General features: G+C 37.5%; 9 protein-coding genes and 1 long non-coding RNA gene across 17 annotated transcripts; 4 read left to right on the forward strand and 6 right to left on the reverse strand.

Annotated features, from left to right (window-relative positions):
• Positions 1–37,403: 37,403 nt before the first annotated feature.
• Positions 37,404–42,853, forward strand: si:ch211-195b13.1 (STKc_SGK domain-containing protein). Its single transcript, XM_046844312.1, has 13 exons — positions 37,404–37,635; positions 38,429–38,504; positions 39,079–39,160; positions 39,455–39,498; positions 39,600–39,657; positions 39,747–39,830; positions 39,939–40,070; positions 40,202–40,314; positions 40,444–40,567; positions 40,662–40,757; positions 40,851–41,006; positions 41,206–41,295; positions 41,443–42,853. Exons 1-13 carry the CDS (start codon positions 37,566–37,568, stop codon positions 41,608–41,610), a joined length of 1,293 nt encoding a protein of 430 aa, XP_046700268.1. The 5' UTR covers positions 37,404–37,565; the 3' UTR covers positions 41,611–42,853.
• Positions 42,854–43,904: 1,051 nt separating this feature from the next.
• eya3 (EYA transcriptional coactivator and phosphatase 3) lies at positions 43,905–55,140 on the forward strand. 7 transcript variants are annotated; one of them, XM_046843874.1, is made up of 20 exons: positions 43,908–44,033; positions 44,730–44,792; positions 47,611–47,726; positions 47,844–47,893; positions 47,995–48,083; positions 48,179–48,247; positions 48,340–48,406; positions 48,859–48,968; positions 49,181–49,318; positions 50,039–50,118; positions 50,269–50,449; positions 50,546–50,679; positions 50,774–50,857; positions 50,956–51,045; positions 51,126–51,184; positions 51,302–51,462; positions 51,856–51,970; positions 52,084–52,205; positions 52,292–52,392; positions 52,897–55,140. In XM_046843874.1, the coding sequence occupies exons 3-20, from the start codon at positions 47,694–47,696 to the stop codon at positions 52,975–52,977; spliced, it is 1,764 nt and encodes a 587-aa protein (XP_046699830.1). In that variant the 5' UTR covers positions 43,908–44,033; positions 44,730–44,792; positions 47,611–47,693; the 3' UTR covers positions 52,978–55,140. The 7 variants fall into 7 exon arrangements, with proteins under 7 accessions (XP_046699829.1, XP_046699828.1, XP_046699833.1 ...); XM_046843873.1 differs by lacking the exon at positions 44,730–44,792 and having other exon boundaries at positions 43,905–44,033; positions 47,605–47,726; XM_046843872.1 differs by lacking the exon at positions 44,730–44,792 and having other exon boundaries at positions 43,905–44,033.
• Positions 55,141–56,227: 1,087 nt separating this feature from the next.
• On the reverse strand, positions 56,228–60,794 carry LOC124381927 (XK-related protein 8-like). Its single transcript, XM_046843881.1, has 3 exons — positions 60,440–60,794; positions 57,556–57,746; positions 56,228–57,483 (listed from the first exon to the last, which is right to left on the reverse strand). Exons 1-3 carry the CDS (start codon positions 60,745–60,747, stop codon positions 56,639–56,641), a joined length of 1,344 nt encoding a protein of 447 aa, XP_046699837.1. The 5' UTR covers positions 60,748–60,794; the 3' UTR covers positions 56,228–56,638.
• A 2,022-nt stretch (positions 60,795–62,816) lies between these two features.
• LOC124381926 (XK-related protein 8-like) lies at positions 62,817–65,689 on the reverse strand. Its single transcript, XM_046843880.1, has 3 exons — positions 65,304–65,689; positions 64,354–64,544; positions 62,817–64,280 (listed from the first exon to the last, which is right to left on the reverse strand). The coding sequence occupies exons 1-3, from the start codon at positions 65,609–65,611 to the stop codon at positions 63,427–63,429; spliced, it is 1,353 nt and encodes a 450-aa protein (XP_046699836.1). The 5' UTR covers positions 65,612–65,689; the 3' UTR covers positions 62,817–63,426.
• Positions 65,690–67,132: 1,443 nt separating this feature from the next.
• Positions 67,133–69,554, reverse strand: LOC124381754 (XK-related protein 8-like). Its single transcript, XM_046843600.1, has 3 exons — positions 69,223–69,554; positions 67,649–67,839; positions 67,133–67,572 (listed from the first exon to the last, which is right to left on the reverse strand). Exons 1-3 carry the CDS (start codon positions 69,552–69,554, stop codon positions 67,268–67,270), a joined length of 828 nt encoding a protein of 275 aa, XP_046699556.1. The 3' UTR covers positions 67,133–67,267.
• Positions 69,555–69,887: 333 nt separating this feature from the next.
• Positions 69,888–72,497, reverse strand: LOC124381753 (XK-related protein 8-like). Its single transcript, XM_046843599.1, has 3 exons — positions 71,140–72,497; positions 70,725–70,915; positions 69,888–70,642 (listed from the first exon to the last, which is right to left on the reverse strand). The coding sequence occupies exons 1-3, from the start codon at positions 71,307–71,309 to the stop codon at positions 69,888–69,890; spliced, it is 1,116 nt and encodes a 371-aa protein (XP_046699555.1). The 5' UTR covers positions 71,310–72,497.
• Positions 72,498–72,591: 94 nt separating this feature from the next.
• LOC124382090 (XK-related protein 8-like) lies at positions 72,592–75,549 on the reverse strand. Its single transcript, XM_046844197.1, has 3 exons — positions 75,113–75,549; positions 74,202–74,392; positions 72,592–74,071 (listed from the first exon to the last, which is right to left on the reverse strand). Exons 1-3 carry the CDS (start codon positions 75,436–75,438, stop codon positions 73,305–73,307), a joined length of 1,284 nt encoding a protein of 427 aa, XP_046700153.1. The 5' UTR covers positions 75,439–75,549; the 3' UTR covers positions 72,592–73,304.
• Positions 75,550–79,401: 3,852 nt separating this feature from the next.
• On the reverse strand, positions 79,402–89,168 carry LOC124382062 (cell death abnormality protein 8-like). Its single transcript, XM_046844155.1, has 3 exons — positions 88,761–89,168; positions 80,322–80,508; positions 79,402–80,234 (listed from the first exon to the last, which is right to left on the reverse strand). Exons 1-3 carry the CDS (start codon positions 89,157–89,159, stop codon positions 79,423–79,425), a joined length of 1,398 nt encoding a protein of 465 aa, XP_046700111.1. The 5' UTR covers positions 89,160–89,168; the 3' UTR covers positions 79,402–79,422.
• A 7,258-nt stretch (positions 89,169–96,426) lies between these two features.
• On the forward strand, positions 96,427–99,579 carry LOC124382095. The gene is made up of 2 exons (XR_006924977.1): positions 96,427–98,086; positions 98,388–99,579. It is a non-coding gene; the product is annotated as an uncharacterized LOC124382095 (long non-coding RNA).
• Positions 99,580–101,972: 2,393 nt separating this feature from the next.
• On the forward strand, positions 101,973–116,092 carry LOC124382094 (forkhead box protein K2-like). 2 transcript variants are annotated; one of them, XR_006924976.1, is made up of 10 exons: positions 101,973–102,772; positions 106,296–106,487; positions 106,625–106,769; positions 106,876–107,022; positions 107,135–107,328; positions 107,703–107,905; positions 107,982–108,161; positions 108,244–108,438; positions 108,549–108,812; positions 116,060–116,092. XR_006924976.1 is itself a non-coding variant. In XM_046844205.1 (9 exons), the coding sequence occupies exons 1-9, from the start codon at positions 102,438–102,440 to the stop codon at positions 108,737–108,739; spliced, it is 1,782 nt and encodes a 593-aa protein (XP_046700161.1). In that variant the 5' UTR covers positions 101,973–102,437; the 3' UTR covers positions 108,740–108,865. The 2 variants fall into 2 exon arrangements, 1 of the variants encoding a protein (XP_046700161.1); XM_046844205.1 differs by lacking the exon at positions 116,060–116,092 and having other exon boundaries at positions 108,549–108,865.
• The last annotated feature ends 26,546 nt before the right edge of the window (positions 116,093–142,638 follow it).

Genomic DNA, 142,638 nt, shown 5'->3' on the forward strand with positions numbered 1-142,638 from the left:
GTCATTCTCTCTACACACACATGCATATGCACACCGGTCTCAGCATGCTGCTCGAATGGAAAAACCTCACCTGACTTTCCAGGCACTTAATACAGGGGTTAGGTTAACACAGCGAACACTAAATATTATCAGTATTATTGGATTGCGACTTTCTCATAGTTTCTTATCTGAGGAATCTGAGCTCAGTTTTTTTCCCCGACAGGTTTGTTTACTTGGCAACCCTGCACGAATCCTTAAAACACTGATTATACTGTATTACAGAGTGAAATATCACCTCGTAATTATGTGTTTACACAGTGGAGTACATCATAGCCAGTACTTCTAGTTTAACAGGCTTTAACAGGCATCTTCTGAGTTGAATATTCTGAATTCTTTTGTACCAAAGTACTTTTACATTCTCAGATCTAATTGGTCACAAGGTTTTGATTCATTTCTATAAAATGTCTATTTGGACTACCTACAGATGTCTATGTACAGTATGAAACTTATATGATTTAGTAATTTAAAGCAAGTTATTGAGTTTGTAGTAACCTTCAGAATGTTACACAAATGTCCACAAATACTTTGGGTGAACATGTGTTTATAAATCTGTTTCACTTCATTTCTGTGTCATGCATTAATATGGTTTCTAGCTCAGCTAGCACGTAGTATTCGTACAATACCAACTAACAGCATAAAAAACTGCTTACAAGAAAGCCTAATCTAATTATAATCTAAGAAGCCAAGTCAAGTAAAGTTTATTTCTATAGCACTTTTCACAACAGACATTATCTCAAAGCAGCTTTACAGAATTTAAAGTTAAAGTGAATGGTGTGTGTTTATCCCTGATGAGCAGCCATGGTGACTGTGGCAAGGAAAAACTCCCTCAAATGTTATGAGGAAAAAACTTTGAGAGGAACAGACTCAAAAGGGGAACATCCTCATTTGGGTGACATCAAGAGTTTGATTATAAATCTTTAAACAATACAGAACACTGTAGAATGAGAACTAACATGAGCACTGGAGTATAAGATTATGAGTGATGATCTTTCTACAGTCTTTTACAGTCATTTGTGGTTATAAAACTAGGAGCTACTGAGCAACTCATAAAATAGCTCAACATTTACGATCATAGATCCAACACCAGCTTCTCCCTGCCAGAACCTTTAAACACTCAAAGAGCGCCAATGTCAAAACTTCAGTTGGCGCATGAGAAGCCTAATCTCTTTCCATCTTATCCGTAGTGTGTGTATGATTCCCACGTTCAACACTTCTTTGTACACAGAATAACATGCAACCAATCAAAATGCACTTATAATGGATAAAAGGTCTAAGGTCTAATTTATCAGAAAATTCATTGTGTGTGTATTAATGGCGTGCTGGAAAGGATGATCGCGGGTCTGTTTAAGATTTCCTCAGGCTCTTTATCTCCCGTCTATGTTTGTGTCTTGGTGTGTGTGTGTGTGTCACCTGAAACTCTGTCCAGTAAGGGAAGTTACACCATAAGGTTCAACTGAGGATGACCTGAAACCTAATACATTTAGTGCCCACTACAGACAGTGAATGCAATACAGAACCTCCTCGAGTCACTTTGAAAAAAAATAAAAGTTTCCACAGGTGTCAGGTTTCAGGCCAGGTAGTCCGCATTCCTGTGATCAGCTAAGGGTAGCTTATGTGTCCACTGTCTACCTGACACATGCTTTAGATAGCACTCTTTACTGTGTGGCTAAATTTATGTTTAAACAGATTGTGTCAGAGAGAATGTCATTTTTCCAGTAGCAATCAGTCTGGCTAGTGTTATAGCCTGGTGGCAGCATTTCATACCATTACTCAGATCTTCACATTTATATTCTAGATAAAAGTAGCATGAATTGTAACATCTTAAAACAAATATAATTCTATATATAATAACTGCTAATTTTACTAATTTAGCCCAATTCCTTGACATTTTCCCCTAAAATAGTGGGAGCTAGCGCAATAATCAGCAGCTTAACACTCTGATTGAATGGTAAATACAGATATATCATTCTGTGTAGTTCAACTAGTGAATTACATTTACTTTTAAAACATTTAGCAGACATGCTAATCCAGAAAGACTCACAATGATCATATTTATACATCTGAGCACTTGAGAGCTAAGGGCCTAGTTTAACTCCCAGCTTAATGCTGCTGGGACTCGAACTGATGATCTTTTGATCAATATCTTAACCAGCTACCACTTCTCAACTAACAATTAATGTAAGCATGAATTCAATTACTGAGTTAAAAAACATATTTAAATGTGTAGCTACTAGTTAGCATGAAGCCCATGGCTAATCTCTTTGCTAGACACACACTACAATTTATTACGTACATTTTTGCAGCCTAATAATAAGAAGTCATTATTATGACACACACAAGTAAAATATTTTATTACTGTGATTTATATTCACTTCTCAAACTGTTAACAGCTCAAACGGAATTAAAGTTAGCTTCTCTGCTAAGCTGATTCAATTATTAGTACATCAAATACAGTATATTCATTATTAAATCCCTGTTATCTAGTGTTTAAAAATACTTTTGAATTATTTTACCAGACAGAATAAATAACACTAATATATAGTGAAGATGGAAAGACAAAATGCAGAGGAAAACACTTGTTAGTAAATACAGACAAATTTTAATATTCAATTCCCAAAACCACAAAATGAAGAGATATCTACTGATCATGAACCTGGGTTAACCTAACCCTCACATGTTGCTTTTTTGTTTTTGGGGGATTTTTTTCTATCATGTGAGGTGTGCAGCTGGGCCTTGTGCTTGACTTGGCTCGGCTTAGAACGGATCAACTTTCTACAGCTTTGTGGAGGATTTAGCTGTTTTTCTTTCTAAAAACCTAAAATGTTAGTGGTTTAAAGCTAATCAGTTTGTTTTTGCACTTTAAATACACTCAACTAAGGCATTATGTAAGAATAAGTAACAGTACTAAAAACATTTATAGGTAATTTGATTATTGGCGTATCAAGTGTACCTTTTAAGATTACATTAAAAGAGCTTTAACATACGCTTCAGGTCATTGTTTTTTTTGTATGGTGACGTTGATTCTGATTAGCCGCAGTCCAGACAAAATTTAATGAAGTATGGGAGTTGAAGTATGGAATTTGTAGCCATGCTTATTCAGTATCCCTTTCACTGTTTATCATAGATGTGTACAGTATAATGAGTTCATGCATCAGAGCATGTTCTCCAAATATATACAGAAACTGGAGTAAAGAGGAATGTGACAATAGCTACATCTTTGTTGATTATAAACAAAACGAACATGCATGGTCTCTCAAAAACAATAAGACTAGCTGTTTCCAAACTTATAATCGGCGCTGTATACAGCAAATATTTATTGTTTAATGCACGGGTAGCTCTGATTTGTTTAATCACCATTCTATTTTAATGCGCTGCCTTATAAATGTATGTGCGAAGTTTTCTCTCAGTCTTTTATTTCCCCTTTATTTTCAAGGGTAGTGTTCTCTTGACTGACAAAGTCCACTTGCAGAAACAACCCTGTCACCTGATTAAATGTAAAAATTGATAATAATAATAATGTATTTAATTAAAAAATAAGGAACAATAAAAAACAATTATACAGTCAATCATGTGGACATGGACATTTTCCTAGATCAAAACAAAAGCCAATCCAGTTGCATGAAGCCCAATGAATGATTACGTTAATTATAAAAAGGAAATTTGAAATACATCCTTGTAAGTACATACAAAAAACGTGGTTAAGTTCACATATTCTTTAGTACAGATGGAGTAAAGGACGTGGCACAGCGATAACTCTCTTTGACAAATGAATCCATTTCCCTAATCTTACCCACTGCTCTCAAAACCAGCTGGGCCGTGAAGTGCTACGTCAGCGCAGGAGCTAATTTTAACCAGTGCTGACTGATTTCCATGTAATTTAACTACAAGATGAACAAGTAGGAACGTTGACAGTGAAAATACAATTGCTATTTTAAAGCTTCTTCCTATGCGTGGGCATGAAATAACCCGGCATGACGCATGAAACCCGGTTGCGCTTTACAGTATGTTTGAAATGACATGTGTCCTCGGGCCTGTAGTTCTTACGCTGCATGTGGAAAACAATATAGCTCTATAGGTGTAGGGAAGAATGGCTGTGTCACTAAAAACAAAAGCCTCCAGAAATGTCAGAACAGTTCATACACGTGTTTCTTTTGTATTGTAGGATACCTATAAGTGTCTGAGGAAGTATGTGTCCCAGCGGAGGAATGTTGGTTGATCTTCCATCTGAAAAAAAAAATGGTGTGATGTGCGTGAAAGAATCTCAGAAATGTTAATTCCTCAGAGAAAAATCCACTTCAGGCTGAGAGATGAATTGATTTAATTGTCTTGTGACTACATTTCTTTCAGATACTAGTATGACCAGATAAACCGAACAAAGGCTAAACATGAGAAATAAATCAAAACCTAAAGAAGAAAAAATTCCACCAATTCCACGTATGCAAATATGTGACTTTTAGTTTCGAAACGTGATACTGATCTGTGCAAGGAAATGTTTTATCATTCAATAAATGTATGGTTGTTAGTTTCAAAGATAAATCCAACAGACTACAATAGAATACAAGTATCATGAAATAAACTTGCACAGCTCATGTTTGATTATTAGAATACTGTACATAATGTGCAATATACGATTGTATGTGCAGGTTATAAGGGCAACATGAGTAATCGGAGAACCAAAAAGCTTAATACTGGTCTATGCAAAACAAATGGGATTTATGAATATATATATTTCCTGTGTATTTAGCTCAAATATCCAATGCCATCTGTGTCTGAGGAAGGTGGTATCCTCTGGGTTAATGAGCAGAAGGTTGGGGTTGAAGCCCCGGTATTGCCAGCCTAAACCTGAAGCCTTTTGATCAAGGCTGCAAGCACAATGTGCTGTATGAGGCACTTTCTTAGAAAAGGATACTAATAATAGCTGAGGCATACCATACACAGATATTTCTATACTCGTACATGTCTTATAACATTGTCAGCATACATTGTCTCATATTGCTGTGTACTGCGTCAGCTATATATGGTTGAAATGACAATAAAAGCTTCTTGACTCTTAACATACACTAAGGCATAACCAAGTGAATGATATACTGTATGGGGGAGTTGTAGTCCAGCGGTTAAAGCGCTGGGTTACTGCTCGGAATGTCGGAGGTTCAAGCCCCGGTATCGCCAAGCTGCCACTCTTGGGCCCTTGAGCAAGGCCCTTAACCCTCTATGCTCCAGGGGCGCCGTATCATGGCCGACCCCAGCTTTGAAGCAAGCTGGGATATGCGAAAAAACAAATTTTCACTGTGCTGTAATGTATATGTGACAAATAAAGACTATTCTATTCCATAGAAACATATGTGCTGAGTATTGTTTAAAGGTACCCAAGTCAAATTGCCACAAAAAGTAATTGAAAAGAGTAGAACAAGAGAAGTTCCAGACTGCTTCTGCTTAACCAACCAGATGTGCTGAGTGACAAGGAGCAGAAGGTGATCAGAAAAGTAATAGGGGCTAAAGGAACAACTGGAACAGCTGTTTAAGTTGGTGACAAAGCCTAAATTAGTTCCAGTAAGTGCATTAGAAGCTGTGATCACACCAAACCAGTGGAGTGGCTCCAGATTCCAGATAAGACATCTGAGGTCTTCGTCGAGATTGTCGAGGACCCTAATGTTTCCAGGCTTCTAATAGAGGGCCCATGCTTGAGGAGGACATCTGGGGGTGAGATGGAGACCACTATTTATATATCTACATCTATATCAGATATCTATATCTATATATCTATAGGTCCTTATGCTTATGCCACCAAAACAGCTATAGCCTGTGTTTATATTCAAATTAAACATTTTATTTGTCACATACAAAACCATACATGGAACCTGGAGTAAAATGTTTTTAGCAACTGGTCTATGATTTAAATTGGAATGATTAAAAAAACTAAATATTGAGTAACTTTTTAAACTTTTTTTTTAGGTTTTTTTTTAAGGACCATGACAAGTCCTGCGTAATGTTACCACCAAGGTACTAAAAACTGTCCATTCTCTCGATTGGTGTCACATTGAACATTCATCGCAAAAACGTTGTATTAGGTCTTTCCACCTATTATATGTCTTATGTCCACTCTCTTATACAACAAAAGTAGCCTGATAGGTGAATCTTTTCGAAATTATAATACAAATAAAGTCTTCACATTAAATTAGTTGTTACTTTTTTATTAACTTGGCGAGTTATATTTACTTGCCAGCCAATAAATTTGTCCCTGTATTTGATCTGTCTGCATCCTAAAAGCTTCTGGAAGGTAATCTCGGCTTGCCTGACACTTTGGACAGCCATATGCAAGCTCTCAGTGGCGTTTATTTTTAAACACAGTTTACATTACAAAGATTTACATTTACCAAGTTTATCACTCTATCACTCATCTGCACCTTTATTTCTACTCTTTCCATAAAAGGAAACAGGGCTGAGGAGGTTGTTCACTCTGCATGAACACTGTATTACATAACTCCAGCACACTGATGCAGTTATTAATCCTGAAAGTGCAGCTGGGTTTATTCATTTTGTTTCCATTTGTTTCTGTCCTCTGTGTCTTTTCTGTGTCTTTTCTGTATTCGTATGTTCAGGCACAAACTGGCCACAATTTGTCAATAAACAGACAACAGAGTAAATGAAACACACAAAAAGTACACAAGGTACACTTACTCTCTAACAGCTCTAAATCATAATCAAACCTGGACCAGTTTGTTCGGGTTTTAACTTCTAAATACCCCCTGGCTGAATTTTTTATCATGAAAAACAGGAAGTTCTTGGTTGTTTTAAGGATTTACTTGTGTCTGTATTACCTAAATGGTTACGCAGTTTGACGAAGGATGTGGCGGCTTCTGTTTTCACTAAAAATAAAATGTAGACGGTTGGGCAATACGCTATAAAAAAATTCTTAGCTTCGTCAAATCTATACTTGAGAGGCATGTAGCTGCTACACTATACCTATAGAAATGCAATTTATTGTAAAAAAAAAAAAAAACAAGTGTAATTTTTTTTATGTTTTATTATGCAATATTTTTAATTAGTTGATGTGATGCATCCAAAAAACATTTCACATTTTAAGTTAAATAAAGCATAAGAAATTAGACTTACCTTGAAGCTGAAACTATTGCCTTTTTTTTAGGCATTTAAAAAAAAAAAAAAACTTTTTAAATGTAAACTGTACAAATGTTGATGATCACAAATGTTAATAATAAACTGCATTAATATAAAACACCAAGCAGTTTTATGTTTTGCATTTCTTCAACCCTTACTGTACCGAAATTGAAGCAAACCGTTAAACCGATAAAAACCGAACCATAAATTTTGTGTGTGTGTGTGTGTGTGTGTGTGTGTGTGTGTGTGTGTGTGTGTGTGTGTGTGTGTGTGTGTGTATATATATATCTCAGACAACTCATTTTAACACCAAATTTCACCCTTTCATGTGCTTAATCTTTGTCTGTTTCTGCGCCACCATGCAGTGAAAGGCCTGACCTCAATTTTCTTTCCATATAAAAGACTTAAATGTATGTCCTGGAGAAAACACAAACCAGCCAAATGTCATAGAAAATCTTCCATCAGTCAGTATTTTTAACAGAATTAGTCTAATGGTTTTCATTAATGTGTTTTTTATTGCTGTACCACTCTCTAATCTCTCTAATTCATTTTGTTTAATGGAAGTCATTAGTTGCTTAATTGATTTCTTTAAGTCTACAATGAGTAGAAGATTTGTTCTGTAAATTACACATGAATCCATTTTGAAGAAAGGGGTCATGTTTGAAATAAAAGCAACACATCAGAAAACACAGTCTGATGGATGACACACAAAAATACTTTAGTTTCTTTATTGCACTTTCAAATCCAGAGCCAGAAAAAGATAAAGACCAAATTGTTCCTTTGAGCATAATAACTGTATCATGACATATTAAATTCAGACCAGCACAAGTTCAGACAGAGTGTACAACCGCCTCACTCCTCTTTCCCTAAATATATCACTGAGAGCAGGAATGTGGAGTTCTCTAGACCTAGCTGTGGAAAACTGTAAGCGAATGTATTTGATAAACGTCACACATCAGTGAACCATAATTACATTTCTTTTTGGGTTCAATGAAATAACTTTTTGTTATTTGATGGAATAAAACCAGCTTTTCTGTTCTTCAGCTTATAATTAGGCAAAACCTAGCCGGCTGTGGAGCTTAGTATGTCCTGTAGAATCTCCAGGCACTTTGTGTTTCCACAAACTGCGACCTGAATCTGTACCAGAAGCATGGATGCTCCATGTTGGCAGCTTTAACCAAACTGAACTAGAGCTTCAAGAGGACACACACACACACACACACACATTTTGTAGCATGTGGATGAACAAACTGACATACATCCAATTAAAATATAAATATAGGGCCATATATATATATATATATATATATATATAAAAAAAAAAAATTCAATATTTATGTAAAGAAAGTTACATGTATTCAGAGTTGGGTGAAGCACAATTCAAATGCACATTTTGGATTATGCAGGTGACCCCACAACTCCAAGTCTGCATGATTGAGTAGAAACATCTGAGATGGGATTTTTCAGTAGCGTTTATCCCTTCACACATTTACTAGCCTTTAAACATAAAAAAACATTAACTAAAGTAGCACATTGAATTTTTGTCTTTGCTCTTTGATTAGGGAGAATATATCATGGCATGAACATACCAGTCATATTTATCTCAACCTTTATTTTATTTATATATAGGAATATGTGGTATGCTTTTCAGCCAGCTATTTAATTGCCTATTGTTTACATACATTATTGTTTGAATCCTGCAACTGTAATGAACTTTTTATAATTTTTTTAAAGGTGTGTAAACAATTGAGAACGTAATTCAAATGTATAGTATTGCATCATTAAAAAGCATATCAAGAAAGCATCCCTATGTTATTTTCTATCATTTAGAGCGTGTAATATAACATATTAGATTATTATTGTAGGAGTGATATCATTATTTCATGCTTATCCTATATATAGTTCCCACGTTCATGCAGTGATGATATCAAATCTAATTCCTGAGGCAAGGTGAGTTCATGCCACTAACTCATCTGATAAAGCTGTAGCAGAACATAGGAGGAGAAACAGGATATTGCAGGACATTATCCACATTATCCACTCTCTTTTATTTCAGAAATGAGTTTAGGGAGGTGCAGGATATTTGATCTTTGCAGACAGAGAGTTGTTAAGAACTGTGTCAAGGTAAGACCCACAGGCAAAAAAGTGACTTGTGTATCTTTGGATTTTAATCAGCTGTTGTCAGTGTAAAAAAAAAAAAAAAAAAAAAAAATTCTCTGGCATCATGATCAGACTGCTTAGTGTTTGTGTTTGTATTCACTTTCCCAGACAGATGGTCTCAGCGTGAAGTGTGTGTATGTGTGTGAGTGTCACAGAGGTCCTGTTTCCATAAACGTCGACTCACTATAACTCTAGAGACTATAAATAACACCAAAAATCAATAAATGTGTGTGTGTGTCTGTGTGTACGCACGTGTATGTGTGTATGTGATTGTAACTGGCACACACATTTTCCATCATTGATTCTTTCACACGATTGTCTAACAAGCTAAAAAGAGAAAAGGAATCGATAGTGACGTCAAACATCAACTTTTCTTTTTATCATGCAATTTAATGTCCTTCTCATTCTAAATTTTTATTTGAAAGCTTTATGTTCCTAAATATTCACTTCCCTAGGTATGTTCTCCATCATTCTCGGTCACTCTGTATCAAGAGAGTCCTGTGAAAAATTTTCCTGAAATGTGTAAATGATTATTGCATAATGCAGCACTAATGCACTATACAGTGTAACAGGACACAGACAGACAGACAGACAGACAGACAGACAGACAGACAGACAGACAGACAGACAGACAGACAGACAGAGCCATAATGCAGTTGGCTTTTGCAATGGATGGTCTACATAAACACAATTTTTTTAGTGGGTATTTGTTTTTGTGAGTGTTTTGGAGATGTTTTAAATAAATGATCAATAATAATAATTAATTGTTATGGAAGGAGTCTCCAGTGTCAGTGCTTTGTAATATACATTTTTGCGCATTTTTGCACCACATTGTTTTGCGTTATGGGAAGATATTTAGGGCGGAGGAGCTTTTGTGTTCCATTCGCTTTGGACCAAGCTGTATTTTTAGTCTCATTGACTTTACGAGAGGCAGGTGAGGGAATATATGTTTATAGCTGCTATAACAAAAGTTAGTATGAAGACGGATGATCCGTTGTGGCGACCCCTAATTGGAGCAGCCGAAAGAAATAGGAGATAACAGGGTCTATCTTAAATATATAAACATAAACTATAATCATATAAACAGCACCATAAATGTATAAATAATGTAGCATACAATAAATAAAATGCTGTTTTAGGAAAATTATCACCCCAAGCACTGACTTAATTGTGGGGGTGTCAGTCATTTTGATTCTCGCATTTTACTCTGGATTTGATATAAGATTATAAGAGAAAACATGCAATCAAGCAGCATGATGTAGGAGGATTTGGGTGAGATTAGAAGTGAATTAAGATGAGCACTGGAGAGCGATTGTAACTCAGACTACAGCGGTAATGCAGGTCACAGAGGAGATGAAATAGAGATGCGGTATAAAACAGTGTGTTTGTATGTGTGTATGGGTGTGTGTGTGTATAAGGGTGTGTGTGTGTGTGTGTGGTTGTTTGCGAGGGCTGGTTTGACATTACTAAACATCACACTCTTCTTTTATTAAGTCATTAAGAGGTAGTAAGGTTATCAGACACAGAGCCCGATGCTAAACATTCTACGTCAAGGGTGTGTTCCAAAGATCATTAAAAAAAAAATGTTCATGCGAAAACATACGCCAGCGTGTAAATGTGGAATGTAAACAGACGAGGGTGTAGCAAATTCTACATGGAACGCACAGCATTGAATAATGATATAAATAGAATCATGCCATTCATAAAACATGAATGTAAATGGCATATTGGTATGTCAATGGCAGGTTGGTAAAGATCAATGCAATGCAGAGGTTGGAGAATGGAGTAAAGAATAAAAATACCACATCTGCATCATGCATTAGATAATAATAATAATGAATCAAGCTCGGGTAATGATAATAAAGTATGTCTGAAGTAGAGCTGCTTTTGACTCATAACAAATATATTTCAATAATGCAGTTTCAGTCCACATCCATTTGCCCATGCTTACAAATTTGACTTGATTAAAAAAATGCATTTTTGTCCAATTTTAGTTGCATTTAATGTTGTGGAATGACTGTAGGACATATTGTTTTTTATTATCGCTTATGTTATAGCAGCTGTAAACAGTAGTTCCCACAGCATTCACCTCCTGCTTGTAGTTAAAAATAAGAAATAAGCTCACTTTTATTATGACCGAGAAATTGCAAAAAGTGTAAAATCATCTGTCTTGAAGACTTTCATGTGGAGGAAAACTTTACAAACTCTGTTCTGACTGCTACAAAAAGCTGAAATTGGAGAGTCTTTCTGACAATGATAAATAAACACTCCCCCTGATTCTCCACCATTTCAGTGATTTTACATTACAAGTGCACAAATTGTACAACAATTTGGAAGTGGAAGTGACTTTTATGTAGCTTTTGTATGCTCCTTATATTTAAATAATAGTTTAAATCTCATAGTTCATTGATTGATTAAGAAAAAATATTCAGCCTCAAAATGTTGGTGTGAACTTTTAGTGGAACAATAAGAGTTCAATTCAACAAAGGTGTATTTTTTAACCCTGCCTGCATTTTAGTAACATTTTGCTCAGTAAACAATTGAATTTCTCTACAGTACGACTGTGAATGTATTATTAGTTATTATAGTGTTCACTTTTTTCTGATTTGAGAAACGAAAAAGAGCTCAATACAGCGCTTTTTCTCCCATAATTAGTCCTGTGTGTTTCATTCAGTAGCCATATACTGTGGCCTCTAAAAGCAGGAAAATCTAGTAGTGATTAATGGGAAATCGGTTTCTTTTTCCTACTCTAAGTGGGATTTTCGATTCAATAGAAGGAAAAATGATTGACTGACTTTCTGCATGCAGTAAAATAACACCGCTTGGCCTTAATGAAGAAATACTCAATATTATATACTGCTATATACATCTAGCTCTAAATATTTAGAGTATTTTAGAGTATCTTTTTACACATATATTATTTTCGGTTCATGTTTATACAGGAGGAATTGTGTTCAAATTGAGCATGTTTCTACGCAAGCCCTTGATTGATATGAAAACAAAATATCTTATTATGTGTTTTGTTTGTGGTCTTTTTGTCTTGTTTCTCTTGAACTGTCTGGGAACTTACCTTATCTTGTAGTACCTGCTTTAGGTTTAGATTCAAATAGACTGTAAAAGAGAAACTATTCCAGTTATCATTAAGAATCAGATATTAAATATAAATAAGAAGCATTATATTTTAGCTACATACCAGTCATATTTATTGCAACCATTGTTTTATTTATATAAAGGAATACATGGTGCGTATTTTAGCAAACTACTTGTTGTCTAATCTTGTTTTTTCTTTTCTTTTTTTTTTTTTTATATTAAGAATCAGATATGTGGAACTCATTACATCCAGATTAGAGAGTGTTATAAGGGATTTCTTAATATGAGAGAGAGAGAGAGAGAGAGAGAGAGAGAGAGAGAGAGAGAGAGAGAGAGAGAGAGAGAGATTATACCTAGTATTTTTATTTACAGTGGGAGAAAGAGGAAAGAGAGAAAATAGAAAATATATATATAATATATATAATAAAAAAAAAAATGAAAAGTAGAAAGGAGAGAAGGAAAAAAGGCAGGGAGAGAAAAAAGGAAAGTGAAAGAGTAGAAGCAGATATTTATAACCTTCTAACCTGGCATTAAATCACCTGACATTTAGTGCCTTAGTGATTAATTGGATGTGTCTCACTGTCCTGGCACCCAAACACACACACACACACACACACACACACACACACACACACACAGAGAGAGAGAGAGAGAGAGAGAGACAGAGAGAGAGAGAGAGAGAGAGAGAGAGAGAGAGAGAGAGACAGAGAGAGACAGAGAGAGAGAGAAAGAGATTATACCTAGTATTTTTATTTACAGTGGGAGAAAGAGGAAGAGAGAAAATAGAAAATATATATATAATATATATAATAAAAAAAAAATGAAAAGTAGAAAGGAGAGAAGGAAAAAGGCAGGAGAGAAAAAGGAAAGTGAAAGAGTAGAAGCAGATATTTATAACCTTCTAACCTGGCATTAAATCACCTGACATTTAGTGCCTTAGTGATTAATTGGATGTGTCTCACTGTCCTGGCACCCAAACACACACACACACACACACACACACACACACACACACACACAGAGAGAGAGAGAGAGAGAGAGAGAGAGAGAGAGAGAGAGAGAGAGAGAGAGAGAGACAGAGAGAGACAGAGAGAGAGACAGAGACAGAGACAGAGAGAGAGAGAGAGAGATACATCGAGAGATACATCGAGAGAGAGAGAGATACATCGAGAGAGAGAGAGATACATCGAGAGAGAGAGAGAGAGAGAGAGAGAGAGAGAGAGAGAGAGAGAGAGAATAAAAGAGAAAGAGAGCAAAACTCAGCAAACACACACACCTGGCCTCAGCAGCATCATCGTAACCTTCTTCCTCTTCCGATTTTTCTTGAATAACACAATAATTTGAGAGAAACAGCAGGAGTGATTTAGTGAGAGCAAAGTCAGGGTCTGTCCTATTTCTCACGGTTCACACAGCATCCTGTAACACACACACACACACACACACACACACACACAAATACATACACACAGCTGCGTCTGTCACTCTAACAACAGCTCACACTCAATCAAATCTTTTTGCTGTTTCATCTGCCTTGTTTTTGTTTCTTTTTGTTTTTATGAAAATACATTTTCCATTTATTTGGATCGATTTTATTTGTATGTTTGTTTGTTTTGCTTTTGCACATATCATCTGTGTGCAGGGTGAAACCAAAGCAAATCCAATTGCAAAAGACTTTGTTTCTGTGCCCTATTGATAGTGATGGGGTCATCCTAGAGGATAACAGACCATCAGGATAGAAATGTTTTATCATCAGATATGCATGAGCTCTCAGAGTAAATGTATAGATTTGTATTAAAGCAGCTATGGAGGCAGAAAAGAACTGCTGCCCAGTTATTTAATACAGTATGTCATCTGCCTGTATTTAGTGCAGATGTGATTCTAAAAGGAAATGAGTGACTTAATTCAGTTTAGTTAAAGAAAATAAATATAAATCTCATGTGGATGTAAAGAATTCATTGCTGAAAGGAATAAACCACTGCTATTACAAAATAAATCAAGCTCACCTGAATTACTTCCTATTAACACCATGCTTCCCATACATAATGGAAATTTTTCTCTTCTGGGAAGTTGTTCAACAAGTTTTTGGAGTGTGCTTGTGGAGATTTCAGACACAAGGGTGTTAGTCTGAGGTTAAGGTCCGAGCTCTATAGCAGATGATCTTCCACTCCAACCCATGTAAAGCAGATCTTCATGGAGCTAGCTTTGTGTACAGGGGGATTGCCATACTGGAACAGGTTTGGGTCTCCTAGTTCAGTTGAAGGAGAATTGAATGCTACTGCATCCAAAGACGTCTTATGCAGTTGTGTAACTTTATGGTAACAGTTTGGCGAAGAACCACATATGGCTGGAAAAGTCACGTGTCCCAGTACATTGGTCCATACAGTGAGAACTTTTGCCATTATTATAAAACTTTCAGCTGGAATTATGATCAGACAATAAACAAGATTTGAATATAATACAGTATTACAGTATAATACAGGAGGAACAGGTACAGGTACAGGTTGTGACAGTGAGTGTCTCAGTTTTGTCCACACTCAGTGTGTGTGACGTGAAGCCCTGCGAGGTAACTGGAACATTCCTTTATGAATATAACACAAAAAGGTCTATTTAATAGTTATGCTTAGGGCTGAATCTCCTGACCAACAGAGGAATGTGTGAATACGTGTGAGTGGTGTGTGTGTGTGTGTGTGTGTGTGTGTGTGTGTGTGATAGAGATAGAGATAGAGATAGAGTTTATGTGTGATCACAGTCTTCCACAGCCCCAAGCAGTCAGCATGTGTGGTGTTTTGTTCATCAGTGACGTGAGCAGTCGGATCCCACACGGGAGTTTCATGAGGCCTGAAGGGTTCGCACACACTCATCTGTTGTAAGAAAGCAAGACAAGAACATAAATTGGAGGGGGGGGTCAAGAGTTATCACATGATTAGCTCCAGTTTGTGGGATGCAGTAGAGGCACACTGGAGGTAACCCTGATACCTTTAGAGAAAGGTGTTCTCCTCTCAGGTTCCCCATCACACTTTTTCCCTTCCTGAATAATGTAGACCACAACTGAACCTGCTACCAGAAGATTCTGGAAAATACATAGCATCTTGTTTAGGTTTTTTTTGTAAAACAGTAAAGGGCTTCTTTTTAAAATTGCCATCATGTTTGCAGTAACAACATCTTCTCTCTACTATAATTCTATTATACATTACATATTATTATATATATTATCATAAAAAGTAAAGATTATTATTATTATTATTATTATTAATCATCTTTATTATATGGAACAAGTTGACTGTATAAATAAAAACACACTAATGAACCAATCTGCAGTTTTATACTTGTATTGTCTTTATTGTCTCATATTGTCTGTATTGTCTTGTGTTGTCTGTTTGTTCTCTTGTATAGTCCAAGCTAAATGTATAGTGTATAGTGTGTATATTTATGTCTACTTTTGAGAGTCACCAACAGCTGGAACTAAAATCCTTGGCCAATAAACTGGATTTTGATAAATAGGCACATATACATGGTTTTAATCTGGATTAAAGACACTTATAGAGTGTTTCTTAATCACTAATCTAGAGATTGTACTCTCCAAGGCCTGGTTGTATCAGTAACATTGAAGCATTTATGAGCTTCTAAAATAAAACCTGTCACAGAGCATGCCCTCTGGTAAAGTAACCAAATACAATTATATTACTTAGACTGAAAATATAACGTGTTTTAAACAAATATAGATGCCAACATGTGATAGGAGTGACACTATTACTTTTTTATGTAAGGTTCTCAAGACACATGGTTGAGAGTAGAGATGCCGGCGTACTGAATATCAAGACGAGGCTCACAAAGGGATGATTTGAACAAAAGAACTGAAACACCTGACAAATTTACCACAAATTTGGAAGTACACAATCATATAGGATGCCTTTGGATGTGGTAGCATTCAAATCTTCCTTTACTTGAAATAGGAGGCCCAAACCTGTTCCAGCCTGAAAATGCCCCTGTGCAAAACGAAGATATGGTTAAATGGGTTTGGAGTGGAAGATCTTAGGTGGCCTGCTATAGAGCTCTGACCTCAACTCTACTGAACACCTTTGGGATGAAATGGAAAGCTGACTGCCTGATTTTACTAACACCCTTGTGTGTGAATGAGCACAAATATCTACAAGCATACACCAAAATCTAGTGGAATGTCTTCCCAGAAGAGTGAGGGTTACTATAACAGCAAACGAAGACTAAATGTGGAACGGGTTGTTCAAAAAGCATATACAAATCTTATGGTCAGGTGTCCATAAACATTTAGCCATATAGTGTATGAGATACTGTATATGAAGGTCTTGGAACAAAGAAAGACCAAGTTCTATGAAATAAATGTGTAATTGCTGTGTTGCATTATCAAAATTCCCCAAACACTTATGTTAATGGTCATGGTTGTTTGAAGTTTAGGATATAGAACAGCATTTCATGCCTAGCATTCCCAGGATATTTTCCAGATCCACCATTGGATCAAGATTGTCTCAGTTCTTCAATGTTAGTGTGTTTTTTACTTTTAGAGTAGATTGTGTATTATTGTGTATGTTGTCCTTGAGCTTCACGTTGAAAAGATTATGAAGTAACTAGGTTTTTTGGTGCTTGGAAACATCTTGTTTCTGAAATCCTGAAATCACACAATCACTTTACAGACACAGTGGACATTATATTTGCATAATTAGAGACGTGCAGAAAAGTGTCTTTGTCATTTTGATCTGTCACTCTTCTCTGCCATTGTTTACCACTTTTCATAATCATTCGTTGCCCGTGGGCAGACTGAAGAACAACGTGTTGTGATGGGTTTGACACACACACACACACACACACACACACACACACACACACACACACACACACACACACACGTTAGACCTGCAACAGTTAGCTAGAACTACATGCAGCCAGACGAAGACTTAGGCACGGTAAACACACTTCAGATGTACGTGTTGTTGTTGTGTGTGCTGGAAGAGAATGTGGTGTTTGGGAGGGGCAGAGAGTTTGTGTACATTGAGAGAAAGAAAAAACAGCCAAAAACAAAAAGAAAAATTTTTGGAAATGGAAATGGAAATGGATGAGAGAAGAAAAAAAATACATAGTTATGATAGGATATGAAATATAATGGGTATTAAAATGTACACAAGTGTCTCGTGCCAGGCCAAAAGACCATGAAAGTGAGTCATTACACACTTTCCATAATCTCCTCAGTGGGAGCTTGAAGTTACCAGCATGTGTAGTATTTTTACACAATGGAGTGTTACAGCTTGCCTGACTTTCCCTGACTTTATCACTTGACAGACTCACTTCAGGACTATTAGTTAGCCTACTCAAAATACACACTGGCCTTTACTGGGATCTCAAGTATTTCCTGGTGTGAGGTTGCGTTCAGTGATTACTGGATGTTAGAGACACGCCTATGTTTCCATAGTTTTTTACAAACCTCTGGTGTACTGGACAATCAGCTTTCTTTTTAGATGTCAGAATCAGCAACAGAGTAGGTTTTACTGTCGCACATAAGGAATTTCTCTTGGTGACAGAAGCTGCTATATAGAACAACAACAAATTAGGAAGAAGAAGTAGAAGAAGGATTTACAGATTTTAGAGACACACTAAGAATTATGAGACAAAGTTCTTTTTACTGATGAGATGTTTGGCCATTATTCATCATATCAGCACAAACATCTAATGCTAACTTGGCGTAAAGGTGGTGATTTGAACTTTCTTTGGCAGCTGCAGGACTTTTGCAATAATTGAGTGGCAATGAACCCCTCTGTACACCAAAGTATTCTAGAGTCAAATGTGACTCCAACTAAAGCAAAAAGGGGATCATATGATTATAACACATTACAGTATACAATTAAACTAAAAGAATGTTCCAGATGAACAGATTAGGCATGAAGTCCTAGGATGAGCTTCAGGACAGTCTTTATGATCACAGCAGCAGAATTTGCGGTCAAATTTACAGTATGTAGGTAAAATTATCTTCTGGACTTTTTTTAGATTTTAGGGTATCCATGTGGGACCCTGCCCATGAGCAGAAAGCAGGACACATGTTCAGAAGTAGAGCACGAATCAGGTTCATCTGTAGAGCTGTCATATAGTAAATCCACTGTGACTTCAGCACAATAATGTAACCCAGGCTACAGAATTATATTATGTAGTAAAAAGAATAGGAAAATAACTGACTAAGGAACATCCAGGATATCTTCATTCGGCCTTTAGTTTCGCTCGCATCACTTCTCAGATTCCACATTTGAATCAGTGTAAGTGTTTAACCCTCTATTAATAAATTCTCTAATGGTGCTAAGTTGCATTGTTAAAGTCATTCACATTGCTGAAAGCAACATCAGGTGTCATTTTAAATGTTGATGTATTTTTTCACACAATATGCCAAAATCAATAAGGAACACATGCACAAGAGTAAACAAACATGTTGTTGTTTAGTGTGACATGTTATGTACTGTGAATAGTTGAAAATGTATGCAGCTGAAATATTAAACGAATGGGGTGGTGGTTTGTCTGGGCAAATGGGTACAGGGTGAGACTGGGGGCAGTTTTCTCTTATTACCCTCTCTGGCACTTTCTCCTGTTCTTTAAAATATTTGGACACAGAAGCCTGGCTCTGCTTTACAATATCATTAGTACAAAATATATTAAAATTCTTTTAGTCAGGTTATGTGGATAAGTGAAAGTTTTATTGGATAATATATACTTTTTGGTATCTAGAAGAGTTCAGCATTAAGGACATATGCATTATTAAAGTTTTGGGAAAAGTACTCAAATTTGTTATTTGTTGCTATTTGTTATCTACATAAATATAGAAATGGTTTTTAGTATTAGCATACAGCTAATATAATCCTTTTTTATATCACAATAACATATAGCCAAATGTAATCATTTGCAATTTATTCCTATCCTTATAATGTCATGGTAAGTATTCTAGCTAGTCTTGTTCCTTTATAGCTAACTAGGACATAATTTGCGACTAAATGTACCACTAATACGGTAGATTAATCATTGTAGAAACATGGTGTATGTATAAAATTGGCAGAAAAATGCTACAAATTGTACTAAATTTTGTTATGCTACTTTATTTCCTGATAGTAAAATCCTATTAAACTGTATTATATGGTAAATTCTTTTAATGGAATTTTTATGTAGTTTCAGGTGTCAATAGTTTTGAAAAGGAAGCTTGAAAAACATGAAGTAAAAAATTAGCCCGGATCAGAGCGGTTCAGAAAAAGGTGTTTTTTTTTTGTTTTGTTTTTTGAACCAGCTAATTTATGAAGCATTTGATGATTTAATACACCAATAAAAGTTCAGCCTTTAAGATAACACCTTCAAGATAACATTCTAGGTAAGGTTTTGCTAGCTGGCTAAGCTTCGTGTGGCCCTTTAAAAAGCTGTAAAAGACTCTCTTATGTTATCATTCATGAGATTGTACTCGAGATGCAAATCACAGAAATTGACGACATTGGAATTTGAAACAATTTAAACACTTGAAAATCAATGTGCAAAGTGAATTACCAGCAGACTCAGAGGGGGTTTATTAGCACTGCATCAGCTGAATCAGCATTCACAGCTTCTAAATACACTGCAGTGGGTTCAGATTTCATGACATGTTGCTGGCAGTGTACCTCAACATGCCTGTACAGTGTGAGGCTTGTGAAGCCACTTTGCTTATACATATTCATATTCATAGACATGGAAAAGTCTAACCCTATTTTCAAGTCATATGATACACCAACATTTTGCACATCACCTTTTTTGTATAAGAACAATGTGCACTCAAATTAGCACAGATTCAAGTTTGTGTAATTAAATATGATTTATTTTTAGATTTTATTTTTAAGTGTCATTTGATCACATGCTTTAGTAGAAGAGCTGTAAGAAAAACCTGACGTTTTATACAAAGCAGTTAATATGACGCTGATGTTTAAAGTGAGACAGAGTCTTGAATCAAAGTCATAGTCTTGAATTTAAAAAGTCTTAATTTTACACACACACACACACACACACACACACACACACACACACACACACACACACACACACGTTAGTCCTACTATCCCTGTAAGGACCTAATTAATGCCATTATTATTAAAGCTATACTCCAGACAAAGCAACTGTGACCTTAAAATGTGTTATAATTAAATATAGCTCAAACAGATATAAAGTTTGACTCCCTTGATACTTTACACACAGGCTCAAAAGTCTTCAAGAAATGATCACAGGTTCCTCAGGTTAGTTAATAGAAATGCAATTAACGCACTGTTTAACCTTCTTTGTGTGCACACTCTGAGAACATAGAGTACAAAGCATGACTCCATATACACTACAGATAAGACTGGTTCATTCCAGAAAGAGGAGGGTTGGTATTGGGGAACGTTCGGGAAAGTGGGGGGAAGTCACTGAACAGCATGAGCAGAAAGATTTCACAATACAAAAACACATGGGTGGGAATGTACTAGAGCAGCGGTGTGAACTGTGAGTAAGCAGGATCAGAGCAGTTGACAGCAACACGTTTCGCCCGTCATGTTCTCCAGCGGTGTAGAGCACAAACACAGACTTCTCAAAAAAACACCGTCCTCACTCCACTCCACATACACACACCTGCAGGCGTTAAAACCTGTAAACATTTGTACTATACATAATTGTAAAGGAACCAGTTTCAACTTGCTGCCTGTAAACGTCCGCCAAAGTGATTTTAACACAGTTCATGGATTAACCACAGCTTAATTCCCCAAGTATGCAGGTACAGCCAAGAAAACCAGATGAGTACTAAAATCATGAAATCACAAACAGATGTGACTACAAGATGTGCATCAAATGCGGGCCAGAACTATTTTAACAGACGTCCCAGACAGACCAGCTCGCAGTGTAACGGTGTACATCTGTAATGAAACTGAATGATATAAATTGTGTTTTAATGTGTTGAATTTATTCTTATATTGTTTAATTCATACTAAAAAAACTATCGACTGGTGAACACTGTGCTCAAGGGGAAGAGGCTAATGCTTGTTCAAAAAGTTGCTCACTGGTGCCTGAGCATGTTTTAGACTCATTTGAATATTCATTGAACTTCACAAGTGCGTTTGCATTTCAGAAGGTGTTGCATGAACAAAGATTTTCTAAGAAGAATACAATATAATACAATATGGTAAAATTTGTCAGACAAAAATCTAATAGGTTGTTTATTTTTTTTTATACGGAAAGATCACATTTGGTGAAAACACAACCAACTGACAAGTATTTGCAAAAATGTCTAACACAAGCCCAGACAAAATGAAAGGATATTGAGAAGTTGGGAATGACAATTGAGTTACAGTTCCATATGGGATGAGTTGCTTTTGTTACAGTAAATACATTACCAAAAATGAGACGCATAATTCAATAAATAAGTTACAAACAAATGCCTGTTGGAAACAATGATAAAAAATTCTGCTCGTTTTTTTATCGGATTAATCAGGCAGCAACTGTACAGAAAATTGTGAAAAAAGTGCAATTATTGACAGAACAATTCCGCAACCAACATATTTGGCTTTCATGACTTCTGATAAGGAAGTCCTTAAACATTTGCTAATCATGTTGACTGACCAGGCTTTACCTTGTATCATGACTAATCCATGTGCCCACACAGGCTAATCAAGCCATGCTAGGTGTTGTTCTTATCTATGCAGAGCAAACATGCAAAAGCTGGTGAAAGTAGAATGAGTAATAATAGAAGAGGAGAAATTATAGAATGAGAGATAATGATAGAATGAATCTTTTGCCAATGTGGTTGAATTTTCATCAATTTGATTTGAAGGAAGTCTTCAAACAAGCCATAAATATATTTATACAAGCTGTAAATGCTTGCTGGACATGAACTTTTTAACCTTTTGATTAATATCTGGGAAATCTTTTCTTCCTTGATTTGGTCCATGTATTGTTTTTTTTTTTATTAGCATTTAGCCATTTTAATATCTTGTTTTAATCTCAAGAGACTTGACAGAGACTTTTACTTGGATTTTACTCAGGTATCAACATGGTTCTTCTGAAACATCATAGCAGAAATAGATAGAGATTTTTTCCCATTGCTCTCCTGTTTAAGCCTTTTATGCTAAATGGGAGCAACTAAGCGTAAAAGGTCAACTTCAGCCATATTTCTGTTACCAGAGTAGCTAATGTGAGTTCTCGTTTCATCATGTGCTCTGGTTATCAAATGACTCATTCGACTTTCTGCACACTCGCTGTGTCACTTCCATCTGAACGGCCCACACTCTCACCACTTGATATCTGGAGCAGATCAGGATGAATTATTTAGCATTGTTTGTTTAACCAGAAAGAAGATTCATTTGGGGGAAAAAATAATATAAATCACGAAAAAAATGCGGTGTACAGTATACTGAGTCTAAATTTTGTCGTACTTATTTTTATACTGTAATTACAAATTGTAATTGATACTAATTTGTGAGGTTATCTAGCTGAGTGCTAAGCATGGCACAGTCGTTTCTAATGATGTCATAAGAAAATGGCTTTATCTTTCGATCATCATTTCTTTATAACTACTTAAACACTAATCTATGCCGTTAGGGCAGCTGCTTACACTGTGTCAGATGCATTATTTAATACATTTAATTCAAGTCCACATGAATTATGAAGCATGAAGCTTTGGTTAAAAAGTCACCTAATGAAAGTGACTAATAGCAAGGCTAAATAAAAAAAGGGAGAGAAATGAAACGATCTACAGGGTTATATAACACAGGCCATAAACTCATGTTACAGTGGCTATGTTCCAATCACTAGCTCACTGAAGACTGTAGCACATGCCTCTCTGGGCATCCATGAAAATGTTCCTTTGCATGTTGCTTGTGTGGTATGAGACTAAAATGGCTCTGGGCCAAACATATGAGCATACATGTGAGTGAGCATTCCCCAAAGGTTTAAAGCAGGTTTTAGGTTTCAGTAAATCTGGTTCTACAGTGCGTAATTACTGAATACTTTTGAGGTCCTTATTTGTTGTAATGTTTATGTTAATGAGGTCATTCTAATGCAATCTTATATAATAGACTGCATGAAAATATTTTTTTACTGTAAAGAACCTGTGCCTGTTCCATATTGCCCTTAAATGCGGTTGTGGATGATTTAGTATGTAAAATTAGATGTATTTTGCTAATTTTTGCTAATTAACCTAACTACATTAGTACAAATCATACAAATTATTATTAATTTCAAAACAACCATTAGTACATTAGGTAGTTAAATTTTATAAAGCAGCTTGTTAAATTAGCTAGCTAGTTACATTTTATCAACAGATTGTTAAATTAGCTAGCTAGTTACATTTTATCAACAGATTGTTAAATTAGCTAGCTAGTTACATTTTATCAACAGATTGTTAAATTAGCTAGCTAGTTACATTTTATCAACAGATTGTCAAGTTAAGTAGCTAGTTACATTTTCTAAAGCAGCTTGTTATATTAGTTTCATATTTCTGTTTTTTTTTTTTTTCATTCCTAATAGTAATTGAGCTTTCATTCTCAAAAGGAACTTCTGGGAAAGAAAAAGGAAAGAAAAGGAAAGAAAATTCTAGGTGTCTTGTGTCTTGATTTCTTTAGTTTATTACTGTTTAGTGAAATAGCTAGTCATGCAGGGTTGGGCATGATGAATGAGTCAGACCACTTAGTCTTGAATAATTGAATGTGTTGAACTGTGTATTTTCATTTCCACCATACTATTACAAAGGTATTTTTTTAGTGTTTATTGTCTACCTATGATCACTTGAATGTTTGTAGGTAGTCATTGAATTTTGCATCATCCTGTCCTGCCCTTCTAATGGTCAAGCACCATATGTTCTCGCCCTGGATTTAAATATAAAATGTCTGACACTGCTAGATCTCTGTTGGCTGTCTTTGTTCGGAGTGGCAATAAGACAGCGGATTGTGCCTTTTAGGGGCAGCGATCTCAACTCACGACAAACAGATTATTTTTTAAAGCATTTTGTCAGGTCACAACATATTGTAAGGTGAAGCCAGCTTTTGCCGTCTACTCTTCTGGTCCCCTGGTGTTTCGTGACCAGACATTTTAAATCTGTGACAGGATTTTGAGTCAAGCTTTGGCAAGGCCTGATGGGACTAAATTACTCACATTTTTTTTTTTTCTGAAATTAAATGTCACTTTACCCAGAGACCGGTGTTCAATTCTCAAAAAACATGGTTACATTTTGGAAAAGACTCATTTATTCTGCAGCTATATATCTTTTTTTGTTTCACATGAACATATACATATACTATATGAACAAATGTATTGGGAGACCAGATTTTTTAAACCGTATGTGGATCCTCCTTGAACTGTTACTACAAAGTTTGAGACACGATTGTATAGGATGTCTTCGGGATGGGATGTTCAAATGGGATGTTTGAAAACCACATACCAATCCTATGTTCAAGTTTATGTGTGCATTCCAGTCCTGTGTAATATTCTATGTATCAAGGCCAGACACTCACACTGTCAGCTGTGCATCTCATGAACAAAATTACAATTCAGCAAGAACATCTGAGATAACCGTGTTTATGACAAATATGTAATGAGAAAGTGTCTTCTTTATTCTGAGTCAGCAATCAACCATGAAAACAAGAGGAGAAAGTGAAGAAATGCCACAAAGCCACAAAGTGCTATCCATCATGAGATATACCTGGAGTAGCTATACACACACACCCACACACACTCTCACACACACACACACACACACACACACACACACACACAAAAGTAAACTAGCTAGTTCTAGTTCCACATTGTAAGGACAATCTGACCTATTTTGGTTTGTTGTGCAAACAGCACCTCATGCAAATCCTCTGGCCACCGAACCTTTCACACTCTAATGACTCGATGCAAATCGTGACACAGTCCTGGTGCCTCTTTCATCCACTCACCACTCTCCATCTGGGTTACTTTCATCCATCCTTTCATCTGTTATCTACATCTCTTCTTTTTTTTCCTCTCAGTGGCCGTCTCTGGCTCATGCTGTCTGCAGCTCCATCCATTTCTTTTACAATTATATTTACATTTAGGTCATTTGAGAGATGCCCTTTTCAGTTTTTTTTATATATGAAAAGAAACTTCTGAGTGGTAAAGTTGTTGGACTGCCATGAGTCCATAAGTTCAAATCCCAGCCCCACCAAGCTGTCACTGCTGGGCCTTTGAGCAAGGCCCTTAACCAGCTTGTGCTCAGTTGTCTTTCTCAATAAGAGCATCTGCCAAATGTAAATCTAATTTCCTGCTCTCGTTTTGCCTTTTATTTGTCTTTGTTGCAGCTACTTCTGTCCTGGTCCCTGTATAGCTGCCTCTTTTCTGTCCATACTTTAGTTATCCTTGTCCTGTTCATTCGATGGATGTTTCTGTCCTCTGGCTGCCTCTGTCCTGTCCTTTCTCTAACTACCTAACCCTAACTACCACTGTCCTTTCTTTTTCTAGCAACATCCTTCTGTTTTCCCTTTTATCTTTTCTGCATTTTCTCTTTGGTATCTCTCTCTGCTCTGTTTTCTTTGTAGCCCTTTTCAGTGTCTTCTTTTCTGTAGATCCATCTGTTCATTCCCTTGTAAAGATTCTTTCATTCCCCTCTTCAGGTTGTTCCATTCCTTCTCATAAACACTCTCCTCTTATTCATCTTCCACTATTCGTTTCTTTCTGTTTTCACCACATTATTGGATGATCCCAATACTGTTTCAAACACACACATGTCTTTATTTTTGTATACTGTGTTTGCTTCTGTTTATCAGTAACACACTGGGATGGAATTTCACTAGGAAAATTCTTGAATTTACAATGAATAGATTTCAGTCAACGTTTGTTCTTCAGTCTACTAACTTCTGACACACATGGCTGAGAAACAGGGGCTATTTTTATGCCACAGATTTGATGCAGCGCTGATGACATTTGCATTGATGAGATAACTGTCAGATTTTAGGGCTTCATCATAATTCAAACCCAACAGGATAACACTGCTGTTTCACAAAAAAAAAAAACCCACGTCACTCGTGTGCCTCGTCACTAGCATGCTAATTTTGGTAGCACACTAGTACAGTTCTATATCTTTATAATGAAAATTCAGCTGTATCTTCTTGGATACATTTCACACCATTGACCCTGTAATAAACTTACTTCTTTAACTCTGGATTATTCTATAAACAACTCTACTGAATTTGGGATACACCCCTATTTCTTACAAGTGTATTTTCTACTCATCTCATGCAGCTCAGGTGAGAATACACAACTGAATGACTGGAATTTTGACTTCCTGCATTATAGAGCTGTTTTTGCAAGAGATGCCTTTTGCTTCTGCATAGATTTCCATGCTTAATTAAGTTCCATTTTAAAAAGGTGTGCACCACCAGCATATACAGAACAGTTTGGTATTAAAGTAAAAAATATGTGAAGATGATACTTGAAGTCACATTAGCATAGGACTTTATTTGACGCATTTTTCCACCCATCTACTTTTCCTTTTTTTTTAAACATTGTCTGACTCTGACTCGGTGAAAAAAAAGGGAAGCTGAGAAAACAAACACAAAAACTTATTGTATACAAAAGTTCTGAGTTAGAAATCTGGAAATAGGATGGTCATTCATAATGTGTAAAGGCCTGTTTGTTGAGAAAGTTAAGTGTAGAATAATGAGAGGAAACATGGCAGACAAAAACTCTTTCTTCATCTCTCACTCTCTTACTTTCTCTGATCACTTCTCCTTGAAGCCACCACTATGCTTCATTGCACAAACTATTGCAGTTACACAACACATTATTTTATAATGCTCTTTCTTTCAATTGCTTTCTCCATCTTTTTATTTGCATATAAGGAAGTGATATACTGTGGAGTTTCCTTTATGTACACAAAAATTGCATTGATTCCACATTATTCGCATTCGTCAGAAAAAGAAGAAAGAATATTGTGTTTTATATTCCATAAAATCTTCATTTCATCTAATAGACCAAGATAAGGTAGAACAGTTCTTACATATTCTGTACATTGACTATGATCATATCTCTTTCAAAACGGAGGGTTGGGGGGGTTTGGTTATAATTGTATTGTTATATATTTTTGTAATTATTGTATGTCCTAAAATGGCAGTAATGAAGTCAGGTACTGATGTACTTCTTCCTAATAATACAACATAGACATCTCAGAGAAAACGTCACCGCTTTAACAATTACACACTTTTCTCTTAATATGGAGGGTCCATCATACAAGTCCCCCTAAATGAGCTTTTACTATGTAAACTCTGTAAGTGCTGCTGTTGGGAAATGAATTGCTTTACCAACTGTTTAATAAATTAAGCAGATAACTACTCTCATTTGTCCGGCTTGATATGCAAATTCTGTGATAAAACGGCATTCAATCATATTATGATTAAAAAGCCATAGTCATCATGAACCAGAAGGACTTGTCCTGAACTAAAGATCATGTGTTACAAAATTTCCAATAGTTACGCTTCCTTTTCTGTTAAGTAAATTAGTTTTGTTTTTTCTCACAATGTTTCCATTGATACTCCTTTGTTCCAATTTTTACTTCTTCATTCACTTATTTTCAAGTGATTCTTTTTCAAATTATTCATTTATTTTCGTATATCAGAGCTTGTGAACATTTGACGATAAAATTAGAAAGTACTTTCTGAATCCCCCATTCCAGATTTAGCCCCATTTACTGTAATAATGACCTTTACTCTTCTGGGAAGATGTTCCATCACATTTTGGAGTGTGTTTGTGGAGATGTCTGTTTATTCAGCGCAGTCAGCGTTGACATTCATCCCAAAGGTGTTCAATAGGGTTGAGGTCAGAGCTCTATAACAGGTCACTCAAGAACTTTGAAGCATATCTTCATGGAATTGGCTTTGTGCACAGGAATATTGTAATGCTGTAACCGTTTTGGGTCTCCTGGTATAAGTGAATGAAAAATTTCATGCTACTGCCCCCAAATGCAGTCCCAATACGTTTGTGCTTACAGGGTAAATCTATCATATAAACGGTTTGTTTTTTATGCAGATTTTTATGTGGAAGACCTTCTCATATTTCTCATATTATGTTTTCTCATATCGTTCCCATGATATCACCTGGCTTTACATGAGTTCACTTGATTGCCTTTTCACACCTTCACAGGTTTCCTTCCTGAAAACTCTGCTCACTAGTAAATCGTATGGGATTTATGTACATAAAAAGCACTGAGCACACGGCACACTCACATCCTCCATTAAAGCATTCGATTATGATTGGGGGAAACAATTTATTAGAGGCGCTGCTGCTGCTGCAGGAATTAATGAAGTGGCATCGATGCCGTAGTTGTTTTTGTGCTGATTGGATGCCTGCATGTAATGTAGAAGGTAATAAATAGCGGGGTGGCCATGGAGTTGGGAATGTAATAATGGACATAATAAAGCAGCGGTTCATTAAAGCTCCCATGAAGCCACTACACGAGTTCCGTTCCATCGCTTTATATCACTGATATGCGCCGGTTATTTTCCACGACCCTGCAGTAGCAATTTTCACCTACAGCACAAGGTGGAATCTCTCCATTAACCAAAGGCTATTAAAAACCCAGCTATTAAAACCCACAGGCGGAGTAATCAGAGCGTGATTGCCTCACATGAAGCGGGCGTGAAATCCATGAAAGGAAACGTGATTGAAATTCAACACATTTTTGCACATTATGCTTCACCACATGGGGCTTCAAGTGGCTCGGTCATATCCAGACTCTTTAAGAGGTATTTTTTTGTTACTGTTGTGTACAGTTTAGATTCAAATACTCGTTTCGCAAATTTTTTTTTGTATATTGAAAATGTAGTACATAATGAGATCATGTTTTTCATCAAGTGCTTTATCTTAGTCAGAGTCAAGGTAGGTCTGTCCTCGGAGCAGGAATACACGTTGGACCAGTTCATCAGATTTCCTGACTTGTATGCTTATTGGGAGTTGGGAGGAACCTCACCCTCTTGGTTCTCCAGTTTCCTCCCAACTCTCAATAAGCATTGGACAGGAGGAAATTGTTTTAAATGGAATTCTGACAGAAACCCAAGAACGGTTTCCTAAATTAGACATAATAACTGCTGAGAGTGGTGATGGATTTAGCTCTTGATTTATGTCTGATACAGGAAATGATGATGATGATGATGGTGATAAGAGCGATGCAGCGGAGTTTTAGTACTTTTTTTGTTTAGCTCTTTTACCTCTTCTTTTATAAACATATCCGCTTTGACTTTTATCCTCATCATGTTCGTAGGGTTTGATCTTGATTAACTTGATTAACTGTAGTTCATCATACACTATACAATGCATTGCATTCTGGGATTTTGCACCCAGCATTCCAATACTTCTACACTGGAAGATTTTCACTATTTTGTTCTATGTTCAAGATCGTTGAGTTTTTTCTCCATTGTCAATTGTATAGTAACTAAGCTAGCAATAACTACACATTCTTTATGACGTGATAAATTGCTAACTTTGTATAGGATTAATTACGGACAAGGTGACAAGAAACAGTTGTGAGTGATAAGTGACATGCAGGGGCTGATGGGTAATATAGTCCTTTGTCTTGAGGCATAATCTTGACACCATTGTATTGATTGATGGGCTAAATCTTTGCAGGGTACATACAGTACAGAGTCCTTAAGTTAAAACCAACTCCCATGTGGATATCTATTTTTACAAAATACATATTCATCCATCGAGGTCTACTGAACGTCATCAGTGCCCATTTTTGCCCTGCCTCTTGAGCGAGTGCAGGTGCACACACATAATTTGCCTGCCACGGAAATGCTGTGTCCCAGCAAAAAGACACTGTTCAGTTCCAACCTGAGGAGCAACAGCGTTGTGTTTTTCGTCAGACTGTAGCTCCCAAAGGGAACAAGAGGAGGACTGGGGAAGTTATTAAAAGTTCATGGTGCAATCAAAAGGGTGCTCTTTAGGACTCTGTGTGTGTAATTGGTGTAACCTAGACACCGGTTTTCCCAGGGTGAGAGAAGGATGCTCATGAGACACTGTGTTACTTGACACCTGGTGCTTTTGTTTCACCCATGCACATGAGGAACAGGAACAATAGGTGAGGACAGGTGCGGGTCAGTGCTGCCGCTTGCATTAGAGCCACACTGAAAGACAGCAGTGTGAGAGAAATGTAATGAAGATCCTGACGCGCTAAAACTGCGGCCAGAAAACGTACGGTTTTTAACTACATCCTGGGTTTAACTCATAGACACACTCAGAGGAGGACTCGTACTGTCACATACACACACCTACGTGGACATGAAGACTGGAAAAAAGAAATCCTTCATAGGTAAGAAGCTTTTTTTTAGTTAAGATGAAACATTGCTGAGCCAGTGGACTTAAAATGATTATTTGTTTGCATTAAAAGAGCTAAATTCACCCAAATATAAGATTTTCTTTAAAATACAAAAATTACCAGCCATGTTTTAAAGGTGTAGTTTGTAACTTGTAAATTGTTTCCATATCAGTATTATTACTAAAAATGGTCAATGCCATAGAAAAATGTATTTACATTTTTATTATGAAGTAGATCTGGCTACATTCTTCATTTTTGGGCTTCTGAAGATATCTTTCCAGCCCTGAAATTTGCTCCACCTTTAGGAGGGACTAAAGTATTTTAAGTTTGATCAATTTTTCCAAACAGGAAACTCATAAGACGTGTAGGTTTATTCAGAAATGGGTGGGTCAGGTGAGAGGAAGGGATGGAATTTGCCTTGCTTGCTTTGCCTTGTTAATGTTTAAATTCATTCTGATCTTTGATACACCATCAAATAGCATAAACATTACATCATAAATCTGTATAAACAATTATTCTTCTGTTCTGTCATTTCCCTGGTCTTCATTTGCGATGAACTATTCATCTCATTAACACATAAAGCTCCTTTTACCTTTGTTTCTCCATATAAGACCATAGAAGCAGGATTACTGGTGTTCTTTCACAGCAATTGTTCTCTTTAATATCGCTCTTTCTTTCTCTTATCTCTTTCCCTGTTCCATTTCATGTATAATCTCTAACCAGAATGGACAGCCAGCCCTCTCTCTTTTTCTCACTCTCTCAGACCCACCCAGACAAATGATGTTGTGCTACTCTAATCTTCTCCTCCACAATCTCTCTCTCATAGCCAGAAGCCACTAACCTCCAACCTATGAATATATAAATAATAAATACGTTAGTGTTAATCCATGTTTTCCACCATTTTTTTCTTCCTGTTATATGAGCAGAATCCTGTCATTTAGAAAAGAGGAAGTGAATAATCATATATATATGGAAATGTTAATGTAAGATACTTGTTGTGTTGCTTTACTGGAACATCGACGACGTTTTTCACAGAAGCTTAATGTACGAAAAAAAAGAAATGAACTGAATCTTGGGAACTGTTCCACAAAACCTATATGAGACATCAGAAGCAGGATGTGTACACAGCTGCAGATCCTGTTTATTTGTGCACTTTAGGTCATTTTACTACACCTGTAGGAGGTGCTTCCTGGAAACAGGAACCTCTGTATTCTAGAAAATGTCTCATATTTTGCAACCTTCAAATTGCTATACAACATAATGTACCATTATTAATTTAATAAAGCTGCCGGGAGCCACTGTCCATGCATGAAATCCAATTAAAGAGCTTTCTGGAATTAAATTGAGAAAGACAACATGCAAAATTTACCACCATCCAATTAATTCCTTCCTACACCTCTATTACTAATTATGCAAATTAAGTCCTATATAGTAAACCATCATGCTAGCACAATTGTTATCTGTGACCTTTTAAGTAGTTACATTAAGTAAAAATAGGAAGTGGATTTAAGATGGATGTGGGTTTTTAGCTCGCTTGCTATAATTGCTAGTTTTCATATTAGCATAGTATTCATATTATTATAATATATGTTTGACGCTAGCACAATTTGGGGTGTTAGCCTTCATCACTAGTAAATATAATAAAATTTGAGTTGAGTCTAACTGTGTGTGTGATTTTTTTTTTTATTTATTCACTATGCTAGTTTCCGTGTGAGCATGTTTCATATGGCTAATTTAATTTCAGTCTTAGCTATTAATAATAGGTTAGCCATTTTTTTTAGATAAGTGTTTGGTTTTGCTTACTATGATGCTGGATTCTGTGTTAGCATTGTGCTCCTATTACTAATTAAGTTCAAGCCTGTATCGTTATTTGAGTTACCCTGAATGTTGGCGCTGATGCTAGTTTTTGTTTACTTGCATGTTAGGTTCGGTGTTAGCCAGTAGTTGGTTGTTTGGACAGTAAATTATCAGAAAAACGTTAATGTTAAAGCTCCATTGTGCCCCTCAATCTGCCTCTCTAATAACTTAGTATCAAGGATTCATGTAAAGGATGTAAAAACAACATTTAGTCCTTAGCAATTATATCACGCAGGATTACTGTGAGCCTTCCTATTAGGCCCAGCTGTACAGACTGTTCAATCAGGGAACAATATATTAATAAAGTTCCCTTAACACCTCAGCAGCAGATATATACAAACAGTAGTACACAGGATAATGTGGTCTTTCTGACGAGCCTTCTAGAGCGTGACAGAAGGGAACCCAAACTCAGCAACACACTTCCTGTCAATGCAAATATGCACAAAAATGAGATCGAGATTGCTGTCTCCATGGCAACAACACCCAGAGTAGCACGGCTGATTCGCTTAGAAGGGTGCTACGACGGAAACGAAGTCTCTTGGCATGGCCACCTGGCATGTAGGAGAGAGCATGGGGCCCAGCATACTAAAAGTGTGCCACGGGAAAGGCGATAGCAAGATGGAAAAAAAAAAGTAGAGTTGTTCAAAGATAGTCTGAGATCAAGTCTGGTTATATGATCGCTGTAAAAGAATACTGTAGCGATGAAAGTGAATAATTAAAGCCTTCAGCCGGGGGAATACCTCTTCTCTGTGAACTGTTTACAACTTATTATTTATCTACTGTTATGATTCATCGTTGAGCAAACAAGCAGTGTGGACGGTTTTTTCTTTTTTTTTTTTGGTGGGTGTTTTATTATGAAATCTGTTTATAGGGGAATCCCTTAAACATTCTGACTGGAAATCCCTAAAACTTTTATGTAAACTACAACAGGAACAGTTGAAGAGAAACTTCCTCATCTTACAGCTTGCTAACCAGTGACTTGACAGTTGTGTTTAATGATTGGATCCAGCAATGTATTGTGTGATGAGATGATGTGTTAATCACCTTCCATGATTCTGCTTCGCATGTAAACAGTAAACACAAACTAGTGTTGAAAATGAAATGAACTGACTGGATTTCATATGGTTTGTGAGGCTTTCAGAATGACGACATCCTTCACATTGTGTGTTCTAGTTAGTTCTATTCATGTAGACATTTTTGTCCAAGCAAAATATATCAATAATTAATATAATGGTATATATTAATTGATAAATGTATTTTTGTTTCATTATTAAACATTAGAGATTGAACCATTGACCCAGGGATTTCTTGCATTCAAATCTAATTTTTAAAATGAATTTGTTTAAAAAATGTTTTTGTTTTAGTTTTTTACATATTATTACCACACAAAATCATCCATGCTAATGCAATGAAGACATTGCAAAAAATTAACTCAAAATACATTTTTGAACTGACTAATATATTTTCAGACTACAAAATACCAATTTGCAATTTGGGTAATAGGATGATGTTTTTTTATGTGGTCTCATGAGTCAATATCACATTATGATTGAAACTGAAAAAAAGTTTTTTTAAAAACATTTTGTTCTTCACATGATCTACAGGAAAAATCTGACTGATGCAACTTCCTGGAATTAGTTTTGGTGTATTTTTGCTTCATATATTCCGGTGTTTTTCTAATATTTTAAATATAGTATTTTAAAAGGGGGTTGGGGTGTTCATTATTATTATTATTATTATTATTATTATTATTATTATTATTATTATTACAGTTTTTCTCGATTTTTCTCAAAATGTAATCTTATTTGTGAACAATAACAAAAGGACTTCTGATTCAAATGGGAATGAGATGTTTATTGAAACAAATGCTTACTTTTGAGAGATGAACCATGGATTTGGAGAAAAGTACAGGCTTTTGCAAGAAATCCAATGCTGTTTGTTCAAATTGTTTTGAGAAATGCACTTACTGGTTTGCAAATATTAAGCAACTGAGAAAAACTGTAACACACGGTTACATAATGTACATGGTTAATGAATCACCAGGGCCTAGACAAATGGAAGAAACCTGACAGAGCTCATCTTATAGCATTTGGCTTTTCATAAAATCATCTGAGCATCACCATGACCTTGATCTCAGACTCTATCAGGAGAAATGAGGAGAAATAAGGAGTAGATTATATAAAAAGATTTCATATGAGATTCATGTCTGTGAAGCAGGTCAGGGGTATTATAGATACGCTGTATGACGTACAACATGGTCCATTGAATTAAGGACTATATCGTATATTCTTTCATTCCACAGTGAAGTTTTGATTGTCGCTCTTTGCGGTGTTACAGCAAACTTTCTGTCATTTCTTTGTGGATAGCTGTGATTCTGCATGTGTGGGTTTAGTAATGTTTGGTGATTTTCCAGCGCTCAAAGCAGAGTTATGTAATGCAGTTACATCAGCTGCCATGTAGGCCTAGAAAAAAGTTTATTCCTGCTTAGAAAAAAAATGGGCCCAATCCAGAATGGGAAAATATGATGCTTTGAATGATCTTAACAACAAATAATTATAAAATTATACAGAAAAGAAACCCACAAGGAAATTGATTTTGTACTCCCAGACATGTGTTAGTTATTTTTGGTGTTAATTTTACATCATTATAATCATTATTATCTTTTTCACTTGTTCAATTGCGAATATTGCGTATTTTCAGACCAATGATTTGTTGTTACACTCAATATTTGTTACGTTTTATTTTCCCCGGGAGTACAGTACAAGACTCTATACGTATTGTAAGCTCTATAGAATCTCTCAAACATTAAATTAAACATTATATTTATTGGTATACTGATTGCTAATTGATTCATCCTCATTATATTGATCAATAATGTCTTGTTATGTAAAAAAACACATTGTATTATTGAAATCTGATCCAAAATCTTACAGTTTGTTTAGTTTTTTTTCTCATTGTTAAATTGTAAGGATTTACATACCATTTATGGCATACCCTTATCCAGAGCGACTTACAACTGAGCAGGGGATGGTTAAGGGCCTTGCTCAAGGGCCCAGCAGTGGCAGGTGGTGGTGGGATTTGAACCTGTGACCTTCTGATCCAAAGTCCAATGCCTTAACCACTGAGTTGACTGGCCAAGTCATATTGGGGAAAATTGGGAAAAAAACACAGAAACTGGCATATTAATCGTTTCTTAGTAACCAGATATTCAGCTAGGTAAGTGGTGATGAGTGAAGTAGTGGATTTTTACAAATGTAATATACAGTATAAATGATTTACATGTACACAGTAAGAAGACTCATGTTGGTTTGAGGCCAAATTGTAGTTAATAAGTAGAAATTTCATATTTAGCGTTTTCTGTTTGGAGGATAGGAATTGCATTTTTACTGTAATCAATATCAAGCTGCTCTGGCTTTGTACTGCATTATACTGGAGATAAGAAAAGTAATATATAATTTTCCACATTGGGATGTTGCATGAAGTGGAAAAGGCCTTTTGTTTGCATGTGAGGCTAATAAAATATACTTTAATAAGCTAGCCCGAGGAGAACAGTGAGTAGCTTAGTAACAAACTATTCGGTGGAAATAAATGGTGCAGTTATCAGGCTCTAATGCTGATTATTATCTTGGCCAGTCTGATAGATTTAATCAAGTACTGTGTCTATAAATAAACATCTCTAAAGCCAGGACTGCTGTAAAAGTAGAGAAGGGGAACTTTACGTTGTTTTTCAGAGATGTCGAGAGATGTCGATATTGGCCATGTCAATGTCATGTTACTTTGTACTCAGTGAGAGAATTGCTAGTTTCTGGCGACTAACCCAGGTTGATGGAGCGTTTTGTGGTTTTTGGTGTTTAAAGGCCAGGAAATGAGTAAGAACGAAAGCGACGCTTTGTTTGTCACATATACATTGAAAGCCTTTCTTGGCACATCCCAGCTTGTTAAGAAGAAGGGCAGAGAAGTTTAAGGGCCCAACAGTGGCATCTTGGCAGTGCTGGGGTTTGAAACCCTGATCTTCAGATCAGTAAAGTTGCAGCTTTGCCTCGAGGGTAGAGTCGCATTTCATTCTGTAATATTGAGTCCAACGTTTGCTCTACCTCACAGCTGGATCTCTCATTATTGTGATGAACACGCTGAGTGAGCAGCAGCAATACACACGGGGCAAATATTTTAAGGTAAAATGTAATGTGATTCTGGGTGGAGTTTCTCTTTAGGGATCTCTCGCTCACACACACACACACACACACACACACACACACACACACACACACACACACACACACACACAGACAGAGACACGGAGAGACAGACAGTGACAGACAGAGAGACAGACAGAGAGGCAGAGACAGGCAGACAGACAAAGACACAGAGACAGACAAAGAGAGAAATACAGAGACAGACAGACAGACAGACAGACAGACAAAGAGAGAGAGAGAGAGAGAGAGAGAGACACAGAAAGACAGACAGAAAGACAGACACAGGGAGACACAGAAAGACAGAGAGAAAGACAAAGAGAGATACAGAGAGACAGACACAGACAAAGAGAGAGAGAGAGAGAGACACAGAAAGACAGACAGAAACACAGACAGACAGAGACACAGACAGACAGACACAGAGAGACATGGAGAAAGACAGAGAGAGGTAAAGAGAGACAGACACATCGAGGCATAGAGAGATACAGAGAGAGAGAGAGAGAGAGAGAGAGAGAGAGAGACTCCCCCTCAGAGACCCCGAGCGAGACTTCCCGCGACGTCACGGATGCGAGTGACGCGCGTGACGTCTCCACCGCGCCTCCCTGTCCTACTCGTTATAAAGTGCGGAGCGCGGCGCGAGCGGTTGAGATCCACAGAGAGAAACCGGGAGTCAGAGGAGTCTGTGTTTTCACGCGCGCTGATTTATATCAATTTACACTCTAAACTGCTTCTCCTGGTCGATTCATTCCACTCGGATTAATTACCCCACTCGGTGATCAGATTGTTGTTACAAAAAAATGGCTGTAACGGAAACTCGCTGTGATCTGACTTACTGCAAGATGCGGGGGATCGTGACTGTGCTCACCGGTATGTACCGAATATCAGAGAATAAAGTCCATAAGACATTTATTATTAATTAACCAATTCATTCATTTAATGATCGAATGCAATTAATTAATTAAACCAAAACCTCAAAGAAGAAGAAGAAAACGATTGGATTTTAAATGTGTTTAAAAAAAGGCTTATTCTATTGAAACAAAAAATATGTAAACATAACATTGTATCATTATTGTATACTTTTTTGTTTTATTGACTACAAAAAATTGCACCCTGTCATTATGTTTTTAGTAAAAGTAATAAGCACTATACTGTATTTTGACCTTTAAAATGTAATTCCAGGCACAGAAATAGACTTTAAGGACCACTGATGTTACTATAATCAGCTTTTAGGGCATAAAAGGTCCAATCTACAGTACACTTAATTAATATACAGATATCAGATACTGTTTTTTCTTCTGGTTGTCTCTGATGGTACGTCCTTGTGTATTCCTAAACATCCTTCTTATTGGTCCTGAATGGAAAGTTTGACTCTAAATTAAAGGCGTACCACAAGTTCCTTCCAGTCCAGGAACACAGGAAGATGTAGGATTAGAGATACCATGCTGAAAACAATATACAAAGAACAACAAAGTACTAATTTGTCATTTGGAGTGAGGTTTATGGCCTGAGTTTAGTGAGTGAGTCATGGCCAACTCATAGAAGATACAGCAGATCATGGAGCATGAGGAGATTAATAATTCGAGAAGACTTCTTTTTCTCGTTGGGTTTTGGATGAAGGTCCACATGTAAATAAACAACATTGTATCTTTTTTTTTTACAGCCTTCATCAAAGAAAGGAAGATGGGCTTGAATGACTTCATTCAGAAGTTGGTCTCCAACCCTCACATCTGCCAACAGTAAGTGTTTCGAGATGTTTGTCCAGTTGAGATATTTAGATATTGAACCTGAGTCTCGAGCTCTTTGTTCATTCATTTGTTCATTCATTTGATCTGCTCTTTTTTATCTGGACTGAACTGAGGTCAGCGTAAATCAGTGCACTAATCCCACCCTGAGTTCATCTGTACCTTCTCTTAATAGCATAATCTCTGTGTTGCACAATGAAAAACCCGGAATAATCTCTTTGGCCCGCCTGCGCTCCAGCCTCTAGACCGCCATAAGCATCTTGGAGTAAATCCTTCATGTCCCCTAGACGAACATATTAGTCTAAATCTATTACACGTGAATAGCTCCGGCTCTTTTGTACCTTCCTGTGAGCTCAGTCACAGAAATCGTGAAAAAATTCCTTTCAGACTCGCCACTGAGAGAGTATTGGTCTCGTGAGAAATGAAAAACTGTGAAGAATGCAAGAAAAATATGAACTCATGTGGCACTGATCTTATCAGAGCACCTCCAGGATGTTGATTTCAGTGTGGAAAAAAACACACACCGCCACCTAGTGGTTTCATTGTCGTTCTCTACCTTCTTTTACAGTTCTCAAGTAGACCATTTCCTGAAGGTTGACGAGAACCAGAACGAGGAAATGGGCAGAGATAGTGACTTCGGATCACCCCAGGTAGGCACCAAAAAAAAATAATGCTATTTGTGCCAAAAATGTAAAAACAGCAGAAGTTGATCAATTCTGTAATTGGACCAAAGCAACAGCTCATGATGCCAGTCATGAGTTTTCCCATGGATATTTGGAAACACAGAGTTCTCAGCAGATTCCAAGAATTTCTGATTCAATCGATGTTTTGTATTCATTTTGGCACAAATGGTATCTTAAATACACCTTCTTAGGATTAATCTGTCGTATTGTTCCTAAATGCTTTGAAAATCATCACTTCTGATTGATGTTTCTCTGATCCAGATGATCCTGACCTCCCCAAGGAGCTCGCTAGCCGACGAAGTTCAGTAAGTAAAGCCATACAATTCATGTCGATTTGATTTTATTGCTCGTTGCAGTAGATATTCTGGGCTTCTTTGGTTCCTGATTGTCTTGATGTATTTTTCAGAATAAAACCCTGTGACTTTGATTACCTGAAGATCATCGGCAAGGGGAGTTTTGGAAAAGTAAGTGGTGTCCGATTTTCTCAGTATTTCCTCGTGATCCGTGTAACGTCTCGACGAACTCGAACTTACCGTAAATCTATATTGTGTAGGTTCTACTGGCGAGACACAAGGAGACTGATCAGTACTATGCTGTGAAGGTGCTCCAGAAAAAGATCATTCTGAAGAAGAAAGAGGTGAGAAAACCGCCAAGAACGAGTATTTCTTAAGTTCTTACATTTTGTATTGTTTTTCCTGTGGTAAAATATCATGATATTGAGTAACACCTTCTTTTCTTTCTTCAGCAAAAGCATATCATGGCTGAACGCAGCGTTCTGCTGAAGAACCTCAAACACCCGTTTCTGGTGGGGCTTCATTATTCCTTTCAGACCACCGACAAGCTCTACTTTGTGCTGGATTATGTCAATGGAGGCGAGGTAATGATCTGATTTTCTGTAATAGAAATACTCATTTAACATCTGTATATATGGCAGAAGATCAATGCAGCAACATTGAGTCTGGACATGAGACCTTGACCTTTTTGCTATTCTCTAATGTCTTCCTTTAGTTGTTCTACCACCTTCAGCGAGAGAGGATCTTCCTCGAACCCAGAGCTCGTTTCTACGCTGCTGAGATCGCCAGCGCTCTCGGCTACCTCCATTCCCTTCACGTTGTTTACAGGTGTGTGTGTTGTGCTCCCCCTAGTGGACACAATTCAAACAAATCCACCAACCAACCAACTAGGTAATATAATCAATAAATAATCAAAAATCAATAATCTAATGAGTCAAATAATTCATTCCCTTACAGAGATCTCAAGCCGGAGAACATCCTCCTGGACTCTCAGGGCCACATAGTTCTCACAGATTTTGGCTTGTGTAAGGAGGGACTTGAACCCGACGACACGACCACTACATTCTGTGGAACCCCAGAGGTAAGCACATACCGTCCTGCGCTCTCTTCCGGGTACAGTTTGATAACACGTTTTGAATTCTTGTCGCTGATTTTACGCTTTTACGTACCTGCAGTATTTGGCACCGGAGGTCCTTCAGAAGCAAGCGTATGATCGCACAGTGGATTGGTGGTGCCTGGGGTCCGTCCTTTATGAGATGCTGTACGGATTGGTAAGTCCAAATTCACCACGTTTGAGAGCTAATGAGATATTAAATACACTTCCAATTGTATACTAGAACCCCCGTCTCTGTCTTTCTCTCCAGCCTCCTTTCTATAGTCGCAACACAGCCGAGATGTACAACAACATCCTGCACAAGTCTCTGGTGCTGAAGCCGAACGTGTCCAATGCTGGACGCGAGCTGCTCGAAGGGCTTCTGCAGAAGGACCGCACTAAGAGGCTGGGAGCCAAGGATGACTTCGTAAGTGGTCCCTGGACTTTTTTGCCCTCCTAAGATTAATTCTAATACATACAATTAACCTAATTTACAAACACCTAGACCAGCCTTTAAACTGGTTTAAAGTCCAGACCTAAGCCTAGTCTAGTCTACAGAAATGTTTATGTATGCAAAAAAAAAATCCTTGTGATTTTAAAGTACATTGTCATTATGCTCACTTTAGCTGGAACTCAAGAACCACAGCTTCTTCTCACCCATCCACTGGGACGACCTGATGGCCAGGAAGATCACACCTCCTTTTATCCCCTCAGTGGTAAGCCAAAGATATCCAAATACTAAAGATCACTAGCATAGACATACAATACAGCACCTTAAATCATGGCTTCCACAGAGTCTCAAATTTAAAAATCTAAGCTAATAAAATCCTGTTAAAAATCTATATATATGTATATGTTTGCAGACGGGGCCCACTGACTTGCGGCACTTCGACCCCGAGTTCACTCAATTACCAGTCTCGATGTCTGTGTGCAACTCCGACAACCTGCACGTGACGAGCAGCGTCCGAGAGGCGGCCGGCGCTTTCCCCGGCTTCTCGTACGGCCCTCCAGCCGACTTCGCCTTCCAGTAGACTTTTTCCGGTCTTCCCACATTCCAGACCGAATATCCTGCACAAGACGAGCTATACTGTAACCTCAGCACACGAGGGACCAGAGGCACATAAGAGTTCACTGTGGACGGCTGTGATTGCTCATGTGAGGTTTACAGACCTTGAGAGAGAGAGTCACGTCTCTTTAAGAAATGGGCTTCAGCCATGAAAAGAAACGTGTGCCAAGTGTCTGGACGAGGATATTCCTTATTGCGGGGGAGGAGAAGAAGTGCCTGGATGTTTAAATGACTGTACTGGCCAGGCTTTGGATAAAGAGCATGGCACTGATTTAGATGCCTTTTGGATTTTTTTCTTTTTTTTCTTTTGCATTTGATCAAAACTTTGCGAAGTCAAGTAAATGGTACTTTATTGCAATATTACACACGAGAAGGAGAAATCTGACAGCGTGAGAGTTTCACAGTGAAAATTTCCCGATCCTGCATTAGTTCCAGGGTTTAGCTGATATTTCTCTCACAGAGTAGCTGATTTGATCTCCATCTCCATAATCTCCTGCCTGTTATTTACTAGATATCTTTAACGTTCTGTCTTACGAGGACTTCCTTTATGCTTTAGCACAAAGCCAGCACTTATATACTGTGATATCTGCTTATGTAAATCGAGTCTTAATACAAAACCATTCAAACAGAAAATTGGCTTTATTTTAATAATAATAATAATGTAAAATATAAAGTATAATGGTGACGAGTCCTTCAGACGGATGTGTCATGTAGACCCGTTCAGGGTCGAGCACTGAGAGAACCACGAACCTTTCAACGCACAAACGTTGCCTGTTTTGAATATTTTACGCACGCCGTCATCTGTGTGCATTTCTTTTCATCCCGTTACGCTCCTACAAAACTTTGCTACTGTGCAATGCAATATGGCTTTACACTGAACAGCAGATGGTTAGAAATATTTCTAGACTCCTTCTCCTATTAAAGAGAAACGACAGTAACGTTCGACAGGCCTTTCATAGGTTAATAAATAAAAAGGTGCATTTGTTTTGTACTGCATTTGTTGGACCAATCTTAACTTTCTGTAGAAGCATAACACGAGTTTATTTTCTTCCATATTTGGAAGTTTATCACTTTATTTGATGCATTTACATGTATATTTATTTTACATGGCATTCTGTACCAAATTGCTGATTTGGAGGTTTTTTAGAATTGTTACACTGTAATGTTTATTTAATGTTAAATCTATTAAAGAAATGTTTGGTGCTCCAGGTGCTGCATTTGTGTCACTTTTTTTTTTCTTTTCATTCACACGCATGAACATTAGTCGAGTCTTTATACATAGTTTGTTCAATATATTTTGACATGTCTGCAAATTAAAGATATCTGATCCACCATTTTTCTGATGTTGGTCTGATATTAATATTGTTTATTAGATTAGTGCCATCTATTATTATTATTATTATTATTATTATTATTATTATTATTATTATTGATATCCATTGCATTTTGGATAGAGCCTGGATCTACTGCAATCCTCACCAGGATAGAGCAGTCTTATTATTATTATTATTATTAGTAGTAGTAGTAGTAGTAGTGCTAATTACTATTTAGTAGGTTAATTGGTTAGTTAGTTAGTCGATTCGTTATCTCCGTGTTTCTGGGACAGGTTGTGATCTACTGCAATCTTGACCAGCAGTTACTGAGAGTTAATAAATATTGTAATACATTAATTTTTTTTGCATTATAACTATGATGCTGATAATGATAATAATAATAATAGCATTTTTTTTATTGTTGTTTACATATATACATAGTATGTCTCATACATTTTATTCACAACAAAAAACTATTGTATATATGTTTAAATAAATATAGTGTATTATCAATATTCACAACAACAAAAACAAACAACAATACTACTACTACTACTACTACTAATAATAATAATAATAGTAATAATAGTCCCTATTCTTTTATTATTATTATTATTATTATTATTATTACTATTATTATTATTATTATTATTATTATATACATGGTTATATGAATATATAGTTTATTTATTATCAATATTCACAACAAAATAAAAAACTAAAATGATATTATTATTATTATTATTATTATTATTAATATTATTATAAATACATAGTACATGCTTAGTGTATTAATCGTCAGTATTTAGTATCTATATACATAGTGTATTTATCAGCAATTTTATTTCCAAGTTTGTTCTTTTCATGATTAATAATTCAAAAATAAAACTAGGTTAAAATATCAAAGCGTTAGTAAGCGGAAGCCGCGCGGTCGTTACTACGCATGCGCATTCTGAACTTCCTGCCAAATAGTTGTCCCTAACAACCCAAGAGCTTCAGTATAGTGTAAGTTTTCAGGCCGGGGAATATTTTAGCGGTTCTTAGCGGAACTCGACTCGACCGACTCAGTACGATGGTAAACATTTATTTATTCTCCGTGTATATATATTTATACCGACTTTAATTCTGCGTGTTTACGCATTTTTAAGGTCATGGAGCAACCATTCGGCTAGCTAAGCTAAATCATTCACGTTAGGCTAACAACGTCGCTAGCTTGCTATCGTTGCTAAATTGTTTTAGGTTTACATAAAAAACACCACAAATGCGAAATGTATTTTGTATTATAAGTTCAAATTTGTACTATTATATAATACTTTTACTGCACAAATGCACACAAACAGGTTCTGCTTTGTGCACTGAACGCGTCTTTGCTATCACCGTTAGCTTCAGCTAGTGCGCTGATTATTTTATTTTTCTAATAATAAGATACTGTGAGGTCTATTAAAGACTTCAGAACGAATTTATGTTGGAAAAAATATATAATTTCTCGGTAATACGTCATCTCAAAAAATAAAAAATAAAAAAAAAGCAAGTGCTTACAAATGAAAAGTTGAGTCCATAACACAGGGTCGCGTCCTAAACCGGCGTGTGCTCCCTCCGAAGTGAATAACAGAGTGCACGGGAATAATGGCCTCTACGCCCTTTTCTAGTGCACTCCAAGTTGCAGGCGGAGGCGATTGATAGCCGGCTATAAATCTGGCTGGTTGTATGGCAGATGAATTAAGCTTCAGCGCAGACACGCTCGCGTTTGATCTACCATTTTATCTCCTAGATCAAAGGTGGGACCTGCTTCATCCAGACCCACTTTATCTCAGGAACCCATCCTGCAGAGATGGTAAGGGTAATGGCAAGAAATACCCTGGGCGAATTAGTCAGGGAGGAGAGGTGAAGGTGTTCTGTTAGAAGGAAGGATTATAGATGGGATGTGAAACAGCTCTGTGATCAATCAGATGGTGAAGAAGATGAAAGATGCCCCAAACTTATTTAGAATTTTTTAATAATAAACATTAGAAATGAGTTTATTAGAGGGACAGCGCATGTAGGATGTTTTGGAGACGAGGTGAGAGAGGAGCGATTGAGATAGTTTGGACATGTGCAGAGGAGGGACATGGGGTATATCAGTAGGAGAATGCTGAGGATGGAGACACCAGGAAGGAAGAAAAAGGAAGACCATGGAGGAGGTTTATGGCTGTGGTGAAGGAAGACATGCAGGTAGTTGGGTTGAAAGAGGCAGATGAAGAGGAGAGGGGGTATGGAGACGGATGATCCGCTGTGGCGACTCCTAATGGGAGAAACCGAAAGAAGAAGAAGGAGATGACTCATTCACTCTTCTCCAGTTTTTCCTTGCCTGCTTTGTGCTCACAAAATTAAGGTCTTCATATATTTATGGCATTTGGCGGACCGACTCCAGACTTTGATTTAACTCGTTCATACAACTAAGCAGCTATAGGATTAAGGGCCCTTTCAGGGGCCCATGAGTGGCAGTTTGGTGTGTCTGAGAAATGAACCTTGAGATCCAATGCCTTGACCACTAAACCACCACTTCCCCAGTACAGTGCACCTGGAAGGGTTTACAGCACTTCATTTTTTCCACATTTTGTTGCGTTACATCCTTATTTTCAAATGGATCAAATTCATAATTTTCCTCAAAATTCTACAAACAATATAATGACAAATGTGAAAGAAGTTTGTTTGAAATCTTTGCAAATTTATTTAAAAAAGAAATGGGAAAAAAAAATCACATGAACACCTGTGATCAATTCAGTTGATTGGATATGATTTGGAGAAGCACCCACCTGTCTATAGAAGGTCCCACAGACATAATAGTGCATGTCGGAGCACATACCTAACCATGAAGTCCAAGGAATTGTCTGTAGACCTCCAAGACAGGATTGTATCGGTGCACAGAAATAGGGAGAAGGGGACAGAAAAATCTCTGCAGCATTGAAGGTCCCAATGAGCACAGTGACCACCATCATCCGTAAATGAAAGAAGTTTGGAAACACCAGGACTCTTCCTAGAGCAGAGCCACCCGGCAAAACTGAGTGATCGGGGGAGAAGCGTCTTATTCAGAGAGGTGACCAAGAACCCAATGTTCACTCTGAAAGAGCTCCAGCGGTTTTCTGTGGAGAGGAAAACCTTCCAGAACAACAGGTATCTCTGCAGCACTTTACTAATCAGAACTGTATGGTAGAGTGGCCAGACGGAAGCCACTCCTCAGTAAAAGGCACATGACGGCATTCCTGGAGTTTGCCAAAAGGCACTCGAAAGACTCTCCGGCCATGAGAAACAAAGATTGAACTCTTTGGCCTGAATACCAAGCATTTTGTCTGGAGGAAACCAGGCACCGTTCATCACCCGGCCAATACTATCTCTACAGTGAAGCATGGTGGTGGCAGCATCATGCTGTGGGGATGTTTTTCAGCAGCAGGAACTGGGAGACTGTTCAGGAAAGATGAATGCAGCAATGTACAGAGGCGTTCTTGATGAAAACCTGCTCCAGAGCGTTCTGGGACGACGGTTGATCTTCCAACAGGATAATGACACTAAGCACACAGCCAAAGACAACAAAGGAGTGTCTACAGAATGACTCTGTGAATGTCCCCAAGGGGCCCAGTCAGAGCTCAGACTTGAACCAGACTGAACATCTCTGGAGAGATCTAAAAATGGCTGTGCACTGACACTCCCATATAACGTGATGGAGGTTCTGTAAAGGAGAATGTAAGAAACTGCCCAGAAACAGATGTGCCAAGCCTGGAGCATCAAACTCAAAAAGTCTGGAGACTGTAGGTGCTTCAACAGGTGTCAAAAGTGCTTCAACAAAGTATTAAGCAAAGGCTGTGAATACTTCTGTACATGTAAAATGTTTTTATTTCTGCATATATAAATTTGCGAAGATTACAAACGGTTATTTTACGTTGTCATTATGGGGTGTTGACTGTAGAATTATGAGGAGAATAATTATTTATATCCACAGGTCGAAATAATTTTTGTTTTTTTTCTCTGTTTTATGGTGCTTATGATCATCAATTTTAAATGTAGGTTGAAACCCAGTCATAAATAAACAGAATCTGTTGTATAGGAGGGTTAAAACTGGGGACCGCCAAACTCCGCTAGAGAGGTGAGGTTGTAGAAGACCGATTCATGTCACAGGTCCTACACCATGGAAAGCTTTAGCACAGCAACAAGACACAAGGTAGCTGTACTAAATCAGAAAGGTCTTTCCCAGACATGTTCCTCAAGCTATTTTTAAGAAGCACAAAGAAACTGGCAGTTTTGAGGACCGTAGACCTGGTGGTCTGCACCAATGAGTCAAAATCTGGAATCTGAGCAGTTGGCTGATTTTAGCAGTTCATCAGTTTCACCACATTTTGTTCAGTCATGATGTGTCATCTAAAAACATCTGCAAACAGATCTAGGGACTGATGGGAAATCTCGAATGTTTAATAGCGTTAGGAGGTGGTGTGTGCTGCGGGAATGATGTCACCTTTGACTCCGATACAGTGGTTACATTTCCAGTGATTTTCCATCATTCATTAGAGCCTCTGAAGCCTGGTGGTGAAATGAGACGGATAACAAGTAAGTGTCTAAGATGTGCGGCTTAGGAAAATTGTGTGTGTGTGTGTGTGTGTGTGTGTGTGTGTGAGATTCAGGGCCTGCACAGGGCCAGGAGCAGCACTAGAGCGTGAGCAACAGGACACATCAGGAGACACAGTGCCGTCCTCAGACACACCTCATGGAGGAGACACAGGAGGCGCCAGAGCTCCCGGTCAGTCTACTCTGTATTTATTCACACACTTAAACTAATCTCTCTAAGATCATGAAAACTGATTATGATACAAGAACTTTCAGACCAAAAATATCTCCATGTGTGTTGACTGAACAGGCGAAGAAAGCGAGGCATGACCCGGAAGCCAGTCAGGCAGAAGATCCAAGGTGATTGTTCCCTATATACTTATTACTTATGATCTCCAGTATCTCAAGTCAAGTCAAGAGGCTTTTCACATACTCATACTGGTTTGTTGTTGTTCTTGTAGAAGCACGGTTGCTCACGACAACAGGCCAGGTGTGTTAGGCTCCGAGGTCTCTACTTACCCTCCATCATCTGCTGCTCACCTAGATTCTGGTCCGTCTACTTCGTCATTCTCAATACCAAGAAGCTCACGGTAACATCAACCCGGTTGTTTGTTTCGCATTTTTAAATTATTTCTGATGTTTCAGTTCCTGGGAATCCACAACCCTCAAATCAACATGTATCAGGCTGTGACTCGAACCGTTCATATACTAAAGGTATTATTATTGATTCAAATGTCCACTGTAATAAATGAATCTTTATATAAAATACGGTTTGTATTTATAATTTTTTAAAATTTGTATTACAGTAGAGACATGCAAAGATCTCACAGCTGCAGACTCTGAATATACCTCACAGATCTACCAAGAAAACAGGTAAGAGCTCAGCACCGTCGCTGAGGGAGCGTTATTCCGAGTGGTAATCTCTGTTAGTAGATGAATAATTTACATTATATTTCAACATGTGGCTTGTGGCTTCATTTGTTGCAGTATTGATCTTGAAGTAATTCATAGGCGCTGTGTTAGTAGGATTTAATTCACCAAGAGAACAGTGTTATATGGGATGGGAAGGAGGCCACGCCTCTTTTGGTCTGACGGATAGACATTTGTTGCTCCATTTGAGATGATTAGCAGAGTGGCCATGCAACATTTATCAACATTATTAAGTCCAGAAGCTACACCTCCTTCACTGGAACGGAAAGGCATAGCAGACAAAATAATTTAACATGGTGGAATGATTATAAAAGTAATCGACCAGAAGCCCCATGCATATAATCATGATTAAAAATTAATGTAATTATTCTCCCTCTCTTTCTTTTTGTACATAGCCCTGCAGTTACTGCGTACGACAGCCAGGTGGCGTTTTCTTCTCTGGGTCAGTCAGCAGCGTACAGCACCTTCAGCCAGACAGGCCAAACCTATGGCCTGCCTCCATTTGGTCTGTCCCAGCTTGAAGCTGTACTTCATACCACTTTACCACTCATGCTGCCACTGCATTCCAAGCACCATTTACCGCACATGCAGCTTCCATTTGCGTTCACATTTCCACCCCATGTCCGCTTCATCTCATTCTCTGTCTCTGCATTCTCTTTCTTGTGTACGTTTGTCCTCTTTTGCTCCGTGTCTCCACCCACACCCGCGTGGCCTTAGGTGCCATGTGGCCGGGCATTAAGAGCGAGCCCCGGCTGCAGGACGTGTCCGCTGCTGGCCAGACGCCGTTTCTCAGCTTCAGCACCGCTTATACTTCAACTCAGCCATGCCAGACGCACTATTCGTACCCCAGCCAAGGCAAGGCGGCTCCTTTTCCTTCCTCCCTCCTTCCTTTTCTCACTCACTCACTCACTCACTCACTCTTGTCCTCTTTCTGCACTTCCTACAAATGCTGAGCTTCTCATGCAACATTCTTGTAGACTGTAAGCAGTCAAATGTATTACTGGATATACAAAGGAAAGGACTAAAGATGCATCAAGAACATTTAAAAAAAATATTTTGACCACATAATAGTGCAAAACAGGATACTAGGTGACTGTAAGGAGATGTAATTTTGCAAGGGCTACTCAACATCTGGAACTCATCACTCTCTCCTAAAGTTTTGAGATCCAGTGGGGCCCCACTGATTAACAATAACCGCACTTTCCCTGTTTTATAAACCCCCCCAAGTGTGCATACTGTATATAATAACTATATAAAAAATTAACATGTTCAGTCAGTAGCATAGGCTTTAACTATTTACATATTTTTGTCAAATAATTTTTTATATATAATGTATTTTTTTATTTTTTTATTTTTTGTTTTCAAATTTTTAGTTTAGCCTCGTCCAAGGTGTAACATGAAGCCGTGTGTTTGAGTGAATAATGTGAACTTCAGCATTTTCTTTCATTTCTCACAAAACATTTTCCATTTTCTTTTCCTCCATGGTTTCATTTGATCACCTCTGATCTTTTTTTTTTCTTTTCTCAAAATGTTCTCATTATATACTTTATTATTTTTTGTAATTAAACACTTCAGGTTCCTGCTTTACCACGTCCGGTATGTACTCCAGCATCCCCACAGCCCCCGCTGTCACCACAGCCACCGCTACGCATCAAGTGAGCTTCAGCAGAACCCACTAAAAAAGAAAGAGAAAAAATATATATATATTTTACTGCATTTATCAAAACCTCTTATCAGGTTAAATGTTATTTCAAAACTTGCCACATAGATTGTGGGTGCTTACTTATTTTCCTCTCTGACTGCAGGATTTCACCAGCTATAACTCACTGGGACAGAACCAGTTCTCCCAGTATTATGTCCCCCCCAACAGTTACCTCCCACCTGCACCACCCAGCAGCGAAGAGGATGGAGACGCCGTCGCAGTGCCGCCTTACACCCCGGTAAAGAACGAGACAAGTGCCTCCACAGGACTTCCCAGCTCTACAGGTACTTTACATATGGTTTATATTTCTCATTTGTTTCAGGTCTGTCAGTTTAATTACAGTAAGAAATTTTTTTGTGTGTGTCTCTGTGTCTTCTTAGCTGCGTCTCCAGCCAACGTGAACCTCCCCACAGGTGCGGCTCAGGAAGACGCCGCTCACAGAAACCCGCCCCCCAAAGCAAAAGGCAAAGGAAAGAAATCCGAAAGCGGCCAATCTGCAGACAACGACCTGGAGGTAGATGAGAATTTGACCTCTTTCAAACAATAATTGTGAAAAAATTGAGATTGCTTTTAACCTGGCTTTATCTTCTAACCCCTGTTTGTCTCAGCGAATCTTCTTGTGGGATCTGGATGAAACCATCATCATCTTCCACTCCCTTCTCACAGGGTCGTTTGCACAAAAGTTTGGCAAGGTACCACGCAAAGCACCAAATACGAAACAGGCTGTGGAAGATCTACATTCTGTGTACAGAACTCTGAAGATCTTTTTTTTTTTTGGTTGGTTCATTAGGATCCAGCCACGGTGCTGAATTTGGGTCTGCAGATGGAGGAGCTGATCTTTGAGCTAGCAGACACTCATCTGTTCTTCAATGATCTGGAGGTGAGCCGCCTTTTCTCCTTCGTGCCAAATCACAGCTTCTGCTAGATGTGTAGGAAATTAAGCTTGTGATCCGTGTTTAGGAGTGTGACCAAGTCCACGTTGAAGACGTGTCCTCTGATGACAACGGACAAGATTTGAGGTAATGCAGGAGTAGAGTGCAGTATTCATAGATGCATAGAATATAGTTTACCATGTATAAGTATTTTTTTTTATATTATTTGATGGATAGAAGTTTAACTCTTTTTCTTCTCATTAGCAACTATAATTTTGGAAACGATGGGTTCAGTGGAACGGCTGGAGCAGGAGGGCAAAACTCCAACCCAGCAGTGCAAGGTGGAGTGGACTGGATGCGCAAACTGGCCTTTCGGTACCGCCGCCTGAAAGAGATCTACAACGGATACAAAGGGAATGTAGGAGGTAAGCTTTAGGTTTGAGGAACGAGGGCTCTGTGTATTCTGAAATGTCTTATAGTATAATCCAGATGTTATGGTTAAAGATGCTGTTGATGATCTGATGCTCATAATGGAGGATTAAAACGTTGGTGAATTGTTGGCAAAAACCTTAAATTTAAATAGAAATATACCAGGTGGTTTCAAGACTACCTCTGTTTACAAGAAAAGTACTTTCTTTCTCTACGGTTACTCACCATCACCATCATTTCTTTAGGCACACTGATTTCTGAAGGTTGGTGCTCCCAGTGACTGTGCGTGCAGCCCCGTGCTGCCATCTATAGGCGTGTTACAAAACTAATCTCGAAACTTTCTGATGAAAAAAAAACCTTTGGAATTAATAAAGCTGTTCTCTCTGTAGCTCTGCTGAGTCCCCTGAAGAGGGAGCTGCTGCTGCGAGTGCGCAGTGACATCGAGACCGTGACAGACAGCTGGCTCAGCACCGCCGTCAAATCCCTCCTGCTGATCCAGTCCAGGTCAAGATCGAGACATTAGACATTTCTCACTGCTTACAAACGTCACACTTAAGTCGTGTAATGACTCCTAGGACAGGCTTATTCATGGTTTGTGATGGTGTGTTTGATCACAGGGGCAGATGTATGAATATTCTTGTCACCACCACTCAGCTGGTTCCTGCTCTAGCTAAAGTGCTTCTGTACGGCCTCGGGGATGTTTTTCCCATCGATAACATCTACAGCGCCACCAAGATCGGTAACAATCAACTTTCTCACTCTTTAAAGAGCTGTGTTTTTTGTTTTTTATTGCTTGCTTTTTATGGAGTGGTTAACGTTTGCTAGGAAAGGAAAGCTGCTTTGAGCGCATCGTGTCACGTTTTGGAAAGAAGGTGACCTACGTGGTTATAGGAGACGGCCGGGAGGAGGAGTTTGCAGCCAAACAGGTAAAGATAAGGATTTTTCAGATGGATAAAAAACTGTGAACAGCAAATTACAAATGCAGAGTGAGCACACAGATTATTCACATCACAGTAATTTAAATGAGTATTTAAAAAATTAATTTCTTGTAGTAAAAAAAATAGTTTAATTGCATCTTTTTTTTAATGTTTTATTTATTTTTCCGTAAATGGCATTTGTTTTATTTTAAATGTTTATGTAATATTTGTAGGCATTCTGAATAGTTACTATTTTTGTTTGTTTGTTTGTTTATTTATTTATTAGTTAAAATACGGCACCTTTTGGCAGTTTTTTGACCCATATGGCGATCCATATTGTGTATACTAGAAATTAGTTTTTAGCGATCTCTTCTAATTGTTAGTACTTTGGAATAAGAAGTTTATTACAAGCATTTCATCAAACAATAATGCACAATGAACAGTGTGTTATGTCTACACTCCTGTAATGCATGTCTGTTGTTGATTTGTGTGTGTGTGTGTGTGTGTCTGTAGCACAACATGCCGTTCTGGCGCATCTCTTCTCACGGTGACCTGGTGTCTCTACACCAAGCTCTGGAGCTGGACTTCTTATAGAGCGCACAATCCCAGACTCGCACACACACACACACACACACACACACACACACACACACAAACACACCTCATTACAAACACCTGATGAGGCAAGAAAATAGAGGAGTTTGAGCCTACAGGAAATCCTTCCACTACCTTTAAGGCAGCTAAAATCCCCGGGCACGATCCTGGCACTGCGATACAATCTTCAGATCTACATGACGATGGCGAGAATGATAGGAACATGGGCCCCCGGTACTGCCAGCCCACCACTAAAGCACTGCGTGTTCACGAGCTTCTCTGTTCAAACTGGATTCACCAAAGTAAAGACCAAAGCTCTGCACTGGCATTGAATTTTGGAATTTTTTTTCTTACTTTTTAAAAAAAATCTTATTCTCTAGTTTGTTGGACCTGATCCTTTTTTTTCTTTCCTTTTTCTGTTTTGCACTCATCGAGGACTGGAGCAGCGTCAGAGCCTGAATTCGAATATGGAATAGCAGATCGATTTTTCTCTGACCTTTTTATTACTTTACAGATTTTTTCAGTGCATTTACATTTTATCAAAACGAAGAACGTCCACTAGTGTGAAGCGACTCGGCAATTCTGCACGACTACATTCATACGAGTCATACAACAGAACCCATCCGACTGGTAGCATTTTGTATTCTGTTCTTATTGCATGTTTTTTTATCACTCTCTCTGAATTCAGGATGGGGGATGCGATCTTTTTTTTTTTTTTTTTTTTTTTACATTTGACTTCTCACGGTACCCGGTTTGTTTCCTGCATGGTGTACACATGCCACTTGTTTATAACCCCATGGATTATTATCTGTGGATCCTTCAATGTTTATCAGTTTAATCCAAATTAAACCCTCATCTCATTTGCCATAAAATATAAGGATTGTGATCATTCGAGTCCGTCACGTAACGAGAGTGAGACAGGAAAGAGTCCAACTGAAATTTTTTTTTTTTTTTGTTAGACAATTAAACGTTTTCTTTGCAGCTTTGGTTATACACCATCAGGTGCAACTTAAGGCCGCATCTGTTTTTTGTTCTGTATAGAAAGTCACCAGATGGTGATTAAAACAAAAGAGTTTTCAGAGAAAGATCAACACCACATCCTGACATGTTTTTATTTCCCACGTGCCTCAGCTAGTCTGCCGACCGTAACACTCTGCTTAGAGTTCAACTTTCGGGAATAAAACCGGAGACTCCTCCTGACAACATTTTAGTTAAAGTCTCCTCGAAAAAAAAAATAAAATGACGTCGCTCAAGGCTATTATCAGAACCGCCATTAAAGGAAATTCAAAACCAATCAGAATGGAGAATTCCGTTCCATTGATCTTGTGAAGAAGAATCAAAGCTCGTTAACAGCATTGTACAGAATTCAGCGTCTGCTCTGAGACTTGTATTATAATTCGATTTCAAGTTTTTCCTGTTTTTGTTTTTGTCGATTTCAGGCAGACGAAAGGTTCTGAGTTGTTTGTTCGAGGTGTGACTGTGTAATGAGGCGTTAAAAAAAAAAAAGTTTGAAATACATTCGAAGTATCGCTACACGTGAAAAGTGGGCCGAGCTCTAAAGCTTTCCCGCAAGAGCTGACCTGCTCAGTCACTTCCTTTCTCTACGCCTCAGTGTTTCATCGTTTTCAGATTTACGTGTATTAAAAAAAAACATGGAAAGACCGAACAAGTACATGAAACCGGAATATACGTCTCTAGTCACCTTGGGGTCGGTCAGTGTTACAAACCTACTCATTATGTCTTTCATTATATCACGATACCGAGTTTATATGTATTAGTGTATATAGTAATGTACGGGCCAGCCTTACGTATCGTAACTCGTGAAAAAAAAAAAAAAAAACACGGTTTGGGAGAAGGAAACTGTGCAATATGTTACTTGGTCAGTGATGGACAAAAAAGAGGAGGACGCAAATTCCTGGACGTTTTTTGGAGCTGCGAGATTCGACTGAACCGTCTGAAGAAGATAAAGAAAAATCCCCATGCATTTTCACACAAGCAGCTTCGACTGAAAGACGAATGTGGACTTTTTTTTTTCTTCTGTACTTATTTATATTGTGCCTTTTGACTATAATCCTTTACAGTGTATCATCTTAAAGGGATTTGCTGTAATAATGCAAAATTTTTTTTTGTTTGTGTTTCGTCAGTAAATAGATGTATTTCGTGCTTTTGTTTTTGTGTGTATGAGTTTTTACTTGATTCTGAGGCTCAGTTTAGCGCTCATGCCTTTATCGTCATCACGGCGCCCCCCGAAGGAAAATCGCGCCTACTTCAATTTACGGTGAATATGTTCCGGATATATAAATGCGAATCGGTTTTTCGTCATTTTCGTGTCCTCGTGTTTGCTTGCTGTCCTCTGGTGATCACTCTGAGACTTAAAATGCAAGGACAATCACGGATCCAGAGATGAACCGCTTCGATTAAAAAAAACCAAAAAAAGCTCTTTACACTCGAACCCTTTAATTCCAAAAAAAGTTTTCTTTCAAGTATAGCAACAGTGACGATCTCATCACTTTGTCTGTTTCATCTTCTGCCATGCATTATAATTATTTTTGTGATTATATTTGAGCCTCGACTTCTGATAAAGCAGCTATGACAAATCATTTATCCCAGTTATTATAATTATACTGTGTGTGTGTGTGTGTGTGTGGGTGTGTGGAGGATGTTTGGGTATGAATGATTTGTTTGGCTAGTACTCTGATGCTGATGTGAATTGACCATGTTTCATAGGATATAGTTTATTCATATTTTACTCCTTTAATTATATATATTTTTTGGGTGACCAGAATACTGTTTTTGTTGTTTTTTGGCCCAGGCAAGTTTTCCTGTGTGTTATAATACTATTTGTGGCAGCATAAATAAAACAGTTTCAAAACTCCTACTAAGAGTGTGGTGTGAAAATGTAAAAAAAAAAAATTATTCTTCATTAAAAAGATAAAAGTGTGGTTTTAATGCTTAGCCTTAAAGTAGCACAATGTAAAAAAAATCTAAACCTATATAGCAATTGCTGTCAATAGATGAAAATATTTATGGATAAAAAAATATACAAATATATTTAAGTTTGTGTGTGTGTGTATATATATATATATATATATATATATATATATATATATATATATATATATATATATATGTATGAATGTAATGATTTGCAAATAACAAAAATCTTAATTTTAGTCACAAAATAATAATAAAAAAGCACCCAGATTCTGCTACAATGAAGTTATGCTACTGTAACAGATAAAACCTGTATACAGTCAACCCCCCGATTAATAAATTATAAATTCATAACATTTTTATTTAAAATTTAAAAAAAGTTTATGCTACACTATTTACAATAGTACAGTCAGATGGGAATCTGAGAACGGCACATTAAAGTACATCGATAAGGTAAAAATGTTGCAAAATAATAATACACTGTTTTTTTATGCACATGTTTATTCTATATACAGGTTGGAACTTAAGTTACTGTACATGAGGTGCACAAACAAGTACATGATCCTATTAGTGCCATAAGGTGGACAGCCTAAGAGACTGTAGAATAAAATGTGCATACATAAAACATACATTTTATTTACACATGTTTACGTAGAAAAAAATATAATGCTGGAAAATAAAATACTAGGAATCTGCATCAGCAGTACATCTGGACCGAAAATCTGGATCAGCAGTAAAAATTCCCAGCCATGATTTTCATTCGTTTTTGGACCCCTGTTAAATCCTTTTGGGTTGGTGGTGTAACAGTAACAGTTTCAAATAGAGGTTCAGGTTCCTCTGTCTCAGTCGAGTCCTTCTCTAGATTACCTAAACTTTGTAGCATTACTCTATACTGTGGTTTCTTATCTCCGACGTGTAGCTGGTTCAGCAAAATTGTTTTTTTAGGAAGAAATTTCCATTTATCCATATTGAACTGTAACTCCTTTTCTTTCTCATGCAACTGTAATTCCCGTTGTTTGGGATGAAATTTCCAGTAATAAACTAGTCTCAATACGATTCCTAAAATGTAACTGAACATTAACAGAGCAATAAGTAGGTAAGGATTAATAGGTAGTGGACTAAGACGAGCTGATTCCACAGATCTTCTCCACCACCACAATCCCAGCAGCAGCATCATGTCCATCACCATAACCACATGGTAGATAATTCCTTTGTGTTTTGTATTTCCACTTGTTACATTAAACCAGCTGAAGTACCAGATGAGGGCTACAGTGGCTCGGTACAGCCATTCTCCAGATTTAGAGTCCATGAAGTCTGTGTTCTGCCACCAGGCCCAGAGGAAAAGCAGCATCCACAGGGACAGGAAGTGAGCAGCAATGTAGCAGGGCAGGACGGAAGCAAATAGAGACACGCATACTACACGTGGGCCTATCAGAAGCAAGTTCCATAAGAAGTAGATTACTGAGGAAGTCCATCCCATCCTAAACTTCTGAGGGACAAGCGCACGCATGTTGCGATGGAAGGATAACACGGTAAAGGAGAGTGAGGAAAGAGAGGCGAGGATTTTGATGACTGGAAATAGAAAGAAAATATATTATAACATGTCCAGAGACTGAATGACAGGGTTTTTTGTAATGGTCTGACCTGTGAAAAAATGCAGTTCTGGCATCTCTATGATGAGTGCCATCATCAGGATGAGCTGTGGGGAGCTTTCAGAGAATGCCTCGAAAAGACGCAGCATGCTGAGGTCGTGATTCAGGTACACGGCAATTCCTTCTTTTAAAAGTTCACCCTGTTTAATGCTGGTAATTGAGATCTCCATTACGGCTGCAAACCTTCAGTGAAAAAAAAAAACACAATTTGACACAAAGCACATTATTGTAGAGAATGTCTAGAATACACTATATTACTATATTACCACAACCAGAATGTTTGGATACTGTGTAAAATATAAGTATAAACAGAATGCAATGATTTGCAAATTTTATAAACCCATATTTTACTTACAATAGATCATAGAAAACAAATCAAATGTTTAAAATTAGAATATATTTCATTTTAAGGGAAAAAATAAGGTCATTGTAATTTTTGATGGCTGCAACACATCTCAAAAAAGTTGGGACAAGGCCATGTTTACCACTGTGAAGTATCACGTCTTCTGTCTGTATACATCTGGGAACTGAGGATACCAGTTGCTGAAGAGAAATGGTGTCCCATATGTGTCAGATTCTAGCTTCTCAACATTCTGGGTGTCCTTTGTTGTATTTATTGTTCCATCATGCACCTAATATTTCCAAATGATGAAAAGTCTAGACTGCAGGAAAGCCAGTTCAACTCCTGGACTCATGCTATTGTAATAGAAGCGGTATGACGTTAGCATTGTCTTGCTCAGAAATTAGCAAGGCCTTCCATTTTGTTGCACTAAAACCTGTATATATTGCTAAGCATTGATGGATCCTTTCCAAATCTGCAAGCGGCCCATTCCACAGGCACTAATGCACTCCCATACCATCAAAGATTTTTTAACTGAGCGCTTATAACAAGCAAGATGCTCCCTGTCCTCTTTAGTACGGAGGACGTGGTGTCCATGGTTTCCAAAAAAGAATAAAAATTTCGATTCATCTGACCATAGAACAGTTTTCCACTTTGCCTCAGTACATTTTAAATGAGCTTGGGCCCAGATAGAAAGGTGACTTTCGGGATCATGTTCACTAATGCATTTTTCATTGCACTATAGAGAGTTAACCATTTGTGGATGACATGGCAAACTGTGTTCATAGATAATTATTTCTGGTGTTAATGAGCCCATGCAGTAATTTCCATTACAGAATCATGACCGTTTTAAATGCCGTGCCGCCTGAGATCACTTTTTAAACAGAACTTTTAAACAGTAAATGATGAGATATTCAACTGGTTCTGAAATTGTTCTATAATTTGTAGACACAGTGTTTCACAGATTGGTGAAGCTCTGCCCAAATTTACGCCTGAGACTTAGTCTCTCTAAGATACACTATTTACAGTGGAACCTCTGAGCTCATGTTCAGCGCCATGACCTCGCATGCTCGCGACTTTCATTCCGACCGGCGACTCTCATTCAGATCGGCTCGTGAGCTGCTCAAAACGCTATCTAATCAAGGTTTATCTCATTAAAATTGTCTAAAAAATGCTTTAAAACTATTTTTATTATACTTTACTGTACCTGTACTTTATTTTTTTTAATGAAGCATTGTAATTGCTATTAATTTACAAGTATTGTTAAAATAGTCTAATAATTAAGTGTTATGGAGTGAAATAGTGTTATTTACTCATTTAAATCAATTTCGTATAGTGTTCTTTGGGTTTTACTGGGTCGGAAGGGGCGTATCAAAAGGTCGCGAAAATTCGGAACTCGCGACCGGTCTTGGTCCCTAACCCTCGCCAGCTCCGAGGTTCCAGTGTATACCCAATCATCCTACTGACCTGCTGTCAATTAACCACATTAGGTGTGTAACCCCATTTAAAAAATTCTACTAATATTGTAGTTTCACTCCCAACCATAGGGGGAACTATTGGATTGAGTCAATTAGACCAGCATTTTATTTCCATTTGCAATTCTTCTCCTCAGAAATGCCAGCAAAACTAAAACTTGTGGAATTCGAAACGCTGGTTTTGAAAGCAGAAAACTGAGGAAACACTGCGAAACACTGCTCCTTAGCTACATGCTTCATAGTGTTGCAATGCTAAAAGGTGTCTAAGGCCGCAGTACGTTAGCATCGTTGTTGGTTATTCAATATGACCGAATACGATTATAAACATGATTATTATAACCGAGGTACATAGTCAATGTATTTATTTGTGTTAAATCGTGAATTTTTGATAGATTAGTAATCATGCTAATTCATGTCCATGCTAAACCTGTTTTAAACAGGCTGATTTTGCATGTATAACAGTTCAAGAATACATTTGTAACTTTCTGTTGAATAACTGTACTTAATTATATATATAATAATATATATATATTTTTTAAACAATACTTTCGTACATGGCTAGATCTTTTCTCTGTTCGTGTGTTTTCTCTTCTCCACATCGGACCCCTTAAGTAGCAGCAAACTATACCGATTCAGTAAATATGAACACATTGTTTAATAAAGTGACACTTTTATGGCTATTTGGGTCCAAAGTCCAAAGCTAAGAGCTAAAAAAAACAACTAATACATAACTTTACTTCACTGATCATTCTAAATAATACAGCAATATAATAAAGGACAGCTAAAAAAGTACGATTTTAATGAATTTGTGTATTAAAGTCTACAAGATTTAATTTCTCAGTTAAAATCTGACATTTCACTTAAGCACACAAATTTAATGGTGGACCTCAAAAAATTCTGAGATATATATTAGACTCAATATTGACTCCCAGTAGCTGCTCTAATAGATCCTATGACTGGAACCAAAGCGTTTTATCTTTTTTCAATTTCTGTTTGTCATTTCTCTTTCTACTTTCCAATAATTTATCTCGGTTCTATAAAACAAAAGAAAAAGCACAAACCTGACGAAGACTCCGAGCTGAAAGATGTGCACTATATTCATTAAACCGTGTCTACTGATGAATTTCTCGACATTAGTCTCCAGGTTTTTGGAAGAATCTGTGTACCAGAGCCAGCTGAAGATCTGTAGTAGAACTGAGGAACTGAGTAAAATGCATATTAACAAACCCATGGAGAAGTATTTCTGCTCTTCATAAAGGGACACGATAGCCCACACGTCCAGTGCAATGTCCACGAGGAACAGAAACAGAGACAGCACAGAAAATGTCACATCTGACCACAAAAAATGGAAAGGGAAACCTTCTTCCATCGCATAAGCTCGGACGTTTTCTTTCTGAAACCAAACCCAGCCTGAAGCACAAAATGAAAGCAGTTGTAATATTCTACTATTGGCTAAGAGGCCTCCCTCTTTACGTAACACCATGTAAATATGTCATGGAGCATGATTTATTGGCAGGCTTTACAAGGAACTAGGGAAGTAAACATTGCACCTGTTACACAGTCTAGATAAAAGTACAGAAAGTGACACATATGGGTCAAACAGTAATAGTGGCATATTTCATTTATATTCTGCACAGTTTCCTGAATTCAGATGCAGGTTAGCAGTAGAAATTCCCAGCCATGTTTTTTTTACCCTTTTGTGTATTTCAGGTACAGTGTTTTAAATTGAAGCTAAAACTGTGAGCTCAGGTTCAGGGGACTCACCCGAGACTACCATTAGAATAGTAATACATTCTTCATAACATTCTAGTTTCATCTTGGGATCTTGATATTTCTGATCTTCCTGATCTGTAAAATGGGTTTCTTGGGATGAAATATTCAGTATTAAACCAGTTTTAGTAGGTAGATGAACAACATTAAAGTAAGTATGTAAGGATTAATAGGTAGTGGACTACGAAGAGCTGATTCCACAGATCTCCACCACCACCACCACCATAAACACAGCAGCAGGATCATGACCATACTCAAAGTGAATGGATGGATGTATGGATTGACTGATTGATTTATTGATTTCCAGTTCACAGATATACAACAAAGTACAATCAACAACATATAGAAGAATATTAAAGCTAGATAAAATAAAAAAAAAGGCAAAATGAGAAAAAGGGTAAAATTATTTAAATAAATAAAAAATACACTGATACACTGTTTACACTCGTGCACTCATTGCTGTAATAATGCAAAATTTTCTTTTTTTGTTTGTGTTTCGTCAGTAAATAGATGTATTTCGTGCTTTTGTTTTTGTGTGTATGAGTTTTTACTTGATTCTGAGGCTCAGTTTAGCGCTCATGACTTTATCGTCATCACGGCGCCCCCCCGAAGGAAATCGCGCCTACTTCAATTTACGGTGAATATGTTCCGGATATATAAATGCGAATCGGTTTTTCTACATTTTCGTGTCCTCGTGTTTGCTTGCTGTCCTCCGGTGATCACTCTGAGACTTAAAATGCAAGGACAATCACGGATCCAGAGATGAACCGCTTCGATTAAAAAAAAACAAAAAAAGCTCTTTACACTCGAACCCTTTAATTCCAAAAAAAGTTTGCTTTCAAGTATAGCAAAAGTGACGATCTCATCACTTTATCTGTTTCATCTTCTGCCATGCATTATAATTATTTTTGTGATTATATTTGAGCCTCGACTTCTGATAAAGCAGCTATGACAAATCATTTATCCCAGTTATTATAATTATACGTTGTGAGTGTGTGTGTGTGTGTGTGTGTGTGTGTGTGGAGGATGTTTGGGTATGAATGATTTGTTTGGCTAGTACTCTGATGCTGATGTGAATTGACCATGTTTCATAGGATATAGTTTATTCATATTTTACTCCTTTAATTATATATATTTTTTGGGTGACCAGAATACTGTTTTTGTTGTTTTTTGGCCCAGGCAAGTTTTCCTGTGTGTTATAATACTATTTGTGGCAGCATAAATAAAACAGTTTCAAAACTCCTACTAAGAGTGTGGTGTGAAAATGTAAAAAAAAAAATTATTCTTCATTAAAAAGATAAAAGTGTGGTTTTAATGCTTAGCCTTTAATCATTTTACCAAATATAATTTTTATTACATATATTTACATATATGTTATTGTATAACCATGGCAATGTGAAGAAACCATTAAACCATTTTGTTTGAACAATTTAAAGTAAAAACAAAAAAAAGGGCCAAATTGTTTTCTTAATAATGCTTATAAAAAAAATTTAAGTAGCACAATGTAAAAAATCTAAACCTATATAGCAATTGCTGTCAATAGATGAAAATATTTTTGTATAAAGAAATGTATACAAATATATTAAGTTTGTGTGTGTGTGTTAAAATATATATATATATATATATATATATATATATATATATATATATATATATATATATATATATATATATATATGATGTAATGATTAGCAAATAACAAAAATCCTTATTTTAGTCACAAAATAATAATAAAAAAGCACCCAGATTCTGCTACAATGAAGTTATGCTACTGTAACAGATGTAGTATGCAGTTAGCGTTGTTTTACTCAAATATACCAGGATTTCCCTGAAAAAGAAATTTGTTGCTCTAAAACCTGAATACAGTCAACCCCTGATTAAATCGTGTTTCGGAACTTGCAGCTCGGAAAATTCGGAAAATTATTTCATTATTAATTTTAAGTGATAAAAAAAACTATGTCCATTACTTCATATTTTCTGTTGAGTATGGCATCAAAAAGGAACCAACTTACTGGTGTTATGTCTAGATGAACTCACTAAGGTACCATAGGGGCTGCAGGGGGGGTGCGTCCAAAATTTGTGGATTAGGAGTTCCAGGGGACCACTGTATACCGTTTCACATTGATAAACTCTTTCCAAATGTGCAAGCTGCCCATTCCAGGCACTCCCATACCACCAGAATAAAATGTGCATACATAAAACATACATTTTATTTACACACGTTTACGTAGAAAAAATATAATGAAATATAATGTTGGGAATAAAATACTCATCTGCATCAGCAGTAAAAATTCACAGCCATGTTTTTCATTCGTTTTTGGACCCCTGTTAAATCCCTTTGGATTGGTGGTGTAACAGTAAAAATTTTAATTTGAGATTTAGGTTCCTCTGTCTCAATCACTGAGTCCATCGCTAAATTACAGTATATAGGATCTAAACTATGTATCATTTTCCATGCACCATATTGTAGAATTTCATCATCTAATTCTAGCTCGACCCGCACTTCTGTTTCTTTAGGAAGAAATGTATTTAACTGTGGCTCCTTTTCTTTCTCATGCAACTGTAATTCCCGTTGTTTGGGATGAAATTTCCAGTAATAAACTAGTCTCAATAGGATTCCTAAAATGTAACTGGACATTAACAGAGCAATAAGTAGGTAAGGATTAATAGGTAGTGGACTAAGACCAGCTGATTCCACAGATCTTCTCCACCAAAACAATCCCAGCAGCAGCATCATGTCCATCACCATAACCACATGGTAGATGATTCCTTTGTGTTTTGTATTTCCACTTGTTACATTAAACCAGCTGAAGTACCAGATGAGGGCTACAGTGGCTCGGTACAGCCATTCTCCAGATTTAGAGTCCATGAAGTCTGTGTTCTGCCACCAGGCCCAGAGGAAAAGCAGCATCCACAGGGACAGGAAGTGAGCAGCAATGTAGCAGGGCAGGACGGAAGCAAAGAGAGACACACATACTACACGTGGGCCAATCAGAAGCAAGTTCCATAAGAAGTAGATTACTGAGGAAGTCCATCCCATCCTAAACTTCTGAGGGACAAGCGCACGCATGTTGCGATGGAAGGATAACACGGTAAAGGAGAGTGAGGAAAGAGAGGCAAGGATTTTGATGACTGGAAATAGAAAGAAAAAAATATTATAACATGTCCAGAGACTGAATGGCAGAGTTTTTTGTACTGGTCTGACCTGTGAAAAAATGCAGTTCTGGCATCTCTATGATGAGTGCCATCATCAGGATGAGCTGTGGGGAGTTTTCAGAGAATGCCTCGAAAAGACGCAGCATGCTGAGGTCGTGATTCAGGTACACGGCAATTCCTTCTTTTAAAAGTTCACCATGTTTAATGCTGGTAATTGAGATCTCCATTACGGCTGCAAACCTTCAGTGAAAAAAAAAACACAAGTTGACACAAAGCACATTATCGTAGAGAATGTCTAGAATACACTATATTGTAGTTTTGTATACATTTTGTGTGAATATTGTTTATGGTGCATCTATTATGCACTGTTGTTAAGGAGGCAATGAAAATGTTTGCATGAGCTCCTCTGGTGAATTGGTCTTACTTACTTCTTCTCGAACTTAGGTAGAGGTTAGCGTCTTTTCTTTCCTGCCATTGGATCAGTGCCATAGGTGCTACAGTTGCAAAATGTTTCTCCAAATGTAACATTTTAATAACACACCTAACACTTTAATGCTGCACCCAACCTTTTTAAAACATGTTCCAGCCATCAAATAAAAAATGACCAAATATTTTCCTTAAAATACTACATTTTCTCAATTGAAACATTTAATGTTTGTTGTATTGTGAATAAAATATGGACTTATAATTAATTATATATATATATATATATATATATATATATATATATATATATATATATATATATATATATTTCTCAGTTAAAATCTGACATTTCACTCCGCTGGTAACTCTTCTAATAGCACACAAATTTAAGGGTGGACCTCAAGAAATTCAGAGATATATATTAGACTCAATATTGACTTCCACTAGCTGCTCTAACAGATCCTATGACTGGAACCAAAGCGTTTTATCTTTTTTCAATTTCTGTTTGTCATTTCTCTTTCTACTTTCCGTTAATTTATCTCGGTTCTATAAAACAAAAGAAAAAGCACAAACCTGACGAAGACTCCGAGCTGAAAGATGTGCACTATATTCATTAAACCGTGTCTACTGATGAATTTCTCGACATTAGTCTCCAGGTTTTTGGAAGAATCTGTGTACCAGAGCCAGCTGAAGATCTGTAGTAGAACTGAGGAACTGAGTAAAATGCATATTAACAAACCCATGGAGAAGTATTTCTGCTCTTCATAAAGGGACACGATAGCCCACACGTCCAGTGCAATGTCCACGAGGAACAGAAGCAGAGACAGCACAGAAAATATGACATCTGACCACAAAAAATGGAAAGGGAAACCTTCTTCCATCGCATAAGCTCGGACGTTTTCTTTCTGAAACCAAACCCAGCCTGAAGCACAAAATAAAAGCAGTTGTAATATTCTACTATTGGCTAAGAGGCCTCCCTCTTTACGTAACACCATGTAAATATGTCATGGAGCATGATTTATTGGCAGGCTTTACAAGGAACTAGGGAAGTAAACATTGCACCTGTTACACAGTCTAGATAAAAGTACAGAAAGTGACACATATGGGTCAAACAGTAATAGTGGCATATTTCATTTATATTCTGCACAGTTTCCTGAATTCAGATGCAGGTTAGCAGTAGAAATTCCCAGCCATGTTTTTTTACCCTTTTGTGTATTTCAGGTACAGTGTTTTAAATTGAAGCTAAAACTGTGAGCTCAGGTTCAGGGGACTCACCCGAGACTACCATTAGAATAGTAATACATTCTTCATAACATTCTAGTTTCATCTTGGGATCTTGATATTTCTGATCTTCCTGATCTGTAAAACTGGTTTCTTGAAATGAAATGTCCAGTAATAAACCAGTTTTAGTAGGTAGATGAACAACATTACAGTAAGTATGTAAGGATAATTAGGTAGTGGACTAAGAAGAGCTGATTCCACAGATCTCCACCACCACCACCACCATAAACACAGCAGCAGGATCATGACCATACTCAAAGTGAATGGATGGATGTATGGATTGACTGATTGATTTATTGATTTCCAGTTCACAGATATACAACAAAGTACAATCAACAACATATAGAAGAATATTAAAGCTAGATAAAATAAAAAAAAAGGCAAAATGAGAAAAAGGGTAAAATTATTTAAATAAATAAAAAAATACACTGATACACTGTTTACACTCGTGCAGTCAGATGGGAATCTGAGAACTGCACATTAAAGTGCATTGTAATGAGGTAAAAACGTTGCGAAATAATATTCTATTTCTATGCAACCATTGAGTCTGTAGATTAACGTGTAAATGTACATGCAGTACACATTTTATTTACAAGTTTCTTTATTAAAAATATAATGCTGGGAAGAAAATACTCAAGATCTTTTGCTGATATAAAATCAGGATTAGCAGTAAAAATTCATGGTCATGTTTTTCATCCGTTTGTAGGCACCCAACGACCCGATCCTTTGGGTCGGAGCTGTAACAGTAACTTCGGGTTCAAGTAGGAATGCAGGTGTCGGTTCCCGCATCTCAGTTGAGTCCGTCTCTTCAGTACCTCCAGTACATAGCATTGATTTTGCTTTAGTCTCTGGCTTATCATCTTGTACATCTACCTGGATGTGTAAGTCTGATTGTTTAGGAAGAAATTTGCAGTAATTAATTAGAAAGTTTCTTTTTCGTTGTGTTAGGACTGAATCTGTGAGGATATATTCCTCTTCTTTCTCACACAACTGTAATTCATTTGGTTTGGGATGAAGTTTCCAGTGATAAACTAATTTCAGTAGGATTCCTATAATGTAGCTGAACATTAACAAAGCAATAACTATGTAAGGATTAAAAGGTAGTGGACTAAGATGAGCTGATTCCACAGTTATCCTCCACCACCATAATCCCACCAACAGCATCATGTCCATCACCATAACTAAATGGTAGATAATTCCTATGCGTCCTGTATTTCCACTTGTTACATTAAACCAGCTGAAGTACCAGATGATGCCTACAGTGGCTCGGTACAGCCATTCTCCAGATTTAGAGTCCATGAAGTCTGTGTTCTGCCACCAGGCCCAGAGAAAAGCAGCATCCACAGGGACAGGAAGTGAGCAGCAATGTAGCAGGGCAGGACGGAAGCAAAGAGGGACACACATACTATACGAGAACCAATCAGAAGCAGGTTCCACAGGAAATAGATGATTGAGGAAATCCATCCCATCTTAAACTTCTCGAAAAGGAATGAAAGCATGAAGCAATGGTAGGACAACATGGTGATGGAGATCGAGGAAAGAGAGGCGAAGATTTTAATGACTGAAAACAGAAAAACAAATATTATCATAAAATTCAGAGACTGAATGACAAATATTTCTTTTTGTCCTGGTCTCACCTGTGAAGAAATGCAGTTCTGGCATCTCCATGATGAGCGTCACCATCAGGACGAGCTGTGGAGCGCTTTCGGAGAATGCCTCGAACAGACGCAGCATGCTGAGGTCTTGATTCAGGTACACGGAAAGTCGTTTTTTTAAAGGTTCACCCAATTTACACCTGTTACTTGATATCTCTATTACGGCTGCAAACCTTCGGGTGAAAAGAAATTGCAGTATATGAGCAACATTATGCAGATATTCTCCTGAAACTGATTTGACATCACCAGAGGTGGGAAGTAATGAAGTGAAAATACTTCGTTATTGATTTTTGCTGGTATCAGTATTTTACTTCACTATTTCTTTTTTGAACTTTTTACTTTCACTCATTATATTTTTACACAAATATCTGTACTTTCTACTTCATACATTTTCCAAACAGACTCGTTACTTTAGTTTTAATTTTAAACATGAGTATCTGGACACATTTACAGAATGTCTAGAATTCTCTATATTACTACAGTTTCCTTAAGACCTTAAATCTGATGATGCTCCTATACACAAATGTGGTTGTTTGTAGGAACATTGGAGTGAAACAGAGCCCTGACCTCCTTCACCCCAATAATGATATTTTTTTTTACTACAGTACATGGCTAAACTATTCCGAGTGTGTTTTCCACGTTGGACCCCAATTCAGGGAAAATTTGTTAAAAGGACACTTTCATGGCTATTTGGATTAAGTTGCCAACACTAATATTAATACGTAACTTCACTTCATTGTTCATTCTGATTATACAAAAATATAATACCTGAAACTGTCAATAGATTAAAATATTTAAACACGATTAATCAAATGATGGTCATGAGTTAACTCATGATTAATTGCAATTTAATCACACATTCAAGTTTTTACTACTCTAATGGGCATGGACAAATATTAATGCTTAATGCAAATGTATGTTTACTATTAGTAAAACCAAACTCAACATAAGAGCATAAAAACAAAATATTCTTTGAATATTCTTTCAAAAAATGTTTTGAAGTTTTTGGAAATGGAACTTTTGCTTTGTTTTCACACGGATGGTTTAAATTGTCGGATGTGCGCATCATGGCGGATTTTGGTGCTTGATTTGAGACTTGCCGCATCAGTAAAACAAATGTTTAGTGATTAAAGATCCTTTTTTTTCCTGGAGTTTATTATATTTTAATATCTGAGTAAAGCAATTACAATGTGAATAAACGTGTGTTGCGTTGAAGGTTTTAATTTCACCTCTTTTATTTATATATTTTTTTAGTGTCCTTAAAATTCATTTGCGTTAATGCGTTATTTTTGACAGCTCTACCTGAGACCTGAAAAAAGTCAGATTTTTAGGAATTATTCTATTATAAATCTACAAAATTCTATTTCTTTTACATTTCAAAATAGAAATGTAACCTCAAGAAATTCAGAAAAATATACTGGACTCAATATGAACTCAAATAGATCCTGATACTGGAAGCAAAGCCTTTAATCTTTTTATATTTCTGTTTAATTCATTTCTCCCACTTCTTTCCACTAATATTTTTTGCTATATAAAAAGAAAGCAAAAGCACAAACCTGGTGAAGACTCCAAGCTGGAAGATGTGCACTATATTCATTAACCAGGGTCTGCTGATGAATTCCTCAACATTAGTCTTTATGTTTTTGGAAGAATCAGTGTACCAGATCCAGCTATAGATCTGCAGGAGAACTGAGGAACTGAGCAAAATGCATACCAACAATCCCATGGAGAAGTATTTCTGCTCTTCATAAAAGGACACTATAGCCCACAGGTCCAGCGCAATGTCCACGAGAAACAGCAGCAGAGACAGCACAGAAAATCGTACAGCTGACTGCAAAAAATTTAAAGGAAACCCTTCCTCCATAGCATAAGCTTGGAAGTTAATCATAGAAATCAAGAAGGGCTTTCGAAAACACAAAATGAAAGCAGTTCTTATTTTGTACTACGTGACATCACACATCATATGTAAAGGTGTTTTAATGAATGATTCATGGGAAACCAGGCCATACAGCAAAACAGGGAAGTGATACGATTCACACAGTTCTCATTCGAGAAAAATATAGGAAGTGTCTACACTGGCATTTCCAACATTTCAAAATGAATCCTGGATTTAAACAGCAGTCCAGTACAGCAGTATCCAGTACAGCAGTATTGACTTTTATTGGGACAGTATTGGAAATTTAATTTACATTCTGGACAGTTTCCTGAACTCAGATCCAGGTTAGCAGTAGAAATTCCTAGCCATGATTCTTATCCTTTTGTGGAGTCCAGTGTTTGGAGTTTGAGATAAAACTGTGCATTCAGGTTCAGCTTTATGAGTCTCACCCAAGTCTGTCTTTAGAATACTAATACATTCTTCATCACGTTTTAGTTTCAGATGTGGCTCCTGATCTTTCCTATCGATCTGTAAAACTGGTTTCTTGGGATGAAGTTTCCAGTAATAAACCAGTTTCAGTAGGATTCCTATAATGTAGATGAACGTCAACATTGCAATAAGTAGGTAAGGATTAATAGGTAGTGGACTAAGACTAGCTTTTTCCAAAGATCTCCTCCACCACCATAAACCCAGCAGCATCATCATGTCCATCACCATAACCACATGGTAGATAATTCCTTTGCTTTTAATATTTCCACTTGTTACATTAAACCAGCTGAAGTACCAGATGATGCCTACAGTGGCTCGGTACAGCCATTCTCCAGATTTAGTGTCCATGAAGTCTGTGTTCTGCCACCAGGCCCAGAGGAAAAACAGCATCCACAGGGACAGGAAGTGAGCTGGGACATAGCAGGGCAACATAGAGGCAAAGAGCGACACACATGCTACACGTGGGCCAATCAGAAGCAAGTTCCACAGAAAGTAGATTACTGAGGAAGTCCATCCCATCTTAAACTTTTCAGAAACAAACACACGCATGTTGCGATGGTAGGATAACACGGTAAAGGCAAGAGCGGAAAGAGAGCCGAGGATTTTAATGACTGGGAAAACAAATAAAAAATACTTTATAGAATTTACAATATTTCCAAAAAAAATGGAAAATTTTATTTTTTCTGGACTGACCTGTGAAGGACTGCATCTCCTTCATCTCTATGATGAGAGCGGTCATCAGGACGATCTGTGGAGCGCTTTCGGAGAACGCCTCAAACACACGCAACATGCTGAGATCATGCTTTATGTATATGGTGACCCCTTTTGGGAAAACGTTTCTCTGTTTGAAGCCACAAGTTGAGATCTCCATTGTGGCTGCAAACCTTTAGAGGAGATTGCAGGACATTAGGCACCGTGCAGACACTCAATCAACCCATGGTGTTACTTACAGATATATAGTGTAACGTCCCACTAATGTATTGACTACTTTAACTCTCTCTAGTGAATAAAAGTTCAGATATATAATTTATGTTATCTTATGGAAGACACAGAGCTTTGAATCACTTTTACATTATAATTTTTTTATCTATATAAAAAGAAAACAAACCTGAGGAAGAGTCCAAATTGGCAGATGTGCACCAAAGGTAGTAAACCACGTGTGCTAAAGAATCTTTCTACATTGGTCTCCAGGATTCTGGAGGAATCGGTGTACCAGAGCCAGCTGAAGATCTGCAGGAGAACCGAAGAACTGACCAAAAGGCATATCAGCAATCCCATGGAGAAGTATTTCTCTTCTTTATACAGGCAGTCTATGGCCCACAGATCCAGCACCACGTCTACAAGGAAAAAATCAACGAGAGCAGAGAAAACATGACATCTGAAGGCCCGAACTTGAAAGATAAATCTTCCTCCATGGTTTATGAGGAAAACCAAGCTACAGCTTTGAAGTGTTGAAATGAAATCGAATCCAGTTTTTGTCTGTATGCTGCGGGTTTGTGCGAGACGCTTCCCACTGCTGCGTCACTCAGCCATAATCATGATCCCTGTACACAGACTGGGAATGACATGGAAATGGAAATGGAATGCCGGAAGGAAATGACACTGTAAACAAATCGACACACAAATCGGCACACGATAAACACACTTACAACCACGCGAATATAAATTGAGATACATATTACAGAGTGTAAATACGTATTTCTTGCATTTCTGTTCTGAAATTGAACAGCGGAAAACCCGGAAAAAATTCCAATCTTTCTTTCAAAGGTCCTGCTCATGCCCAGGCATGTCTGTATGCTAAAAGTCAAGACAGATGCAGCAACAGGTTTTATTTTATTTAACGGCACTGATATATTGTTATGCTGCAGTGTTGACTGGCTTTGACTGGAATTCAAACCAAAGGCTAATAATACATGGATTTAAAAACATTCCTGTCCTGTAGGGCGATTTATGTACCAGTCAAAGCCTTTTGTTTTTGCCTAACATAGAAAACATATGAAGACAAGATCTAAATATGACAAGATAGGAATTCTGGGTTTGTAAAGCATGATTTTATATCTAGATGTTAGACACCTTAGAACATTTTTCCCATTTTGTTTTACTCATTTCACAAATAATTAGAAATATTGGAACAATGGACTGATATTGAATGCCTACTCTTGGTTTCATCTGTAAAAACTGCACTTGTTAAACGGATAAACCAACATGAAGACCAGAGAGCTGTCTATGGAGAAGAGTAAGCCATTTCGAAGATTGTATTATTATACAATCAATGGGAAAAGGCAATAATCAATTTGGAATGTCCTGAAAATGAAAGAAAGACAGTGTACTGAGCAACAGACATCGAATTGGTCTTCTTCTTCAAAAAAGCTAAAAACACCAATTTGTGATATCTTTTGTTCCATATTTAACTTTTAATCTCAAACCTAAATGTCTTTAGTGTAACAAAAACCAATGAACTGGCCTTGACGTCCCAATACTTTTGCAAGGAAATGTACATATGGATTCATATTTATTAAATACACTAAACAAAGCACATATTATACATGTATTATTATTATTGTTATTGTTATTGTTCCAGATTTTTGAAAATATGCCAACCAACATGTACACATGCCACTCATCTGAGCTCTCGGTGTCTCTGTGGTTGGAGCTGAATGTCATGACCGAGCACATGTATTGCATGAGACACTTAAGGTATCGTGTGTGTGTTTGCGTGAATGGATCAGCTGCAAGAGCGTGATGCAGTGGTCAGCGCCCTCTCTTAGAACGCTTCTGGAAGCCAAACCAATAACAAGAAAGTTTCAGTATCTCATTAAACATATTTAAACCTTTAATAACCTTTATTAAATATATTTTCTCACTTCTTCTTTCAGTATTGCTGCGTTTACTGTTATTCCATGTTTTCGGAGTATAATCGTGTAATGTTTGGTGAAAGGGATCGTCTACGACAAAAAAATCAATGTTGCTCTTTTAGCTTTTGGTCTACAATTGCTATGCAATATATTGACACAAACTGAAGTTTTTTATAGAAGTCTCCATTAGTGAACTTGTTGAAATAAACGTCAATAAATTTCCTGGTTATTTCATACTTGCACCTTTTGACCATGTAGTACACAGTTATAGAAGGGTGTTATTAACGATAGCACCCAGATCAGGTGTCACCCAAATGAATGTTGGTTTCATCACACATGCATGAGAGTAGTCTGAAATTCATTACTTTGTACATACAACTTAAAAGGACATTTTGTCTGTGAAAAGAAGTCACTTGAATTAGCAGTAGAAATTCACAGCCATGTATCTCATCCTCTTGTGGAGGCCATCCATGCTTCTTTGAGTCGGGCTGGAAAATGTGAGTGCAGATTCAGGCTTCTGACTTGAATCCACTATATCATAACCCTGAACCTGTGGTTTCATCTGTAACTCCTCATCTTTCTCATCTATCCATAAGTCTGGCTGTTTGGAATGAAATTTCCAGTAATAAAACATTTTCAGTAGGACTCCTATAATGTAGATGAACATTAACATAGCAAGAAGTAGGTAGAGATTAAGAGGGAGTGGACTAAGACGAGCAGATTCCACAGATCTCCTCCACCAATATAATCCCAACAGCAGCATCATGTCCATTCCTATAACCATGTTGTAGATGGTTCCTTTGTATTTAGTCCAGCCGCTATTATTTTTATTTCCATGCTTTCCATTTACGTTTAACCAGCTGAAGTACCAGATGAGGCCTACAGTGGCTCGGTTCAGCCACTCCATATCTTTATTGTTCATTAGGTCTGTGTTCTGCCACCAAACCCAGATAACCAGCAGCATCCACACGGACAGGAAATGAGCTGGGACATAGCAGGGCAGGGTGGAGGCAAAGAGGGACACACACATCACACGAGGCCCAATCAGGAGCAGGTTCCACAGGAAGTAAATTATCGAGGAAGTCCATCCCATTCTCAATTTCTCAGGAACGAAAGCACACATGGTACGATGGTAGGATAACACAGTGAAGGAGAGAGAGGAAAGCGAGCTGAGGATTTTGATAACTGCAAAAAGGAGAATAATACATTATTATTATTACTATTATTATTATTATTATTATTATTATTATTATTATTATTCTTCAGCAATGAAAAGTGAATAAATCAACTTTCAAATGAAAATTTTGATTGTGACCTGTGAAGGGCTGACAGTCTTCCATCTGGATGATGTTTGTTGTCATGAGGACGATCTGTGGAGCACTTTCAGAGAACGCCTTGAACAGACCCAGAGTGCTGAGGTCGTAGCTTAGACTCTCAGTGTCCTGGTTTTGGGATGTGTCCTTCTTTTTAAAGCGGCTGATTGAGAGTTCCAACATACCTAAACACCTACAGGGTGTAATAAATAAATAAAATAAATAAATCAACAACAATAATGCAATAAAATAAAGTACCCCCATAGTGGTGTTAGTTTGAATCCCGAAGATGTCTCAGGCATCAGCTGAGACATCATCACTAGCCTGGGTGAATATTGTCAAGTAAAGCAACTTATGCAGAAACAAGTTCAAAAGTATGGTATAAAAATGATTGTGTGGTGCAAGGTGACCTGAGGTAAAGCATGTATACTGCTGAGTGTTATTATTCTAAGCATGTGTAAATTCTACATACAGGTAAGAAGCTAATTAAGTAGCCCCAAGCAGCCCATTGTTGGTGTCTGTATCAGCCCTTCCGGTACAAATTAATGCTAGATTTGCAATAAACTTTACATAATAGTCATGATGCTGTATGCTTCCTGACTACATGCTACTCGTTGCCTTGAGCATGTTGTTGTAGAGATATTCAAGTTCAGCTTTCTTCTGCTTGTAAAGACATTGGAAAGAGAGTAGCATGCTAGACAGGTTTCGTCAGAGTTGACTTTGTAGCCCAAGATATGCCTGCCTTAATACACAGACTTACCCTTGAGCTAAAAACAAACTATGCTAGCAGTGTGCAGCTGGTACACATTCCAAATCCTGTTCCAGCACTTTCTGCCAAATAACATGTTAAAAAAACCTTACTAACGCAGAAAAAAAACAGATTTTGTTACATAAAAATACTCTAAACACAAACCTGAGAAAGACTCCAAGCTGCAAAATGTGCACCAGGCCAAGTAATTCATGTTCCTTCATAAACCTCTCTATATTGCTGGTAATCTTTTCAGAAGAATCAGAGTACCAGAGCCAGCTGAAGATCTGCAGAAGCACCGAGGAACTGATTATTAGAAACAGAAACACTCCCATGAAGAGGTATTTCTGCTCATAATAAAAGGACAGCGTGGCCCACACATTTGCTGCAACGTTCCAGAAGAAGAGAAGCAAGGACAGCAAAGCCGCAAGAATGTCCAAAGCAAGGAACCAAACCGAAACTTTTTCCTTCATGGCATGGGCTGGGATCATGCCATGTCTAGATTGTAGCTAAGATGACCTGAACAGAAATGAAAGCTAGCGTCTGAGGGCAAATGCATACCCAAAACCGCACTTGAACTAAAAGACTCTGAGAGATTTACACCTTGCCTAAACACTCCTACCGGACATTTGTCACACACCCTTTTCTTTTGAACCACTATTGTTTGCTGGTACATTGTTGATCATGAGTGATAGCAAATGAACCTGCACTGTATACCTTCAGAAACAAAGATACCAAGGTACTAAGCATTCTCTCTTGTTTTGTCTTCGAGTTATGCAGGTACCATTTCTACTTTTAGCCTTATAAACTTGGCCTACAAAGGTGCACATAACAAAAAATTTAAGATAAATTATGTGTTTTCAGATGAAATATATATATATATATATATATATATATATATAGCACATACTGGAGTAAAAGGCAGTAGTGTAAAGAATTTGAGTAAATGTGCTTTTTTACTGTAATAAAAAAAAGTGGCAAAAAAAAGTAATTTTTTTGCCACTTTCTAGTTTTACTGAGTATCAAAGACATATGCAACATTTACTCTCTATTTAACTAAATTTTTAATTCAATATACAATAAATCCCCAAGTTTTGACGGCTCAGCTTGTTGTGTTCGACCTTACGATGATGATAGCGACACGTAAAAAATGTAAAAGAAAATATAGAAATTTTTACGTAGCATTTTTAATTTTCGAATGATACATTGGGATGCTCCGAGGATCGTTTTGAAAAAAAAAAAAAAAACATGATGATGCACCCATCTCCCACCTTGTGAGAAGCCTTGTCAGTGGTTGACAGAGTTCAGTGTTTTTGGTGTTTCAAAGCCAATTTTTACGTCTCATTTTTTTAAGAGCACTAAGACAGAGCAGGTCCCTCTCCGTCTACCACTTGCGAACCAGTGCTCTTGCACATGCCTGTTGCCACATACTGAAACAATCATGTGTTCATGACCTGCTTAATGTGTAATGCACATTTCAAAAGCCAGTTGAAATTCTGAGTCTTGGTAATGTTCTAACCTCACAGCTTTAGGGCCTTTGTTTCAGTTTTGACCTTCAGTTCCTGTAAGGAGTTTTGCATGTTCTTCAATTGTCTATATCATGGGTCTATATCTGGGGGGTCTGCAGCGGTACTGCAAGGGGTCCGGTAATCAATGTAGAATCACAAATACATTTTTGTAAAAAACAAATGGGTAAAAACATCAAAGATAAAATATAGAATTTTAAAAATATAATAATTATTACATTCAAATGCAAGTCTCATTAAACTTAAAGATGATGTTCATGTAAATGTATAATTGTTCACCTGACTGTTATAGAAAAATTTATGAAAATGCAAATCTATTAAACAAGACAACTGTGAACAACATAATAACATTTAATTGCAAAATATATGTTTGCTTTGATGCATAAATCGTTTTGAAAAAAATAAAAAATACATGATGATGCACCCATCTCCCACTGTCAGGCAAAAGAACGTGCCGGAAACTGAAGTGAAATCCACAAGGCTTTTAATGCGAAAAGAACAGGGCAAAAACACAAAAAGGAAACCCCAGGTTGCTAAACCAGGTAAGAGCTGTGATCGGGCATAAGCAAGAACCAAACCACCTAGAGTAACGTAGCCAACAATATAAACAACACTGAGTAGCTTGAGTAGTCCGACAATGTTCTATCGCCTAAGCTGTAGAACGGACAATGAGCTGGTGGAGGAACGGGGGTTATATAGCACGGAAGCTGATGAGTGCCAGGTGTAGCTGATTAGTAAGTGGGAGAGAGGCTTGGAGTGATAAGTGAAGGTGTGGCTGGTGGATCCCTGACACCCACCTTGTGAGAAGCCTAACTCTTGTCAGTGGTTGACAGAGTTCAGTGTTTTTGGTGTTTCAAAGCCAATTTTTACGTCTCATTTTTTTAAGAGCACTGAGACAGAGCAGGTCCTTCTCCGTTCTCATTTGCGAACCAGTGCTCTTGCACATGCCTGTTGCCACATACTTGTAAATTGTAAAGTTCAAACATTACGATAATACTGTAATTTGTTAATAATTTACCAAATTACAGCTACAATACCGATCATCATTCTTCAAAACTCCTGGGTATGCTAGTCCATGTCTCGATGTCGGGTCACGCATCTTCACCATAAATTGGGACCTACTTGCATGCACTCCACTCTATTTTAGTTCACAATGACTGTTACCAATTACATTTTGCACCTCTGTTGAAGATGTCATTAAGGCTTAGCCGTTCCCATACCCACGTCTGCTGCCTCTCAGCGACTTTTTTGCACTGTTGGCCTCATTTTCAGTCCAAAAACAGCTTGAATAAATTTCTGAAACTTTGAGAACCAGCTTTGGTTTGAAGTTAAATACAAATATTGCCCTTTTCCAAAACTAAAGTGCATCGAATCACATTCAGCTCTGAGTATTTGGTTTTACTTTGTTTACACTAACTTACTTTGATTTAATTTGTCCATTTAATACTAATGGTTCTTCTATTTTGTGACATGATACTATCATGTCACAAAGAGGCTGTTCTTTGGTTAATGCAGTGTTGAGGTGTACAATTTGATTTGTATTTTAGGAAATAATCCTTTGTATTCTTTAGCTACTATTGCCATCTTTTTTGATGGCTGAAACTTAAGCCAAACATCAATTTTGCAACAGCAAATAATATTTTCAGTATGAAACTCTGTTTAGCCTCGATCAGCTGACATCTCGTCTGGTCTCAATGGTGTCCATTGGGTGTCGTAATTAACCATATTACTACATGAGACTCAAGCCCTGAAACAATCATGTGTTCATGACCTGCTTAATGTGTAATGCACATTTCAAAAGCCAGTTGAAATTCTGATTATGGGTAATGTTCTAACCTCACAGCTCTAGGGCCTTTGTTTCAGTTTTGAGCTTCAGTTCCTGTAAGGAGTTTTGCATGTTCTTCAAATGTCTATATCATGGGTCTATATCTGGGGGGTCTGCAGCGGTACTGCATGGGGTCCGGTAATCAATGTAGAATCACAAATACATTTTTGTAAAAAAAAATGGGTAAAAACATCAAAGATAAAATATAGAATTTTAAAAATATTATAATTATTACATTCAAATGCAAGTCTCATTAAACTTAAAGATGATGTTCATGTAAATGTATAATTGTTCACCTGACAGTTATAGAAAAATTTATGAAAATGCAAATCTATTAAACAAGACAACTGTGAACAACATAATAACATTTAATTGCAAAATATATGTTTGCTTTGATGCATAAATCGTTTTGAAAAAAAAAAAAATACATGATGATGCATGTACAACAACAACATAATATTTTAGTCTGTTCTTGATATTTGCTTTAATATTTACTATATAAAGGTATGCAGCTCAACACTTAAGACTCTGGGTTACTGATCGGAAGGTCGGGGGTTAAATAAATGTACCTAATATGATTATGGACAAAGAAGAGTTTGGGTCCTGATGTAACAGCAAAATCTTTCAATACCTCAAAGTAAGGATACACACTTCAGTATTTTCTCAGCATCTACCAAATGTAAAAGTTATAAAAAAAAAAACAATTACAGGCCAGAGTTGGTCCATTTTTATTTTTTATTTTTCCCACTCAACACTTAAACCATAGAAGTAGCCATATAAAAAGTAATGGAGATATTACAATGTTTAGCAGCAGAAGCAATGCATTTGTGTATTTTTTTTCAACGGTTTTTTGGCGCTGTTTAAGTGAAACAGCGCCACCAACCGTTGAAAAAGTGCAAAGACTGGATTTAAAAATAATTATTTTGCATAATTATTGTATAACACAATGTTTTGTTGTATTTTGCAATATGCTCTCATTACTGCTGTTAGTTTCTTTGGATTTATTATATACATGATGGCTTGTAAAAATTATATATATATATATATATATATATATATATATATATATATATATATATATATATATATAAATCTAGTTTATGAGTAGTGGATTAAAAAAAGATTCAGAAATAATTTGCCATTATTTTCATTATATTTTGGGTACCAGATTCAGCTTCTGTCCCAACAGCAGAATTGACTGTGGCTGCAGTGTTGGATTCAGGAAAACCACTGGAGTATGGCTTTTCTTCAAATAATTGATCATGTACATGTGTAGACTTTACACTTGTGTTACCAATATACTCTACATTGGACCGTGTGACGGCGACTAATTCTTCTTTCTTTTCGTGCATTAGCAAAACTTTCACTGTCTTATCTGGAAAAAATTTCCAGTAATAAACCATTTTCAGTAGGATTCCTATGATGTAGCTGAATATTAACATAGCAATAAGTATGTAAGGATTAATAGGGAGTGGACTAAGATAAGCTGATTCCACAGATCTTCTCCACCACCATAATCCCAGCAACAGCATTATGTCCATCACCATAACCACATGGTAGATGATTCTTCTGAGTTTGGTGTTTTGATTTGTTACATTAAACCAGCTGAAGTACCAGATGATACCTAAAGTGGCCCGGAGCAGCCATCCTCCATCTTTAGAGTTCTTGTAGTCTGCTTTCTGCAACCAAGCCCAGAGGACGAGCAGTGCCCACAGGCACAGGAAGTGAACGGCAATGTACCAGGGCAGGACGGAGGCAAAGAGAGACACACTCACCAGACGTGGGCCAATCAGGAAGAGGTTGCACATGAAGTAGGTGATAGAATTGCCAGAGAACCAATTTATCTTGTGTTTTTGGTCGATAAACTCAACGATGTTGCGATGAAAGCGCAGTATGGAGAAGGCCATGATAATAATAGAGACAGCAGTTTTAATGACTGAAAAAAACACAAACAATAATTTTTTTCTTTCTTATGTTTAGGACAGTTTTGTGATTATTTATTTATTTATTTATTTATTCTGACCTGTAAAAAGATGCAGCTCTGGCATCCGCATGATGAGAACCATCATCAGGATGAGCTGTGGAGCACTTTCAAGGAATGCATCGAACAGTTGCAGAATGAAGAGGTTGGGATTCGAGTTCACGCTGACCTCGTCATGGGAGTCTTTTGTATAAAACTGCAGGTTGAGATCTTCGCCACTGTTAAAATCCTACAGGGAATGAAATCATGTTAACGACATCGACGTTGTCATCATCAACATCATAACTATTATTAAATCTGCAAGCGGTATTTTCAGGGGTCGACCACCCACATTCGCGAAGCTACACAGTCACGCACATTGTTTGCCTAATCAGTCACAGAAAATTTGAGCCATAAATTTAGGCATAATATTTAGAATAATTCTAATTCTTTTGGTAATAATAATTACAATAATAATAAAAATAATAATAATTATCAGTGGGGATAATAATAAACTAGTAATGCTGTTTCCTTATAGCTTGTTCACACACATACACACACACACACATTTAGAGGCAGTTTAGCATCCAACCACCTACTGTACCTAGAGAAAAACTCACACAAAAACAGGAAGTATTTGTAAATCACTAACAAACAGCCAGTAAACTAAGTTTAGGTGTAAGAGTCAGTTTTATTTCTAACAAACTTTACCTTTAACCTGCTGTATTAACGTCAAAGCACAAACCTGTGGAAGACTCCGAGCTGCAGTATGTGCACCAAAAGGAGTAACTTATTTTCGATGATGAAGCCCCCTTCAGGTGGGCAATCGGTGTTCCAACGCCAGCTGAAGATGTTCAGGAGTATCGAGGAACTGAGTAGTAGAAATATCAACACTCCCATTGCAATATAATTCTGCTCCTTATAGAGGGACACCACGGCCCACAGGTCCAACACCACATCTATGATGTACATGAATACAGACCCCCAAGGAAGAAAGAGCAGATGGATAAAAGAACAGAATCGCCCCATGAGTTCGGCTTAAACGGTCTTCTTAGGTTTACAAAGTGCGAGCAGCCTTTTATATTTGCCTGACCACCACCTCCAAAACATTCTTGAATATCTCATGTCTTTCCAATGAAATGAATTCTGATTCTTAAGAACACTTCAAATACTGAGCTCCAGGTCCAAACTTGCACAAAGGCAAATTACTGGAATGAGTATTTCAGAGAATTTCAGAACACTAGCCTTAGGATTGAGAGAGCGAAAGTAGACAACGTTTGTCTATTATCTAAAGTCTGAACACCAGTGCAGTTTATTAATATTCAGCTTGCATGAAATTTTCCACTTTTGTATCTGTATTTTGTAACTCTTAGACCTGGGCTAAATTGGAATTTTTATATGATATTTTTTTATATTTTTCATGATTCTAGTCAATTATTTACAACCCTGTCTGTTGATCAAAATAAAATGCAGTAGTACTGAAAAACTTTGCTTATTTCCCTTTCTACAGAACAACCCGAAGAGGTTTTATTATTTACTAATGTAGGTGCTGTGAAGGTGCTATGAAGGCTTTCATTAGAAAACGAGCAGATTGGACAAAAATTACCCATTGGCCTTCAAGATCTTTTAAATATTATAGCAAATTACTGATATTAGATCTGATGCTGTTTGTACATTGCTAAAGTTCTCCTTTAGAACATCAGGAGAATTTGTTTATTTCTATCCACAAAGGCCAATCAGGTTCATTTCCTTGTCAGCTCATGATTGGACTTCTGCAACTCACTATTACTTGTTTTCAACTGTCCTGAATAATTACACACCAACCTATTGCTGCACTTCCTCTACTGGCTTTCTGTAGTTGCCCACATCACATTTGAAGCACTGGTGCTTACCTACCAAGCAAATGATGGACCAGTCACCTGCTATTTCACAGCACTTCACCACACTGCTCCCTCGATCCTCTAGCACTACACCTCACTCTCTCCTTCCTCCACCACTGCTCCCTCCATCCTCTACCACTGTACACTGATCTTTCTCATTTTTCATCCTCTACCACTGTACACTGATCTTTCCATCCTAACTTCTTAGGGGTGGAATTAACCTCTACTTGATGTCCAAAAACTGTAAACGAGTCACTGGCATGATGTCTAAGACATTACCACCTTTGAGTGAATCATTAAACAGAAGCATGTCGATCTACAAGCCGATTGCATTATACTTCTTGGCCCGAACTGTTTCCATGTTACTCAATTTTGTAAAAGTGAAAACCCCCACCCTTTTGAAGAATACTGCACATGTGTGTTTGACTTCCAGTAACATCCAACTGGAAACTGGCAGTATTTTAATATAAATAAACATTCCAACACTATAAAAAAAATATGATCATAACCATTTATAAATTGTACATTTTTAATTAATGATGTGAATGCTGGGAAGAAATGGTTAGCCATCTGATAATACCAATTATATTTTTGCATCTCTATCTATCTATCTATCTATCTATCTATCTATCTATCTATCTATCTATCTATCTATCTGTCTGTCTGTCTGTCTGTCTGTCTGTCTGTCTGTCTGTCTGTCTGTCTGTCTGTCTGTCTGTCTGTTTATTTATTTTCAGTAAAGCAATAATGTAATCTATTTCCCCATTTTCGTACCATATATGGTATATAAATATACAGGATCTCACAAAAGTGAGTGAGTACAATAAACATTGTCTCAAAGCAGCTTTACAGAATTTAAGAGTTGAGTTGAACGATGTGTGTTTATCCCTGATGAGCAGCCATGGTGACTGTGGCAAAGAAAAATTCCCTTAAATGTTATGAGGAAGAAACTTTGAGAGGAACCAGACTCAAAAGGGGAACATCCTCATTTGGGTGATAACAAAAGTGTGATTATTTCAAAAACAATACAAAACACCAGAGAATGAGAACTAACTTGAACACTGGCGTGTGAGATTATGAGTAATGTCCTTTCTACAGTCTTCTACAGTCAATTGACTTTGTGGAATTTTTGTATAACTTCTCAAGGGACAATACTTGATCGAAATGAAACTTGATTTACTGTCCTCTGAAAACAACTCAACATACAGCCATTATTGTCAAAATAGCTGTGCTTCTATGAGCCTTGGCTGATCATGATCCTGTCACTGGTTCATCACTGTTCCTTCCCTGGACCAGTTTTAATAGATACTGACCACTGTAGACTGGGAAAATGCCACAAGAGCTGCAGTTTTGGAGATGCTCTGACCCAGTCGTCTAGCCATCACAATTTGGTCCTTGTCAAACTTAATCAAATGCCCATTTTTCCTGCAATAACTACATCAACTTTAAGGACAAAATGTTCACTGTTCATGTTTGCTGCCTTGTAAATCCCACCCACTAACAGGTGCCATAAAGAGATAATCGTTTTTTCACTTCACCACTCATAATGTTATAATAAATTTAATTATTGTCATCATATTATCATCCTCACAATTCATCGACCATCTGTCCATCATCATTATCATCATCATCATTATCATCATCATCATCATCATCATTGGTAACCATCTATTAAATATTTAACTATTATTTATCAACCATCAATCAACCATTCATCATCATTGTCATCATCATCATGCATTAGCAATCATTAATAAACCATTAATAATAATCATCATCACCAATCAACCATTCATCATCATCATCATCATCATCACTATTATCATTATCATCATCATCATCATTATCATCATCCATCAGCAATTAGCAATCAACCATTCATAATCATCATCATCATCATCAATCATCATCATGATCATCCATCAGCAATCAATCATCATCATCATCATTGTAAATCAACCATTCATCATCATCATCATCATCATCATCATCATCATCCTTCAAACATTCATCATCACTATCATCAGCATCATCCTTATCATCAGGGTGAAAGAATGAGCAAAAAGAAGTACAGAATAAAAGACTCACTAAATTAGATGATAGGAGTGTGTGAGAACCTTTACGATTTCCAAGAAACACACACACACTCTCTCTCTCTCTCTCTCTCTCTCTCTCTCTCTCTCCTTATGCACAGGCTGTAAAAAGATTAAATGCTGATGGTGTGATGGGATCCCTTCCTCTCGTTCTGTAGATCTGAAGCTCTGCTAACATTCAGTGTTTCCGGTAAGACTCTAATATGATTTTAAAATTTAATATTTCAATTCTGATTTTATTTATTTTAATCCTGCAGATTAACGATAAAATGTTTAATTTAGCTTCTTTAAATTATAGCAACAGATTTCTCTTTATAATATTTTTTCATTTCTAAAGATGAAATGTATTTCTCTTTATATATTATTATTATAATTAGTAGTAGTAGTTCAGTTGTAATATTTTCAGTATTTTTTGTCTCATATGGTTGTGGTGTAGAAAAGGTTGGATATCTTTGTACTTTATTCGCAACATTGTAGGTTTCTTACATCCTCAGTCAATTAATATAAACTTGAATAATATTTAAAACAATGTCTCTACAGTCATTAGAGTATTTATATGCACAGAGCTTCTCCCAGCCATTATAATGAGAATTATATTTAGTGTTTGCAGTTACTAAACGCCCCTTTCTTTACTTATTTTATTTATATTGTTATTACATTATTTAGTTACAATTCACAAGTTTACATTTCAATCTAGATACCTTACAGTCCAAAAAGTCCACCACGTTTACTTTTACTTTTATTTGGGAAAAACTAATAATAAGAAATGAAGTGTTTTATACATAATGGCATTGTTATAACGTATGTATAAAACAGTGTTTTACCAACATACTGGTCTGGAAGCACTTGATTTTGCTAATAAAGTGAGAGGAGGAAGGAATTGTGATAGAGCCCAGTTTGTTTCAGGCGACTCCTAAGCAATGAAGGAATAGAATGAAAATGATGTGGTTCTGGATAATGGGTTAACAAAGCAAAGTAATGAAACATTGTGAACACCAGGGGGAGCTGTAAGATCATAGACTGGGTTTAGAGACAAACTGGACTAGATGCACATACAAAGAATAAAACTGGATTAGGACCTGAGACAGGAAACGGAATGAGAAATCAATCAGAATTGTATCAGGGTGCAGGTCTGATGCCAAGACAGAGACTTGAACTGGACAAGGCACCTGAGGTAGGTACAGGATTATTGGAATGTGGTGTCAGTAGGATAGAAATGCGTATACAGAGTGTGTGCTTAATTCCGAGTGAATCATCTGAATCCTTATGGGGCAGTAGGCTAGCAATTAATCAGGTTGGAATGGGACTGGAGCTGCATCGGAATGGACTAAAACTGGAACAGGGGATGCAACGGGTACAGGACCAAGAAAGAGCCAGTTGAGAAAGCGACTAAAACTGTATTTCAGCAAATATGGTTCTACAGGAAAAACAAGGATTGAAAGTAGATCAGGAGATGAGCTCTACATGAAGCTGAAAAGGGCCAAGAAAGAGATTGAACTTGTGAAATTGATGCTGCGAAGTGGAAAAACAACGAATTGAAGTGGAGTAGGGGTCTGTGGACATGGTGAATCAGGGGACAAACTAATCTAAACATCAGAAAATTACTACAGTTTAAAGTGAGACAAGTATGAGACTACTTCTAGTTCAGAAGCTTGGGCATGTTTAGTTTGTTATATTTCTAAGTTTATGTCCTTTTTCCTTCAATTAACAGTTCTCTGGCCATGCCGTCATCATCATCGTCGTCTCCTCTGGAGCTCATCGCTCTGGCTGAACACTCCCTCTCTATCGCTCGTTCTCTCTCGTTCTCTCTCACTCCTGAGCCGCTCAGTCCATACACTGATGGAACAGTGTTCAGCCTTTCGTGGCATGCTGGGACGACACGTAGTACCTGCAAGCTCTACCGCAATGCCATTCTGCTGATCTGCACTGGGGGCAGTGTTCTGGCCGGTGGCTTGGTCATCACCGGCCTCTACTTCTCTGGAATATCCAAGTCATACGCCAATATCCTGGGCCCTGTCATGCTGTCATTTGGACTCATGGTGCTTGTTATGGGCATTGTTTTGGTGCCCATTACTCAGGAAATGCGGCAAAACGCATTTAAGAGAATGTGCAGCTGGTATGGAAGTCAACTTACTGTGTAGTACAAAAAGATACTGTTTATTTCATTCATTTCAATTCACAAAGCAGCTTGGACTCCTAATGATTCCTAATGAACAAATCAGAGGCGACAGATGCAAGAAAAACCCTATTGAAACGCTTTTGAGATGGAATGAGGAAGAAACCTTGAGAGACCACCAACCACACCACTTTTTTGTTTCAAATGGTGTGGGTTGGGGGGACACTAGGCAATTGGGTTATAAATCATGACCTTCCACAGGTATAGGGGAATATTGTAGGAGTATGTATTGGTGAAAATATATTGTAATACAACACTTGGAATGTTTGTTTGCTTTATTTAGTGTTATGATAAAATATCAGGGATAGATGTTGCATGAACAAGAAAACTAAACAAGGAAAGGTATTTTTCCCCTTTGATATCAAATGCAAATATTCAGTGTAAAACCACAATCGCACATTTATCTGAATATGAGATACGACCCATTGAAAGTAAAGGCTCAAGCATAAGCAAAAGACAGAAGTTATTATTATTACAGTATGTAAATAGATACAAAAAGCACAATACCACTGTAAATAATCACAGTAACGTATTTCTGTATATGGGAAGACTACATTTTCATTTCTGAACCATAGAGTGCTGAAAGTGCTGCTCTAATGGCTACTAAGTCAAAAGAAAAGAGATATTTAAGCACAATCAAATCAATGATCAGTGCTCTGTTCGCTCAAGAAATTGATTTTGATGTGAGTGCTTCACTCAGAGCTCACACCAACCAGGAATTGTCTTTGAGACTACATCATGCTCTATATATGTAATTATATCACATATTCTAAAAGGTTTAACATGGAGTAAAATAGCTCTCCTGTTTTTTTTTTTTTTTTGAGTCAACAGAATTAGACACTTTAAGCGAATGCGATTGGTGTTGGATTCGAGCAAAGTGACCGTATAACGTTATCATACTGTGTTATGTGTGTACATATTGATTTTCTGATGATAAATTCTTTATAGAAAACATTAAACTTCTTATTGTCATGATTTAGTTTTTAGCATTATTAATACTTTAACAACATGGTACTGTTGTGGTAAAACCAAACAACAAAAAGATTTGAATAACAAATTGCATTGTGTATTTACTTTAGACACACAATTACACTTCACCACTCTTGATTGTGAGTCCCAAAAATGACAGCAAATACTTATATATATGAATAAATATTATATAAATGTGGACAGCAGTAATTACTATTAATCTCTTTTAATTGTGAGTGCTATAAACAACAGTAATTACTTTTAATTATTCTTAATTACTCTTAATTGTCAGTATCATAATTAGCAATAATCACTTTTAATTGTAAGTATGGCAAATTTTTTATATTTAATAATTTCTCTTCATTTTGAGTACCACAAATAAACAGTAATTAATTTAATTGTGAGTATCAAAAATAGCAATAATTAATCTTAAATGGAAAAACAGCAGTTCTGATTATTGATTTGAAGTACCATCTTATCGATTCCTGAATACTATAAACAGTAATTACTCTTTATTTATAGCACCATAAACACCAGTAATTACTCTTGATTTTAAGTTTATTGACTGAATTCACCTGCAGTGTTGATGAATAGCTTAAACCGGTCCAACACATTTCTAAGCTTATTTCAGTTTCTCAGGTTCCTAAACTGTGACTTTTTGCTTGTATTTATCCTAAACACATGAAGAAGTTGCATTTCATGAAACCGTGTGTCCTGAATGTATCTGAGGACAAACTAAAGCCCAGAGGAACTACTCACAGCTAAAAGAAACAGCTTACACATGGACGTAGACGTGACCTTCTGGCACATTTGCTTAGCGCAATCTTTTTGCATGCAGGTCTCATTTGCATTCCAAATGTCCATGTGTGTTGAAAGAGGAAAGGCAATGTGTGAGAGAATCAGGGTCAGGTAGTGCAGAAAACCCCCCCAAAAAACATGAGTTTTAAAGCACATGCACCGAATTCTGCTTTTATACAACTTTGTATTGATTTTGTATTGGAAATTATGACTTGAGAATATGTATATAAAACAGATGATCGATGATAACACCATTTGTTATTGCATCAATTTTTGCAATGAATCAAATACTTTATTAATTGATTAATTAGTTAAGAAATTGATTGAATAAGTCATTAATGTACTAGAAGTGATAAATAAGGTGATATAAGTGGGAACAGGATGCAAATCTTCCATGCAGATGTTGGGATTAAATCTAATTATATGGCATAAAAAGTATAATGTATAATTATTGTAATATTTGGCGGATTGCTGCGGTATAATAAAAATAAAACACTGTTAGAAGTCTGTTATAGTTGTGTTTGTATAATATGTGTGTTTGGGTTAAGGTGTTGGTGTTTGTGTTTGTGTTGCTCTGATGCTGCACCTGGCGCACGTTGTTAAGAAGCGGCGATGACGTCACGCGGAGGCGGTCACCTGCTTCACAAGGTGCTTCAGGGTGCAGGTGCGCGTTCTCGTGCTCCTCAGCATCCTGAATGATGGCGGTGAAGAGGCTTACAGGCGAGTGCGCGCCGTTCTTCTTCATGGCGGCTACATTTGACTTTGTGGGCTTCCTCTTGCTGCTGGTGGGCATGACCCAAGCCCCGCAGATCGATGGGCGGTGGTACGGGGACTTCCTGGAGCTCACCGGCGCCGTCCTGATGTTCCTCGGTTTGGGGTTCTGGGTGATGTGGTACGCGGGGAACATCGGCGCCGATGGGAAGCGGATCAGCAGGAAGAGCTTCGCGCGCATCAGCAGGAAACTGACGGAGCGCCTGAGCTCCATGCGCTGGAGAGGAGACAGCTGGAAAGCACGTAAACCGGAGGAACAGGAGGAGGAAGAGGAGAAGGAAGAGGAGAAAGAGAAGGAAGAGGAGAAGGAGAAGGAAGTAGACAATGGAGAAAAAAGTGAGAAAAATGGTGCTTACATCAACGAAGCTTACGAACCGACGGACAACGAGATAGTCTGAGTGTAGGTGAGTTCATTAGCTTATGATAATCTTCATCATCCATCATCATTAAGTAAGAAGTTCCCCAAGGTTTCTTCCAAATGTGGGTTTTTCATTTTCAAATAGGAAACTCTATGTTTTGGGGTAAATCCTAGAAACTTTTAAGGTAAGAGATGCCCAAACCGAGAACAACCATTCTACATTATAATCAAATGAAAGATAGCATTGTTTACTTCTTTAGTGATTTCATTAGATAGATAGATAGATAGATAGATAGATAGATAGATAGATAGATAGATAGATAGATAGATAGATAGATAGAAAGCATAACTCTGTAATTTGCTTAATTACGAATGAAGTTTTCGAATTCAGTGAAAATTACAAAGGAATAATATAGTCATAGAAACAATTTCATGTGTACAATTGCGTTTTATATATATATGAAATAATCTAAAAGATAATCAAAAAGATAAAAAAATCTATTGCATTGGTTATAAATTTGCCATTTTCCAAGAATGTGCAGTATACAATAATAAAAAAAGTGTACACATAAATTATAGTTTGTATAATGTGATGGTGTGTTGAATGCAAATGTAAATGTGAGATGTCATTCATTTTGTTTTTAGAGGAACTCCGACTTTGTGTAAGTTGTGTAGGAAAATGATACATGTTTGTATAAAAACATGTATAAAGACAATTTTTGTTGTACATACCATTACACTAACATCCGATATTTCACATATAATATTACTAGACTACTATTATGCTTGTGGACACTTCATCAGAAGATTCTTTTAGTTTTAGAACATCTAAATCCACATGTAGTCCTCATTTGCTGTTATAATAACCTCCATTCTTCTGGGAAGATGTTCCACTAGATTTTGGAGATTTGTGCTCATTCAAGAGTGTTAGTAAATAGGGTCCTGGTGTAGGTAAGGTGAGGAGGCCTGGGGTGCGGTCAGCGGTTTTCAGTAGGATTGAGGTCAGTGCTCTATAACAAGGACACTGAAGATCCTCCAGTCGAAAAGATGTAAAGTATATCTTCATGGAGCTGGATTTGTGCACAGGGGCATTGTCATGCTGGAGCATCTTTTGTTTTCTTCTAGTTCAGGTGAAGTAAGAAATGTGCAAAAACGTGCGAAGTGAAATGTAAAGAAAGTAAGGATGCAAACTAAAGACGTGACAGAAAGCCTCTGTTTGTTTAACACGTGGTGGGGTCAGGAGTGTGACGCCAGATTGTTGTAGCGTGTCTCAATGTAGAAACACAGACAACTCATGCATGCGAAAGAAAAATTCAACTGCAGAGGGAAAAAAGCAGAAAAACTCCTTAGTAAATGTTTATAATAACTGACTGTAAGATGAGGCAGAGCGCAGTGAAAACCTTCATCATGCACAGCATCACATTCTGAAAAGATAAGAACAGGCGTTTCCATGGTGATAATGTTAGATGTTGGATTGCTGACATAAGCAACTATATTGTTATGTGTCGTCATAGTTACATGGTTGCGGATTTTAATAACTAGAAGAACGAAGGGGGCATGTTGCCATGGTAATTGCATCGCTTGTTAAATCTGGAGCACATATAGAACACAATAGTGTTGACCGAGTGACAGAATCACATGGTGCACAGCTCATGATAGATACTATGTTTGCATGTGTGATGCTTTCACCATGGTGTCGAAGCTACAGCACGCAGCTGAGTTTCAAAAGCATGAGAACTTAAATAGTGTGTCGCTATGGTAATCGCATCACGGTGCACAGGTGATGTTAATAGACACAACATTCATATCTGAGGCGGTAACCATGGCAAAGGCAAAAATTATGAGGACAGGTCTGATCCTGTCTATGGATAATAAACACTGTTACTGTCGAATTGTACACGGTTACAGTGAAAAGCAATAGTGTCCAGACACTTTTGTTTTTAATATTAAGTATTTATTTATTTAATCATATATTGATTTTTTTAATTCATTCATTTATTTCATTTATTATTTACACTGCAATTTCTTTCTTTCTTTCTTTCTTTCTTTCTTTCTTTCTTTCTTTCTTTCTTTCTTTCTTTCTTTCTTTCTTTCTTTATTTCCAGAGTTACACTACAATTTATTTATCAATTTATTTGCCTATTTATTTTTGTTTATATATTTAAGATTTACACTCAATTTTTATTTATTTTTCCCCACTACCCCTAGGTTTTATATCCAATTACAATAAGCACACACATTTCTACATTCTTCTCATTCTACGGGATTTTTTTGAACATAAACTTGAGTGTTATACTAAAAAATACAGAAAAGTGTGAGTCTGTGTTTAGAACGCATGTTAAACATTCCTCATTGTGTTTTTTTTAGGTTAATGTTACATGAAGGCTCTTGTGGAGGATTCGATCACACCTGGAAGATAAAACTTGTATTTATTTTATCATCACTTTATTTCCCTCTGTATATGGCAAAAAAATGAACACATATACATATAGTGTATAAGGTACACTTCCTGTCCCATGGGAAGCTTTGGGTCATCTACAGTATCTGGTTTACACGTCTCTAGATGGTTCAGGATGTTTGTGAGTTCGGCATCTACTTCTTTAAAGGTCCGTAATCATCACGAGGTGGGAGGTGACTGGAGCTGGAGCAACCTCAGGATGCCTCGGGATGGGGAGAGAAAGAGAAGCAGTGGAGAGGAATTAGCGTAGCTGCTGTTCATGATATTAACAGCACAAGTTGATAATGTGCATGTGATCAGATGTTCTGGAGCACAAGGTTATGATGTGATGTGTGTTATGTGTAGGCTTTGCTAAAAGATACGTTTTAATCTACACTTAAATTGGGTGAGTGTGTCTGAGCCCCGAACACCGTCAGGAAGACTATTCCAGAGTTTAGGAGCTAAATGTGAAAATGCTCTACCACCTTTAGTGGACTTTGCTATTCTAGGAACTACTAGAAGCCCAGAGTTTTGAGATCTCAGGGGCGTGGCGGATTGTAGCGTGTTAAAAGACTGGATAGATACACGGAGCCAAACCATTTAGTGCTTTATAAGTGAGAAGTAATAGTTTGTAGTCTATTCGAAACTTAACAGGAAGCCAATGTAGGGACGATAAGATCGGGGTTATGTGATCATATTTTTTTGACCTTGTAAGAACTCTGGCTGCTGCATTCTGGACTAACTGAAGCTTGTTTATTAATGAAGCAGGACATCCACCTAGTAACGCATTACAGTAGTCTATTCTGGAGGTCATAAGCATGGACGAGCTTCTCTGCATCGGATATAGACAACATATTTCTTAGCTTAGAAATATTTCTAAGGTGAAAGAAGGCTGTTTTGTAACCTGATTGATGTGATTTTTGAAAGACAAGTCGCTGTCTAAAATAACACCCAGGTCTTTTACCGTTGAACTAGTGGTTACAGAACATCCGTCTAAATGCAGGTTGAGATGCTGGAGCGTCTGTATACCAGTTTTGGGCGATGAGCAAAATCTCAGTCTTATCAGAATTTAAAAGTAGAAAGTTATGGGTCATCCAATCTCTTAGTTCCTTAACACACTCAGTCATCCGGGTTAATTGAGCTGTATCGCCTGGTTTAGATGAAATATATAGCTGAGTATCATCAGCATAACAATGGAAGCTAATTCCATGCCTTCTAATAATATTTCCTAACGGAAGCATGTATATTGTGAAGAGCAGGGGTCCTAGAACTGAACCTTGCACGCCATAATTTACTTGCATTAGCCTGGATAGCTCTCCATTCAAATCTACGAAATGGTAACGATCGGACAGGTAGGATTTAAACCAGCTTAATGCCTGTCCCTGAATGCCGATGTAATTTTGTAAGCGATCTAGGAGGAGATCATGGTCTATAGTGTCGAATGCAGCACTAAGATCTAGTAAAACCAACAGCGAGATGAAGCCTTGGTCTGAAGCTAAAAACAGGTCATTAGTTATTTTAACTAGAGCAGTTTCTGTGCTATGATGGGGCCTAAAACCTGACTGAAATTCTTCAAAGATATTGTTCTCTTGCAGGTAGGAACATAACTGTGCAGCGACAATCTTTTCTAAAATCTTAGACATAAATGGGAGATTTGAAATTGGTCTGTAATTTGATAACGTGTTTGGATCCAGATTAGGTTTTTTAATGAGGGGCTTAATAACTGCTAACTTGAGGGATTTAGGGACGTGACCTAAAGATAGTGAGGAGTTAATAATATTTAGAAGAGGCTCACCAGTTGTATATAACACTTCCTTCAGTAATTTAGTAGGAAACACAGACAACTCATGCATGCGAAAGAAAAATTCAACTGCAGAGGGAAAAAAGCAGAAAAACTCCTTAGTAAATGTTTATAATAACTGACTGTAAGATGAGGCAGAGCGCAGTGAAAACCTTCATCATGCACAGCATCACATTCTGAAAAGATAAGAACAGACACAGTGCTATGGAGATATGGAGCATCATGTGTATCTGATGGTAAAGGATAAACTGGCGTTTCCATGGTGATAATGTTAGATGTTGCATTGCTGACATAAGCAACTATATTGTTATGTGTCGTCATAGTTACATGGTTGCGGATTTTAATAACTAGAAGAACGAAGGGGGCATGTTGCCATGGTAATTGCATCGCTTGTTAAATCTGGAGCACATATAGAACACAATAGTGTTGACCGGTGACAGAATCACATGGTGCACAGCTCATGATAGATACTATGTTTGCATGTGTGATGCTTTCACCATGGTGTCGAAGCTACAGCACGCAGCTGAGTTTCAAAAGCATGAGAACTTAAATAGTGTGTCGCCATGGTAATCGCATCACGGTGCACAGGTGATGTTAATAGACACAACATTCATATCTGAGGCGGTAACCATGGCAAAGGCAAAAATTATGAGGACAGGTCTGATCCTGTCTATGGATAATAAACACTGTTACTGTCGAATTGTACACGGTTACAGTGAAAAGCAATAGTGTCCAGACACTTTTGTTTTAATATTAAGTATTTATTTATTTAATCATATATTGATTTTTTAATTCATTCATTTATTTCATTTATTATTTACACTGCAATTTCTTTCTTTCTTTCTTTCTTTCTTTCTTTCTTTCTTTCTTTCTTTCTTTCTTTCTTTCTTTCTTTCTTTATTTCCAGAGTTACACTACAATTTATTTATCAATTTATTTGCCTATTTATTTTTGTTTATATATTTAAGATTTACACTCAATTTTTATTTATTTTTCCCCACTACCCCTAGGTTTTATATCCAATTACAATAAGCACACACATTTCTACATTCTTCTCATTCTACGGGATTTTTTGAACATAAACTTGAGTGTTATACTAAAAAATACAGAAAAGTGTGAGTCTGTGTTTAGAACGCATGTTAAACATTCCTCATTGTGTTTTTTTTTAGGTTAATGTTACATGAAGGCTCTTGTGGAGGATTCGATCACACCTGGAAGATAGAACTTGTATTTATTTTATCATCACTTTATTTCCCTCTGTATATGGCAAAAAAATGAACACATATACATATAGTGTATAAGGTACACTTCCTGTCCCATGGGAAGCTTTGGGTCATCTACAGTATCTGGTTTACACGTTTTTATTCTTTAGCGATTTATCCCATGTTTGTGTTTCGGAGAGTTTTGCTCCAGCGAAAGGATTTCACTGTCAAACCGGACGAGTCTGGATGCAAACGTGTGTTTGCACAAGCTTAACTTACACTCCAACATGTGGAGCATTTACAATAATAAAAGGCCTTTGGCTGAGAGAGAAAGAGAGAGGGGGGGAATAGTAATGGACAAGAAGTGAGAGCGGTCAGACAAGTTTGGGGAAAAAAAACCTGTCCCTGGTTTCACTGCTAGCCTGAAAATCACCCACGTCCCTGAAAGTCTCACCTTCATCACTTTTACTTTACATATCTTTACTGCATTTAATGACTTATTTATTCATTTATTTATTTGTTTAATCTCAGTTCTGAGTCACTTTATCTCATCATCGTTACACACACACACACACACACACACACACATGCACCTTGAGCATAATAAAATGTGCAATGATTTGTATAATAGACAGATAATTTATGTAAATAAATATTTTATTGTTTCATCAAAAACACTAATAAATATATATATTCAAATAATATTGTGATTTTGTGATTTTTTGCATATTGAATGAATCTCGGATTCAATATTAAAGCAATTCTGTTTTTATCTAATGACTAAAACATTTACTTTTTATTTAATAGACATTCCTAATTTTTTTTAGATGTTTCTAGAATTCTTTTTGGAGACTACAACTGTCATTCATTCACGTAATTTTTTACAACTAATATTGCTTTGCCTTGCTTCGATTTTTTCCTTGATTATATTTCTTTTTTAATTTAATTTTATCATTTTTGATGCCATCATTTTGAAAATGTACCTTTTAATAATTTTTAACTTTATAAAATATATATTTTTTTACTTTCTTCAATTCAAGATTTTCCTCTTTTAATTTGTTATATTTAGTTTGTGTTTTGAATGTTTTTTTTTCTATCCCATCAGTAGGGCAGAATTAGTATAATTTATTATATCACTTTACATGTTAAATGTAGATAATATCAAGAGTATAAAGAATACATACCAACAGCTTATCCATATATAATAATTCAAATAATAACATTGTATTGTACAAAATTTTACACACACACACACACACACACACACACACACACACACACCATCACTAAACACCACTCAACCTGAAATTTCAACTCATAATATATAATTTGATAAGAATACATTTTTATTAATGGCCAGCCCCCAAACTTGCTTCTTGTACGCTGTCATTACGAGAGCGGCCTCTAGAGGCGAATCACGGAAACCACGTGCTGTTTGTTTTTACACGTGAGACTGCCTGCAGCGTGGAGAATGCTGTAAGTGCCCATTAAAGAAAGCAAAAACCATGTAGCCCTCACAGAAAAGTTGGCAGACCCCTAAAGTTGAATTAAATTCATTTTTATTTGTGTAGCGCTTTTAACAACGAACATTGTCTCAAAGCAGCTTTACACAGATACATTATCTGTGTAAAGGAAAAACTCCCCGAGATGGCATAAGGAAGGAACCTTAAGGAACCAGATTCAAGATGGGACCCATCCTCATCTGGAAGGCACCATTTATTGCAGCTAAACGATGTTGAGGTGTGCAGTTATGGTAATAAAATGCAAGCTGTAGTCCTGAGTCAGTGTAGCAGACTGTTGACATTAGGTAGAGTCCAAATCCATCCTCAAAGCTCCAGTGTTACTTCTGTAATTTCATGCATTCCCAGGCTGTAGATGTGAAACATCCCCAGCTGGCCTTCGATCAAAGAGAACACCATCCAGAGGCAGGCTGGGACAAAGAGGACAGATCCGAGGGGGGAGGCAGAAACACTGGTCACTGGTACCTTAGGATCATGTTTAACATGAACGAGAGAGAGAGAGAGAGAGAGAGAGAGAGAGAGAGAGAGAGAGAGAGAGAGAGACGAGGGGTGACAGGGAGAGAAAGCTATGGGTTATTAAGTATCCTTATTGTTGTATAATAGTTCAGGGCAATGTTCAGTTGTGTCCTTTGGCAAAACTAGCTATGGCAGCATCCTTCCTACCAAAAAAAGGTTTGCCTAAATAAATATGTTTTCAGCCTCAACTTGAACACTGAGACTGTGTCTGAGTCCTGAACACTGATTGGAAGGCTGTTCCATTATTGTGGGACTTTAAAAGTGAAAAATCTGCCCCCTGCTGTAGTCTTCATTATTTGAGGTACCAACAAATAGCCTGCACCTACCATTGTGTATCATCAAAAGAAACTAATAACATGCTACATATAATTTCACCCAGAGGCAGAATATATAAAGAGCAAAGAATGGACCCCTGTCCTACACTATAATCCACAGTGTTTTAAAAAGACCTCATTGCTAAATATACCCATGATGCAGCAGTGTTAGTGGAACGTTCTGGTCAATTTCTGTTTCTTTTGTTGTTGTTTTAGAGATCGTGTTACTCTGCTCTTCCTCAGGTTTTGTACTTTCACTCCCTTCATTGCATAATAGTGTGTGTTTCTGCTCTAACATACACACCCAAACTCACACACACACACACACACACACACACACACACACACACACACACCCCTATGCTACCCTCATAAAAGACATGTAGGAGTGGTGTGTTTGAGCTCAGTTACGGATCCAGGATTATAAATCTTTAGGATTTCCAATCATAGACACTTTTATAAACGTCTTTAGTGTATATGTGTGTGTGTGTGTGTGTGTGTGTTTGTATGTTAACGTGGCATGATGTCGTCACACAGGGCGAGGACACCTTACTGTATTGTAGCTGTTGGACTCGTTAAACAAGCATAGGAATGCAGCACATCTCAGCTACTTTCTGCTTTTTGTTGCGCACTGAGGTCTGTTTGCCGGAGCGATGGACTTCACCTCATACGTGGGACGCTGTATCGGCTTCTTCCTCCTGGCACTTGTCCTGGACATCGCCGGCCTTGTCCTGTTTCTGCTCGGCATCTTCGCCCCGCTCAGTTTCTGGGATTTTTTTGTGCTCTCAGGGCCCATCATAATCTTCCTCAGTCTCCTCTTCTGGATCTTGTGGTACTTGGGGAATCTGAACGTTCCTTACCAGCAGCTCCTGACCTAAAGGAATGGAAGTGATGGTGGGAAAAAAGGGATTGGAACAGGGCCAAGGAACTGGGGACTCTCAGAGACAAAGAGGGGGAACCAAGCATTATAGGGGGTTTATGAACTGAACAGAGGTAGGTTCTAAAAGAACAGATGCTTGCAGATGCTGTAAAAATGATCGGTCCTTTCGCAAATGAAGGGACATTTATTTTGATGCCTTGGAAATAATAATAATTGGTATTATAAGATGTATTTGACCAAATTTGTTCTTTAAGGTTGTACATTTGTACACATTTATTTAAAGTAGAATGCAAACTATGACATCGATTGTGCCTTTCATTTATGATTTTAAGAGGAAAACGTCACCAGAATTACATTTTCTTGAGCTGTGAAAATCATTTCATATTTATTAACACCAACTTCTTCTCCATTCAGGAATTTGCTGCTGTCATGACGTGTCCGAAAACTCCCTAATTCAGCAAAACGCCTTACACAACTCCCCAGGACTTTATCTGCAATCTGAGCACTTTGTTTAATGGGCGCTTGTTCTAAATTTGGAGCGAAGCCTCATCGGTGATGTTACCGTTCTGTATTTAAATATAAAGAAAAATAAATGTGATTTTTAATGTACGGACGTGAAGTGAAGTGGTGGATCACAGAGTATACAAAGAATTCATTGTAAACACTGGAATGACGTTCAGATTCCAGGTCAAAGCTGTCTAACTGGAAAAGCCGGTATGTGTGTGTGTGTGTGTGTGTGTGTGTGTGTGCATGGTTCGTGCATGGTGTGTGTATGTTGAAACGCACCTTGAACAACATTTAGGAAGTTTCTAAAATAATACTACAGCATTATGACTGAGCGTATTTGGTGTGTTATGATGATGCTGCTGTTGTGAAATTGTATTATCTGTACTTCCTGTTTACCTCTCTCTCTCTCTCTTAATATATATATATATATCCATCTATCTCTCTCTCTCTCTCTATCTTTCTCTCTCTCTTTCTGCCTTACCTGAAAGATTGTCTAGACTTTATTGCTTTGGTATCAGGACACACCTCCTAAACACATTCCATGTTATGTCCTTGTGAGAGTATCTCACAGCAGTTCTGGATCATGATTGGTCAGAAGGCATTGTGAGACACTGTGAGCTTTTTCACGCCAATTTTCTGACTTTGCTAATATTTGCTTAAATTTCAGCTAGCTACTACATGAAGGTAAACCTTAATAGCAGTACGTTTTTGTAGCAGGAAATCAAACCTGAACAATTCAAAGCAGCTAGCTGATGCTACTTATACTAGTATTCAAGGCTGTGATTGGCTTATTGACCTAATAATCCACCCTGTTTGACCCCCTGGGACACCTCTCAGAAAACAGGGAAGCTAAAAACATATGTTGGTGTCTCTTAATGACGCCATTTAATATGACATTGCAGGATTCGAGCGAAGCTCATGCAGAGGGTCCCTAAGGAGTGTTCATGTTGCGGTTTAGGGCACGCCCTGAGCTTCACCAGGGCTTTCATAGAGAAGCCACTAAAAGCTTTGTGATGTAATTACAAAGCGGTGTAATGTGGAGTGTTAGACATCGATCTCTGACCTTAATCGCTGCTTTTAATAAACCAAACTGACCAAAGTCTGCTTCGGCTGCTTCTTCAGAACGATACAGCAAAAATATCCACTCCATATCTCGACTAAGGATATACTTATATATATATATATATATATATATATATATATATATTTATATGTAACAGCACATAATAAATGAAAATCAGAAATGATATCAAGAAACAAAATAAGATCAAAGACTGTTAAAGGAAAATAATGAATGTCTTGGTGGTGTGATGAAACTGAGGAACCATTTCCATCCTGAAGATGATTATTTTCCTAACACTTATATGTTATAGTGATATGACGAGATGTTCGATAGTTATATCTGAGATAATAATGGGCTTGTAGAAAGATAAAATGGGAAAAGTCTGAACTTAAATCTATCCTAGATCTCACTAAACATTTTTACAATATTACAAATTATTAAAAATAATTGTCTCATGAGTCCTCTGGTCACGTGCTTCCCATACACGCTATGAAGGTGAATAAAGGAACGAAATGAATTAAATAACTCAATAAAAGATTCGTTAATTTTAATAAACACGACTCAAAGAACCAAGTTACTAAAATGATCTTTTTATCAATAATAAATATCACTCCTTTCTCTCTCTTTCTTTCATTGATTTTTTTGGCTGTGATTTTAATTGTCTAACACTGCCATCTAGTGGTCAAATAATTAACAACCCACATTTGGTAATATAGATAAAAGTCTTGTAAAGAAGTCACAAGAAATCTGAAACCTTTAATAAATTTAATTCAGTTTGCTGATCAGATCAGTGGTTGCGAGACTGCGCTGACTACAACGAGGATACTGTCTGACTGATTTCCTCTCAAAAGAACACATCTCATTCTCACTTATAATTTTTGGGGAAGTGTATATGATGTGTCACTAATTCAACGCTGTTTCTGTAAGGTTTAGTTTCAGTTTGTCGTCCACAACTAGGTGGTGATTATACAATCCTCCAGCAGGGGGCGGTATACAGCTCTTCTTTATAAGCTGCTAATAAACTCTGGGTGATGGGTTAAAGAAAGCAGGTGAAGCTTTTGAAGGTTCTTCATGAATGTGTGCACATGTGGCTGGGTGTCTTTAAGTGTGTGCATTCTTTGGTTTGAGCCCAAACTCCAGGATATTTTCTTTTACCTGAGCTCAAAAGAAGAGACAAATCCCAAATGTAGAATAAAAAAAGAATGGTGCAGCATGATTTTGGTGGAGGGAGGATGGGAGGATGATGGGATTCATAGCCAAATCATGTCATCATGCCAGCTCAGATGGTTCAGTGGGTCCAAGATCTGCACCGGTCTCAGGTAACTCCCCACTGTCTCTGTCAGTGTAGCTATAACAGACACTCTCAATCATCTATCGCTATCAATACCACACAAGCTCTCTATAACAACATCCTGGTAAGTTTTAAGTACTATTATGCCACTTTTGGTCTCAGATAAATGTGTACTGGTAGTTGCGTTACTTGTGAACATGTTGTATTACTCTACATCTTGTTTTGGTCCAGCACTGCTGTGCAAGTCCACCGATCAGGCATAACATTTTGACATTATGATTGGTGAAGTAAATTACACTCATTATCTGTTTATCATGGCACCTGTTAGTGGAAGGGATATACAGTATTAGGCAGCAATTGAACATTTTGTGTTTAAAATTAATGTATTCAAAGCAGGAAAAAGGGCAAGAGTAAGGATTTGATTGAGTTTGACAAGGGCCAAATTGTGTTGGTCCAAGAATGGAACAGTGGTGAACTAATAGCTCAAATTGAAGAAGTTAATGCTGAAGAAGATAATGTTATTAATGCTCGACAGGTCAGGAAGGTTTCGACAGCAAAAAGGGGGCCAACCCAATATCAGGCAGGATGTCATACTGTTATACCTGATCTGTGTGTTAATTGTGCACTGTTGGTTTACTATAAATCAGAATTCCTTGAATGCTGAAGCATCCTTGGCCAATAAAGCTGATTCCGAAGTTTGAGAATACTTGGGTTACATGGTTATACAACCATGTTTAACACGTGCCCCGGGAACAACATTAAAATAAATCTGCCATTTTAGTTTGGAGATCTAAATGCAGTTAAACTGACTTTATTAGAATTTATTTATTTATATATCAAGATTTATGCAGTTATATTACACGTTGGTTTGCATCGTTAGGGCCAAATTATTATTTTTTTCCTTTATTAAAATGTTGTTGAAAATTTTCTCAGGATCGAACCTACACTATTAATAATAGATTTAATAAAATAAAATATAAAAATAAAATAAAAATAAATTTAAATAAAATATTTTTTTTTATATAAATTTTATAAGTTACTCCCGTCTGACTTATAAATTATTATTTATTCATTTATTTGTGTGTTCAAATATAATATTATATTCGCATTTTTTAAAGATTTGCTTAATGTTTTTTTTTTTTTTTTTTTTTTTTACATCCGGCAAAAAAAAAACCATTTCCGGGTTTTCTTTAAAACTCTCTCAGGCGCTCCGTGTTGATGTACGGCGCAACCAACCTTCATACCAAGCACCCGCCCGTGTTCTTCTCTCCAATTGGCTGTCATTCGAATTACAACTGCAGCGTTGTTGGGTTTGATTGGAGCTTAAACGTGTCAATCACGCAACCCCGTCTTGTGATTGGCTCTATTTCTTTGTCCTCCCCTCCTACCGTTCTCTGAGCCGCTGCTCCGCGGTCTGGCACGTTTACGCGTCTCCCGGCCAGGCCCCTGCCCAGCTTTTTATTTTATTTCACTTATAATTTCAGGACGCGCCTTTGAAGGAGACGATAAATAACGATTCTGGCTCTGAGGAAGCTGAGGGAGGAAGCAGAGTGTTAGTTAATAGGAGTAGGTAAAGATTACACGCCGTTGTTTGGGGTGGAACATGGCGGCGGTGGGGGTGAGCGGCTTGTCCGGACTGGCCGTGGCGCGGCTGGAGGGCCGTGAGTTCGAGTATCTGATGAAGAAGCGCTCAGTGACCGTGGGCCGGAACTCCTCTCAGGGATCGGTGGACGTGAGCATGGGCCACTCCAGCTTCATCTCCCGCCGGCACCTAGAGCTCTTCACGGCCGGGGATGACGAGGACGACGACGACGACGAAGAAGAGGAGGAGGACGGGACAGGGGGAGTCTTCTACCTCCGCTGCCTTGGGAAGAACGGCGTGTTCGTGGACGGTGTGTTTTTACGCCGAGGGGCTCCTCCGTTACAGCTTCCACGAGTGTGAGTACACACACACTTTCACTATCGGCCATGTGCTTTGGTACACGCAAACACTCGGCTACGGCCTTTAGTGCGCGTGTGTGTGCGTGCTTCGTGCGCGTGCCCGTCCAGTAAACCTTCATATAAACGCACAAAACAGCAGCATGAACGACCACAATCGTATTTCAGTTCCCAAATGCTTGTGTGTGTTTGTGTGTCCGCGCGCGCGCCCGTTTGTGTGTCCGCGCGCGTGCATGGCCGTTATTCTTGTTGTTGTTTTGGAATCTGTACGTGGCGCACGTGCAGTCGCCTCTGCGTCGCCATGGACACCGCTTTTAACGCAATTTTTTTTATACGTGTGTGTATATGTATATTCGGCAAATCTTTGTAAGAATAAAACGCGTTAAACACATACAAGTTGTAAATAGGTTGTTTTTTTTTGTTTGTTTGTTTTGAGTGCGCGTGCGTTCGCTTATTGTGCAATTGTGTATTTCATCGTTCATTGTTTTGTATTTTCACATAAAAAGAAACTACACTCTTTCCCCCAGCTGATTTTACCTGCTGTATAATTCAACATTAGGTTTGTGTTTCATTTTAATTCAACTCCCAAACAAAAACTCCCCCCTTTATTACACTGCAGGAGGTGTTTTGTTCCTCTTATACCTCCACAAATGATCACTTACTGATGGGAGGAACAAAACACTGTGTTGTATTTGTACAGATTTTCTGTTTGCTTAGAAATTTTGTTTGGGACTATTTTTTACATTTGTTTTCAATAACTAAAATGTGTGTAAATGTTTTGTGTATGGTTTTGATTTTAGTCATCTAAAGAGTCATAGTAAGAGTCAGTCGTATGTTTATGTACAATCACATGTTGTTTTTACACTGTCAGTGGCACACAGTTTTACATTACGCCCTTAAAATAACTAAATAATATAAACCATTCAAACACAAGCTCCTCGGTCCCCATAAACACACTACCGGTCCCCATAAACACACAACCATAAAACATTATTTTAATTAATCTTTATAAATCCAATGTTATTTTTAGTCTGTTTTATCAAATCTAACCTTTTTTGCAGATTTAATACTAATTTTAAATAATGTGAATGGCAGTAGAGACATTCAGTGTTTGTGTGTGTAAATGATAACGGTCAGTGTAGTAGAGTAAACAAACAGGTATATTTGGGCATGGCCTCAAGGCTGATGAAAACACACAAGGGATAGTCAGTGTTTTTTTTTTTTTTTTTTTTTAAAGGTACGAATTGTGTATATTTGTTTATTTTCTTCAAAATTCAAAATTGTTTAAAATTATTTCTTTTGTAACAGGAGACACTTAAAGTCTGTTGAAATAGCTCGCTCACACACACACTTACTGTTTGTCCTCTCCACCAGAGTTGCACTTCAGATATAAGGAGACAAAACACTTTGCTGTCATAAGCAGGTGTGTGTGTGTGTGTGTGAGTGAGAGAGAGATGCGCTAATTGGCGTGCATCTCCTGTAAATTCTGTTTGGTGAAGTAATAGAAAGCCACAAGTGTGTGTATGAGGACCGTTTTGATAAATAAGTGAAATGTAATTAGACCCAGTATCCCAGGCTGGTACTTGTGCTTAATGGAGGATAAACTGTTCTCTGTAAAATGTGTGTGTAGGAGGGAGTGTGCAAGTGTGAAACACACTGCTGCAAGGTCACACTCAGGTCACATGCACTGCTGTAGTGTTTGAGCTGTTAACATGACACACGTGAGGAAGGAAGGAGAGTCGATTTCTCAGTAAAAGAAGTGCAAGTAAGTGCAAGGTCAGGGAGGAAGTCCAGATGTGCATAGTGTGTAAAGTCTCTCACTTTGAACACTAAGGAAGAGGAAGTGGTGTGTTTTCAACATGCAGCACTGTTTACACACCCAGCAGACTCTGCTCATCCAGAATACAGCACTGTTCAGTTCTGGATTGTGATTGGTCAGGAGGTGGTTAGAACTGCAGGTCTGACGGTGGTTTGGGTTTTATATAAATAACCTTGTTGTTCTGCTATCATGAAATAATTTTAGCTTCATCATAGTCAGTGGTTAGTTTCTTATAGCTGTACGTACACACACACACGCACACGTGTGCGCACAGTCTGTGGCTTCCACTCTTCTTTACAATGAACTGATTTATTGGTGTTGAATTCCTGTGACTCTGTAGTTGCATTCCCATGGCAACCACCTTCTGCCACTGGAAGCTTTTACTTTAAAACTCTGTGTTGAATTTTCCTTTTAGACAAAAACGTTTTAACAAAGTTGTGCTGTGTATAATCCATGCAGGTAAAGCTGTGTGTGTGTGTGTGTGTGTGTGTGTGTGTGTGTGTGTGTGTGTTTGTGTGTGTAAGAGAGAGAGAGAGAACAGAAGAAGGGGATGTGAATAAACACACCCACTACACACCACCTTCAGGAAAAAATGCACTGTTTAGGAACCCAGACATTCCTTTGGTAACCAGAATCCACCCACTGACACACCTCAACAGTGGATGAGGTTTTTGTGTGTGGTATTTATGGGCGAGTGTGTGTGTGTGTGTGTGTGTGTGTGTGTGTGTGTGTGTGTGGTGTATTTAAGGTGGGTGGGTGTGTGTCTGTGCATGCATGTTCATGCGCTGATTAACAACATTTGAAAATGGTTGCTTGTGATGAGAGGTGTGTGTGTGTGTGCTAATGGGTTCGCCTTGTTGTAATGTCAGCATGCTTTAACAAAGGCTCTTTGTCCGGACTTGTTTTTTTGTTTTGTTTTGTTTTTAACCACACTTTACATTCACACACATTTTTCAGGCAGGGGTGTCATGTTCAGCACCTGTTCCCCAGCTCAGTGTGATTTCACTCTAAAGTCTGAGTGTGTTAACGAACATTCAGCAGAGTTGTAATGTAACCGGAAGCTCAATCAGCAGACGATCGCAAGGAGCAAAGATTATCTTTGGGGGCGTGGCCTAATATTCTAACGAGTCATATTTCCAGGAACGTCACTTGAGCAACTCGGCGTGGTGTGAGGTTGACCTTTATGTAGCAGACAGGCGAGACAAAGAGAACTGGGGCTGCATTTAAAAACAAAACAAAAAACACAAGGGTGCCATCAACCAATCAGCTTTCAGTGCTTGATGCACTAGATTAGAATTATTCCACATTGAGAGCGCTTGGACCACGCAGGTCGATGTTTGTGGCTGTTATTGTATGATTCTGTTCGATTTATGTGTAAGACAAGTTTTTTATAACAGAATGTGGATGACTGGAGAGCATACGTGACCACCTGGGTTTTATTTTTCAAAATTTCCATTCTGCACAGATTGTGATGCGTTCTACATCTCGGTCCTTGGTTATTTACCTTCTACAACTCGGACTGTTTACAATCTTTACTGTGTCAAGAGAATGCTTGATTTAGTGCAGCTTCGACACAAACACACACACACACACACACACCCTCCAGAGTCTTATTAAGAGACACACCACTAACTGTGTGTGAGCATTATGATGAAACATTATATCACGTGTTTTATTCCCGTACTCTATTTCCCATGTGTGTAGGTGCACGTTCCGATTCCCCAGTACGAGCATAAAGATCACCTTCACGGCTTTGGGACGGGCGAAGAAGGAGCCAAAGGAGGAGCAGTCTCCAGTGAAGATGGTGCAGCCGAAGATCTCGCCTCTGTCAATCAACATCCCTGATAACATCGCTCACCTAATGAGTCCTCTGCCCTCTCCCACTGGGACTATCAGGTGCACACACGAACACTTCAGTTTTACAAGTGCAGACGATTTTCATTGTTCTAAAGCTGCAGGGTGTAAATGAAGGGATGTGACACTACTTATATTACTTAAGAGTAAACTCTAAACGGAATGGTTTTGTCTCGCAGCGCTGCTAACTCGTGTCCGTCGAGTCCCCGTGGTGCCGGTTCTTCAGGCTATAAAATGGGCCGCATCATGTCTTCGGACCTGCACCTGATCGATAACTCGCACTCCGAGAACGATAAAGAGGCGTCAGGAGAAGACAGTCCCAAAGTAATGGCTCTCCCACTCTTCAATGTAACATCTAAGGTCTTAGTGATAAGTTGGAAATGTGACCCGTAAGTGTTCTATACACCTCTCCCTTTTTTTCCCCCTTTAGGACGACTCTAAACCTCCATACTCGTACGCTCAGCTGATCGTGCAGGCCATCACGCTCGCTCCAGACAAACAGCTCACACTTAATGGCATCTACACACACATCACCAAGAACTACCCTTACTACAGGAGTGCAGATAAGGGCTGGCAGGTTAGTCTCTCTCTCTCACACACACATTCCTTGCTAGTACTAATCCTAAAACATCTGCAAGTTAGATGTAAATCTGTGTGTGTGTGTGTGTGTGTGTGTGTGTGTGTTGCAGAACTCGATCCGGCACAACCTGTCTCTGAACCGGTACTTCATCAAGGTGCCACGCTCTCAGGAGGAGCCAGGGAAGGGTTCGTTCTGGAGGATAGACCCGTCCTCGGAGGGAAAACTCATCGAGCAGGCTTTCAGAAAGCGCAGACCCAGAGGAGTGACCTGCTTCAGGCCACCACTCGGACCCCTCTCCTCCAGGTGGGCAGAACTTACAGACCAATTCAACATGTACACACTGAGATGTTGCAACTGCTATTGAGGTGCTTTGGTTCCCCCTGGTGGCTGTGCCCTGATACTACACCACTTTATTTAACAAGTAGTTTAAAGACTGAAAGAACATGAGCGTTTTTTTTTTATTTATTTTTATTTTTAGGGGTTTAACCATTTGTGTACATCAACAGTTTACATAATGTACATAATGTTATTTGTATTTATTTTTATTGTGCTCGTTTTTTTCTTCCTTTTTTTTTTTTTTTTTTTAAAGGAAGTATGGATTGTGAGATTGTAGAGTGCATGTATAAGTTGGTTTGTTCTTGATGTATTCAGTCGTTTCATTTCCTCCTTGTTTACAGGAGCGCCCCGGCGTCACCCAGCCACTCTGGTGTTCTCTCTGCTCACTCCAGTGGCGTCCAGACCCCTGACAGTCTGTCTCGAGAGGGTTCGCCTGTTCCTTTGGAGACAGACTCCGCCCCTGCCCCAGCCCCTGTTGCTGCCGCTGCCATACAGCCGAAACTAGCCGTGATTCAGGAAGCTCACCTGGCACAGACCACATCTGGTACATGCTTCACACCAGTTTCAGCTAACAAAGAATACGGTGGAGATGTATTATAAATAACTGTGTGTGTGTGTAGGTTCTCCGGTGAGCACTGCTCCGGTTTTGATAGCTGTTCAGAGACCAATGGTGTTCTCGTCCTCCTCCTCCACGTCGGCTGCTCCTCAGACACTGATGCAGACTCTCCATGTTCTCCATCAGATCCCAGTCAGTGCTGCTAAACCTCAGGAGAACGGTGTATCACACTCCGCAGGCAAAGGTCAGAGGTCAAACCCTGGTGTAGAGGGAGGCAATAGACAAATGTGTGTGTGTGTGTTTATGTCTCTGTTTTGTGTCTGCAGTAAAAGTAGAAGCTGTCCCCACCATCACTCACACTTCCTTAGGCTCGGCCAATCGGATCATTCAGACCAGCACAGCCACTCCCATCCAGACGGTTACTATAGTGCAGCAAGCCCCATTGGGTCAGCACCAACTGCCAATCAAAGCCATCACGCAAAACGGTGCACACCTACTGCCCATTGCTACGGCCAGCGCAGGTACACACACACACACACACACACGGATTTTTCATCTATCAAACAATTCTCAGATAATGCTGTCAAATCCATTCAAATTTATTATTTCTCTTTTTCTGTCTCTCACCCAGTGTCCAGCCCCCTCCACCTATTAGCAGCCCATGCATCCATCTCCGCATCTCTGCCCACTAAACGTCAGAATGGAGAGAGCGAGCAGCCTGAGACTAAACGAGTGAAAACCGAAGAACCGCAGCACAGCATCACCACTGACCCTAACGGAACGGCCAACACGGACAAGTCCACTGCTGTCAATCACGACTAGGCATTACCATGAGCCCCACCCCATTTCCTGTTAGCTCCACCTCTTTCTTCCTCTCTCTCTCTCTCTCTCTCTCTATCTCTCTGTTGTCATAATGTCAGTTACCGACTATTCAATACAAAGCAAAAACCTCTTGCCCCACCCATGGAGTAAAACCACACCCACTCACTGACAAGACTCCACCCACCAGCCTGCTTTATGAGGAACGTCACTATTTCCTCTTTTACACCAAACATGCAGTTTTTTTTTTTTTTTTTTTTTTTTTTATTTCCTGAAGACTGCAGTGCATATTTATATATTTATACACCACACACACACACACACACACACACACACACACACACACACGAGCTGGGTGATATGGTTATGATCTGTTACCAAAACCATGACATTTTATTATTATTTTCTTTTTATCCAAGACTCTGATGACATTTAAAAAATTTAACTATACTGAAAATATTACCTTCAACTCTCTCTTTCACTGGTTCTCTCTCTTTTTACCTCTCTTCCTTCATTTATTCATGCTCTTTTTATATATATATATATATATATATATATATTTTTTTTTTTTTTTTTTTTATATACACACTTTTCTATCAGGTCACCCAGCTCTTATTCTCTCTCTCACACACACACACACACACACACACAAATATACATTCATACATAAATACGGACTACAGACCTGTGATCTGAATTTACCTGACTGTACTTGCTTGCGGATGTGTGTGTGTGAGAGACGACACACATTTATTCGTCCGGCATCTCTTCCACATTCCACGCCTCGGCAGCTCATCCGTAACACGACTCACGAAGAGACGGCCTGCAAGCAAGCGTGAGTGTTTCTCGTACTTAGCTTTATTCATCAACTAAGGGATCAACTCCTGGCAGCTAAGCCCACACACAGGATCACCCAGTGAGATATGCAGTATTTTGTTATGTGGAGCGCACATTTTTGCTTTTTTTTTTTTTTGTGGACTTTGTGGACGTTTATAAACAAAAAATTATTTCCATGGAAATATACGGCAGACCAACCAGCTGCGGACGATATCCGAGTTTCTTGTCTTTATATTCGTTTAGGAACATTCTTTTCTTCTTTTTTTTTTAAGAAAATATATATATTGAAACAAGTGTTAATTTTTGTCCCATTGAGTCTGAGCCTTTTTTTTTTTTTTTTTTCTCAATATATCTCAAATGAGATTTTACACAACTCTGATGCTGCAGCTAATAACAATAACCACACCAGGAATGGAAGAGGGCACTGAGTCCATATAAGAACATATGAATTGATTGTTTAAAATATAAACTCCGCCCACCAGTCCTCAGGTTACCATTTCTAGCTGGTTTCACTTGGTTCAGGCAGTCCGATCCTGTCTAATCGCAGATTGATTGTATTTGTTTTTGAGGATGCAAGTATAGAAATGGGAAGGAAAAAAAAAGATTGATTGTTCTGCTTTAATGGTGAAATGTTTTATTTTCTTTTTTTTTTTTATATATATATATAAATTAATTTAAACCCTTTGACAATTCCACTTTTTTGTGTTTTCTTCACAAACTTTGATCACATTTTGAACAAACTCCTTGGAGTTCTAATAGAATAAGAAGTAAAATAAAGTTGGAAGGGAATATGGCTAAAAAGAGATTGAGAAGAAGAGCTTGACTGGGTAGGAATGAAAAATTGCGAGGGATAGAAAATTGAAGGAAATAATTTGGGGAAGCGATGATGTGGAAATGAAAAGAATAATAATAGGGAAAGATTGGGGAAGTACACTTCCAAAATTAGTGTGAAGCTTTGATCCGGATGCCCTGAATTTGCATACTGGAAACTGATTGGCTCATTAAATTTCTGGCATAACGTCCCTGTGGACTCTGCTTGTGGCACTTCTTCTCGAAGCCACCAGAGGGCAACAGAAACAAAATAAAGTCTTCTGATGGATCTCTGCTATCCTGTGGTTGTGTTTTGGTGTTCCAATATTCCAATATTTGTTGAGATCAGTCTTTTTTTTTTTTTTACTCCCATGTAAGTAAACAAGATCATTTCAAAACTAATTAATTATACTAAACTGCTTAGTGTGTGTTACAGAAACCCAGTGGTTTTGTTGGCTGCACGGACAAGAAATAGCCAGCATTCTGAAACATATCACCTTCTTACCTCAATTTCACTGTAATACCCTATAGTGCAGAATCAGAAGTGGGCAAAATGGTAATTCAATTTTCCAAACTTTGAGATGTTTTAGCTCTGAGCTGCCCCCTAGTGGATGAAAAGTTTGAGGGTTAACTTGTGGGACTTGTACAGGTGAGTGTGTTGTCCAGCAAGAAGGCTGTAATGTGGCAATATGTCTGGAGCGAGCGCAATATGACATCGGTCACATGTTCTTGGGAAGTGAAGGTTTCTAATGATCGGCATGGTTAGGTGTGTGTCCTGATCGTTTGTCTTTGTTAGTAGGCATTTCAAAATGAAATTTGAAAACAAACCAGATAATTTAGGACAATGCTGCAAATATTTTAGCATTAAAGAAAACAATTTTACATTCAATAAAATGTGACATTGCTGGATTTTCCACTTCCAGCATTAAAATCTAAATACAGGTATTTCAAACACTCTGTCGGGGTATTTGTCCCTCATGGCCAGAGACAGTAAAGTAAGTCTCTGTCTCACTTTTTCTCTGTTTTTCTTTGTACGCATGTCTGTTATTGCAAGGTTTGTTGTTTTAGTCTGTGCACTAAGACAAACATTGAGGTTATCTCGGGTAAGAGGCTAGGTAAAGGTTAAATCAGTTGCAGCTGCAGGCCAACAGCTTTAGATCGCAGTGAAACTACATTACCATGACATAAAGCTGTATTTACCTCAGCGAGGACTGACATGAAGGTGGAAAGACCTATTCAGCCAATACAAATCAAGCTGAATCTGATTATTTGCATAAAGGAAGAGTCCATAAATTAGAGCCTGTCATGGCCTGCCTTTAATTAAATATGAGCGAAGCACCAAACAGGGTTCCTCAGATTCCTTGGCAATGAGAGTACTACCTAGATTCAAACTTATCATTAAAACGTCAAACAGATGCCAAACTGAAAATCCAGCTTGTTGGAACTGGCTATGACTTTGACACCTAATTACACCAAAGCTGCATGATCAAGCCAAAATTCAATTTTAACCCAATGGTTAGTTTTTGTAACTTCTAGAGAATTTCTTTATATCCTTGGGAAATTTGTTATACTGAAATGTCATCAAGGTACACAAAGAACAGACATCTTGCCACTGAGCACCTATCTATCTTTGCCCATTGTGATGCTCCTTCAGCTTTCTTCACGCTTCTTTACCCTACAGCTTTCTGCGTGCTTGATCACCCACTTTCACCCATTATCACGCTTCTTTACCCATCTTCATGCACCTTTACACACCTTCACCCATCTACAGGCATCTTCACTCTTCCTCATGAACCTTCACGCATCTTTACATATCAGTTCCGAAGACATTTCAGGTTTAAGCAGACACAATTGGTAAAATGATTCCTCTGAAAAGCTTCATAATGAACACCAAAGTCACACAAACAGCTGTCTTTCAGATGAAACAACAAGTTGTTCTTCACTAAGCTGAAAACAGAAATGATGTTCGCAAAACCAAGAACACATCAAGGAACCTTCAAGCCAAAAAATTACCACTGTAGAGAAAGCGCTACATGAGTGGGTAATATACACTACAGGGATTTTCATTTGACAAAAAACAAGACTGTGGTTCAGTTTTCACAGAAGAGATGAAATTTAGATATTTGTCTCGAATATAAAAATGAAATATTAGCATTTATATGCCATATGGAATATTTAGAAAGTCAAAACAAGTTTGTCGAAATGCACCTGCATGGACTACTGCATGACTAAATCTCCAGTGTAAACATTCAAAGCTGCTTTTCATCACGACGTCTAAACCTCGTTAACGAGCACAGGCGTGCTAATTAAGATTTCAGTTGGTATCAGTCATTACTTCATGCTAATGCATATTAATTAGCACAAGTGTTCGTCACATAATAACTTGCCATGGAATCTCACTTTCATATCCTGTGAGGATTCCTTTCTAGCGTTCTTCCTGTCCATTTTTCAGAATAATTAGCATTGGGGGGTGTTTCTGATCCTCAGGACAAAAGTGATGGGGGACGGTTTGGAGAATTTACTAATTTCTTTTTAGTCCTTTATATTTCACTGTGAGTATGTTGGCATTTTATTAGCATTGCCATTTCTTGTTCGAGTGCGTGTTTGATGGACGGTATGTCATTTTTGTTCCACATGCCCTTCATTGCTTATTAATAAGGAATGTTGTGCAGTGCTCGGCGATGACGGATAAAGTGTTTTTAAAATTTGATCAGTGGTTTAATGAACTATTGAAGGTGAACTTGAAGGTGCTATATGTTAAAACAACATGATTCATTATTAAATTGAATTCAATTTAAGTTTATTTCTATGGTGCTTTTCACACAATGGGCATTTCTCAAAGCAGCTTCACAGAATGTAAAAATTATAAAAAAAAATTCACATATTTAAATTTGTGTTTTTATCCCCCGATCTGCAAGCCTGGGTTGACTGTGGCAAGAAAACTCCCTCGGATGGTATGAAGAAGAAACCTTGAGTTAAACCAGATTTAAAAGGAGAACCCTTCTTTATTTGGGTGACACCAAGAGTGTAAATATATAATAAAACATTGCAAACACCAGTGTGTGTGATTGAGTAATGTCTTTTCTACAGTCTTATACAGTCAGCTGGAATTGTTAAATGTGTAGAAATTATTTATTAAATTCATACGACTCCTTATGATTATGAATCGTTATTATATAAAACGAAGTAAGTTATAAGTAGACAGAAATTTCACCAAAAACTTTTCAGACAGTTTGAAAGTTACGACACAAAATGGCCGTTTCTCAATATAAAATAAAGAAATAAATCAGCAGTCTATACTAAGTGTAACCCTCACCTTTTTACTTCATTGGAGAGCATTCAGGTGACAGCTTAATGGTGCTGGGATTTGCACTCACAACCTGATCAGAAGCCCAACATTTTAACCACTAAGCTACCACTTCCCACTATCATGATGTTACGGCACAACATAGCGGTAAATTACTTGCTGTAAAGTTAGAGGAGTGTGTCAAAAAGGTCTAACACACATCTAGATGTGGATTATCCCACTTCTTCCATAGCCACTTCTAACACTGACAAGTTAAACTAGTCATTGGAAACTGATTAAATGGGAAAAAAAATCAGTAGATATTTTGCATTTAGATCTAGAATTCTGTCTGCTTTTTTTTTTTCCAGACACAAAAAGAAAAGTTGTGTAATAAGATTACTTATTTATGAGTTTGAATATTTTTCTAAAGAGGTAGTGTTTGTTTATGTCTTTGAATTATGTATGTCTCTGCTTCTTCTCTGTTAATAAGCTCTAATAAAGCAGGTGATGTTAATTTCATGTTTCTGTTATATTTCCCATTTCAACTTTTTCCTTACCAGTTTGTTAAAATCCTCCCTTCTTAGCTCAGTAAGGTCATTAGGAATTGTCTACAATAGCTGTTTAACTCTGAATGGAACCATAACCCAAAGTTACCATTGCTGTTTATAAATGGATGCGATATTTATCTGATTACACTGACTGCAAACTACCTGCGCATTCTAAACTAATTAAAGTCAACTTGGAGCCAATCAGAATCAAGCATTTAGACAGACAGTGGTATAACGTCTGAGGTAAATGGTGATATTCCTGAGAGTTTTGTTTCACTGTCACAGTGTCTTTACATTTTCCATATATGCCAGCTAGCAAAATTTTATGTATTAAACTATATACAGGGTCAGAGATTAGAAATCAACACATCTGAGGTGATGCATAAACAGGTAGTGTCCAATTTAAAATGGTTCAACTTGTCGATCTTCATGTTGATCGCGATAATGATGGCGATATTTGTAATGAATTTTTTTTTTAATAATTACATTTTCACTCTGCATTGAAATTTTTGTACGACATGTTGGAATGTCAAGATGTTTGCATCTCTTGCCTTGTGAAATGCCTTACTCTTGCCAGCGATCGACAGAGTTCAGTTGTCTCTGTGTTAGAGTGCGTATTTCTTTGTGTTTTTGGTGTTTCAAAGCCAAATTTTTGCTCTTGTCTCTTTCCTTTAACGCTGAAACGAAGCATGTCCACACGCCCGCTTCCACTTTCATATATAAACTGTACAGTTTATACATTACTGTACTCCAAATTGCTTTGTTTTGCTGAATTATGTGCTGTAATCTGTTAAATTGTCAACAAATTGCAGTATACCGCCCCATAGTGATCACCATTCATTAAGACTACTAGGTCATGTCTGGAATTCATGGTATGATGGTGCTATTGAAACACATCTCCACCGTAAGTTGGGGATTACCTGTAGTTTTGTTGTTTTCACACACTGTGCCTTTATGTTGTCTGCATAAAAGACTTCAATGCTATCATGCTGGCTAGCTAAAGTCAACTGAGAGAAAGAAGACATTTTTTCCTGTTCCTGTAAATTGTTGGAAGATATTGATCTTCCTGACATGTTGTGAGACCTTTCTCATGACTTTACACACCTAAACCTTTCGAGCATTGTGTTGTAAATGTCGGTTTGAATTATAAATGAATACTTTTGGGAATATTGCATTATTTAGGATTAACCTTGGATCAGAGACTCTACTGACCTTCCAGTTAGTTATCAGTGAGAGTGATTAATGTCATCACTCCCTTTAATTCCATACTCCAGTGCCAACATAAACACAAACACACACAAACCAGCCCTAGAGAGGAATGCCACTTTTATTATCCTTCACTCATGAGCCAGCTTGTACATAAACACACGGAAGAGAGAGAGAGAGAGAGAGAGAGAGAGAGAGAGAGAGAGAGGCGCTTACATTCAAATCTCATAGACCTCTTCTCAGGGAGACTAGCGAGGACACACTGCTAACTACTGATAGGGATTAGTAGTGTGTCCTTGTAGACAGATAAAGTGTGTGTGTGTGTGTGTGTGTGTGTGTGTGTGTGTGTGTGTGTGTGTGTGTGTGTGTGTGTGTGTGTGAGAGTGTAAGACCTCTGTGGCCACCATGAGGTGCTGTGTAGCTGAGAACTCAGTCTGTGAGAGTGTGAAGTGTATCTAATAAGATCTGACTGCTGAGTGCCTTACAGATCTCTACATGAATCTCTCACTCACTCACTCTGTCTTTCTGTCTGTCTGTCTCTGTGTCTCACTGTCTATCATTCCATCTGAGCATGTAGTGTAATTTATGAGATCTGATTGCTGAGTTTCTTTGAATGATGGACTTTTGATGTTTGTGTCTCTCTCTCTCTCTCTCTCTCTCTCTCTCTCTCTCTCTCTCTTTGCATCTCCATCCATCCATCCATCCATCCATCCATCCATCCAACCATCCATCCAATATATTTTCTTCCTTTATTTCTTCCTCATTCCTCTTTTTTCATGCTCTTTTTTTTCTTGTCCGATGAATACACAGAATTACATATTCAAGTAATAAACACTGTGTGTGTGTGTGTGTGTGTGTGTGTAACCATATAATACTGAGTGACAGAGTGGCGTAATGAAGCAGAGTTACTGTTACCACCTTGAACTTGATATTTCCCCATAACAGCACTGATTAATTGATGCCACATCAGACTTTCTACACGAAAATCTGTGATTGCAATGTGAGAACTGCCGGTCAGGTGACATCTGTATCATAAGGAGGGGCTTCATTTCAAGTATTTTATTTACTGGGAAAAACATTTGCTTTGTGAGAGTAATGAAAAAGTGAAGCAAAACACACACTTTGGTATAAAATGTAATAAATTAATTAAGTTGGACATCGGGTAATGACATCCTTTTAAAGTACATGTTCTGTTGACGAGTTTTCAGTTTTTCTTCACTAGAGTCATTATGACGCATACACACACTATATTATACTAAATATACTAATACTATGCACTATATACACTAAGCATTTATGGACACCTGACCATACGATTATGTGCTCTATGAACATGCCATTCCACATTCAGTCCCCATTTGCTTTTATAATAGTACAGATGTCTCACAAACATTTTAAATTACTTTTTTATTCAGCTGAAAATCCTTGAAGATGCAGAGGTTTTCGTTGGGAGTGACGAAGATGGATAGGATTAGAAATGAGTTTATTAGAGGGACAGCCCATGTAGGATGTTTTGGACATGTGCAAAGAAGGGACATGAGTTATATTGGTAGGAGAATGCTGAGGATGGAGCCACCAGGTAGGAGGAAAAGAGGAAGACCAAGGAGGAGGTTCATGGATGTAGTGAGGGAAGACATGCAGGTAGTTGGTGTGAAAGAGGCAGATGTAGAGGACAGGGGGTATGGAGACGGATGATCCGCTATGGCGACCCCCTAATGGGAGCAGCCAAAAGAAGAAGAAGGTTCAGCTGAAAATCCTGGAAAATAAAATAAAAGTTTGTAGACACCTGACATATAATTACAATACAGTATACTGACTAATACAATATAATTGGTATGGGTTTTTTGAACATTCCATTCCACACTTATTTGCAGTCCCCATTTGCTGTTATAATGACCTCCACTCTTCTGGGAAGAAGATTTTGAAGTGTTCTTGATTTGTGCACATTCAGACACAATGGTCTTTAGTAAAATCAGGTACTGCTGTAGGCGAGGTGAGGAGGCCTGGGGTGCAGTCAGCGGTAACATTCATCCCAAAAGTGTTCAATAGTGTTAAAGCTTTATAGGTGGCTACTCAAGATCTTTCACTCCAACCCATGTAAACCATATCTTCAGGGAGCTCGCTTTGTACAAAGGGGCATTGTCATGCCGGAACAGGTTTGGGTCTCTCCTAGGTTAATTGAAGGGAAAATGTATTGACACCACATCCAGTGACATTATATACAATTGTGTGTCTCTAAGTTTGTGGTAACAGTTTGGGGAAGAACTTACAATGGATTGAAATACCCTAATTATTGTGTCCATATATGGTAGTTAAAACACTTGGGCTCAAGAGCTAAACATATGAATGACAAAGGAATTCTAAGTAAAGAAATGTCATGAGGTAATCCAATCTTAGCATCTACAGTAACTATGACTGTCAACCCATGAATGTGGAAGATGAGAGATTAATGGGTCTGTTTCAGATATGACAGCCCTTGAATACAAAAATCAGCAACCACTTCTGCATTCCAGAGGTTCTGACCTATTTGTGATGAGGATTTAAATTTCTGCAGACCTATTCACGCCTATGGGGAAATGTGAGGACTTCCTCCTATTCATTCTGAAACTAAGAATGGGTGGGGAGAAAAGATAAAGAGATAAATCTGTATTTTTGGCATATCTCTTTAATACTGTTTACAATATTGCAATGTATTTCCTCATGAGTGATATATAATGCTCACCTGGTGCAAAGAGAAGAACTTAATTCCATAAGCATTGACCATTCGTAATCGGAGTATGCGCTTAGGAAAACATTTAAAGTTCTTGAGATTATTTTTTTTCAGATTGACACCTTTATTTCTTAAAGTAATTAATGGATTGTCTTTTGTCTTTACTCAAATGTTTCTTCATTAGGAGCGCCACCCTGTCCTAAAACACATTAGGAAGGCATAAAATGTCACAATTGAACATTTGATAAGGTACACCTGTGAACTGAAAACCATTCCAGGTGACGTCCTCATGAATCTGATGAGAGAATGCAGTGAGTTTGCCTAGCTGTCATTAAAGCTAAATGTAGCTACTTTGGAGAACCTTAAGTAGAAAACATATTCTGGTGACCACATAATCCCATATGTGTTTTTTCATCATTTGGATGTTTTTAGTATTAATGTACAATATTAAAAATAAAAATAAAAAAAGCTGAAGGTGTGTCCAAACTTTTGACTGGTACTGTAAATATATATGTATAATAGATAAATGTAATACAAATTAAATATATTGATTTATATTGATTGATTATATTATATATATATATATATATATATATATGAGATATAAGATATTTGTTTTTATAATAAATGATTGTTTTGGTGTATATCCAGCAAGTTATGGGTTATTTAATTGCTTCAGGGTTGGAGAGCCTTAGTGTAAAGTGCAGTGTGTATAGAGTAATGTATTTAATATATTTTGTACAGTACGTCAAAACGAAGTGTACTCTATAATATTTAGCATCAAATAAACTCACATCTAATTGAATTCTGTACTAGACCTTCTTTTGTCTGAAGCTTATCCTGCAGGGTCACTGTTCAGTGGCATTGAAAGCTAGACACACACACACACACACACACACACACACACACACAGACTGGAGAGACTGCTGTAGCCATGTGCGGTTCCCAAGGAAACGCTAACATCTCCTTCACAGACTGATGCATCTCAACAAACAGTGCGAGGAGTGTATGTTTAGCATTTACTCCCTTTGTCTTCTTTTTAGTAAGCCCACAGTGAGAATAATGAGGAGTGTGTGTGTGTGTGTGTGTGTGTGTGTGTGTGTGTGTGCTGGGTTGGAATGGTATGAAAAATTCCTGGTATGATTAATTCCCAGTATGGTGAATTCCTGGTATGATGAGAGTCTGAGTGTCATGTGGTGAGACCACGTCTGTTTATTTTGTTGAACACCGTCTCATGTGGCCATCTCCGAAAGCACATTCCATCATTTGTCCCAGTTTCTAGGAGACAAAATCCTGCGCCTGGAGCTCGGGCAGACAGACGTTTTTCCGTGTAGAAAAAAACCCTTCATCTGTTGCGTGTGTGTTTTTGTATTTGGCCTTAAAGCTCCATGGCAACGTTTCTTTGTCTGGACCTGGACAGTGAATGTGTATGCAGTCTGGTGTCAGGTAAATTTTCCCTCACCTGCTGCACAGGTGTCAGCAGACCAAAACAAGAATCAGGGCCAACAGGTTCATAAAGTGTGCATCAGCAAAACAATCTCCACATCCTGTTCTGCTCCTGTGCACTCAAATCACCAGTGAAATATACCAGTGTTTTGACCAATCAGGTTTTCGGTTATTTAAAGGCAAACCGTTAGAGGCCCCAAACTGAATATATCAGATACTATCCCTGGTGCGATTCTGTTTTTTTTATGTTACGTTTTGATGTGTTTTTATTTACGTTTTATGTCATGTTTCCTCTTCTTTTCCTGTAATTGGTTGTTTCCCTCACAACCAATGTGTCTGCACCTGTGTCTAATTCACCCGTGATTATTCTGTGTTTAAAGTTGTATCTTTGCAAAGTGTTTCTGTTTCTGCTGTATTCCTTTGCCTCTGTTTCATGTTTGTAATCTAAGTTACTTTCCTGAACGCTTGCCTGTTACTATGATAATTTATCTTGTTTTTTTGTTAGTTTTTTTTTATTAATTGAAAGTGCCTTTTTGCTTGCACCCACATGTCTGCCCATTACCTGCCATACAGATATATTTAATATTATCGGAGAAATTAATTCTCTGCAGTAAGACCAATGTTGCATGGTTTGGACATGTGCAGAGGAGGGACATGGGGTATATCAGTAGGAGAATGCTGAGGATGGAGCCGGCAGGAAGGAGGAAATGAGGAAGACCAAGGAGGAGGTTTATGGATGTGGTGAGGGAAGACATGCAGTAGTTGGGTTGAAAGAGGCAGATGTAGAGGACAGGGGGTATAAAGACGGATGATCCGCTGTGGCGCCCCCTAATGGGAAAAGCCAAAAGAAGAAGAAGAAGTAAGACCAATGTTGCGTTCAGCCCTTTGTCTTAAAGTGCAACCTTAATACGTATTATATTATTATAATCATTTAATTGAATTCTCTCTATTTCAGGGTTGATATTCTTTGAGTGGAATCTTGTAATTGAACTCTTCTGCCTTTTGCCGTATGTGCATTTTCATTTAACGTTTACATCATACACATTTTTGACAGCAGTAAACTAAGAGAGGTTTTACTTTGTTGATACTACAGAAACCTGAGCAAGCTAGCTGACTAGCTGAGACATTTTATTTTGTTTTATAGCATAGCCACGTCATCAATCTAGCTGACTAGAATAACTTTTATTTTGATTAAAGCATTAAAGCAAGTGAGTAAGCCAACAAACTAACATAGGTTTTTATTAGTTTGTGGCATTAACAAGTAAACTTTCTAGTAGACTAGCCTGGAAGTTTACAAGCTGGCAGATGAGCCTAATTTACTGGTGAAGTTTTACTTTGTTTATACTAAATAAATGAGCTAGCTAACTAACCTATTAAACACCTCAACTACATCAGTACCTGACTTTACTAACACCTTCGAGCCCAAAACTCCACAAGCACATGCCAAAATCTAATGGAGCATCTTCCCAGAGGAGTGAATGTTAACAGCAAATGGAGACTAAATGTGGAATGGAATGTTCAAAAAGCACATACTAATCTTATGGTCAGGTGATTCTTCATATAATGTAGTTGTGTATATAATGTATAATGTAGTTGTTAGTCAGACTGGAACAGTGGTAGTTCTATCCTGGCTACTGGTTACCTGTTAAATGTATACTACAGTACACAATTTGGTAATTTAAGCTTGTTCACCCAAAGTCCTTGTTTAGAATGCTAAGGTCTGCTGGTCAGCTACTTTGAAGGACTTGCTCCTCATTTACCTTTGGAACAGCCTGCCTTTTTTATTAAAACCTCCAGCTCTAAGGAGATTTTTAAATCTCACTTAATCCCTGTTCTCTCAAGCGTCTGAGCTGGATGTATTTAGCTCTGGCAAGTTTAAATTATTTATTTTATTTTAGTACATTTAACCTTTTAAAACAAATCAAATTGTTCTGCTTTATTTAAGACTTTAATAACATTTAATTGTTTTAGTTTATTAGCTTATTGTCTTGCCTTTTCACTGTCTAATTATTTGTTGTGCTGCGAATATAAATAAAGTTGACTCGACTTGACTCGGATTCTTTCAGATCGTGACATCGCCAGTGTTATTTATACTCAGTGTGCTAGTCAGCTAAGCCTGGTCGCCTGGCAGATGTCTGTATATACACGCCACGCTAATAGCATTAGTCTTTCTATTTCTGCCCTGTAATCAAATCACTAACAACATAAGCAGAGGCACTAAAGTTAGCATTGTGTTTGAATGTGGAGGAAATATGTTAGTCGGCGCTCAATATATAGACACACACCAAACAGACAAAAGTGTTTGTACACCTGACTTTGTGCTTTCTTTCATGAACTATTAATCCAAGTTAGAGACACACAATTGTTTCCACACAGACGCTTTTAATTTGCCGGATGTGTTTGCGTCTTGTCGGATTTTGGTGTTTGATTTGAGACCTGGCGCAAAACAAATGTTTAGTGATTAAAAATTATTTGTGGAGTTTTTTTATTTGTTTTATATCTGAGTAAAGATAGAACGTCGTGAATAAAGGTGTTGTGTTAAAGGTTTCACCTAATATTTTTCGCCTAATATTTTTATTTATTTATATTTTTATATATTGATATATAATATTGTTTTTTATCTGTCTGTCTGTCTGTCTGTCTGTCTGTCTGCCATCTGTCTCTCTTTCTCTTGCACAACCTGTCTGCTTTACTTGATTACAGTGAGTGCTTGTTCTGAAAAGGTCTCTCATTTTTGCCCTTCGTGCGTAAATAATCAGATTTCTCTCTCTCTCTCTTTCACTCTCTCTTTCCTTTGATCCTCTTTCTTTCTTCTTCTTCTTGTTTTTCTCCTCATCATGTTCTTACATTCTGCCTTTTGTAGCTCTTTAGCTGTAGCTCAAATAGCTACAAATATTTACATACATCACTATACTGTGCTCTTACTTTGGTTTAGTTTTCAGCAAAATTTACTATTTATAACTTCTCATTTTTTATTTTAGTTTTTTTTTATTTATCTATCTATTTATATATTACCACATACACTAAAAATAACTTTCCTGTTTATTAAAATTTTCCTAAAGAAGGTAAAGAAGGTTTCTGTTTTTTTTTATTTTATGCCTTCACCTTTATGATGATGTCTCTTTTATATCCTTATACCTTTTGGGGATGTTGATTCATGTTTTTTTTATTTATATATATTTTTTGTCCGCAGGAAAATGTGGTCCAGCTGCTGACGCACTCGGTGTAAATGAACAGAGTCAGAGGCTGTGATTACTCTCATTCACTCCTATTCGGTTTTCTCTCTCTTTTTATTCAGGAGCGATGGCCGAATAATGTTTGAAGGTTGTTTCATGTTGAGTCATACAGAGCTCATTATTAAATCAAGTCGCATGGAAACTTGGGACCATTCACTTTCTTTTTGTTCATCAAAACCGTTTATCAAAAACTAATGCAAAAAATTGTCTGCTGATGGTCTGTAATGGTTTTGAACAAAATGAAAAGTCTCTAAGGGATTATAAACACGTCAATTCAAGATTCAAACCATTCAGAGTAGAAAATTAAGCTTAAAAAGATCAAAATCTAAAACTTTTCTCAGTCATCCTGTCAGGTTAGCGTTTGTTTTAAAGAATATTATATGTACTGTATATATAATTCTTTGTGAAATCCTGTCAGATCTGTTTGTATGAGAAGATCAATCATTCCAGGGTAGCTCATGATATAAATAAAAATCCTGACAGATAAGTTTGTGTTAGCTTTCTGGTTGGTTGTCTAATGCAGATTTATAACAATCACTTCAGAAAATCCTGTCAGTATAGGTCATGTATTGTCAGCATTAATGATTATTAACATTAATATAATCCTCTCAGAAATCCTGTCCGATTTGTTTATCTTTTTGGCTAGCATTATAATGTTAGTTAGCTGCCTAGTACAGGCTTATACCCTAATCACCCCAGAAATCCTTTTAGCTTATCTTTTGTAGATAACTATTTATTGCTAGCAGTAAACTTTTCTAAATTTGTGAGAATAACCACAAAAATTTGGTCAGGTTAATGTAGCAGTAAAAACAATTAAGATAAACACAATAAACTCCGAAATCATGTAGTGAATCTTATGTGATTAACATTATAAAGATTTGTGAAATAAACAATCACCTCAGAAATGTATTCAGGTTAGAATAGCTAGCTTGTAAAATCTGAAAACAAGTGTATATAGATGGTTTTGAATGTGTACGATGGTCTACAATGTAATATGATGTTAATGTAATGTGTTATTTTTGATGCACTCATTTCATTTAACTCTGATGCTAAATCTTTACCGATAGGAAATTAATGCCCTGGTCCTAGTTACGTTAAAGCAATGAAATTCTGTAATTAAATTATTTTAGAACGCTAATGTTGGTCCGTCATTAATGCAATTAATTACTTGCTAATTAACATAGACATTTTTGCAATGATTATATTGCAGGACTATTATGGGAATTTGATCAGTGTATGCATGTTCAGTGGGACAGAATGCAGTTTCTTGAGAACTGGCACTGAACTCCAGTTCTTACATTCTGACCCTGTCAAATCCGGCCATGACTAATCTCTCATCTGCATGGCTGAGTTCATGTAATCCATTAGTGTGTGCTACTGTGTTCTGTAGTGCAGGGTTTAGTGTTTAGGTCTGTTTCTGAAAACTTATACCTCAGTATAAATATCAGTGCTTTGTTTATTTAATTTATAATTAATGGTTTTATTTCATTTGAGGAGAAAACAGTTTGGTTTTAAGTTCAGTTTTAAGATCAGTTCGTTTCACACCGTATGAGCTGCCAATAGATTGCTTGATATACAACTTGAAAAAAGTCTTAATTGCTATCTATTCTCACTGAATTGTTTAAACCATCAAGAACCTAATTTATTTCAGTCTTCCACTTTGTTTGCACTCAGATTTCATCTGCGTATGGCCTGTGATTGGTGATCTTATTTTGTGACATCACACGCTTTATTCAGGGCAAGAAGTTTGATCGTTGTTCTCTGGGGAGCAGCACTAGGAATTATTTATTTTTCTATGTCAATAGTAATATTATTATTAGCTCATGGAATTAAAAACATGGATGGAAGGATGACTTTTAAGCTGGAGACAAGTGGAGAAGTGATTATCATGAATCAGTCTGAGACAGATAGACAGAAAGATGGAGTGAATGAGGATAAGAAAAGATGAATGATGTGACTGTGCATTCCTCACAGAGAGATGGAGAGAGGAGAGGAAAGGGCTTCCTGATTCTGGTGGTTAAGGATTTAATCACCTTATAGAGAGAAAGAAGAGATGGAGAGATTAACTGAGTGGAATTGGACTCACTTATTTCTCCCACACATCCGCACAGGTCCTGATGTTATCCAGATGATTATCCTGCATTCACAGTAGCAAACACAGCCAAGGTTTCTTCTTATCTTGTTATATACAACCTCTTATTCAAAATGTACAGTGACATTGCAAATAAACATAAACATCGGGCATCATTGATGCCTCTGGTAAAAGACTTTGAGAAGACTTTGGAAAAAGACTTTGATGCATCTAAAGTCTATCTTTAGTCTATTGTTTGATTGTTGTTTAGACGCTATATATAGTGTATAGCATATCTGGACATGAATAAAAATGCTGGACAGGCCACACCCACAAGAAAGAGCCACAGCACACCCCTAAGAGATCACTTGTCACACTTGCTAGTGTGTAGGCTGTGTTTTATAGAGGAACCATGTCAAGAACAGGAACTCAAACGCAATCCTCGAAATCCTCTAATCATTTGTATATTGACCACGTTCTTACTCTGTCTGTCTTATCTCCTTACGTACATATCTCTATATCTATCTCTATATCTCTCTCAGATCTCTCTCTCTTTATTTCTGTCTGATGAAAGTATTGGTACCTGTGCGACGAAGGAATGATGAGTCTCAATTCCACACTATTGAAACAAACTCCTCCTACTTCCACTGTGCAGTTACCTGATAGGGAACACCCACAGCAGCTCATCCAGGGTTCGGGATGGATCAGGGTTTGGACATGTGAAATCTTTTTATATCTGACATCTTCTCACTCGATCTGTCATTTTCAAATTGTTTACTTTCTTTTTGTCATTCTTGTTTCCCTTTGCACTCCTCTCCATCATTCCGTTCCAGATATTCTCTCGAGCTTGTTCCCTGCGTGCAAAAGTAGGTCAGTGTTTGCTTTGTATTATTCAGCAACTGGATGGAGACAGAGTGAGACAAGCAAAGAGTGAGACAAGCAGAGTGTGAGACAAGAGGAGAGTGAGACAAGAAGAGAGAGGGGCAAAGGGAACCTTGCTTTGATTTTAGTGATATGCTACACACTCATCTTTGTGTATGTGCATATGTGTGTGCATGATGTGTGTGTCTCTTTGTGTATATGTGTATATAACTCGACGGCTTATTATCAGAACCATCAGTGTAAGGTTGTCTACTAAATTCAGATCTGTGCTCAAGGAACACCACACACACACACACACACACACACACACACACACACACACACACACACACACACACTCCTGCTTGGCTGTACATTGCGTTCTTATGTCAGAGGAAGTCCTTGCAGGAACACAGCCAAACCAGAGGCTGCAGAATTGTGGGAGAAAATATTCACTGCCTAGAGACGGAAAAAATCAGACACACACACACACACACACACACACACACACACACACACACACACACACACACACACACATTTTTTTTGTTGCTACTGTGGACACACAGTCACACATGCACGCACTATACATCACTCAGTTTTATTTCATCATTGAAAGAAAAAGAAGAAACTCTCAAATGTTTTGTCTACAACTCCTGGTTTAAAACTTGTTTTATTTTTTTATTTTTTTATGTTTCTAGATATATAGTTTATTTATCTATCTATTTATTTATTTACACTTCATATAGTTAGAGATTGCATTAGGAAGTTACTGATTGTAATACAGTTTCCTGATTTACTTTTGCTAAATTGTGTCAAAAGGTTCAAATGTGGTTTTATTAAACATATTGCATTTTTAGATAATAAATTTAAATAAGAATTATTTATGAATTCTTAATTTTGTTTTTGAACAAAATCCATCATCTGTTAAATACACCACATTTAAACTCCAAATAAAATTTCCCATAAGTTTCAGGCTCTGACTTTCTTTATTGAAATTTTCCAATATGGTAGCATCCATAGAAATGTGATTTGCACCCAATTGTTGCTTTTAGGATGTAATTTTACTTGTACAGAATCTATTTTTAGTAACTTAACAACAAATCTGAGGTAAATGTTGAAGTTTTTAATTTCTCTTTAGTCTTTTTATCATCAGTGCACCTTTCTGTTGTATTAAAGGTGTATAAGCTCTTATGTGCTAGCTGTGTGTGGAAATCAGCCAGTGAAATAACAGTGAGATGTCTATAGGGTAGAGTCGCCTAGCAACTGCTTAAAGATCGAGAGTGTCTTGTGGTTGAGGTTCCTCCATCTGAACACAGCACAAGAGAAAAGTTGTGCGTAATGTTTTCGCGATTAGCATACATTACGAAGAACAGGAAGTGACTAAAACACTGAAGCTACATTAGTGTATTACCAACTGAACATGTCAATGGGTTTAACGCCAAACTGTCAAACAGGTTCACGTTCAACAGTTGTTTTTTTTGTTAAATAGTGTGACAATTTGTAATTTTAACTAACATTAACCGAAATACATTTCAATCCGATGAGAGCTCACTAGGTAGTTTTTTGGCTAACATGCTAAAATTAAATTACAGTTACTGTAGTTGATTAATAATTCATTGGCATAGTTTGCGGTTAAGATAAATGTACTTTATGCTTTACTGATGCTCCTTTACATGCCTTTTGTATTAACGTTCAATTCTAAGATCATTGTCTACAGTACTATACACATTATCAATGAATATTTTATGAGTCAGTGCAAAACATTTTCGATTTGCATACATTTCCATTCCAACAACTTGTTACAGAAAACTTTGGATTTCATGAAACAGAATAACAAATTATGTAATATGGCATGTCTCTAAAGGCTGCTTGGTTTCAATGATGGAAAAGAAAAAACAATAGAAACAGACAGATTCTACAAGATGCTCTGAAGGAACCTCTGATTATTTTCTTATTAAACTGCACCTGAGGGAACCTGAGACAACAGAGAATTATTTTAAAGCGAATGGTTTTCACACAAAGCACAAATGTTGTTTCATTGATAACCATTTTCTGCTCTTTTTAGAACACAGAAATGCTTCAGTTCATTCATGCGCTGTAATATAAAGGTTTATGAACTTGTGGTGACCGTGGCTTCTCTTGTAGCTAGCAATGTTTAATGACCTAGCTAAACTGTCGCTAGTTATCATCAGTTAATGAGTTAATGTTTATTAGCAGATAATTAGCTGCTGCTAGTTCAAAATGTATTCACAGGTGACTTGATTAATGAACTGATGGTAAATTTGTGACTGTGATAACTCTCTTACATGCATGCACACACACACACACACACACACACACACACACACACACACACACACTAATGACATGATACACATTTAATTCACTGTAACACACATTATTGTGCCTATTCAAGTTACAGACTACTGACATGATACGCATTTAATACACTTCAACACACACACACACACACACACACACACACACACACACACACACACTCTAATTGTAGATGTTTCCTATTTTACATCCTTTTTAAGAGCACTTCAGAATAAATAGCACTTCAACCTGCATCCCACACACACACACACAGACACACATACACACACACACACACACACACACACACACACACACAACAGTCACATAAACACACATGCACACACACCTCCCCATCCTACACATTCACTTAACCACCTCAATCTGATGATCCAACAATTCACCACCTCATACTTCCATATTCTCTCTCTCTCTCTCTCTCTCTATCTATCTATCTATCTATCTATCTATCTATCTATCTATCTATATATCTATCTATCTATTTAGTTGTCTCTCTTTCTCTCTGGTGATGTGGGTGGTGTGGGATCCTTTGGCTTTATAAGAATCACCTCACTGCTACTGACAGAAATATCCACAGGAAACGCAAAACAACACACACACACACACACACACACACACACACACACACACACACACACACACACACTGGTACTTGGCAGGAGCCACACAGACAAACTGCCCACGGTGAAGGTTTCCGCTCAGAAGCCTAGTAACAGCATGACTACAATAGAACCGTGTGTGTGTGTGTGTGTGTGTGTGTGTGTGTGTGTGTATATACATGTTTAAATGTACTGAATATATGTATGGTGATTATTAGAATTTACATGCACAGACACACAGACACACATGTTTAGCGTTGCAGCGTGTTTTTGTCTATCAATTGTCACAGCAAGTGTGTGTGTGTGTGTGTGTGTGTGTGTGTGTGTGTGTGTGTGTGTGGAAACCTGCATACGTCACTACACAGTGTGTTCCTTTGTCCTTCTGGAGTTGCCATCTGCCACACACACACACCAGGGCTGGACAATGATTAAAAATGAAAAATTATCTCTCTTTTTTTTTGGTGGTGTGTGTGTGTGTGTGTGTGTGTTTAAATGATTTTTGAGTGGACAGTGAATCCAAGTAATAAGACATTGTGTTCCACCCATAATACACACATCTTTTCACACATATGATGATACTGGAATTTAATACTTTTTTAATACTCCCATAACACACACACATAAAATTGTGCAGTCTTAAATATTTCATAAAGTGACAGCAGCTAACCATCTCTCACAGACACAATAGAGCAATTTTGTCATTTCATTTCTCTCTCTCTCTCTCTCTCTCTCTCTCTCTCTCTCTCTCTCTTTCTCTCTTATGCTCTTTTTGTTTCCATCCTACTTATCTGTGCTGCTAATATGAATATGATGCACGGGTACTTAATGATTGTTGCCATGGTTCATTTCTCTCTTCAGTACAACTGTGAAGACAGCAGCCTTCCATCACCTCAATTCTCACTGTGTGTGTGTGTGTGTGTGTGTGTGTGTGTGTGTGTGTGTGTGTGTGTGTGTGTGTTTTGCAGATGTTGTTGCCTAGAAACCTACTAATTTATGTTATTGCATAATGACATGAAGCATCATTATCAATATCACCATCATCATCTTCAAAACCATCATCCAGATCATAATCGTCATCACCATAACCACCAACAACACCATCATAATCATCATCATCATCATCATCAACATCTTCAGCCAGCTGGTTAATGTTCATGGGCCATTTCTGTGTAAATCTGGAGCTGAAGGTTCGAAATATAGCAGCTCCCTACACAGTACACACACACACACTTACACACACTTACACACACACACTTAGAGGAACATCTGTTTCAGGTCTGTACAGTGCACACACTGTATATTATTATTGCTATTGGTCAAACAAGTTCAGAGAGTTCAGATCACTGTTTGTGTTTGGGAGATAAAAAAGCTAGAGAGGTGTGTGTGTGTGTGTGTGTGTGTGTGTGTGTGTGTGTGTGTGTGAGAGAGAGAGTTTGCCGGATGTTCCCGTGTCAGGTTCTAGTTGTGGAGTAGATGTGTAGGATGAGGAGCTGTGTGTGTGTGTGTGTGTGTGTGACATAATGACTGTGCTTTTAGAGAAAAATGAAGCTCTTATCGCTTTTCCTCTTTTCACCCTGACAGTCCCCAGCAAGTGAGCATCTCCATCAATGTCCAAACTTGTCCACTCTGAAGTGTTCACTTTGTAGTGTGTACTTTGTTCTTGAGTCCAGCTGCAGATGTGTGAATGAAGAAAACAATGGGTGAAAATAATAATAGAGCGATCGTAGTGTCTTGATGTTTTGGAGGTCCAACAAGCTCGTGTAGATTTGATGTTCGCTCAGAAACTACTTTTTATTCAGCAACCACTGACAGGTATCATTCTTTATTAATATCCTTAAACGTTTAATTAGATTTAATTCAAGTTTATTTCTATAGTTTATTTTAAAGCAGCTTTACAGAATGTTCACTTATATTTAAATGTATGTCTATTTCTCCACCATTAACAAGCCTGGAAAAGAATGAGGAAGAAATCTTGAGAGGAACCAGATTCAAAAAGGAACCCATCCTCATCTGGGTGACACCAAGAATGAAATATCTTGAGCACCGGAGTGTGTGATTATGAGTAATGACCTTTCGACATTCTTATACAGTCAGCCGGAAACAGGTGCTCTTGAGCAACTTATTAATTAGCTCAGCATCTGAGATCATTATAGATTCAACACCAATTCCTCCATGCCGGAGGCTTAAAATGTTCAATGATGGAGAAACAGCATATGTAGAATAAGGAAGTGGTGATCCTACTGGTGATGGTACATCTCTAGATGGCTTGGGATCCTCATGGGGTCTGCATCTTCATTTTGAAGGTCCGAAATCTTCATGACGTGGGACACAACTGGAGCTGAACATAAAACATACCATCTACAAACTCTTTAAAAACAACCACATGCAGCTTCAAAATGATGCATTTTACAGAAACTTACCTTGTAGCCATCCCTAGCTAAATAATCCAAACTGTCATCAGTCCTTTTCCTTTTTTAGCCTTTCACCACCACAAGATACTCTTGTTCATCTTCATCTCCGAATTAGTGGAGCAGCATTGCAATTGCTTGCTTCCTACCTGGAACATTAATCATATCATTCTGAGGTAACAATCCTATGGAAATAGAGTGAATACTGAGGTAACACTTCTTATGGAGGTAAATGAGAATTCTGAGATAATAATTCACTGGCATTGTAAGAGAATGTTAACATAGTGAAAGGTTATAGAGTGTTTGTTTTTTTTTCTCAAGATCTAAGCAAGGTTTTAGTCTGGCAATATCCCTTTCCTTGACATAACAGTGGGCTTAAACTCGCACATGAAAGAACGCTGAATGAAATTTATGTGGTTTGTAAAATGCCAGGCAAACATTTGTGAGCCAGATAAACTTAAGCAGGTGACCTAAGTTCAATATAGTGGGTTTTATATTTAGCTTCTGAAGGAGTAACATTTTCTTTTCCATCCTACGCTGGGCTAAAGGTGTACCTTTCAGGCTCTTTCCAGGATTTTACAGGTTTTACTCGGGTTTTTTTCCCACTCTGATGCTGACAGGAAGGGAGTGATGAGTAATGCAACCTAAAAATCTAGCAGATAAATGTTAGTGTTCAGTGTAGCAAAAAAAGGTTGTGAACCCTAGAATTCGATCAGCACATCTATCGCGTTTGATTCATTGGATGAGATACAATCTGTATATGAGGAAGAGGTCACAAGCATTTCTTGTAAAACTGATTCAACACTGCTCATTTTAAATACTGTTGTCAGATCATCACTTGCTCTGTGCTAAAAGATCTTAAATCCATATTCAAAAACAAAGCAGTCATTTGAAGAGACAGAAAATCTAGAACCCAAAATTGCATTTAAACCAAACAAAAATTCAAACCAAATAAAAATCCAAACATTGTTTTTTATTGCTAAGTCCTCAGTTCACAATAAAAAAACATTCTAATTTAAGCATTTTAAAGGTTTTAAGTTTGAGCAAAATAATACTAACATTGCTCCATTGTTTTAAAATGTGAAATGATAACTGTTTGATCAGTAAATGTTCCTGGTTAAGCAAAAAACATGATTAAAACAGCAGTGTGAACAAGTATAACTCGATTTCGAATTCCATGATGCAGCTGTCAAACATTCATTCTTGTTATAAATTTATATTATACTTCAAACAAGGAGGAAGTTACTGAAAGAAAATTCTTTGACTTTGCTGTGACCTTGACTTTGTTTGGCTCAGTTCCAGAGTCTAATCCGTTTGTCTGATATAAATCTTACAAGACTAGTTTTGGAGATATCAAGCTGATCTCAGTCGGGACTCATAGACACACCTAGTTACTTGAATAAATGTAAGATAAACATTTTCTTCCACAAAGACATAAAATGCTATCCGACAATACATTATCAATGATCAAATATTTGTCATTTTTGATGTAGCTGTGTCACAACTGAACCCATACTTAAATTTTAAGACAATCTCCAAACAAAACTTAAACTGAACTTGAACATAAACAAAGTTTTAAGCTAAATTCAAAGCTAATCCCAAACTTACATCTTAAAGCTGAATCTAAATTTAACTGAACCCAGGCATAAACTCAAAATTAATCCAAAATTAAACCTAATCGCTAAATTTAAATGTAAGACTGAACCCAAAGATAAACCCAATCTTAAACCCAAACATAAAGCTGAACCTACAGTTGAGCTAAACCAATGCATAAACCCAAGTTTAAACCCAAGTATTACGCTAAACCTAAACTTAAGCTGAATCAAGGCATAGACCCAATATTAAACCCAAATGTAAAGCTAAACCTGAAGTTAAATTTAAAGCTTAACCCAAACATAAGCACAAGTTTAAAACCAAACTAAAATCTCAGCCCAAAGTTAAACTCAAATCTGAACTGAAACATAAACCAAAGCTTACACACTTGTATTAAACCATCACCATTGACAGGAAAATGCATGTTTCTTTTGTGACAATGTGAATCAGGCTTTAGAGACAGGTTTTATCATAAAAACCTGCAGAGTTTTTTTCTTTCCCTTTTTCCACTTTAATGGTAATTATACATAATGCCACATAATGAATCTAAAACGGAGCTCCAGCTTCAAATGTCAGACAGCGACGTTTTGTCTTTTTTACCACATTTCTTTTGTCCCTGCAGACAGGTCACACTGTGCTTGATAAGATGAAGGGAGCTCAACCTTCTTGTTTGTTTGTGTGTGTGTGTGTGTGTGTGTGTGTGTGTGTGTGTGTCTTGCTGCAGGAGCCTTTTAGAGGTTTTCATGGACCTCTTATTGCCATGGCAACTTTGTCATGTGCTTTTTTTTTGTTTGTTTGTTTCAATGCCAGCTGAGATGTCTGGCTCTGGAGTGTACATGTGTCTTTACTAGTGTTAATATGTGCATACTTAATTTTAAGGATGTTGCTGTGCTGTCATGTGTGTGTGTGTGTGTGTGTGTGTGTGTGTGTGTGTGTGTGTGTGTGTGTGCGTGTGTTTGCATTATGAAGTTGGAGCCCATATTACATAGCATATATATCTTTAAAGCAATCAACATATTATCGATCAGCCTGCTCAGTCCATCACATAAGATTTCTGGGAAACCTGCATTCACAACTGAACCACAGAGTTGAACTTCCTGACAGGGAACTTCATTAATCTGTAAGCTGTTTAAGAGGAACTATCCGCAGCTGCACAGAGTGGCCTTCGATTGAAGAGAACCCCATCCAGAGATAGGGCATCAGGATGATTCAGGCAGATCTGGGAAAAAGAAAGCGGCAGGATGACTGGTAACTGGTACATCAGGAGCATGTTTAGGAGAGAGAAAGATACAGGGAGAAGGAGATTAGAGGGACAACAGGGAGAGAGAAAATGTTTTAATTATCTTTATTGTTACTGTACATAGAAATTAAAATCACATCCAGTTGCTCACATCAGCTCAAGTCAGCAGCTCTTGTTGGAAATGAACGGTCTCCAGTCGCTTTGTCTTTGAGTCACTGTGTGTGTACGTAGCTTTAGGAACTATCAGGTTAGTTAGTTTTAAGCTAGCTAACAAAATATTGTGTTCTGTGAGCTCTTTTATTTTTTTATTCATTCATTTATATAACTTTTGTTTCTCATCCATGAAAACAAACGTTTCAAATACTCTATTCCGTTAGGTAGCTAATTGATGCCATATTTAGGCAACTAGAAATCTTCATTATTGTCCAGTCACCTTGCAGTCAATGTGAGCTGGATGTCTGAAAACCGCAGGCATTTTATCATTGACTTGTCTTCCTTCTCACACCACAGAATCACTGGCTCACTGCCTCGCAACTGGAACCCATCCTGAGTTTAATTTCCTATTCTTAATTTGAATTCCAACCCTGGAAAACAATTCTAACCAGAATGAGGGGAAATTTCTGCAGTTGTTGAGCTTTCCACTGCAGCCAAAGAGTGCTGTCACGATCACAGCACATCTTCATGTCTTGTGATGTTGTTAAGGGTCTCAGTGTGTCTTGTGATAAGTTTGTAAATAAAATATGCCTTGAGACAAACTCTTTATTACAGTATACAGGGCGCACAACAAAGACACACACAAACACAACATACCACATATACACACATATAAACTGATGTATACAGCTTATGATTTATCACTGACATTCTGGATGGAAAAACTAAATGTAGCTAAAACTGACAATAAATTAGAAAAAAATAAAGTTCTTTTTCAAATTTATTTTATTTTAATTAAATTAGTCTTATTTTATTTAGCCTTGCAGTAATTGCTGGTGTAAAAGCAAAGTGGGTGGAGTTTATTATTTATCTCTCCTTATAACTGGATAATAACCCAGACTAATTTAGCTATCATATTGTCTATAAATGTATCCCAAACTAGCAACATTTACAACCAGACTATTGTTTCCTTAATTACATTAATATATGGCTATGAAGTAATGTGTATATTTTAGCTTAGCTAGCAGTCTAGACATAACCAATTTTTAGCTAATTGAAGTTCAATCAGAGTGACAGGTTTATCTGTCATGTTTGTGAAGTCAAACCCAAACCCAATCTCAAATATTAAGTGTGCATATTTTAATATTTCAGCATTTTGTCAACCAGCAAACATGGTCTTTTGGCATGCTTTAGACCTTTTGGGACTCTTTTTTGGGTTTTTTACATGCCCCTGTGTGGCATTTTCTGCTGGTTTTTAGTGATTTATCAACATTTTAGCAATTTATTAACAAAAAACAAATCTTTCTATTTGACAGCATTTATAGGACATGTGGAGCATCTGCAAAAGACAGTGTAATCCTCCTCCTCCTCCGGTTTGAGGAACTCGACAGCATGTTTTTCATCCTTATTTCTGCAAATGAAACAACCACAGACCCTGAGAAGGCAGGATTTACTTCTGTTTTCTTTCATGCAATGTGAGAAAAATGCTCACTCAAAAAAAACACATTCAGACATCCAGCAAAAAAAAAAACTGTCCATCATCTATTTCTCATTGTGGTTAAGGAACTCTGTCCCTCACTCACTGAGAATAATTGAAAATAAAAGCCATCAGCATTAAAGGCAGATAGTGGATGAAGGTAATATAAGTGTTCTACAGTGCATATAACAGATATCCATTGAGTTGATCAGCTACTGAGAATAATGAAAATAAAACAAGATCAACTGATAAGATAGTTTGTGACAATTCTTAAAAAAACATGTTATAGTAATGATTTACAGCATTTTGGGCTCAGTGAGTAACACGTTCAACTAGGTTCAACTAAGTTCAGGTTTAGGTAAGAGGCTCTAATTTTGAATAAAAAATTACAAAATTCAAATGAGTACAAAAGCGGGCTGTTGACTAGACACAAAAAAAGCCCTAATTCAGAATCCAGGGGTTTTGTAATGTAGCCACCTTCTAATGACTTATCAGCATGTGTCGTGTTCAATAAATTTTTGGTTCTAATATCCACATTGAATTTAAGGCAGTGTTTGATGAATTGATTGACTCATGAATCACACCTTACTGTGGGGTCATCAGAAAACACTTTATCAGAAGGGGGGCAGGTGTGAGCATGCTGCATGTGTTGTAACCATTAATATTTGCATAAACAGTCTCTGCATTTTAATGGAACAGTGGCATTTGCATTTAAACAGCAGGTGAAGAGATGGAAAAATAGAGAGATGAAAGAGAGAAAGGCAAAAGGAGGAGGATGTGTGTGTGTGTGTGTGTGTGTGTGTGAAGTCAAACAGTGAGAGCTCTCCATTAAACATGTAGATAAGTGCTGCTGCAAAGGGTGTGTGTGTGTGTGTGTGTGTGTGTGTGTGTGTGTGTGTGTGTGTGTTATGGTGGGTTTTTGCATAGGCTGCATTTATAATTTATTCAAATATATCAGCATATCAACCAAACTGGCATCAGGCGTGATCTTTCTGGATCTCCCTGCACGATTTGACTCAGATAACTAGAGAGTACAGTGTAGCTTTCAGAAAAGTCCACAAATCAGTTGAATATGAAGCTACTTCATGCAGGCAGAATTTTACTGGTGTACCTCAAGACTCACTCCTCAGTCCTTAAAATTTTTCTTTATACTCTTGTTCTCTAGATCAGGGGTTCCCAACCACCAGGCCACGGACTGGTACCAGGCCTTACTGTAGATCATTTGGTGCTGGGCCACATAGAAAGAATACTTTTTTTTATTTTTTGTTTTATTTCCATTTTAATGGCTTTTGCCGTTTGCATGGTGTTTTATTTTGAAAAATTACCACTTCTGTCGATGCCTGTTTTCAGTCACAGTTTTTTTTTTATGCAACAATTAATTAATCTCCCACCGACTTTTCATTATAATGACTTGTAACATTTTATTATATATTTAATAATATGCATCGTTGTTGTTGTTTGCTGCAGCTAGCTGTTTCCATTCTTCCCCTGACAGGTTTTTCTTTTTCAACATTAAAACAATTTGATTGTTTCTCACCAACCAGTCCAGGTTGCTGCTTGTTCAGTCCTTTCAATCTCAATCCCAATACCTGACCAATGCAACTTGCTCCTGGCTGGCACACTTTATTTTCAGCAGCTGAACAAGCACTACTTATGAACAAAAACTGTGGACATTTAATTTTCTCACATATTTACTTATTGATCAGTTTTTACCCTGTTTCAACTGAACCATTTTAAAAAGACCATCTGCCAATTAAGCCATCCATCCATCCATCTGCCCCCCCTCCTTTGAGAGTGTATCCACCCTGATTCATTCCTTAGGGGACAATAACAGCAGGGTGGTTTCTTCCTGCAGCATCTAGAGAGACAAAACACACACACATACTTCCACATACAAACTGAAGTACAATCATTATGAGAGTTATTTTTTGGCCCCTATGTTACAGTCTCTACACATTCACTCACACCACTCTTTAAATCTACTTTTAATCAGATTATCTTTTTTTACCCTTATTTCTCATTTTTAGCTTGTTGCAAATTTTTCAACTTTCGGTTTGTTTTTTTTGAAAATAAAGACATTAGTCATTCTTGCACTCTTATAAAAGTGTTAATAGAGATATGATTAGGACTAGTTTATGCTCAAACAGTGTACAGACCGGAGCCCTGCCGTTTCTACCTACCAAACCTGTGCTTATAAAAAAAATAATTATTTTAAATATTTTTTGATGTATCTGGCAATAGATTAGCTTTTTCAGTGGGTAACTGTGATTCCCTGCCTCCGCACACTTCCTCTGGATAAATCCGCCATTGGAAATCAGTATCTGCCTGATTATTGGCAGCATTCTCCTATTCGATATGAAGCAGGTTCAGATGTGTTTTTCCATTGCTGGAGTTATATAACAGCCCTGCAGTCGCGTTAGTTCCCTAAAGCTTTTCTCAAACGCCTCTTCTTCCTCCACGCAGGGATACGTGTATAAATACACTCATAGAGCCCCACACACATACACACACATTCATCTTCCTCAAAGCATTTTTTTCTACAGTTCCAGATCATGGGCCAAGACCTGCTGCCTTTGCAATTTACAATGTACATGTTAAGGTTCAGTTACTTTGAATTCTGCCGTTACTGGTAGTGGATTATGATGGCGATTCATTAAAGCATTTCTATAATGCACTCAGAAATGGCTATGAGCAGTGAGCTGGTTTACAAATTCACTGTATGTATGTAATAAAAACACAGAATAATGTTACATATCTTTATATCTTTATGTTACATATTTATATATAAATGTTCAGAGAATTTTAAGAATAATTTGAGCATTAGCCTCTAAGCAGGCCACAACAGTTCCAAGGTATGCTGGTATATCTGTCCCATATCACACTTTTAAGGTGCTTGAGTGACCCTTATGTATTTAGAATGACCTCTATAAGGACAAGCATTTGGAACAGAGCCCAAGTCAGTCACTTTGCTTGCTCTCCTTCCTTCTTGGCTCTTGGCATAAACAGTCATTGTGTTTGGAATGTAATCACATTTGGCCGTCTGCCCTCGCAGGTCAGCTGGTTTAGGCCACTTTTAGCCAGTCATGTGGTCTGAAAATGCAAAGAAAGGATTGAACACACACTCTAGGTAGAAATTGTTTATAAATTCCTAATATTGCTGGTTTGTTTCAGCTACTATAATATTTTTGTCTTGTAAATTTCTTTGTCATTATTCTCATTCTCTAACAGATAAAAGAAATAAACGTTCACTCCAAAGTGGTTCTTCTTGTTTTGTCTACAGGATCCTTTTTAAGGTTCTGTGTCCAAACCTTCACCAGTGAGAGTTCATAGCAGAACCAATTTAGACAGCAAAGCAATAACAAAAGAGCTCTCGAAAAACTTTTTCTAGAGTTGCAACCTTCAAAGCTCTTTGAAAGAGGATTAACCCAATCTGTTAACATTAACAAAAAGTACATAATACAGGACAAAATCTTTCTTCCTTAGTACATAAAAGTGAGACATTTGTATTGCATTATTGTTTAACCTCTAACACATCTTGAAGGAAATCATTAAATTGCCAATCACTGATAAATTTGTGTGTAGAAATAAGAGCTCTTCTGGTACCCAAGCTGTATAAAAATGATCATGAACCGTTGTCCCCTCAATTTAGTAGTAAAAAAAAAGATAATCAGAAACTGTGTAATTCTGAGTTTACAAAGGTGTAATTAAACTGTAAATCATCACAAGATTAATACAAAGCCCAGATTAATTCATGTGTCACCCACAGGGATTCTCTTAAGGTTCCTATTTGAGGTTGCAGCTCATGAAACTGCTTCCTGGACTAAATCTTTGATGCTAAATGAACCCTGAGTAGCTTCGGGCCCTTTTTGATGGCTGTTTTCCAGCTATTTATCTGGTTAGTGTTGGATATTGACAGAGACAAACATCCACACCAAACACATAGGAACCCTTAAACAGGTTTGGAAAGAGCATATATGGTCGGTGGTCTTATCCATATATCAGTATTGGTACATCAGAAGTGTTCCATATGTAGCCTTTTTGAAACACACAACAGTTGTTGAGTTCAAATTGTGAGCAGTTCCTACACGTTTGGTGGAGGAAGCGGTACCTCCTACTTAAAGATTTTAGAATGTTAAATTGATGTTTAGATAAATCTAAGCTGAATCGCATACACTTCCTTTGGGTCTGCAGCTCTTGCTCATTGACCTTTAGCACTTATCAAGTGCCCTCTAGGCAATTGTGCATAATAATGTTTACATGGCCTACAGGATGCTTAGAGCGCAAAGGTATAGAGATGAACATTGTGGCTGAGAGCTTTCCTTCAGCTGCATTATGGGGTTTATGTTAAAATCCCGTTAGACCCCCGAAAGATAGCTGCAGGAGCTGGTATTTTTAAATAAATTGTATATTTAAGGTCAGATCTGAAGCTTGCACAATACAGAAAAGCTATGTTATATAACAGAAGCAAACTGGATGCAGGAGTGGGTGGGAATCGACAAACTTTCCGCAGAAATTGAAGGTACTGGTTAAATGTTCTTCAGGACGGGTTAAACATCGGTCAAACTTTCTGAGGTAAAACTTATAAGCAGGTGGGAGTGGTAAAATCATGTGTGAGATGACTTTCGGTGAGAGCACATAGGACTGGATGAACGTTCTGTAGAAATGGGAAGGATACAACTATGCTACAGCTGAATATTTGAATACATAATATATCCTAAATAAACACTTGCAAGGTGACCAACAAGCAGGAAGTTCTAGGCAAAGGCAGTGGTGGATGAATACCCAAACCATGTACTTGAGTTAAAGTAGAGATGCAATCGGTAAAATATGACTCCAGTAAAAGTAAAAGTGTCCCTTTAAACTTTTAAATAAAAGTACAAAAGTACCTTCAAATGTACATAAGTATCCAAGTACTATGATTTATTATGGCTTTAATGTTCTTTATATAATTTTTGTCACAATCTATTAATAGAATAATATTAATGACTCAAACACTGATTGATGTTTATTTCATTTATCATGAGCACAAAACCTTTATTTTAACTTCTTCAAAAAAAATCACACAAATAATGCCACGGGTGTTGTGGCAAGTTCAAGTCAGGAATTTATTTATATATTTATGGAACATTTATTTCTCTCAAAATGTTCTGCTTGCTGTTGATCTGATGCTGACTTGTTGGTGATAAGTAGATACCACCAAACAGTAATTAAAACTGAGCCCTGATTGGTGGCTGGCTGCATGTTTGACCAGTTAAGTTGACCAGTACAAGAAAAAACTATTTAAGTACAGTAACGAATTACATTTACTTCATTACTGTCCACCACTGGGCATAGGCAAACTATGCAGTCGTCTAGGGCACAACCAGCTGGAGGGAGGTGGAAGCACCCCTATCCCACCGCCATCGATCATTTCAACTATTTACCTGATTTTCTGCCGAGGTTTATTATATGGTATATGTTTACTTCCTCAAATTTACACAATTTTGCAATAAATATTGTGAATGATTTGTATGGTGTGTGTGTGTGTGTGTGTGTGTGTGTGTGTGTGTGTGTGTAGCATAGCAGTGGAAGGGAGGAGCCATGGGGGGGCTTGTGACAATAGGAATCTCGCCTAGGGTGCTACAAAGGGTAAAACGGCCCTGCCAATAATCTAAAACTCCAAAATCAACACTGTTTCACCTGGAGCAACGTTACCCACTGCACCACACAAATCACAATGACAGTGTCACCGCCAAACTGAAGATAAACCATGAGTGGTGCCAATACTTTTGTTAGTAAATAAACAGCTGTGTGGAAAGTGGACCAGTGAGCGTGTGTGTGTGAATGAGTGTGTTTTGTGTTTATTTCACTCTGTGACTGCCTGTCTGTCTAAACACACACACACACACACACACACACACACACACACACACACACACACACACACACACACACACTGTCCCACTTTTCACCGACAGTGTCGTCACTACACACCCTTTTGCTTTAGCAACCAACCTCATTACCAAGTATGACGCACACACACGTACACGCGCACACACCAAGTCTACACTTCCTCATGTGCACAGAGACCCAAACACACACACACACACACACACACACACACACACACACACAACACACATACCAACACCAATATGAAAATGACCTGTCTAATGATATCCATAATTAGATAATTACATAATTTGTCAACAATTTTTCACATAATGGTTCAAATACAAAGTATTTTTGTTAATTAGTTTTTTTAAGGTCTGAGTGAAATGATTTTGGGCCTTGAGTCTGTAAAGTGCATGCGCACCGGATGTTTATACGCGAAATTGGATTTGACGTGAAGAAAGGAAATGAAAAAAGTAATGAGAATTACATGAAATTGTATCAAATATACTTTATATTGCAGAACTGCAGCAATTGTAGTTAGTATACAAACCGTTCTATAAATATAAACATAGATGTGAGTTGAAACCAGTCATTGAGGACATTACTGAGGTACTCTGTGTCTATACATCAGCATCTTCACGTCCTTTGATTGGATGGTTGGAGAACGCACTAGTCAGAGCTCGCATCTCTAGCAAACTGCACAAGCTCCAATATATTGGTGTGGATTTAATATCCCTTTTTTATTCCTTAATGAATGACAGAGAAGAAGAAACTGATTTGGGACATAAATATACTTTCAGGGACATTAAAAATACGGACTTTCAAAAAGCTATATATATATATATATATATATATATATATATATATATATATATATATATATATATATATATACTGTGATGGCGCAATATGATGATGCACTGTATTGCTTTATTCCTGACTTTTCTTTACTACACAGCAGTACTGAGTGTTCAGGTTCTTCTCCCTGCACCTTCTCCTGAACACATGACAGTCAATGTGCCGCGAATCAGCCTGGGCTGCCGCGTGCGCCTCGCCATTGGTTAAAAGTAGGTCAGCGTGACAAACTCCCGCCCTTGCGACGGAAAGAGCTCTGATTGGACAGCGCGGGATTAACGCCCGTCAAGCAGCCAATCAGAATGGACATGGGTTAGCCAGCACACACCGCCCACTTGCTGTTACTGTG

Source organism: Silurus meridionalis, chromosome 29, assembly GCF_014805685.1.
Source record: "Silurus meridionalis isolate SWU-2019-XX chromosome 29, ASM1480568v1, whole genome shotgun sequence".
Taxonomy (NCBI): Eukaryota; Metazoa; Chordata; class Actinopteri; order Siluriformes; family Siluridae; genus Silurus; species Silurus meridionalis.

What these genes read in the sequence shown, in the direction of transcription:
- si:ch211-195b13.1 (XM_046844312.1), top strand. Translation starts at nt 37,566, where the DNA reads ATGGCTGTAACGGAAACTCGCTGTGATCTGACTTACTGCAAGATGCGG. An exon ending in GATCGTGACTGTGCTCACCG is followed by an intron (nt 37,636 to 38,428) that starts GTATGTACCGAA and finishes TTTTTTTTACAG; the next exon opens with CCTTCATCAAAGAAAGGAAG. An exon ending in CTCCTTTTATCCCCTCAGTG is followed by an intron (nt 41,296 to 41,442) that starts GTAAGCCAAAGA and finishes ATATGTTTGCAG; the next exon opens with ACGGGGCCCACTGACTTGCG.
- eya3 (XM_046843873.1), top strand. Translation starts at nt 47,694, where the DNA reads ATGGAGGAGACACAGGAGGCGCCAGAGCTCCCG. An exon ending in CTATGGCCTGCCTCCATTTG is followed by an intron (nt 48,969 to 49,180) that starts GTCTGTCCCAGC and finishes GCGTGGCCTTAG; the next exon opens with GTGCCATGTGGCCGGGCATT. An exon ending in AGGACTTCCCAGCTCTACAG is followed by an intron (nt 50,450 to 50,545) that starts GTACTTTACATA and finishes GTGTCTTCTTAG; the next exon opens with CTGCGTCTCCAGCCAACGTG.
- LOC124381927 (XM_046843881.1), bottom strand. Translation starts at nt 60,747, where the DNA reads ATGGAAGAAGGTTTCCCTTTCCATTTTTTGTGGTCAGATGTGACATTT. An exon ending in CAGCTCGGAGTCTTCGTCAG is followed by an intron (nt 57,747 to 60,439) that starts GTTTGTGCTTTT and finishes TTTTCACTGAAG; the next exon opens with GTTTGCAGCCGTAATGGAGA. An exon ending in AGAACTGCATTTTTTCACAG is followed by an intron (nt 57,484 to 57,555) that starts GTCAGACCATTA and finishes TTCTATTTCCAG; the next exon opens with TCATCAAAATCCTCGCCTCT.
- LOC124381926 (XM_046843880.1), bottom strand. Translation starts at nt 65,611, where the DNA reads ATGGAAGAAGGTTTCCCTTTCCATTTTTTGTGGTCAGATGTCATATTT. An exon ending in CAGCTCGGAGTCTTCGTCAG is followed by an intron (nt 64,545 to 65,303) that starts GTTTGTGCTTTT and finishes TTTTCACTGAAG; the next exon opens with GTTTGCAGCCGTAATGGAGA. An exon ending in AGAACTGCATTTTTTCACAG is followed by an intron (nt 64,281 to 64,353) that starts GTCAGACCAGTA and finishes TTCTATTTCCAG; the next exon opens with TCATCAAAATCCTTGCCTCT.
- LOC124381754 (XM_046843600.1), bottom strand. Translation starts at nt 69,554, where the DNA reads ATGATTAACTTCCAAGCTTATGCTATGGAGGAAGGGTTTCCTTTAAAT. An exon ending in CAGCTTGGAGTCTTCACCAG is followed by an intron (nt 67,840 to 69,222) that starts GTTTGTGCTTTT and finishes TTTCACCCGAAG; the next exon opens with GTTTGCAGCCGTAATAGAGA. An exon ending in AGAACTGCATTTCTTCACAG is followed by an intron (nt 67,573 to 67,648) that starts GTGAGACCAGGA and finishes TTCTGTTTTCAG; the next exon opens with TCATTAAAATCTTCGCCTCT.
- LOC124381753 (XM_046843599.1), bottom strand. Translation starts at nt 71,309, where the DNA reads ATGGGATTGCTGATATGCCTTTTGGTCAGTTCTTCGGTTCTCCTGCAG. An exon ending in CAATTTGGACTCTTCCTCAG is followed by an intron (nt 70,916 to 71,139) that starts GTTTGTTTTCTT and finishes TCTCCTCTAAAG; the next exon opens with GTTTGCAGCCACAATGGAGA. An exon ending in GGAGATGCAGTCCTTCACAG is followed by an intron (nt 70,643 to 70,724) that starts GTCAGTCCAGAA and finishes TTGTTTTCCCAG; the next exon opens with TCATTAAAATCCTCGGCTCT.
- LOC124382090 (XM_046844197.1), bottom strand. Translation starts at nt 75,438, where the DNA reads ATGATCCCAGCCCATGCCATGAAGGAAAAAGTTTCGGTTTGGTTCCTT. An exon ending in CAGCTTGGAGTCTTTCTCAG is followed by an intron (nt 74,393 to 75,112) that starts GTTTGTGTTTAG and finishes TACACCCTGTAG; the next exon opens with GTGTTTAGGTATGTTGGAAC. An exon ending in AGACTGTCAGCCCTTCACAG is followed by an intron (nt 74,072 to 74,201) that starts GTCACAATCAAA and finishes TCCTTTTTGCAG; the next exon opens with TTATCAAAATCCTCAGCTCG.
- LOC124382062 (XM_046844155.1), bottom strand. Translation starts at nt 89,159, where the DNA reads ATGGAGCTCAGGCGCTCCGTCAGTTTCCTGCTGATGCGCGCGAAGCTC. An exon ending in TTCTTAACAACGTGCGCCAG is followed by an intron (nt 80,509 to 88,760) that starts GTGCAGCATCAG and finishes CATTCCCTGTAG; the next exon opens with GATTTTAACAGTGGCGAAGA. An exon ending in AGAGCTGCATCTTTTTACAG is followed by an intron (nt 80,235 to 80,321) that starts GTCAGAATAAAT and finishes TGTTTTTTTCAG; the next exon opens with TCATTAAAACTGCTGTCTCT.
- LOC124382094 (XM_046844205.1), top strand. Translation starts at nt 102,438, where the DNA reads ATGGCGGCGGTGGGGGTGAGCGGCTTGTCCGGACTGGCCGTGGCGCGG. An exon ending in TCTCCCACTGGGACTATCAG is followed by an intron (nt 106,488 to 106,624) that starts GTGCACACACGA and finishes TTTGTCTCGCAG; the next exon opens with CGCTGCTAACTCGTGTCCGT. An exon ending in CCTGGCACAGACCACATCTG is followed by an intron (nt 107,906 to 107,981) that starts GTACATGCTTCA and finishes GTGTGTGTGTAG; the next exon opens with GTTCTCCGGTGAGCACTGCT.